This window comes from Leptodactylus fuscus, chromosome 9 (genome assembly GCF_031893055.1).
Source record: "Leptodactylus fuscus isolate aLepFus1 chromosome 9, aLepFus1.hap2, whole genome shotgun sequence".
Classification (NCBI taxonomy): Eukaryota; Metazoa; Chordata; class Amphibia; order Anura; family Leptodactylidae; genus Leptodactylus; species Leptodactylus fuscus.
The window spans coordinates 14,229,161-14,373,339 of record NC_134273.1 but is presented as its reverse complement, the minus strand read 5'-3'; the positions used below and the strand labels follow the sequence as shown (position 1 = coordinate 14,373,339).

The 144,179-nt window shown below is 41.8% G+C and overlaps 1 protein-coding gene across 7 annotated transcripts; it reads left to right on the top strand.

The window, feature by feature from the left end:
* The first annotated feature begins 35,150 nt into the window (after positions 1-35,150).
* Positions 35,151-128,805, top strand: ELAVL4 (ELAV like RNA binding protein 4). Of its 7 annotated transcripts, none has more exons than XM_075286249.1 (8): positions 35,151-35,416; positions 86,380-86,620; positions 98,552-98,638; positions 113,567-113,670; positions 119,461-119,614; positions 121,614-121,839; positions 124,258-124,296; positions 127,820-128,805. In XM_075286249.1, the coding sequence occupies exons 1-8, from the start codon at positions 35,369-35,371 to the stop codon at positions 128,145-128,147; spliced, it is 1,227 nt and encodes a 408-aa protein (XP_075142350.1). In that variant the 5' UTR covers positions 35,151-35,368; the 3' UTR covers positions 128,148-128,805. The 7 variants fall into 7 exon arrangements, with proteins under 7 accessions (XP_075142350.1, XP_075142354.1, XP_075142349.1 ...); XM_075286247.1 differs by lacking the exon at positions 35,151-35,416 and adding an exon at positions 35,443-35,966; XM_075286252.1 differs by lacking the exon at positions 35,151-35,416 and adding an exon at positions 43,234-43,304.
* Positions 128,806-144,179: the final 15,374 nt, after the last annotated feature.

Here is a 144,179-nt window from a genome sequence, read left to right as displayed (position 1 = left end):
TATCTATCTCCTATCTATCTATCTATCTATCTATCTCCTATCTATCTATCTATCTATCTATCTCCTATCTATCTATCTATTTATCTATCTATCTATCTATCTATCTATCTATTTATCTATCTCATAATATCTATCTATCTATCTATCTCATAATATCTATCATCTATCTATCTATCTTCTATCTATCTATCTATCTATCTATCTATCTCCTATCTATCTATCTATCTATCTATCTATCTATCTCCTATCTATCTATCTATCTATCTATCTATCTATCTATCTATCTCCTATCTATCTATCTATCTATCTATCTATCTATCTATCTATCTATCTATCTATCTCCTCTATCTATCTATCTCCTCTATCTATCTATCTATCTATCTATCTATCTATCTATCCATCTATCATGAAAGTATAGAGCAGCACCATAACAGAATTTAGGAAAAACTGGATGCAAACTATGGGATTCCAGCCAATAGGATTCTCCATGCATTGAAGTGACAAATCGGCCACACTGTAGGGGTATCTAAGTAAAAAGAAACTGGACTTTTGGGCTACATTTCAGTCTACACTATTAGCTGGAGATAGGTCTTATCTGTGTGAGCCAAAACAATTCACATGGAATGAAGTCCTATTCTTTTTTGTCACTTGGAAACTAAAGAAGTCTTGGTGATTTGGTCTTTCTTTCTTTCTTTCTTTCTTTCTTTCTTTCTTTCTTTCTTTCTTTCTCTCTCTCTTTTCTTTCTCTTCTTATCTATCTATCTATCTATCTATCTATCTATCTATCTCCTATCTATCTATCTATCTATCTATCTATCTATCTATATCCTATCTTGCTATCTATCTATATCTATCCTATCTTGTTACCTATCTATCTATCTATCTATCTATCTATCTATCTATCTATCTATCTATCTTGGATATTTATCCATATGTTCCATGATTCCAGGATGAAGCATTGATCATATATAGTGTAATGAATATTCTCTTACATAGTGTATGTGCACATTGTTATTCATATCATAATATGGTTAAGAGGCAGAACCTGCTGAATTCTAAGTAGTTCATGTCCTTCCATGTACTATGTAATATATTATCTGATACCTGATATGTTGTGAGATCACTTATTAGTAGTAAATCTTACATTTGTAGCTGGCATTACAATCAGATTCATCATTTCTGTATATTAGATAGCAGAAGGGTTACTCACAACATTGGGCAGCCATTGACCACCATGGCTGTGCATGGTTTTGGACATGTGTTGTTTGTGACTGTGAGACATATATTATTGGCAGCACATTGCCCAATGTTAGTGAATACAACTAATGGAGGTAGAATGGTGGTGGTAAAGATCCTCCGCGTGTACTTTACATTGTAAAGGGTAACAGGCCAATACAAATATGAATACCTATACACACTATGGATCGGCACTTGTCCAAATTGAAGATCAGGATGTTCAGTAAGACCCTTACTCCATGGTAGATACTAGAATAGATGTGTTCTTCCCTAGCCTTATGTGGACCCAGAAGGTGACACTGCCTTGGTTTTGGTGTCCATGTCCTACCTTCTAAATTACCTTCTAATTACATAGTGTGTCAAAACTCCATACTTGCCTAGATTGCTGGGACGGTCATGTGACCACTCCAGGTACATTTTCCTGTGACATTCTGAAAGGGAAAACAGGATGTCACCTATACTACCGCGCATGCAGGCAATCCTGCTTTATTGTGTAGGCAGAAGAAGCGACGTCCTGCGCCCAGGACGTCCGGACAGGAAGACAAGTAAGTATAATGGGATGGGGGGATTAAGTTATTTAGGAAGGTCAAGTATTGGGTGGGCTAGTTAGGGAAACAGGGAGGGGGTGTGAGTGAGAAAGGGAGGGGGAGGGAGTCAGCTCTGAGTGAAGCCAAAGGCATCATGGTAGTTGTAGGAAAATGCATAACAGGAAGTTGTCCATGTAAACCAATGAAAAAGATGCCAGGAGCTCCCAGAGAAATCCAGAAATCACTCAAAGGGTATTTGGGTGCAACTATTAACCTATTAATAGCACTGTCAGGCCTTTTTTGATCTTTAAGAGAGACATATCTAGATATTGGACCAGAGTGTAAAAAGAAAGTCTGAGGTGTAAAGTATGTTACCTATGATGACCACACAGCTAACATGCCAGGAGCCCAGACAGCGCCATCTAATGGACCCACATAAGCCCAGGGAGCACCTACTCACTATATCTGAATCAGTTTAGAGCTGAATAGACTGTAGTATATGTCTGTATGTTCATCTGGAGCATTGTACACGTCATATAACTTACTGTACGCTATCCAGATCTGGCTCCAGCAAAGCCTACAGGATAATTCCTCTACACATGCACACAAACACACAACAAGGCCAATGCTTTAGTCACAAGCCAATTAACCTATCAGTTTAGGTTGTGGGAGGAAAGCTGAACACTTATAGACACCTACACAAAGACTGACAGTACATGGGAAATCTATGGGGATAGAAAGCTAAGCATGTTACAAGGCCAAGGAGCCACCTCTGTAAGACAGCCACGTCCAACTTGTCGCCGGCCAAGCCACAACTTAGGAAACCATGCCAGCTGCTGAATGGGAGTTGTAGTTTTGGAAAGGCACTGAATGAGGGCATAAGACGTCAATGTAAAAAAAAATACAGAATTGCAAGATTTAGAACATTTTCCATATAATACACATTGCTGAGGACATGAACGGTCCTCTTTAAGGAGTTAAGGTCCGTCTCTTTGGCTGTTGCATAGAGATGAATGGGGCAACAGCTTTCCTCCACTGCTCTGCACAAGGGACAAGGATCAGTCAGACCCCCACCAATCTATCTTGGCACATCCCCTTTAATAGTACAATAACGCTCCCCTGTCATCCCTCCCATGAAGTCTTTTGTGTTGTTGAGTTTGCTCTCATTACCAATCATCCCAGAGGAAAGTGAACATAACAAATAAAAGGAAAAAAAATTGTATTGAAGGCAATTATCATATCAACTTTCCGATGTTTAGAAGCTTACACATGCTATGTAATTTTAGATACCCTATCTACCGCCATCCTTTCCCAGCAGACAAATGCAATCCCAAGAGATGACGCCAGAATGAGTAGAGACACTAAAAACAGTCTTCACCTTGGCAGACGGTCGCCAGACCTCAGCTGGGAAGACGCGATTGCTCTAATTAATGGGTAAAAAACTCGAAAAAGTTTGTAGGTGAGCCCAGGCAAAGCAATATGGATCCTTGTGGGCTGTATAATGTATATATAGTGGATCAATGTCAGAGTAGGGGGTAGCCAAGTCTGAAATAGGGATAAAGGGGTACTCCAACCATTCACCATTGTATGACATATAGAGATGGAGCAGAATTTACCAAGACTTCTGCAATTGGTTATAATAGAAGACAATAAAACCAATGAAATGATGTTCAGGTTAACTCTGCTACATCTGTATGTGGAGGAGGAACCCTAATGATACTTTCTTCTCAGTGACTGGGATAACCTTAGTCGTGTGCACAATGCTTTATCAATGCAACGCCGAATGATCCTAACAATTAGCTTCTGTCCAAGCGACACAAAGATCTTCCCTATTACTGTATTAGTTATGCAGGAACAAGCCAGGTGTGGCAAGAGCGGCCCATTACAGTAATCTAGATTAATCCAGACATGATTATCTTCTTGTTATATATCTTGATTTAATAATTCAACTAAACCCAAACTATGGGGCGTCTTCAGAAGTAAATTCATAGTATGGATAATCTACACAGTGATGTCAAAGCATTGAGATAATACACACAGTGATGTCACAGTACAGGATAATACACACAGTGATGTCACAGTACAGGATAATACACACAGTGATGTCACAGTACAGGATAATACACACAGTGATGTCACAGTACAGGATAATACACACAGTGATGTCACAGTACAGAGATAATACACACAGTGATGTCACAGTACAGAGATAATACACACAGTGATGTCACAGTACAGGGATAATACACACAGTGATGTCACAGTACAGGATAATACACACAGTGATGTCACAGTACAGAGATAATACACACAGTGATGTCACAGTACAGAGATAATACACACAGTGATGTCACACTACAGGGATAATACACACAGTGATGTCACAGTACAGGGATAATACACACTGTGATGTCACAGTACAGAGATAATACACACAGTGATGTCACAGTACAGAGATAATACACACAGTGATGTCACAGTACAGAGATAATACACACAGTGATGTCACAGTACAGAGATAATACACACAGTGATGTCACAGTACAGAGATAATACACACAGTGATGTCACAGTACAGAGATAATACACACAGTGATGTCACAGTACAGGGATAATACACACTGTGATGTCACAGTACAGAGATAATACACACAGTGATGTCACAGTACAGAGATAATACACACAGTGATGTCACAGTACAGAGATAATACACACAGTGATGTCACAGTACAGAGATAATACACACAGTGATGTCACAGTACAGGATAATACACACAGTGATGTCACAGTACAGGGATAATACACAGTTAGAGGTTGTCAATCCTAAGTGTAATTGTATCCCTCCCCCACAGCACCTCCCCATTACATAATAATCTTAGAAATGGGATGTATAATCTGGGGGTACTTGACTATTGGGTCTTTCAAGTCCTCCAACCCAAAGTGTGCAATCCAGAGTCATTCAAGAGGAAATAATGATGTCAGAGAACAGTGAGGATGGTGAAGAAGAAGGACGATGCACATAAAATAGCACAACATATAACCATGGGGGGTCATAAAATTGAACGGATAGAGATGATAGATAGATAGATAGATAGATAGATAGATAGATAGTAATGATATATAATGAGCAAAACATATAAGCCCCTATTTGCTGACCCCAGGGCCCAGGCCAACCTCCAGCCGGTGACTTTAATTCACTTCCATATGCTCTAATCCCCTCTGTATTTTGCTGCCAAGATCGTATGACACTTTCTAAGCCATGGTTTCCAAGGTGGAATCTAGACGTTGGTGTGTTATTACACTGGGATATCTCTTATTAGTTATTTTGTTTCTTTTGGTGTATGGGGGTGTCCTCCCCTCCCCGCTGCTAATAGTCTGCTTAGATCTGGGAGTATAAATATATAAATCCCCATAATCCCTTGGTGTTGCTGTTGGCAGCTGCAGTGGAATTGTCATAACAGGCCTTTCTTGCAGAGAGATTAGCCTTATGGGAATCTGTTGCTGTCATATATGAATATTCAAGTACTTTTGTGAACATTTTCATCTGTCAAATATAGTTGTTGCTTGGAATAATCTTACAATAGATCAGTGATACAAAATTCCACTTCTCTGTATGTGGCGTTGCACCCGGTTTGTGTTATCACAGTAGGAGAAGATAGCGTATCTCCCTGCAAAGATAAAGGGATAGAACAGAAAAAAAAACATCTGGTCCTTAGAAGGTCTTAAACATAGGTAACTCCATCCTCAAATGAACAACACAACAAATGTTACCATTTCATTATTTATTTGATAAAATGAATCTAAAATACTTTGACTCTAGAACACTTTAACTCTAGAATACTTTGACCCTAGAATACTTTGACACTGGAATACTTTGACTCTAGAATACGTTGACTCTAAAATACTTCGACTCTAGAATACTTTGACTCTAGAACACTTTGACCCTAGAATACTTTGACTCTAGAACACTTTGACCCTAGAATACTTTGACTCTAAAATACTTTGACTCTAGAATACTTTGACTCTAGAACACTTTAGCCTTAGAATACTTTGACTCTAGAATACTTTGACCCTAGAATACTTTGACTCTAAAATACTTTGACCCTAGAATACTTTGGCTCTAGAATAATTTGACCATAGAATACTTTGACCCTAGAATACTTTGACCCTAGAATATCTCAACTCTAGAATACTTTGACTCTAGAACACTTTGATCCTAGAATACTTTGACTCTAGAATACTTTGACCCTAGAATACTTTAACCCTAGAATACTTTGACCATAGAATACTTTGACCATAAAATACTTTGACTCTAGAATACTTCGAGCATAGAATACTTTATCCCTAGAATAGTTTGACCCTAGAATACTTTTACTCTAGAATACTTTGACTCTAGAATACTTTGACCATAGAATACTTTGACCCTAGAATACATTGACTCTAGAATACTTCGACCATAGAATACTTTATCCCTAGAATAGTTTGACCATAGAATACTTTGACCCTAGAATACTTTTACTCTAGAATACTTTGACCCTAGAATATCTCGACTCTAGAATACTTTAATCCTAGAATACTTTGACCCTAGAATACTTTGACCCTAGAATACTTTGACCCTAGAATACTTTGACCCTAGAATACTTTGACCATAGAATACTTTGACCATAGAATACTTTTACTCTAGAATACTTTGACTCTAGAATACTTTGACCATAGAATACTTTGACTCTAGAATACATTGACTCTAAAATACTTTGACTCTAGAATACTTTGACCATAGAATACTTTGACTCTAGAATACATTGACTCTAAAATACTTTGACTCTAGAATACTTTGGTACACCGAGGAGTTCCTGGACAATTCAATGACTGCAAGGTGTCCAAGCCCAAGTCATCCCTCCTCCAACACCATGTTTGATGGATAGTATGAGGTGTTTGTCCTGATGTGCCTTGTTTGGTTTTCACCATATACGCCCTGTGTATTATAGACAAATATCTCCATTTTGGTCCTTTCTGTCCATTGCTTCAGAAATCTAGCGTTTTGTTCAGATCTGACTGGAAAACTTATGCTAAGATAACTTGACATTTTAAGAAAGAAGTTTTTTCCTGAAGTCATACAATATGCAATTTTTCTGAGCATTGCCCAGTCTGACCTTGGAGTAAATTTGCTGAGACATCCACTCCTGGGAAGATTATCAACTGTCTTGAATGTTCTCCGCTTGTGAATAACCTTTATCACTGTAGAATGATGAACTTCAAATTATTTGGAAATTGCCTTATAAACCCTTCCAAGGTTAGTCAGCAGAAACAGTTGCTTCTCTAAGATCATTGCTGATATCTTTCCTCCTTTGCATTGTGTTACTAGAAACCAGCAGCAAACTTCCAAAACTTCTGCTTTCATAGAGGTGGTTACACTGATGTCCATTTAATGAACAACTTTTGATTGGCTGCTTCTTACCTTCTTAATTCCTATGAAAGAATCAAGAGTGTACTTATTTCACACCATGCTTCAACATTTTGGCCTAGTTTTGTTAAATGCAAACAATGGAATAATAAAACTTTACTATAATAATATACTATAACTTTTTTTTATTTTTCCATTCAGACATATGAGCTCTTAATTTATTTTTTTATTTTTTATTTTTTTTTGGGGGGGGGGGATTGTATAAAATGCAGTGGGAAGCTGGAAAAAAAATTAAAATAGTGGAACTGGAGTAAAACTGAGTTTGTGCAACTTTCTTACAAGCTTCATTCACTGTGCAGCCAAATGGCATGCCACCTGTATTCTACGGGTCAGTACAATTCCTGAGATACCAAATTTATATAGGTTTTTTTAACCCAAAAATTTTGCAAAAAAATGAAAAAATTCTCGGAGTTGTTATATTTAGACAATTGTAATTTTTGTTATATTTCCATGTATAGGGATGCATTATGCACATTTTTTGCAGGTCCAGATGTCCTTTATACCACTATGAGGAATGTCTGTTGCTTTTGTCTCATGATCTCACTAGGCGGGAACCATTGATGCCCATGGTGAAAGGGATAATATCTGCTTCTGAGCGACCACCATATTTAAACAACTGTCTTCTGCCGTAATAGTAGAGGATATAGAGAAAGGGTTCTTTAGGAGAATATAGAAGGAATGATCATGACACTATCCACCAGCAGGCAGGGATGGTACTGTCTCTTGATGCTCATGGGAATAAGATGGTACTGTCTCTAGCTGCTCATGGGAATAAGAGCTAAGACATCATGCTAGTGATTAAAGATATAGAAATCTAAATATTGAGATGGCAATAGATCAAAGGAGAGACTGAACTGCGGGGAAATGAATGCAACATACATACGAGCAATGCAGAACGCAATCAAATAGGGGGTGCAGGGATGGAAAAAAGAGGGTTTTTTAGGATTGCTTCTGTATGTCTTCATTATACAGCCATGATGGGATATGAACTTATCAGAAATGTGTCAAAACTGGCATCTTGGTCCCATACTAATTAAATCAGATAGAATAAGCCAGAATGATCCGCAACGTACTCAGCCTGCCAATGGAAAGTGACTTTTATTTGCTGTTTATTTCGCTCTTCTGTCATTACTTTGATATGAACTGGAAGGCAAAACATTGTATATGTGATAGATTTATTGGATTAAGAAGTTTGCATCTTGAGCAGAACTAGAAAACATAGCAGCTTTCTTCCAAAAGCAGCGTCACACAGGTTGTCTATGGTCTTATACATTAGTCCTGTTCACTTCAATAAGCTGCAATACCTGACACGACCCATAGACATGTGTGGTGCTGTCTTATAAGAAAGCAGCCATGTTTTTCTAATCTTGTACAATGCCGTTTGAGTTAGTTAGTTAGTTAGTTAGTTAGTTGGGATGGGCTAGTGGTGGGTGGGCTAGCTAGGGAAACAAGGAGTGAGAGAGGGAGGGGGAGGGAGTGAGAGAGGGATGGGGAGAGAGGGAAGAGGAGTGAGTGAGAGGGAGCTAGGGAGAGGGAGTCAGCTCTTAGTGAAGTGCGATGCATCATGGTATTTGTAGGATAAAAGAACAGGAAGCTACACCAAGTAAACAAATGCAGAAGATTCCAGGAACTCTCAGAAATCACTCAAAACACTGCTAAAGGTATTTGGGAGCACTTATTAACCTATTAATAGCACTAACGGACCTTAAAAAAAAAAATAGCAGAAAACCCCTTTAAGGCTAAGGCCCCACAGGATGTACTGCATCAGGGTTCTTCCGGCAGCACTTTAGGCAGAAAGTTTGCAGAGTTTTCCTCTCCAGACGTTCTGTAAATCTGTAGTTGAGATGAAGGGAAGTAACTTTATACTTCTAACAACATACTTCACTAAAGAGACGTGCCCATGTCTGTAACCATCACTCCTGTCTAAACTTCTTATCTGAGTGTTTTTGGTCTGTACTCCATACACAAGCAGATTAGTGTACAGTGCAGTCTATGGAGAGGGGAGGGGGAAGGAACAAAGGAAATGAGGCCTTCTACAGCATTAAATCAGTCATTTCTATCAGGAGAAGGAAGGATAGTAATCCCTGACAACCCAAGCTGTGTAGTGAAAAACTGTTTCTCTATAGTGCAGATATCTCTCTGCTTTGAGGAGCTCTCCACCCATCTCCATAGACGTCTATTGTACGGATTAGATCAGTGCAGAAAGAGGCAAGTAAGTGATGGAACAGGCACCTTTCATTAATAAAGTATATTACACAGTTTGTTATCTGTGCCTGCACTATGGATTTATGAAAAAATTAAATACAAGTATACTCACCCGTTAACTGCATATTACTAGAGATAAGGTAGCACTCCAGCAGTTTTGTTTTTTGGGGTTTTTTTTTGGAAATATGACACTAAATCATCAGCAATACCAATACATTCAAACTTTTTGATGCCTCTCATCATGGGCTCTTGTGTCACATTTTGTCCAGTAAAAAGCTTGATCTCATGTGTAGACATCATATCATGTACCCCTGTGCATAGCACATTATCTCAGCATCTATTAAATCCTTAACGATGTGGAAGTACGTCCAATTATTAGCGACAGAGACATAAAACTTCCCTTCCCTTGCATGTCTTTGTTTTCTGTGTGTGCTGTGTGCAGAACTTTCAGTGTATTTCTATTAAATGCAGCTTAATACTGCTCTCTCCTGCTTATTACAAGCCGGAGGCAGGAGAGAGAGGCTGTATCACATAGGATACAATGAGATCCTGCTGTGTGAGTTCTGTAGCACTGATTTATCAACGCTGATAGACTTCTTAGCAGTGCAGTGTGATGAAAGTCTACCAACTCCATTTCTGGAGAGTCAGGATGAGACCCTTTTACATTATTACTTAGTACTAGCCTATGCTATATTGTAGTGCTTCTTTAAATGAAAGAATACAACATTTTGGCTACCACTAGGGCACGCCTAAGGTCTTTCCATATACTGAGTACGATATGCTATAGAAAGCTCCCCCTAGTGGTGATTACAAACACCTAGAATTTTATTCTTATGTGGAGGGATAACATTAATAGTGAATATTCACATATGACATCTGGTTACTCGACAACTAATGTCACAATGAATTACCCTCCGACGCTCAGTTTCGATTTTCCTAAATGCCATTGTCAGGGGCACCTTGAATTAAGGTGCAGGAAAAAAAAAAAAAAAAAAAAAAAAAAACTTCCATTAAAACCGTTTTCTGCCTTTAAGATTAATGTCGACAAATCAGGTGTTTTGATCATAAGAGGATTTATGCTCTTTAGCCCCATGAAGAAGTTAAGTGCTGTAAAAGAAGATTTAAGCCTGGACCATGTACTCCTGCTAACTAGAGAGATGGCTGAAACTGATTATTAAAATGTCACAAAGTAACTTTCATTCATACAATGTATCCAATTTGGGAGATAAACTGATCAGAATGAGTTTGTCAATGTAGTTCTGTAGCGTTTGCTGCATATACATTGCTGTAATTCATTGCTGTGACAATATATAGTGTATCTTATACCTTAACATACCTAATAATAGGATCCGTGGTTGTGGTACCAAGATTTAGAGGTCCGCAGATACTATTATCATGAGACAGATAGAGCAGTCATTTTCACAGTGAAAGTCATTTTAACATTTGAAGGGGAGCAGGGCAACAGCCTGATAAGACCTGTTTCACATCGTTGTTCGGTTTTCCGTTCGGGGGTCCACTTGGGAACTCCACAAATGAAAATCGATACGCATAAAAAAGCGGTTACCTAAGGAAACCCATGGACCCCATAGACTATAATGGGGTCCATGTGGTTTCCGCTCGGTTTCCGCACAAACTTATACGAATAAAAAAGCAGTGACCTAAGGAAACCTGTGGACCCCATAGACTATAATGAGGTAAGTGTGGTTTCTGTACGTACGTACGCATTTTTCTCTCCGCATGTTTTGTAAGGAAACCACATGGACCCCATTATAGTCTATGGGGTCCACGGGTTTCCTTAGGTAACCACTTTTTCATACGTATAGGTTTCCATTCGGTGGGGTTCCCCAAGTGGACGTCCTGAACGGAAACCTAAACACAGATGTGAACCAGGCCTAAGAGAAGAAATAGATCATACTAGCTTAAGCGTACTCAATGTACTCAATAATTGCGCAAAATTTTGGGCTGGTGTTTTTATGAATTTTAATAACATATCACCCCTTAATTCAGCTAAATAGGGAACCTGGTCTTGTTGTACATTCAGTCCTAGCTGTGGGCACCATGTTAGGGCTAGTTCACATGGAGTTTTTTGCAGGCAGATTTTAACGCGGAATCCACCTCAAAATCCCCCTGCGAAAATGGCTCCCATTGACTTCATTGGGAGCTGCTTACTTTTTTTTATGCTACCCTGTTTCACCGCAAATAAGACAGTGTCTTATATTAAATTCTCTTCCAAAATATGACCTGTCTCATTTTTGGGGGATGTCTTATGCAGCGGCTGGAGCGAGGGCCAATCGGCAGTCATGCCGGAGCTTCCTTAGTGGAGCTCCGGCATGACTGCAGGTTGTAGGTGCTCCAGGAGGTGAAGGGGGGATGTCTTATTTTCGGGGGAAACAGGGTAGCTAGTAGACCTATCCGCGATCTATCCGTGGCTCAAGACACGCTCCTGCTTAGGCCCATTCATTTGGGCCCAATCAGAGTCAGTATGCCGCGACGGAATTCCGATGCTGCATCAACACGGAATGTTCACACAGCGGAAAAGGTTTCTATTACCTTTTCCTCCATGTGAACTTATAGAGCAGGCAGAGCTAAGCAGATTAATCGATAGCAGGGTTGAGCGATCGGGATCGGAAAAGATCAGATTCCGTTCGGCAATGGAGCAAATTTCATGATCGCGATTGGCTGGAAAATGATCGGAAATCGGATTTTGAAATCTCAAGATCGGCTCAACCCCAAAAGTGACTTTTCCCATAGAGAAGCATTCACTAGAGTTGAGCGATTGGGATCGGAAAAGATCGAATTGAACAAATTTCACGATCGGGATTGGCTGGAAAATGATCGGAAATCAGATTTTAAAATCGATCCTGAAAATCTCAAGATCGGCTCAACCCTAATCGATAGCCTTACTGTAAAAGAACCAGTACAGTTTGTATGTAACTTCTTTATATTCTTCCTCTTTCAATGCTTAGGAGTCCAGTGGGCGGTCCTACACAGTGGTTGCCAGCTATAGTGCAGAAAAGGCGATCAATCACTGAATAGGACCGCCCACTGGACTCCTAAACAAAGCAGGGTTTACATGAATAGATTACTAGTTATGCTGAAGCTATACTTAGCTCCTCCTGCTCTATAACATGCTGGATGGGGCTGCAAGGTCAACACGATTCTTTCGCTTTAAGTGCATCTGCTATAGACAAGATGGATGTGTGTAGTTTATTATAACTCTATTATGTCTTCCATTTTCTTCTCTGTAAGGAGTTGGGAAGTTTGGGTGAAATTTTAGACTTGTTACAGGCGTTTCTGAGAATCCTAACCTCGGTATATGAGTCTCCCATACTGCCTGCTATTCTGCTGAGCCTCGGCTTCCTCCGGAAACCTGATGAGCTATCTGTGGATTACAGAATAAAATTAACTGGATGGGGAATAATCTCTGTAACTCTCTCTAATGCAAACTTTAATCCACTTGAAAAGTGCATCCTCGGAAGCTTTATATCCTCTCCTGGGATCACCAAACTAAACAAACAGATAATATTCCCCGCACAAAGAAATACATTAGTCACATAAGATCATTTGTATACATGGAATCAAACCTATTTATTGGATAATCCCATTCTATCCATCCCCATATTTTTCCAATTGTTACTTTGTCACTGTGGTTATCACATCTGGTCTGCAATTTGCAAACAGAATCCAGGGATATTCATATATGGAGACTATAGATATGGAGAGAAGCCAACATAAATTGACTTTTAAAGCCTATTCAGAATATTTAAAGGAAATGTTTGCATGGCTGGAATAAGGGTAGTCATTGAATGGGGAGTTCTATAGTCCTATTACCTCCTATGGACCCTTTTATGTCTGTCCTATACTGTCCTGGAAGTGATGATATGGTCCTCGTAGATATAGCCAAGGGAGAACAGACTGTGCCTGCACTGTGATCAGGGGGCCCTAGAAGATGAGACCCACTTCCTGCTACACTGCACCAAATACTCAGCTGTGAGGGCCGTCTATTACCAAAGACTCTCTGCCCACATCTCAGACGAGAAAAGGAAACTCTACATCCTACTGGGAGAAGAAGAGGCCACTGTGGAGATCGCTGCCCAATACGTGTCCAGCTGTAACCAAACAAGAGGAAGATGAGACTCCACGGACTGTTATACCCCAAACCACCACCACCACCCCACCTCCCCATATAGCGGTAACCAATGAAGAGGAAGATGAGACTCCATGGACTGTTATACCCCAAACCACCCAACCCACCCCACCTCCCCATATAGCGGTCACCAGCTAAGAAGAAGATGAGACTCCATGGACTGTTATACCCCAAACCACCCGCCCCACCCCACCTCCCCATATAGCGGTCACCAGCTAAGAAGAAGATGAGACTCCATGGACTGTTATACCCCAAACCACCCACCCCACCCCACCTCCCCATATAGCGGTCACCAGCTAAGAAGAAGATGAGACTCCATGGACTGTTATACCCCAAACCACCCACCCCACCCCACCTCCCCATATAGCGGTCACCAGCTAAGAAGAAGATGAGACTCCACGGACTGTTATACCCCAAATCAACCACCCCAACCCCCCATACCCACCACTCCCCCCCCCCCCCCCGACTCCAACTCCCCCACACACATACACACTTTACTAGCTTTGGCAATGCCAAATATCTATTCGGACGTGCCAATAAAGCTTGTTTGATTTGATTTGATTATAGCCCTGATCTCAACATCATCCAGTCTGTCTGGGATGACATGAGGAGAGAGACAGATTGGAGCAAGCAACATCCACAGAAGATCTGTGCTTAGTTCTCCAAGATGGTGGCAGGAACAACCTCCCTGCCCAGTTCTGCCAAGTACCGAGTAGAACTAATAGAAGGCAAAGGGCAAAGGTCACACCGAATATTGATGGGATTTCTCTTCTCTTACAAATAATAAACTGTTAACCCTTCTATTTTTGAAAGCGTCCTTACTGCCTAAAACTTTCGAGCCCTACTGTATCTCTACAGCTTATTGATCGAGAATAGCGTCGAAAATCAGAACCTGCAAGCCATTCAGATAGAAACTGTCTAAACTTTAATCCTGGTTTTATTAGAAGAGAAATTACAAAAAAATAAAAAAAATAAAAAACATCAGATTTTTCTATTTGGAAGGGTTTCTTCAGAAGTGATGCGCTGGTTAACAGGTATCCGTATTGGTTTTATTACTTTGTTGCAATTTGTTGCCTTGGATGTCATGTCAAATAATACAAAGAATGGCTGACATCTTTACATTCTATTTGTGTTAGGAAGACGAGTGGCCCTACAAAGCCTCGTTGTACGAGGAAAAAAAACGCCACTTCTTGGTTGTTTCTTTTTCAAACTGATAAAATCTGACGTTCAGACCTGAAATGGCAAAAGCCATAAAAGCAATTATTGGTTTTGTCTGCTGCAAACCGCCTATTACGATGAAGATACAATGTGTCCGGGGAGATTTTTTGCATAGATCAGAGGTTTCATTTTAAAAAATAGACATTGTAAGATCTATTGATAAATCCAAGATTATGGTTATTAGGACGCTGAGTTTATACAAAGTACATGGAGGAAGTTTACATCGTGCTGTGTTACTTTCTCTTGGGTAATCTTGTATAGAAGTTGGCATGTTCAGTAGAATGAAACTTGCAAAAAGTTGTTGTTTTTTACTTAAAGGGGATTTACAGCCCCTAATGCATGTTGAATGCTGATGACCCCCCCCCCCCCCCCCCTTCAACTCGTGATCTGTGGAGGTCTGACCCAGGACCATGCACAGATCATATGTTATGGCTATGTCTGAGCCCTGGAAGCTGCCGCGGAGCGCTATTCAAGTAATAGGAGAGGACCTACAATTCCCCAGAGCCACCGCTATACAGTGGACAGAGCTGTAGGTTTGCTCCTATTCCTTAGATCATAAGTCATTGGCCCCTTCACCAAACCTTATAAACACCATAAACTTTACTTGGGTTAATTAAATACATTTTAGGAGCAAATCTTGCACTTTAAACTTTAAAGGACTTGTTACCTCAAGACAGCCCTGACTGGGCCCCTTTCCATTAAATGACAGCCCAGAGGAGGTGTATAAAAATTAAAAAATAATACTTATACTCACCTGTCCTGGGCTGAGCATCCGCTCCAGGGCTCTTCTTGCAGCAGGTGCTAAATCCGAGTGGGCTAAAGAACCTTTGATGATGCCACTGGTGAGCACATAATACTGTTTGGTGGCCACTGTTGTGCATATAATACTGTGTGGGGGCCACTGTGCAGCACATAATACTGTGTGGGATACACTGTGGAGCATGTAATACTGTGTGGGGTCCACTGTGGAGCATGTAATACTGTGTGGGGTCCACTGTGGAGCATGTAATACTGTGTGGGGTCCACTGTGGAGCATGTAATACTGTGTGGGGTCCACTGTAGAGCACATAATACTGTGTGGGGTCAACTATGGAGCGCGTAATACTGTGTGGGGTCCACTGTGGAGCACATAATACTGTGTGGGGTCTACTGTGGAGCACATAATACTGTGTGTGGTCTACTGTGGAGCACGTAATACTGTGTGGGGTCCACTGTGGAGCACGTAATACTGTGTGGGGTCCACTGTGGAGCACGTAATACTATGTGGAGTCCACTGCGGAGCATGTAATACTGTGTGGGGTCCACTGTGGAGCATATAATACTGTGTGGAGTCCACTGCGGAGCATGTAATGTACCAGTATTGTTTACATGCCAGGCACTGCACTGCTCACTCACCGTATTCTTGATAACTGTAGTTGTGGGTACTAAAGATGTACCCCTTTCAAGTATCTCAGATGATATCGCTTCAGTATCCGTAACCGCCACTATCAAGAATTCACTCTAGGAAGGGGGTAGGGGGCCCCAGTCAAAAAGTGGGCCCACAAAACTTTAGTTACGCCACTTGGACCCAGAGTATAATAATTTCACTTCCAGTTCAGAGGTGACAAATTCGGGTCAAATCTAGTTTGGTCATCCTATAACTTATGTAGGTCGATTGCAGGTGTGTGCACGAAGCCTTACCTCCATGTTTATGGCTAGAACAACAAAACCCACTTTTAGAACTACATCCTGCACCAGGGGGAGAATCCATAGCGGTAAACTGAGATGGTTGAGTGACTCACAGACAGCTTCAGTGATGTGATTCCCTCGGACAGCCTGCAAAACCATCGTATACCAAATCCAAGAAAACAAAATTAACATGCGAGCGGAAAACGGCCTCTAAAATGTTCATGAATCTCATTATAACCCGAGACAATTACCGGCATTTTCTCAGCTGACTAGTATTTGCATCAGCGTTTTATTATTTCAGATAACCCAAGAAATACATAAACCGTGATTATAATGAAGGTAATTAGAAAAAGAAAAAAAATCGTAAAAAAATGAAAAAAATCCAACGCCACCTTTTTTTCGTTTTGACAGTTTGCTAATAAAGGGACCTAAAAGCAGGAATGTGTGTCATGCGCCTATGATTTATAATGTGTCTACAGGCATAAAAGGCCCATAATTTACTTTTGAGCAATAATTGTATAATTAAAATGTATTTGTGTCTGCGATGCATGTTTTGTAAACTGTTCACCTCCCGTATTTTTTAATTGAATAGCAATTCTCACTCGTCGGTGGGTGGATTCCTCGCCGTCTTCAAAACATTTCCGCCGATCAGCTTTAATACAGGCGGATCGTGGTAGTAATTAGCGCTCTTGTGTAGAAATGTGGTTTTGTTTCCCACCCGGGGGAGGATATTGTTTGTGTACAAAGGATACTTTGTTGTAGTAACTCGAAAGGTAAGAAAATTGCATTTTGGTAAATCAAATCTATCCCTTTCAACCACGGAGTTAACTCGCTGAAGAATAGGATTAGCTATCAATTGTAAAGTAGGGTTAGAGTTTGCATACAACGTGGATTCAGCAGGGTTCGTCTTCATTCATGCACCGTCTAAGGTCATACACATTGAGATTGGCTTTGGTATGAGAGTCTCGATAAACGTAAGGCATGGTGTGACGTCTACGCCTGTTTGGGTCACTGCGCCACCCTCTGCTCGCATGCGGCGGTGCAGGAGACGTGTGCAGTTTATTTCCTTGCTTAGAGTTTTTGGTTGCACTGTGTGATCACGACTCTAGTTCTGTATTGAATTTCCACCACACCCGTCTTCTACCCTTGTTTGCCCCTGTTCATTGAGTGGTTAATTTTAGTCTTGCCGTGTGATTAACTGACTATCCATCTATCAAATCCAGGGCGGGTTCTTCCTCCCTATTTATGCTTGGCTCACATTCACATTGATGCTTGCTATTGCCTTGTGCGTGCTGGCTTTCTCTTGCTGTTTATTCTTGTATTCTGATTCTTGACCTCTGGCTTTCCCTATTGACTACTCTTTAGGATATTGATTTTGGCACTGCATTGCTCGACTGTCACTGACCCCTGGCTAGCTGACCTCCCTTGTTGTTGGTTGTCTTGTCCACGTATTTAGAAAAGGTTTTGTTGTCCAGTTGTCGCCTATTACCTAGGATAGGACCAGCAAGCAGGAAGGGACAGTGGGGGGTTTCAGACCAGGGCTCACTGTCTCTTGTGCCCCTTCCTCCAGGGTTCATCTACAGCACTGGGGAACTGCTGTCTGGCACTTCCCTAATACATGGTTGGTTTATTACAAACTGGAGAGGATTCCTATTATCCCTATTTCAATAAATATATCTGGTCAAGGCGTCTTTGCCCCACCTCGCCCACATGCACACAGCGTGGCAAGAGAACAGTGGTTGGGACATGTTTGGTGTGCCCCGAAAAATTGGTGTACAGGGATTGATAAATTTCAGAACAAATACCAACCAATTGGTGACAATCTAATGTGTATGGGGTTCTTCCAACTTGTCCCATTGACCGATATAGGGGGATACAAATTGGACAAATGGATGATCTTAGGTAAGGAACCAAGAGTGTCTGACAGTAGATTTTTCTTTTTTTTAAATGTAGATTATGAGCCCCATATAGCGCTCACATTATACATTTTTTCCCTAACAGTATATCTTTTTGTAATATGGGATGGAAATCCACACAAACATGGGGAGAACATACAAACTCCTTGCAGATGGTTTTTCGCCCTTGGTGGGATTGAACACCAGGACCACAGCGCTGCAAGGTTGCAGTGCTAACCACTGAGCCACTGCGTGGCCCCTTGATAGTAGATTTTCCCTCTCCTACCGATAAAATACATGCATGCTCAGCTAAATTGAACATGTATGTGTATAGGGGTTTGGCCAAGATAAGTATTCGGCTAACTGCTATCTTGTACGTACAAACAGCTTAAATGGGTGTTATGGGCCCCAGATGTTTTTTGTATATTGGTGACCTGTCTACAGTGTCTGATTGGGGGATTAGACACCAGGACCCCCAGTCCAGGACCTGTAGTCTCACTGCATAGTCTATACTAAAATGAGTGACTGATATGGCTCCTAATAGAGCCTGAATGTTCATCCGATACCATTAGTAGTAGTCAGTACTGACATATGTAACTGTAGACCCCAACAGACATCCCAATATATTGTATCAGCACAATGCAACTATTTCAATATAAAAATCCACCAGGGGGGTTGGAAAATTTCTTTAGGCCGGGGCCACGTGTGGCGTAGAATCCCATCCACACAATCCGTGCAACAGAAACGCTGCAGTTTCCAAAGCTGTTGCGGTTATGGAACTTGCATCACGTCAATTATATCTACAGAATGTATTTGTGGCCTGGCAAATAGTATACAAAACACATCAAAGTGACCAGGAGCCCCCGGATCTGACTCCGACTCCATCCACGCTGCCACATCTATAAGCAGATTATCTTATTCCTACTGTTCGCTATAGGCTTGAATATGTTGCTGTATGTTCTGTCAAGGTTTGTCCCAGTAATGGAATGAAATGCATTTAGCAGGTCATAAAATTGTGTTCCTGATAGTAAATAGTTTTATTGAAAAGACATTTGTCGTTGTGAACTAGGAAGTCTGATCACATTCACTGCGGGACTTACATACCTGAGCTGTATCCAAGGAAGCTCCATCACCTGCTTATATCTGCAACTGTCCCTGGCACATTGCCACGAATCATTGTAGAATGTAATAGCGTAGCGTTCAGTTGGTATGCCAGATCCCCATTGTACAAAGACAAGTACGAGTGTTTCTATGCAGCTGCTGTAGCGAGGACCAGTCACTTATCGCCTCGTATTTATAGTGTCTATTACTATATCTAAGGACAAACGTTTCGCACAAACTTTACATGTCTTTTGTGTTTTCTATAGAAATAAGTATTTTAGAAAAAAAAACATGCATATAGGATGAGGGTTGGTTCACATCTGCGTTTAGTAATCCGTTCGGGAAGTCCGCATTGGGACCTCCCCGAACGGACTAACGAACACATTCACAAGTGGTGTGCAGTGAAAGCACATGGACCCCATAGACTATAATAACCTCCGCACGGAAAATGCTGGAGGAAACTAGTTCGCGATCTTCTTTTCTGTCCATATGATTCATGCGGAGATCTCGCGGAAAGCACACGGACCCCATTATAGTCTATGGGGTCTGTGTGCTTTCACTGCACACCACTTGCCAGTGTGCTCAGTAGTCCGTTCGGTGGTCCCCAAATAGATTACCAAACGCAGATGTGAACCAACCCTGAGACACAAATTCACAGACTTACCAAAATCGCAGTCAGGGGGTATAGGGACCTTTAAGTCCCGCCTATAGGACTGACCCCAAGTTCCCCCCAAAAGGGGACTAAACTTGCCTAAATTTGTTGAGAGTGTTACCAAAAATTCAGGACTGGCAAATTCCAGAGAGTTGGCAAGAATCAGGGGTGTAACAATGGGTTTAAGTTGCACCCATGCCCTATAGTACTAATAGAAACCATTGTCAGCTGTGCCCAACAAGTGGGGTCATCCACCTTCAATAAAATTAATGGACTATCCTTAAAGGGGTTGTCCAAGAAAAACAAGGGTTTGTTTTTTTTTCTGGAGGCTGGGGAAGATGAAAAATTATCATAAAAAAAACCAAAAAAAAACCCTGCCCCCGGGGTACCAGCCACTGTCTGGTCCCATAACGCGCCGGACCTTATCCAAGATGAGTCCCCACTGAGGCCGCTCATTGGCAGGGACCTCCTCTGGAACAATGGAGCAATCCCATGGCCACCTCCAGACCTAGGACACTGGAGCGCAGGGGACAGGTATTTTTAATTTTTCTTGGACATCCCCTTTAAGATAGGTCATCAATTTTAGGTAAGTGACAAGGGCTGCCATCAGGTAATTTCAGGGTCCCATACAAGTAAACTTTGTACCCCCCTCCCCAAGCCACAGGCTGCAGAGAGGTCAATCTGGGAAAGCTCTTACCCTATTCATGCCTAGAGTTCCATTATTGGAACTCAAAAAATTCAACGTCCGGCATAAATGGGTTAAAAGGGGAACTCAAATGGCAGATTGTTAAAAAAAAAATGGAAAGTTGTGCGGCCTTTCTAGAAGGGCACAGCAAAATATATTCAATAATATCGGACCCCAGTATGTTCCTGGTAAAGAAATAAGAAAGACAATTGCCCCATTGTGTTTACCCCATTATAAATACTGTGTTGGTTTTATTTTATGGATTGTATCGGAGGTTGGTGGCCGATTCCTTCAACAATAATCCAAATTTCCCTTCCAGGTGTATACCATGGTGCGTTCTCGAGGCATGCATGTGCAATGGATGTATTAAAAGCTCTTACTTCCAGTAATGGAACATGAACGGTGCCAAAATCCTCCATGTCATGCCTGCGTTACAACATAGGCTGTATGTGCAGCCCTAATCATATCACTGTCTGCTAATGTAATGCAATAATACATGATTAGGACACACTAATAAGATTCATTCCGAGCCCACATGCAAGAGGATAAAGCCATGAAATGAGCAGATGACTGCATACATTACCATCCAAACTGCTCTAATCCTGATTGACAAAACGCCAGGAAATGTATATTGTGTATATTAGGAATCAGCTCCTACGTGTAGCAAAGCTAAGACCTGTGTGAATCTGGAGATGGTCCTTGTCCTAGATGCAACATTAGTTGATCGTCTTTGCTGGTAGAATTGGAGTCCACCATAGAATAGAATTGCTCAATATTGGGTGCCCCCTCAAATAAAATGTATGGTAAAGAAGTGGTTGTAGAATTAATGGGGGAATTTACTAACCCATCGAGGTAGGTGGGTGTATCCTTGGCTTTCTTGTGCCAACAATGGGCCACCATGTCTATTACGAGCCTCACACAACACCTTGTACAAGTTTACATGGGGCAGTGGCTAAGGAGGGCTGGAGCCTTGGCCTGACAAATTTGCTATACCTCACGCTATAAAGCTGATACCTGAAGTCTACACAGTTCCTGGAGCCAGTCTTAAAGGCTACAAACTAGTGGTGAGTGTAGGTGCAGCGCTGCCCCATTTAAGTGCAGTACCTACACTCACCACTAGAATTTATATGGTGAGTGAACTGCCCTCCTGTGCTGCCTTGGTATCGGGATCTGCGGGAGTCCCACTGGTTCAGCTGACAGGGCAGAATACTGTAACCTTTGTAGAAAAAATTTCCCTCCCAAACAATATATTCTGAATTGCCACTACTTTGTAGTGAACTTTTAGGGTGGTGGACATGTCTGACAGACGGCATCATGAATCTCAGTAAACAGAGCAGGTGAGAACCATTTATAATACTCGAATCACCAGACATCAAAAGAGATTCAAATATTGTAATAGAAACCTGTGGCCCCCCTCCCTCAGTGGGCCCCATAGCAATTGCCTACCTTGCCTCCATGGTAGGTACTGGAGATGGACGTACCTCCATGAGGTTCAGCTGTTTGGTTCACTTTGGGGCAAATTTGTTCAGAAGAGGATGCCATGGGGCTGTCGGTTGTGCCAAGGATGCCCATTAGAGATGAGGCATGGTGAGTATATGTGCTGTTACATCTCCCCTGAGCATACCCTGAAGAGACCCTTGAGTATAATGGTGTCTATTGGATGACAAACCCCAAAAATTTCAGGTTTGAGTCAAGCCCAAAACCGTCTTGCTCATCTCTAGAAGGTTCACCATTGCTATGGACCCATCCTCATCTTATATGGTGTAGCATAAACACATGTAGCACTGATAGCATTGGCTACAAGGTCCATCATCCAAAAAGTTCATAAAGGGGTTCTCCCCTCAGACTGGGTCATATACCATCCACATGGGCTTTCTCTATGTGTTATATGACCTTGGTGTATATTGTGTAACCCAACCATCTCTTGGACTTCCTACTTGGGCCGTCCATTGGCAGCTCGAAACCAGGGCAAAGTAGAACTTGGTGAAAGACTGGAACATATGTACGTTTCAGAGTCTTAGCACAACACCGATCTGTTCATGAACCCTAAATGTAGAAAGTGTCTATTTTTCGTGATTTGTCTCTTCTACAGTCCATTGTGAAGATAAAAGGACACGTGTCCTGCCCATACCCCATCACAATACCAATCTTCAGACTTCCTTCCTTACAATCGCAGGCCTTGGACAGTGGAAATTAGGAATGACACATTACTTTCTTTGTTTCCTTCTACAGCTGAAATGCATTCTGAATAAGAAGAAAAAAAATGTCCCATGTGTGTATTTGCAATGAGACAGGAAGTGCGCTGCGATTTATCCTAATTTGTTAGAGAAAGACTATTGACTTGCTGGTTAGAGCACTGAGAGGCCATTAGTACGAGCCCGCACCGGGGGTAGCAATGCACAGCCAATAGGTGAGCGCAGGAATATTAATTGGTGCAAAGGGTTAAAGGTTAATAATTCATAACGTGGAGCGTTTCATGTTGTGTTACAGTATTCCTCGTGTCTGCTCACCGGTGATGCAGCCCTGTCATTTACTGTAGGTATGATCTATTTCGGGGGCTGAGCTTTGAAGTGACATGTAAACTCCGAAGGGAGATGTATAATGCAAATGTGCATGTGCTCGCCCAAGACCGGGAATAGGAATGAATGTTTTATAGGTGTTGCGGAATCAAAGAACAATGTCAACCCTTAAGTTATCTTTCAATTTTGCATTTCTATTGGATGGGTGATTTTGTTGTTTCGGAATCTTTTGAATTCTGCAAATTCCATCTGGCCAAATTTATAAATTGCCGGCTTACTAGAGGGGGACTGTGTAACACAAAGGTAACCATTTGTCCTTGTTCCAAACCAGAAGACTTAGTAAGATGTCTTTTCAGACCCCTGTGTATAATGATCGGAGGGCTAGGAGAGGTGAGGTTAACATTAAAGAATGCTGTTACTTACCTCTCCTGGCCCCGAAAGGCTTCAGGCATTCTTGTGTGGCGTTCCAGACATCACAAGGGTCGGGCTTGTGTCTTTATGTGTCGTGACGCATACACGGCTCAAGAGACATCTCTTCCATCATGCAAGATGGTTGACATCAGCAGGGAGTGCACCGGAGCCCAGGAAAGGTAAATAACAGTGTGTTTTATGTTTGAATCAACCCCTGAGTATAATAATTGTTCATGGGTGGACCACAATGGGGCACAATACTGTACGCAAGGGCCATTATGGGGATAATACTGTGTGCAGGGGTCACTATGGGGCATAATACTGTGTGCAGGGGCCACTATGGGGCATAATACTGTGTGCAGGGGCCACTATGGGGCATAATACTGTGCAGGGGTCACTATGGGGCATAATACTGTGCAGGGGCCACTATGGGGCATACTACTGTGTGCAGGGGCCACTATGGGGCATAATACTGTGCAGGGGCCACTATGGGACATAATACTGTGTGCAGGGGCCACTATGGGGCATAATACTGTGTGCAGGAGCCACTATGGGACATAATACTGTGTGCAGGGGCCACTATGGGGCATAATACTGTGCAGGGGCCACTATGGGACATAATACTGTGTGCAGGAGCCACTATGGGGCATAATACTGTGTGCAGGAGCCACTATGGGACATAATACTGTGTGCAGAGGTCACTATGGGGCATAATACTGTGTGCAGGGGCCACAATGGGGCATAATACTGTGTGCAGAGGTCACTATGGGGCATAATACTGTGTGCAGGGGCCACTATGGGACATAATACTGTGTGCAGGGGCCACTATGGGGCATAATACTGTGTGCAGAGGCCACAATGGGGCATAATACTGTGTGCAGGGGCCACTATGGGGCATAATACTGTGTGCAGGGGCTACTATGGGCTATAATACTGTGTGCAGAGGCCACAATGGGGCATAATACTGTGTGCAGGGGCCACTATGGGGTGTAATACTGTGTGCAGGGGCCACTATGGGGCATAATACTGTGTGCAGGGGCCACTATGGGATTCCTGTTGGAGTGAGCCAGCTGTCTCTGAGGCTGCAGGATATACTGAGACAATGTTGTACTTGCAGTTGCACTTGCTCAGCACCTCCTCTGACAATCATTGATATTGCTGCAATTCAGAAGCAACAGCTCACTGTACCAGGAATCTCTCTGTATACTGACTGTAGCAGAGAGAAAGAAGCAGGACTGAGCATATGCGTCCACCGCTGCACTTTTACTTAGGTGGACATAGTACAGGCTATTCATATAAGCAGCAGGTGGCGCTGTTCTATCATGATTTTTGCAATATCTTGGGATAGAAGCATTTTTGGAAACAGGTATAAATGGATGAAATATTGAGAAACATGAGTAGAACTGAACCCTAACCCATCATATGGGATTCCTATAGCCATGACCCCAACGAACAGCAGGGGTTGGCCTGGGAATCCTTTGAGGCTGTGGGTGAAGTTAAATACTAAGCAGCACCCTTAAAACAATGAATTCTACAAGTAAATCTAAGATGAAACAGGTCCATCAATGAGAACCTGAAAACTTCTTTAATACAAAATTTAAAAATAGGGTTAAAAGAAAAATAGCGCCACGCCTGTCTACAGGTTGTGTGTGGTATTGCAGCACAGACCAGTATATACTTTTATAGAGCTGAGACGGCATACACATACCATCTGTGGACAGACGTGGTGCTGTTTTTGGAAAATAAAATCAGACATGTATGAATTTTGTGAAAACCTGCTCTGCTACATCTGTCAGATGACAAAGCACAGTCTGGACTAGCTCTTAACCCAACAAATTCAGCTGAAAGACTAGCCCAGGCAAGTCTCTGCTAGGAAGTAGTGACATCGCTTTCCTAGAAGAAGGCATGAATAATCTACAAAGAACATTCTGTAAGTAAAAGGGTCACAGATGGCCCCGAAATGAAAGACAAAAAGCCTCATTTACAGTTTTATAGGAAGACAGTCCAATTTAGTCTCTACTGTGGAAACGCATCCAGTTTACAGGGCGGACAAAGGGAAATGGAAGATGGCAAATGTTACAGGAATGTAAATGTGCTCGGCCTGGAACAAGTTGGGTGGATCTTCTCTGCCCTAAGGCCGGGATCACCAGTCTGTCTCTTTGTCCAACGCTGGTATTCTTCACTTTATATTAGGCTGGAAGGGGATGGGACTACAGTCTGTTTGCAAGGATGATCTTATTGGGGTGGAGATTTGGGAAAATGAGGGAAAATATTGTGAAACAGTGGTCAGTGACATTGCAACCAAGACTGTGGCCCAATGGTGGTGGCCTTGCACAAGAGAATATACAATACAACAAACAATCTTAGGCTAGGTTCATACTAGAGCCATTGGAAAAAGTCAACCCAGCGGACCCCATTATAGTCTATGGGGTCTGTGCAGTTCCACGGGTAACCACTTTTTAAGCGTGTTAGGTTTCTGTTCTTCGGGTCCCAAAACGGAGCCGAAGAATGGTATGCCAAATGCTAGTGTGAACCTGTCAATAGAGAACACATCTGTAATGCCGTACCCCCAAGTCTTATATGGGGGCTGTAGTGTGAACTCCTGTAAGATGCATATACTAAAAAGCACAAAAATGTGAAATGGTCCGCTCCCAAAGTGATTCATCTGTATGTGAAAATTTTCAGAAATTTTGAGTTTCGGGCTATAAAGTTGCTGGAGAACCCATTTCTACCAGCTGGAGAACCAATCTTACACCCATTTCCACATCACTTTCCCCATGTATGAGGTCTGGACCATTGGATTATCCAAATATTCCCTTGAGTTTCAGGCTATAAAGCTGCTGGAGAACCCATTTCCACCTGTGGCCTTTGCCCCATGACTAGGTTTGAGTGAAAATCGGATCCGATCCCGATCTGTTTTGGCGTGATCGAGGTCTTGCATTAGTTCCCACAATGATAGGCTGCTGGCTAATCCTTGTGGGAAAAGTGAAGAATGTTGTTAGCTTTCCAACAATGATTGGCCGGTAGCCAAGCATTGTGGGAACTAACGCAAGACCTCGATCCTGCCAATACAGATCGGGATCGGAATATGATCTTTTCCGATCCCGATCGCTCAACCCTACCCGTGACCATTGCTATGATAAAGGTGGACAGACCTTGGCGGCTCTTATGAACATGGATTAAAGTTGAATTTCTTAGTAGTAACATTTCACTTTGACACAAAAATATTCATTTTGCCAATAGCATGGAAGAGAGGTCGGTGGAGACTCCCTTTAAGTGTTTTAAGTAGATCACTTTCCCCATGTATAAGGTGTTGGGTCTGGGCCATTGCATTATCCAAATATTCCCTTGTGCAAAATCTAGAACATTGACTCCTATGGGTTCATTTTTCAACATGCCCCCCCATGACTATAACTCTATACATTAGGTTAGGGCCACGTTTGCACATAGTTGAGCCCTTTATCAATCTCAACGTCTTCTTTTCTCCCATTAGTAAGACCAGATGCAGTCGCTCATGAACCTACAATCCGTCTGAGCCCATCACAAGTCAAGTGAATTTTCCATTAAACTTGAAAGACAATCACAAAGGATGGGATGCCATAACTCCATGACCCCGATGTCCCGGGATACGTCCTTTCAGTCTGCTGCCTCTTATGTACAATTTGCTAAGTGGGGCTATGACTTTAAGGGGCTAAGATAAGTCTCTTTATAACAGTCGAGTTGCACTTAGCACTAGAGCCAGGCAGATGGTGTAATGTCAATAGGGAATGGTTATTATTGATCAGATAAAGCATCCTGGGGGTGGACGGGTGCAGAACACTGCAAGATGCTCTTTTTTTTGTGGCTTTTTTTTATGCATGTGCCTTTCATCATGCTGATGAATTAACCCATTTCTTCCTGGGGGGAAACGAGGATGCCGTCATCATGAATAATGAAGTGGGAACTTAAGATATTAGATGCAACATCAATGTTGCGGTTGTGTTTTAAGTAACCTCTCGTCTCAAGATCTGATTCATTGTTCGGAAATGTCTTCGGTGTTCTCTACAAACACCTAGGGTCAACCTTATAGAGAAAAAGTGCAGTTTGGAGGTCCATTTGTGCCAATTTGTCAGATATGTGATGTACATTAAGGTGGGATTAGAAAAGGAATCACTTTGCAGGGTAATCTGTGGATTACAGGTCTTGGATCAAAAAAATTTACTGCTCAACTTTTTTAATCCGGTTTTAGATGACCATGCTTGCCATGATTTAAAAGCACGGGCTATACACGGGGGAAAAGTACACCTAGCTCAGCAAAAAACGATGCTTTGGGACGACTCAGTGACTCAGTGGTTAGCACTGCAGGCTTGCAACTCTGGAGTCCTGGGTTTGAATCCCACAAGGAACAACATCTGCAAGGAGTTTGTATGTTCTCCCCGTGTTTGCGTGGATTTCCTCCCATTCTTCAAAGACATACTGAGAGGAAAGAAAAATATACTGTGATCTATATGGAGCTCACAATTTACATTAGAAAGAAAAAAAATAGGGTTTTTCCCGGACAGCATACATTCCTTTCTATGGGCTTGTATACATACTGTGAATTACAGGGATCCGTATGCGGGTCGAAAGTCCAGGCCACAAAAAATAGAACAGGACCTACTCCTGCCTGATTTGGCGCCCGCGCTTTCCAGCTCCTATTCAATGAATGGGTCCGTGGAAGCACAGCCATTGCACTGCGGCATACAGATGACATCCGTGTGTTGCCCGCACATCTCTTGTGGCATTCATTCATATCCACCGATTAGCACATTGTCGTGTGCAAGCGGCTTTATGCAGAGGGCAAACCCTTCAAAAAGTTGGTGGTGTCAGAATATGGCCACACGGTGGCTCAGTAGTTAGCACTGCAGCGCTGGAGTCCTGGTGTTAAAATCCCACCAAGGGCATAAAACCATCTGCAAGGAGTTTGTATGTTCTCCCCGTGTTTGCATGGATTTCCACCCCATATTCCAAAAAAGACATAATGATAGGGAAAAATGTACATTGTGAGCTCTATGTAGGGCTCACAATCTACATTTAAAATAAATAAATAAAAAAAATTAAAAAAAGAATATGGCCACTCCAAACCAAATTTTTGGATTTTTTTTAAAGGGTAAAAAGTATATAAATTTGAGTTGGGAAGGAATTTTTTCCCCTGAAATGGGGCAATTGGCATGAGCCTCATGGGGTTTGCTGCCTTCCTCTGGATCGACACTGTAGGGATTGTAGGGTTATAGGGTGGACTTGATGGACTGATGTCTTCATCCAACCTCATCTACTATGTAACTATGTAATCATGTCATATTGGTTGCAATGTGACTCCATTCATAGTTGTGGGGTCAGATGGAAATCTATGAATGGACGGCAGAAGTCGCAGCCAAAGTCAACGTGATGGCCAAGCCATACTCATGTTTTCTACCTGAGCTATATGGATTGTAGTGAGAACACTCGGAGATAGTCTGATATATAACAAGCTGGAAAAGACTAGTTTGTGAGCACTTTCCCAGGGTTAAACTTACGTGAAGCTTTGTACTAGTAATAAAGCTGTTAACTTAGTTTAGCACATTGCGAGATCTAACACATAGCCCTTGAGATGCACTTAGCGGAGTGATGAGCCCTTTGTCAGGTATTGTCATCTCTCTAAGAAGATGTTCTTGCTGTACAGAAGAAGAGATCTTCACATTATACTGGAGAACATACAATTTGCGCTATATACAGGGTGTGATGAAGAAATGTGCATTTAATGAAGACTCTCTTATGTAACTCTGGGAAAGGCTCCAGACTTCATTCCTTACATAAGCCTATGGGATCTAGGATCTTTATGTAATGTAACAAATACAATCTATTTATGGGGTTAAAATATTTGCTGGTCACATAAATCCTTGGACATGTGAAAGGACATACTGTATACAGAAGAGAGGATACCAATAGCAAAAGTCACGCTGCAGGGGTAACATTGTAGTGTCAGAATATAACATCATGGAAATAGGGATAGGTGTTTGTTTCTTCTGTGATATATAGGGTTATATGATAGAGGAGAGAAGCTGAGCTCTGTGATATATAGGTTATATGATAGAGGAGAGAAGCTGAGCTCTGTGATATATAGGGTTATATGATAGAGGGAGAGAAGCTGAGCTCTGTGATATATAGGGTATATGATAGAGGAGAGAAGCTGAGCTGTGTGATATATAGGGTTATATGATAGAGGAGAGAAGCTGAGCTCTGTGATATATAGGTTATAGGATAGAGGGAGAGAAGCTGAGCTCTGTGATATATAGGGTTATATAATAGAGGAGAGAAGCTAAGCTCTGTGATATATAGGGTTATATGATAGAGGAGAGAAGCTGAGCTCTGTGATATATAGGGTTATATGATAGAGGAGAGAAGCTGAGCTCTGTGATATATAGGGTTATATGCTAGAGGAGAGAAGCTGAGCTCTGTGATATATAGGGTTATATGATAGAGGAGAGAAGCTGAGCTCTGTGATATATAGGGTTATATGATAGAGGAGAGAAGCTGAGCTCTGTGATATATAGGGTTATATGCTAGAGGAGAGAAGCTGAGCTCTGTGATATATAGGGTTATATGATAGAGGAGAGAAGCTGAGCTCTGTGATATAAATTTATGATATGATACAGGATTTCTTAGTAAAAAAAAAATATATATATCATTAAATGTTGTCAGGACTCCTAGAAGAGATTCCTGCTTACCCCACCAATATATGATGACTGACAGCTCTCCCTGTATACATTGGCGTCGGTCACCTGATGTATAGGGGTGATGATGTAGCAGCGGGTTGTGGCAATAAAGTGGAGTGCCCCTTTAAGGTGTGTGGGTAGGAGCAAAGGTGTCAAACCTGGATAACACATCACAGAACAAAAAAGTCTCCCTGCACCCCCTATACAGTATGTGCTATTAACACACGTCTCTATACATTATATTATCCTGCCACTCCTTACACATTGTATAACCCCAGTGTCTTCCTATACATTCTATTACTTTTGTGTTTCTCTATACATTGTATAATTTTGTGCCTCCCTATATATTGTATTAACCCCTATGTCTCTCTATACATAATCCCAAGTCTCTATATACATTGTATTAACCCCTGTATCTCCTTATACATAACATTAACCCCTGTATCTCACTATATATTGTATTAACCCCTCTGTCTCTCTGTTTATTGTCTCTGTATATCCCAAAACATTATATTACCTCCTGTATCTCGCTATACATTGTATTAACCCTTGTGTTTCCTTATACATTGTATTAACCCCTGTGTTTCCCTATACATTGTATTATCCATATGTCTGCAGTGTCTATACGTAGTGACTCCTGTCGCTCTCTATACATTGCATTAACCATGTCACCCCAGTGTATTACCCGTGTCTGCAATTTCCATACATTGTATTAACTCCTGTGTTACAAACTTCCACATCTGTCTTTTCTAGACAATCCCATCTCGCCCTTCTATCTTCAATGTAAGCCTTGTGTGAATTATATTAACCCTTTATCCCCACGCATGGCTTTACTATTAGCACTCTACTCTTCATACACATTCTATTCCCCCTTTAAAAAAGAACCTTTCACCACAACTACCAACTCCAACTCTTTCAATCCTACAGTCCCCTGCTTCGCAGATTCCACACACAGTTGGCATTTTTTCTCTAGCCCCCGCCGTTCCTGAGCTATCAGTCCTGTTAGTCTCAGCACACAATATGCTAATTAATCTCTGTAGTGTCCAGTGGGCGGTCCTAGACTGGAGCAGACAGACCGCCCAAAAACAGTAGAGAGCCTATGTAACATACTGGGTACTGAGACTAACACTGGGGACTGCTCAGGAAAGGTAGAGCATAGAGGAAAAAATCCAAGTGCACAAGAATCAGTGCCGCAGCACCTGGTAAAGGAGGCAAAGAGTTGAAGTTTGGTGAAGGTGATAACAGGTCCCCTTTTTTATAGCAAACATGGCTGTACTATCTTCATTACATTTTTCCTATACACTGTATTAAACTCCTGAATAGCAGACACATGTTCAGTATCATCTATGTAAACTCCTTCTGCATCTTACTGTCTGCACCTGGCCGCACTCCTTCTGTGACTACAATCTCTTTGGGGCTGTGGTGACCACGCGCAGCTCATGTATTGCTTAGAGGGGTTTTCTGGCAGAACATCTTTTTTTTTATAAAAGTCTGTTAGTGCTAATGATGGATTAATAAGTACACCCATATAACTTTGTCAGTGTTTGGAGTGATATATGGGTGTCTCTGGTTGCTGCTGCATCCTCTGCCTTTATTTACAAGGTGCAGCTTCCTGTGTAGCTACTACACTAGTTCTGTCTCACTCAGCCCCCTCCTCCTCTCTCACTCCTACACTCCCCTCCTTGTCTCACTAATCTAGTAATCCTGCCCATTACTAGCCCCTCCCACCCTCCCGGTCTCACTAGCCTTACAATCCCACCCATTACTAGCCCCTCCCTGTCTCACTAACATAGCGATCCTGCCCATTATTATCCCTTCCCCGTCTCCCTAGCTAACTTATTCTGTCCACTACTAGAAGCTAGGAGGAGCCGTTCCCCATGCACAGGAAGGATTGATGGGGATCGGGAAGGGGGAAGACTGATGGTGACTTTTTTTCTTTTTTTTTTTTTCTTTATGTAAATTGTGAGCCCCACAATGTACATTTTTCCCTATCAATATGTCTTTGGAATATGGGATGGGAATCCATGCAAACACGGAGAACATACAAACTCCTTGCAGATGGTTTTTTTGCCCTTGGAAGGATTTAAACACCAGGACTCTAGCACAGCAAGGCTGCAGTGCTAACCACTGAGCCACCGTGTGGCCCCTGATGGTGACTTTCTGTTTTGAAAGTGGTGAAACGGAATATCACCAGATTATTGAAAACTGTCCTTGAGGCAGTTATATGACCACTCCACAGATATGAGTAATTATAAAAAAATTTTAATTGAAGTAAATTAGAAGTTAGGCGTGGGGATAGGGGGTTTAGTTTAGGGGTTAATTCTCAGTTTATACTGGACAACCCCTTTAAGGGACCCCTCCAAAGTGACTTCTGCAGCACTATGCATGTCACTGCTGGAAAGACACACAAGGAGTGTTATGGCCCAGTGCTACTGATATCTAAGTAATGTATCCCCAGGATCATGGGTGATAGGTGTCATTGACAAGGTGACCAGGTGACATCTTTGTACACCACATGGGTTGAACATCAAAACCAAACGTGATCTAGAGTGAACAGAACTTGGAAACTAAAGAGTGTATCCGTGCACCTATGTGGCCCATCCAATTCAAGATGAAACCCCCTTTCTGTATACCCTTCACCATACCAATACTGTATCTGATCAGTCCTATAGAAGGTCTGCAGCGAGTGTCGCCACCTTCATCGCTGCATGCATGGGCTATGAGCCCATGAACCGGTGAATCCCCCGGTGGGCCCCGAGCCCTAACTGAAAATTTTAATATTATCAATGCAGATGCATTGGCCAGGGCCCAATCGACACCTGACCAATGCATTTGCCTCCACACACAGGGGCCCCCATTAGCTGATGCTGAAGCTGTACATATCAGAGGACAGCATGTGCATCTTCAGCATCAGCTAATGGCCTCTTCCTTCACTTACCTGCAGCTGCTATGCTGCTTTCCTATCAAAGTCTCGTCCCTGCTGCCCGGACTTCCTCCCTCCCCCTCCTCCTCACAGTGAGTCGTCTCTCACATCGTAGCATGTGGGGAAGACAGGAGCCTTCTGCTGCAAATGTTTCACTGCTGGAATATGTGAGTAAATTCTTTTGGTAAAATATGTATGTGTATGTGTGAGTGTATATATTATGTGAGTATATATATCATTCATTCCTATAAGTATATATATGATTTATATATGGCATATGAATGTATATAAATCAGTGGCATAACTACCGTGGTAGTGAGCAGCTGCCACAGGGCCCGGGACATAAGGGGCCCGGGACAGCCCGGGTTTTTTTTTTTCTTAATAGGCTTCTTAATATCCCCATACCTTCAAGGGCCCCATACCTTCCCTACCATAAGTAGAAGATCGGCAGTAGACAAATCACTGCTAGATGCAGGGCTGCAGATGCTTCTTGTAAAAGCTTCCGCACACAGCAGCTTTCTGTGTCACCCCTCCCCCTCTTCAGTATCGGAGAGTAAAGAGGCCACTGTATGGGGGGACCAGTGAAGTGGCCATAAAAAATTTTGCCCAGAAAACCCCTTAAAACAGGTTGTCTATAAACTGGAGTAGTCACTGTGGCGGCCGCCAGGGAGGTGTAAAAAAAAAATAAATTAAAAAGCATACTCACCTGTCCCCAGCACCCCGTTGTCCCCCGCATATGTCTGTTCAATTTCATGGCTTCATTTCTGGAAATCCTGTACCTAATTGGTCTCAGTGGTCACCTGAGGTGCAGGACTGCCAGCAAGAAGGTGCCAGCACGAAACCAAATGGACACTGGCGGGGCACAATGGAGCGCTGGGGACAGATGAGTATGCTTTTTTATTTATTTGTTTTTTATTTTACACCTCCCGCCCACTACATGAGTTGCTCCAATTCCTGGACAACAACTTTAAAGGATTTATCCATGTTTCTAATATTGATGGTCTGTCCTTAGGATAGACCATCAATATTACACCTGTGATGATACAACAGCCAGGACCTCTGCAGATCAGCTCTTCCAGGATAGCGTGGTTACAGGTAATGGTAACATTTCTAGGAGCCATGCTGTTCACTAGCCATACAGGCTGTAGCAGTGGGTTTAGGTAGTGCACATGGTATAATGGGTGAGCAGAATGGCTCCTGACATGTTATTACCTTTTACTGTCATGTCTCGGTACCGCTGATCTGCAAGGTCCTGATGGTGGACCCCTAGAAACAATTCCACTGGTGGGCCCTAGACACCCTGTATGAGCCTGCACCATACCTACAGGGACAGGTTATCATTCCTGGACAGAGTAGCAGTAATGTATTCAGCATGCAGGGCCACAGACCAATCTACCCTATTTGTATCATCGCTCGTGTCCTACAATGTGCAATGGCGACGCCAGACGAATTGCAGTTGCAATGCAACAATTCCGAGGCATGCATTCATTCACTCATTGGAATTAACCTCCAGAATCTACTGAGACTGCAAGCAGTTTCTTCTTCTTCCTTAGCAAGGGATGGGGGGGATTTCAGTGGGCAGTGACAAGTCATTTAGTATACAAGGGGTGATTGGAGGGACAGCAGGCATGGGTGCATGCTGCTAATATACCTGTTTTAGCACATCCAACCAAGAAGCTCCAGGTCCCTTTCTCTACCCAAGGTTATTTGCATGTTTGCTCGCGAACCACCTAGTGGATAGGCTTTGAATTGTTACTTTGAAAGAATACTTTTAACACCAGCCATGTTTGTAGCAGTGTAACCTTGCAAGAGAGCAGTCCATGCTGCTTTATCCATCTGTACTCTGTGTGCTTGATCAGGGGGAAAATCCAGCAAGCCGAATAGAAGCTCTGATGTGCGAACTCTAGGGAATCTTCCTATTGACTCTCTTGGAAAAGAACAATTCGGACAGACCCTTTGCAGACGGAGCATAGCAAAGGCTCCTTTTTCTTACTCTCTGGCAAGATGTTTGAAATCACCAGGACCCTTAATGCTGCTTTATTAAATAATGAGGTAACAATTTGACACTTTTACCCTTTTTTTTTGCGTGCTGACTTAAAACTGCTGTAATGAAGAATGATTCCCAATTTTTCTCCTAAATGAAGACCAATTAACCTGATTAAAAAAAAAAAAACAAAAAACTACTGAGGGTTTGTTGTTTTGTGGTTTTTGCGGAAAAAAAATCAAGATATTTTTTTTCTTCTTCCTCTTCCCTCCCATGATCTTGAAACCTCTTTGCAGCCAAGGGGGCTTCCAGTGTATTGCGTTTCCTAGTCCTTTTGACAGCATAGAGGTTAATGAGTGCGTCAGTCGCCTGCTGTTGCCTATGGTAGTACGAAGTATGACTTGCAAGCTGCCCAGAGTAGGTGTTTATTAATGCTGAATTGGCTTGTGGTGTAGCCCATCTGGACTATAAGAGACGCTGCAGATTTCTTGTGATGTTAAGATGTCCATACCGTTTGGAAAGGATGTTTGCTGGAGACAGGCTGAGAGATACGCTATGAATCCGTCCCTTTTACATGCATCTGCTGCCGCTAATGACTTACAAGGCTGCTCATTTAGGGTAAGGCAATCTAATCACCTTTTGATTCGATTTCCGAGGAATCGTCTGTGCACGAGTTCCTTGTCTATAATTTTTTTTTTTCCTTCCTTCCTTCTGTTTGTGCCTTGCAGTGTTTTCCTCAGCATAGCTGATCTTAGCAAGTGTAGCATCCTAATCGCTTCTTATGTCTTCTTGCCTATCTTACCAAGTTTAGACCTAAGAGGGTATCCTCAATGTCCAAACAGGATTTTGTATATAGAGGCTTGCAAGTTTTTGGATACGGAAATATTATCACTTATTATCCCCCTGATCTTCTAGATTTGGGTACCCCTTACCTATGCATTATGGGCAAAGTTGTAATTTTAACTTGAGACCCGATACCCCTTGGCCTGTCTAGTGGACTATTAATAACACCAGGCCATTTATCAAGGTGACAATTTTTCGACAATGTCGCTATTAATACCGTAAGCTCCTATAAAGGGTATTGCATTGCGTCACGCTGTCCTACTCATACTTGCAAGCTGTATATATACAAAGTATCCATATGTTGCAATTGTGATATTCTTATGCTAATGCCTTTGATGTTATCACCCCATTGTGTGTCTATCGTGTAGCATGTTGTGTTTTACATGTTATATTGGGTTGTATTGGATGGTGCTACGACCAAGGGCACCGATCATGCCAGTTTTAGGATGTGCTGGGGTTTTTTTTGTCACTGCCTTACCAAATATTTAGGGTTAACTGGTAACTTTCAGACTGGACAGATAGCGCCCCCTTACACTGTATACAGGGACTTTAATTCTTGCAGATGTGTCAGTCAGGGATCCAATAGCAAAAAGCAATCGTGTGGCCCATGATCATAAGAATCTGTCGGTAGTATGTGTGTGCTTAGATGGATAGAAGTATATAGTTTATAGTATTTATATATGTGCATATAGTATATAGCATACCCTATTTCCATATACTACAGTGAAATCTCTTAAAAGACCACCATTTTGAGAAGACTACCCCTCACCCAGACAGACATATGTTATGTATCCTGGCCATCATCTTTGAGAACACCACTTATCCAGACAGATTTTCAATCCTCCCTTATATTATGTAGGCTGGTCATACACCGCCATATATCCAGACGGATATTCAATCCCACCCTATATTCTATATCCTGCCAACTTATCAATGTAACCTTAGGTGGTCGTCTCCAAGAGGTTTCACTGTATATACCTTGGCTTTGCTTGTCCAGTTATGATGATATTAATATATTTACATTGTATCTATCTGTATCCTGTCTACAATATGAAAGTAAAGATGTGCTGAAAGGTGATATTGTACTAAGAAGTGACTATAAACACCTATATATTGTCTAGACCGCTCCGTCCTTATATGTTTTGACATCTTCCAATGGTAGAAGACGCATTGGTATCATAGAAGAATGGTTATGCTTCAATGGCTCTGTTTTACTTTCCCGTCATGTCTACGTACAATTCTGAACTGCGCCACCTTGACTATGGCGTCATTCGTTAATATTATGGCTAGCGGCGAAATTTACTACTGAAACCTATCAGAATTTAGCTTTTATGGTAGCATTGACGGGCAAAACAAGTATCTGATTGGTTGTTGGATTTTAATGTAGAATGTAGAATTTGGTTCGATAGGTTTGTGGATGGATAAGTAGATAGATAAACTGATAGATAGAACAATAGATAGAGAGATAGAACGATAGATGAGTAGATAGATAGATAGATCGATAGATAGATAGATAGATAGATAGATAGAATGATAGATAGAACGATAGATGGATAGATAAAGACATAGAACGATAGATAAATAATAGAGATAGATACGAGATGGATAGATAGATAGATAGATAGATAGATAGATAGATAGATAGATAGATAGATAGGAGATAGATAGATAGATCGGTAGATAGAATGATAGATGGATGGATAAAGACATAGAACGATAGATAAATAATAGATACGAGATAGATAGATAGATAGATAGATAGATAGATAGATAGATAGGAGATAGATAGATAGATGGGTAGGTAGATAGATAGATAGTATAGAACATATCAACTATTTTCTAAGTAAATATATTTCTATCATTGACATGACGTTCTCACCAGATGTTGGAGCCAACCCATCCAATCCACACAGGCAAAGAGGTCTGTGTCTCCTTACTAAAGGGCCACACAAGAAACATCTCACGATAGGTAAGACCATTGAGTTGCCTCAAGACCTTCACAACCTTACTGATGCCATTGGTTGCAGATGAATATCTAAACCACTGAAGGTTCCAGTGAACTTTGTTGGGGCCATGATCTGACAGTGGAAAGAATATCATTTCACCATAAACCGGCCATGACCAGGAGCTCTCCATAAGATTTCAGGCAGAGAGGTGAAAATAATTATCAAAGAGTTGTCCAAGAGCCAAGGACCGACCTGTGGAGAGCTACAGAAAGACCTGGAATCAAAAGATACAATTGTTTCAAAGAAACCACGCAAGACTCCATTGCTGAACAAAAAGCAAGTATAAGACAAGCCTATGCAATACTGAGAATATAGTCTGGTCAGAGGAGACCATAATGGAACTCTTTGCCATGATACATACCATGTTTGGAGGCCAAAAGACATTGCATATCACCCCAAAACACTAGACCATCCGTGAAGTCTGGAGGTGGGGACATTGTGGTGTGGGGCTGTTTTTTCAGCATACGGCACTGACAAACTTCATGGGATTAATGTACCGAGACATACTTGATAAAAATCTGTGGCGACCACCGGGATGATGAAGATGAAACAAGGGTGGAAATTTCAGACAATGATCCCAAACACAGTCAATGAAACTCTCAATTAATTTCAGAGGAAGAATATAAAGCTGGTACCAGTAACCTCAACCCAATAGAAAATCTATGGAAGGAACTAAAGTTCAGAGTTCATAGAAGGAGCCCCCGAGCCTTCTGGATGTCAACAATGTTTGTGTGGAACAATGGGCCAAAACCTGAGCAATGCCGGCCACTAGTGTCTCCATACAGGAGGTGTCCGAAAGCTGCATTACCAACAAGTATCAAATATCAAGTAAGCGAGGTCAATGCTTTCTCCCTCCATCAGTTCTCATTATTACACATAATTTACTTTATGGACATCTGTGGTCTGATGACTTTACCTGTGTGGATTGGATGGTTGTTACCGACATCTGCGGAGAATCCCATGTCAATAGAAAAATTGTGACATGTGGATGGATGGATATATAGATAGTTAGTAGATAGATAGATAGATAGATAGATAGATAGATAGATAGATAGATATGAGATAGATAGATAGATAGATAGATAGATAGATAGATAGGAGATAGATAGATAGATAGATAGATAGATAGATAGATAGATAGATAGGAGATAGATATGAGATAGATAGATAGATAGATAGATAGATAGATAGATAGATAGATAGATAGGAGATAGAGAGATAGATAGATAGATAGATAGATAGATAGGAGATAGATAGATAGATAGATAGATAGATAGATAGATAGATAGATAGGAGATAGATATATATGAGATAGATAGATAGATAGATAGATAGATAGATAGATAGATAGATAGATAGATAGGAGATAGATAGATAGATAGATAGATAGATGATAGATAGGAGATAGATAGATAGATAGATAGATAGGAGATGGATAGATAGATAGATAGATAGATAGATATGAGATAGATAGATAGATAGATAGGAGATAGATGGATAGATAGATAGATAGGAGATAGAGAGATAGATAGAAAGATAGATAGATAGATAGATAGATAGATAGGAGATAGATAGATAGATAGATAGATAGATAGGAGATGGATAGATAGATAGATAGATAGATAGATAGATAGATAGAAGATAGATGATAGATAGATAGATAGATAGATAGGAGATAGATAGATAGATAGATAGATAGATAGATAGATAGATAGGAGATAGATAGATAGATAGATAGATAGATATGAGAGAGAGAGAGAGAGAGAGAGAGATAGGTGATGGATAGATAGATAGATAGATAGATAGATAGATAGATAGATAGATAGGAGATAGATAGATAGGAGATAGATAGATAGATAGATAGGAGATAGATAGATAGATAGATAGATAGATAGATAGGAGATAGATAGATAGGAGATAGATAGATAGATAGATAGATAGGAGATAGATAGATAGATAGATAGATAGATAGATAGATAGATAGATAGCTGTTGTGTATCCATTGGTGATAGAATATTTATGGCCTAGGATATCTGTATAGATCACTTCTCATGCTAGTATGCGTCATGTGTAGTATATATGTCATACATGTCACGTACTACTTCCATGTGACATTGCTTTTGCTAATCTCAGGGTCTGCGCCTTGCATAGCCTATGACTTCTGTTTTTGACTATTCCATCCAATGCAGGATTCCAAGAAAAGTCAAAAGTTCTGATTGTTTTATAGCTGGAGCCTACAAATCTCAGAAGCTTCCACCGCTGGTGTCTTTGATTTCCAAGATTAGTAGATACATTAGTGAGATATCATCTATTGACCTAAGAGTCCATTGCAGTGGTATACATGTATCCCCAGTGCCGGAGTATCATACATGTATCCCCAGTCATACATGTATCCTCTAGTCATTGCATTGGCTGTACCCTCCATCACGTCTGACTCCTTGGTTTGGTGGAGACATCTCGTGCTCTCAGCATTTCTCTAATGACTTTTCTCTGTGTTTACATTAATCAATAAGGACAAAAATCCCTTAAAAAGCTTCCTGCACATTATGGAGCGTCTTATATCTCGGGGCCTCCGGGGAGAATATACAAATGTATCAGGAAACTAAAAAGTAGAAGCCATTGTATAACCTTGTAATAACTCTTCCCTTCTAAGCCATTCGTTATCGATCTTCAGATCAGTAATAGACAAGTCGTGTCCCGAGATGCTTCCTGTAAATATGAGGCAACTAATGGACTCAGAAATGGAGGTTTGGAGACGTTGCTGTTCCTTGCTTCGGGTCACTGTTGGTTTATCTACTTTGCATTATGTATGTCTTAATAGTGTGATGGTAATGTAGTCGCATTGGATACGGCATATATCTTGTACATCGATGTATAAATAGTTACAACTCCTTGGTTGATTACCTACACGGCTTATTGGTCTGGTCCGTACTACTTGAGGAGCCATGTTTTTCCAATAGGCCACGCCCACTACTAACATGGGTGGTTGTATAAGAGCTTGTGATGTGTTTACCATGTAGGCAAACTAGGCACGTGCCTAGGGCGCCAAATTTTATTTGATACCAAACGCTATTGATTCCACATAGCATAACCTAAAACCTAAAGTGGGTTGGATGTAATAGTTATAGGGACTGTAGATGGGTATTTTAGGGTGTATCTACATCAAGTGCCCAAAATACAACCCACTTTTATTCTCAATCATCCTAATTATGGACATACACCCTTAACCAGTCTTGTACAGTTCAGGACGATCACCATAATACAATAAAACCTCTTCGAGAGGACCACCCAAAATTGTATTAAAAAGTGGTTCATGGGGTTGGTCTTCTAAAAGAAGAAGGCTTGTATGGCAAACAGAACTTGTGGTGAGGGTGCGGTCTGGTTTTGGTCTTTTGGAGAGTTTCAGTTGACTCTTGTCTTCGTTCTTGTCCTATGTTGACTCCTACATTGACTAGATTTTCTGTATCTCCGAGCCGGTCATCCTACACGTTGCGGGTTTTATTATTGTAAGAGGACAAATATGCTTTACGCTCATTTTTGGTTCTTTGGTGGTTTTTCTCCTGTGTTTGCAAAAAGTGGTCATCTATAGAGAGTCGAATGACCCTCGATAGAAATAATCCCGAGACGTACTGTAACGTCTAAGCGTTATAGTAGTGTAAACAGTGGTGCACCCCGCCCCATCATGGCTGAATCAACGTTTCGCACCTTGTATGGCGAGCTTATCCGATGGTCAGGGCTACCTTCCATCATCCTTGTATACTCTGCTGAAAATAAGGAATCAATTCCATCTTCTTGTCGTTGTTGTCAACTTTGCCCCAAAGACCCCCCCTTTACCCAGTCCGGATTTCTTATTGTCAAAACCTCACCTCTTGAAGACCGTTCTGGTAGACAATTTTTTATGCTACATACAAAAATACAATCATGGTGGACAATTCACACCTTCTTGGTCTTCACTTTAATCGTCACTGGAATTGGACGTGGAGGTCAGAGGAACAACTGGTGTCCAAAAGCGGTAGAGAGAGAACATCTTGGCAGGCAAAGCTATCAATCATCCTCAAGAAGTTGAGAGGTCGCACGAATGCACCAGCAGGCTCCTAAAAATATAATCTAAAAATATTGTTATAAAAATATTTAAAAAATAATAAAAATAATGAATAAAAAATAGTATTTTTATTCATATGACTTCCTTTAATCCCAACCCTAGATTTTTTATTTTTTATTTTTTTGCAAGTTTCTATCCTATCACCTCCTTTCTCAATTTCCACCGTCACGTTTTTCACTTTCATTCAGCTCACGGTGTAATGTTAAAATCAATAATTTGGATTAGTACAGTTTGCATGCTAGAAATGACCCGTGATCTGATACTTTGGAGGTAGAAGGGCCCAGCTGGTCATTAATGACAAAATACAAAGCAAATTTCAGTGACCGTCCCCGAGCCATTAACCCCTCAGGCCCCGGCAGCAGCCTATTCAAAGCAACAGACAGCCAAGCCTCTTGCAGCAGACAAAGAGTTAAGCTCCCTAGCTGTTAGAAGACAATTTCAATAGCACCTTGGATAGCTCCGCCTTCCCCATCTCCCTCGGCCAATCCGAGGCAGCCTTTATCTGACAGATAGTCCCATAAATGCATGCAAGCAGCCAGCCAATTTTCTAGCTAGGCTCTATCCAATTTTCATATCTACACCCTACTTTCGAGAGGCATCCACACCGTCTCTCTCTCTCTCTTGTTTTTTTCTTTTCTTTTTTTTTTTCTTTCCTTATTTTTTTTCTTTACATTTTTTACTTATTTTTTTTCCGTCCCCCTTCATTTCGATTCTCGCGGCAGACGAGCGCCAGTTTACTATTTATTTATATATTTATTCTAATTTTTTTTTTTTTTTCCCCACTGGATATTTTTTTTTTTTCCCGGGTTCCTGGATTTGGAAAAAAAAAAAAAAAAAACGCATAAAAGACATTACAACAACTAAAAAAAAAATCGACACAAAAACTATTTTTTTTATTTTTTTGAACTCCAAAAAAAAAAAAAAATATAATAAAGCGTTAACTGTTGCAAGGAGAAAAAGTCGGAGCCGGCGGCGAGAAAATATTAACGGTTAAGAATGGTGATGGTAGGTATGGCATTTCTTTGATGTTGTTTGAGTTCCGTGTCTCGATACGTTGTGTCTGCCTCTCTTGTTCTATGGGCATTGATGTTTCGATTTATTTATTTCATTTTTTTTGTGTGTGCGATTTGTCACGTGCTAATCGGCTGTTTTAGCGTATGCCTACGATGGTCAAGGTCATCGCGATATAAGACAAAAAGCATCCTGCATGCCGTCTCCATATAACCTGTGAATTCGTGTCTGTACGGCTTCTTTTCTGCCATTGTGCTTCCGCACAAAGACTCTCGTCAAAAAAAAAATCCTAAAAAAAAAAAAAAATTGCTAATTTCGGTTGGTCCGCTCCATCAGTATGGTAATCTTTCAGGAGAGTAATATATAGGGGCTTGGTAAATGCTGCATATTGTATTTCAGAGTTCCCTGCCGTGACCTCATAAAGGAGGAGGAGGCTGGCGTGTGGTTGAGCGCGCACTCTGTGTATGTATGTGTGTGAGTGTGTGTGCGTGTGTGTGTGTCCTTCGTAGCATCTCTTGCCAGCAGTACTGTAAGAAGGAATGTCAGTTTTTACATAACGCTCTTTTTGGTTTTGACACTGTGACAAGCTTGAAGGCTCCATCTCAATAGTCACAGATGGAGTGGAATGGCTTAAAGATGGTAAGTGCCTCCTATCCCATCCTATCCTTTACCTTCGTTTTTTTTTTTAGAATTTTTTTGCAATTCCGACGCTAAGCCCTTCTTCCATACCGCATCTGTTTGTTTGCTTTTTTTTTTTTTTTTGATGTTACACGGTTCGTTCGTGTCGAACGCGTGACTGCTGTGTTGCCTCCTCTCTAGGATAGGACCTTGACAACTATAATGTCAGTGCACGTCTATCACGGAACGACTTGCCGCTGTGTAATCTTCATTTGAATTACATGAGTCTTTGGCCGTGTCCGGATTTAAGAGGAAAAAAAAACAAAAAAAACCACGCCTTTGCCGCAGAATGCCCATATGTTAAAGAAGTGCAGCTGTCTTTTGGTAGCGAGCGTGTAGCGACTTGACGCTCCTTTTGTGTGCTATTCTCACAATGGGTGTAAAGTGCCACACTTGAATCTTTGCAAGGCATTTCCCTGAACGCTGCAGGGACACGGGGGCACAATGTATCTTACACTTCCCCCTAAACCGCTTTGTAGACTTGGACCTTTAAAGCGACTTTCCCTTTTGCTTCCAATTTGAGGATTCTTTCTCTCCTCCGAGCGCCTTTCTTCCTTCTTAAGGAATTGTCTTTGTCTGCTTGTTTTGATGGGTGTAAAACAAACAAGATTAGATGGAGCATTCTAAGCGAAAGCTATCGCTCCGAGGGGAAGCCAGAGAAAGGTTGCCCAGGAAACGACTAGGGAGAGAGCGGAGATAGGGGAGCAGGTGGCAATCATTTGGGAATATAGCGAGCGGCGTGAAAAAAAAAAAAAAAAAAAAACAGGGACTGGGGTTACCGCTATTATCTGCACTGCTTTATAGCAGTCACAACTTTAATTATTCCGTACCTATAGGTGCTAATTACATCCCCGCACAGATGTACCACGAATTACCCAACGCTATTCTTAAGCATCTGTCTCTCGCTATCTTTTTGTGTTCCGTTCCCAAAGAGCGAAACCTTGACCAACAATGGAGCAACCCTATAAATACGTATAGATAAAAGCACAGGCGCGCTATAGAACGTCGTACTGTGTATAGTTGCGTATCGTGGTAGTGGAATATTTTTCCGATTTTTCAACTTTTGCGGTCAAGGTGGAAGGGGGTTGTAACAATAGTTATATTAGATATTTCAGAATGGGCTTTACAGCAGCCGCAGGGGGTTGAGATGAAACAGTCCCCCCTAGTTGGGTTTAAGCAGAACGTTCCATGAGCTTTTTTTAGGGGCCCTATAGACCTTTATAGGATGTCTTTCTGGAGATGGCTTCATGTCACCCAATGTCACCCTATATACCTTTATAGGATGTCTCTAGAGATGGCTTCATGTCACCCTATATACCTTTATAAGATGTCTTTCTGGAGATGGCTTCATGTCACCCAATGTCACCCTATATACCTTTATAGGATGTCTTTCTATATACCCTATACACCCTATATACCTTTATAGGATGTCTCTCTAGAGATGGCTTCATGTCACCCAATGTCACCCTATATACCTTTATAGGATGTCTTTCTATATACCCTATACACCCTATATACCTTTATAGGATGTCTCTCTAGAGATGGCTTCATGTCACCCAATGTCACCCTATATACCTTTATAGGATGTCTTTCTATATACCCTATACACCCTATATACCTTTATAGGATGTCTTTCTATATACCCTATACACCCTATATACCTTTATAGGATGTCTCTCTATAGATGGCTTCATGTCACCCAGTGTCACTCTATATACCTTTATAGGATGTCTTTCTATATACCCTATACACCCTATATACCTTTATAGGATGTCTCTCTAGAGATGGCTTCATGTCACCCTATATATCTTTATAGGATGTCTTTCTATATACCTTATACACCCTATATACCTTTATAGGATGTCTCTCTAGAGAAACCCTCATGCCACCAAATGAAGGAATAAAATAATGTAGGCATTGGACGTGGCAGCCTATAGTCAAAAAGTACTGTGACGTTATGACAATAGGCAAGTCGATACATTGTGTCTCATGGAATTTTTACGTTTTTTTTAAATTCCGTGAAATTTTCTTTTTAAATTTTTGGAATGGTGTTTTGTTTTTTTTTAAATTTTGAAAGTTAAGAGAATAGAGGATTTGAGTGTTCGGTGTCTAAGCCTTTGTCGAGTAAGGAAATACATTCGTACAGCCGTACGGGGGGACATATAAACCCTATAATCATAATATATGTTTCACTCCAGTGCACACAACAACTCAATTTCCATCGTGTCGGCTAAATGAATAATGTTATAGAAAAGCTGGCGATAGTCTATCATGGAGAGACAACTGGTACTCGCAGGGAATTGTTGCATTGTGTTTCTCGCCGGCGTACATGACATCCTATAATGCCTTATTGTATCTCTTAAATATAATTTGCGCTTGTCTGTGCATTAGGTTATTTTTTCGTGTGTCTGTGTATTGGGTGTTGGTTCATTATGGTAATTGCTTTTGGGCCTTGCTGGAGCCTGGGGTGGAATGGTTTTGTATACGTTGTGGATATTATGTGGCTGTTGTACCGTTTGGGTTGTAATACTATGAGATAGCTATGGATAGCGCTGGCCTGAAGTGGAAAAACTTAATGATGCTGTGATTAAGTTACTATCCAGGCTATGGCCGGACTAAGACTTCCTGTTTGTCTGTTGCAAATGACATTGCCCAGAGCTTCCTGGGGACGGGAAAAGAAATATCCTCATTTTACTGCACTGTGGTACGAGGCTGGAGGAAGGTGTGACGGAAACTTCAGCCTAAGATTTGCAAAAAACATGAGAGTGGGCAAATGGGTTGGGTTTTGACTTGGTTGGCAATCTTAATCAATACTGAATCAATCTATACTCTATAGGTGGTCTGACCATTGGATTTACCTTCAGGGATAGAGAGAAGTCACATTTGGTCATATACTTTGTAAGACGGTTGCAAGGCATGGGGGTAGATGTAGATGGGTTGTGCAGACATAACATTTATTGCCATGGACAGTCGCATATCCTGGACATGGAATGGTTAAATCCCTAGGTCGTATATTGCTATAAAGTCAGGTCTATGGATACCTTCCACATGGTGGCAAGACAATGACTTCACCCAGTTCAGCACCACGGTCAGCAGCCTAAAGGCCTTGGTCAATCCTAAGTATTCTCATCGAGCCTACAAGTCTTAGAGAGCGTCGTCGTCTGTTTTTGTGAATCTGAGACCCAATTCCTCTCCTTCCCTTTGTTCTGAAGTGATGAGTGTCTCTCAGCAGCCACCGATTTCCATGAACACCCCCTCCTCCCTTTTATTCTTTACCTCTTTGTTTGCCAAATGCACAGAGCATCGGCACAGTCATCTTGCCATGTCCTGCACCAGCAGCTCGGCTTCGTTCTCAGTGTGGACTGTGGAGTGGAGTGGTGTCCTCTCCCCGCTGTGGGTTTAGCTTCTTGGCTTATAGTCGTAGCAATGTGCCTGGGAAATAAAAGAAATATAGATGAGAAATATTCCCCCCGGGGGGGATATAACGACCCCCCCAGCCCGGCTCGCTGGCTGACTACCTTTCCCACAGTTATTTGTCTATGGGACACTTCCATGTGTAGACGTATTGGATAAGTGCTGCAATGCAGTATTTTTTTTCCAATGTCATTAGGGTGTTTAGGGTTAGCCGAAGATTGTATTTTGTGGGACGTCGTAGAAAAACATGTCCAATTTCAAGCTGCCCATCAGATGGGGAAGGAGGGGAACAAATCCTCAAATTCCTCCTCCCTCTGTTTTTGTGACCAATTATCCACAAAGGTGACAGCCTGTGAAGGTTAAACCATTGGCCCGGTCTCTCGTTTCCTTTACTACGGGATATTTACGTAATCCTTGTGTTTGGGAATGCCCCATAAGTGAAATAAATGCACCCATAATAAAGTAATGGCTCGATCCCTGGTCTAGTATTATAGGATACGTATGAACTTTCTAACAATCATAAAATAAAATAATAATTTTAGAAGAATAACTAAATCACAAAGACTGGATTGAGCAGAGCTGAGTTTGCTACGTAGCACATGCTCATATAATATGGACTTATCCAGGACTGCAGGTACCTATATAGCGGCACATCTATTAAGCCCCTTTTTTTCTTCTTTTTGTAGGTATTGCGCCACATTTACTGTACAATTGCACCCTTAGCCAAAACACTGGCCTCGTCATTTTTAGATTTGTTGTGAAAAAGGGGCGTGGTTTACTTTGTGTCACTTTTTGCGACACATTTACAAGGTGCTAAAGAGGCACAACAGTTTAAAAAAAAAAAAAGCAAAAGAAAAAAATCCATGCAATAAATTTTGTGCAAGGTTTAGAACGCAAGTGCACCTTTTGCTTTGTCATTTTTAGATTTGTTGTGAAAGGGGGGCGTGGTTTACTGTGTGTCACTTTTTTCAACACATTTGCAAGGTACAAAACAGGCACAGCAGTTTTAAAAAAAAGCCAAAGAAAAATAATGCCATGCAATAAATTATGTGCAAAGTTTATAATGCAAGTGCATCATTTTCCTTGCCATTTTTAGATTTGTTGTGAAAAAGGGGCGTGGTTTACCGTGTGTCACTTTTTTCAACACATTTACAAGGTGCTAAACAGGCGCAACAGTTTAAAAAAAGCCAAAGAAAAATAATACCATGCAATAAATTTAGTGCAAATTTACAACACAAGTGCACCTTTTTCCTCGTCATGTTTAGATTTGTTGTGAAAAGGGGGCATGCTGTTACTGTGTGTCACTTTTTGCAATACATTTACAAGGTGCTACACTGGCACCACAGTTTTTAAAAAAGCCAAATAAAAAAAAAAATCCATGTAATAAATTGTGTGCATTTTATTTAATGCACGTGCACCTTTTTCCTCATCATTTTTAGATTTGTTGTGAAAAGGGGGCGTGCTGTTACTGTGTGTCACTTTTTTCATCACTTTTACAAGGTGCAAAACAGGCACAACAGTTTAAAAAAAAAGCCAAAGGAAAAAAAATCCATGCAATAAATTTTGTGCAAGGTTTATAATGCAAGTGCACCATTTTCCTTGTCATTTTTAGATTTGTTGCGTACAGGGGGCGTGCTGTTACGGTGCGTCACTTTTTTCAACACATTTGCAAGGTGCTAAGCAGGCGCAACAGTTTAAAAAAAGCAAAGGAAAAATAATGCCATGCAATGAGTTATGTGCAAGGTTTATAATGCATGGGCACCTTTTCCCTCGTCATTTTTAGATTTGTTGAGAAAAGGGGGCGTGGTTTACTTTGTGTCACTTTTTGCAATACATTTGCAAGGTGCTAAACAGGCACAACAGTTTAAAAAAAAAGCCAAAGAAAAACAAATCAATGCAATAAATTTAATGCAAGTGCGCCTTTTAATAAATTATGTGCACACCTTGCCGAGGCCAAAAAAAAAAGTGCAATGACAAATAAGGTGCAAAAAAAGTGCAAAATTGCTAAATAACCCCTACTGAGTTTTATCAGTAATGCTGGTGCTAAAAGAAACCGGTGTGTGGCCAATTCAACTCTGCTACACCATAAAATAAACTATAGAGGGGGCACTTATTTTTTCAATAGGTGTAAGGAAAAAAAATACTAAAGAGCAATTAATATTTATGCCAATGACAAACTCAACTGTGCTACATCTATAATGGAGGCGATTCAAGTAATTCCATAAATGCACCAGATTAATAGCGCACGTGAGGATTTCAGTCTCTGCATTTCCTATGTCCATGTATTGATCCACTATAATATAAATTCAGTAATAGACTGAAGAAGCGTCGCAGACGTCTGACACGTTTGCCCCAAATCCACTATAAGAATGAGCAGGTTGGAATAAACACTTTATTGAATAAATTAGACCTCCTTCTAGTTCTCGTCGCTCCAGGCTCCATCTTCCAGCGGGGACAGGGTTTATGTATGGCGTAGTCAATTGTTTCTCATTACATTGATTCCAAGGGACTTTTCAATGGGCGATCTTGTAGTGACCCCTGACCCCGGGCCCTGTCACATTTACGGCACCATAAAGGATAGTCTTATAAAGCCATAAACATAACTGTTCAGGCGCAGCCATCCGGAAAACAAGAAAGAGCTGATGCATAAAGGAAGGATTAAGATGCAAATATTTGCAGCTCCATGACAGCTCATAAAGGAGAGGAAAGACTTTTGTCAAGTCAAATAGACATCTTGAGGTATCACTGTATGGTCTGTTATGACCTAGAAATACAAGGAGTTGCCTTACTGCTGGGAGGGGGGCGCTATGGCAAAAATGACAACCATATACCTGGGCCTGTGATAACGAATAATTAACAATACTCCGGAATTATCTATAAGGCACCCATAGAATTATATGGCAACAGTGATTATATAAAATATCCTGGTCTTGCAACTGATTAAAGGGTTAAAATAATGCAGGGGTTGGGAACCTCTATCGATTAGTCAGAATGGAGGGTCTGGAGGACCTGATAAGTCCATGGGTACAACAGGCAGTTTATAGCTTTTTAATTAGCACACTGTAATGCCTTGTTTCTCCTGCGGGAGTGCTGCAGGGAAACTGCACACTTTGCTGCCATGTTCCTGCATAGACTACAGTTACAAATCTGTCAAATATTGCGCTGCTAGTATATTTTGGGGAGCTCATGTAACCAAAAAGATTGTCGAAAACAGAGGCACCCTTTATGTTTATTGCTTTCAATAGGATTAAATTGGTAACTGAATCCTGTATGTGTGGTACGGCCCTCCGTATAGAAGTCTATAAGGCCCCCCGATATAAGGGAACTGACTCGATAAAGGAAAAATAGACTGAGGACAAAGTCAAAGTAAAAAAGGTCAATGATTTATACCATTGGATCGATAGTGGTATGGGCAAAGTATTAAGATGGCCCGAATGTGGTGCCACCAGATGAGCACCTTACATGTATGGAGTCTCAATCCTTATTTTGAGTCATATTTAGCATTGGCTCCCCTCCCTTATCCAGAACACATGCGCCCTCGGCCAAGCTGAGCATGCATGTGTTCAGGTGGTTGGAAGGAATAGCTGCCAACCAATTGCTTATACTAAAATATGGCCAGTTCTCGACACGTGGATATTGGCTTTGCCTCTCTATACATTATACTATATTGTTTACGTGGTGGATTGTGTATGAATTGTAAGCATCTTAGTGGGAGTGACCCAAAAACAGGAGCAGAACAAGATATAGGAAATGACTGATGTCCAGTAAGACCCATCGGAGACGCCAGTGTTGCGGTAGTTTTTCTTGTAAGGTCCAATGCTCCACCGAAATCGGTGGGTGGGACAATAAGTCACGAATAGATTATTATTAATATATTAGTCCTTTATATCACCCCGAGATATTCCTCAGCACATACATTGCTCTCACGTTTCAGAATATTTTTAGAGTGTGGAAGAACAGTGGAGAACCTTGAAGAAACCCACACAATGTATCCATATATATACTGATACACTGTAACGTTCCCATGGCATTCCTTGGGTTTGGGTTTCTTCTTTGGGTTTGGGTTTGGTTTTTTGAAGGTTCTAACACCATAGACTTCTCTGCCATTTGGCAGTACAAAAACTATAGAATTTTAGCTTTTTTTTTTTTACAATAGAAGTCAATGGATCACATACAAAATAGTATTTGTATCCCATTCTTCAAAGTATTAAAATTGGAACTGCTGAACCCGATCCTACCATGTTCGGGTCACATGGACGTGTACACCTATATCGTAACGTTTCCATTAGATTCTATTTTTAACTTCTTTTTTTACAATAGAAGTCAATGGATCACATACAAAATAGTATTTGTATCCCATTCTCCAAAGTATTAAAATTGGAACTGCTGAACCCGATCCTACCATGTTTGGGTCACATGGACGTGTACATCTATCGTAACGTTTCCATTAGATTCTAGGGGGACAAGAGTATAGGTTTGGAGTACATTTGACAGATATACCTTTAGATCAGGGGTAGGGAACCTTCGGCTCTCCAGCTGTTGCAAAACTACAACTCCGAGCATGCGTACTGGCTCTGCTGTTCTTGGAACCCCCATGGAAGTGAATGGAGCATGATGGGAGTTGTAGTCTCACAGCAACTGGAGAGCCAAAGGTTCCCTACCCCTGCTTTAGATACTTGTTGATGATTCTGAACAACATAGACCTTTATGCTATGTAGGATCATACATTTTTTTCCAATTTTTTGATTTTTTTTACAATAGAAGTCAATGGATTACATAGTTAGTTATAGTTTGGATCCTTAAAAAAGAACCCTATCATGTTTGGGTTACATGCATGTATTTAGTGTGATGTTCCCATGGATTCCTATGGGACAAGGCTGTAGGTTTGGTATCTATATGACAGAATTATATATATATATATATATATATATATATATATATTTTACAATTTTTTACAATAGAAGTCAATGGAGCACAAAGCAAATATCCCGTTTTATGCCGTATCATTAAACAGGGAACTTTATTACCCAGCCGTGATGTAAACAGCGTTACGTTAGGCCACTGCCATGTTAATCCTCTCTGATGTATAGGAAGTCATTATCTATTGGCTGGTTATATATCCCTGTCCTATATTATACACAGTTTGCAACGTATGAATAGAATCTACAGGGACGCTCAGAAAATGAATCTATTCATATGTAATGCAATATTAATATCTATATCACACTAGTTAGTAAGGCCGACGTGAGAGGAGTCTGTGCAGGCGGTCAGAGTTACAAGCGGGAATGGCGGCGTGGAAATTGAGTCATCAATATCTTGGAAATTTGGGCTTGTCTGAACAAGTGCGACGGTGAAAAGAGCGATGGAGATAAGAACGTGAATAAAAATTAATAATAATAATAACAATTAGAGATGAATAATAGCAATATATATAAAAAATATATACAAAAATAATTTAATATTAATTATATATCAACAGAATAATATTAATTGCAGAATATTAACAATGTAAACTAATAATTCTATATTATAATATTACATTGTATTACCATATTATTGAATACTTGCCATAGCCATCATGCAATATACTTTATGCCCCAGTTATATGCTACTTAACCCTATGATGGTGTCTATCATCATGGTATGTGTAGGGTGGTGGGGTAGGATAGACTCCATGATAGAACTTAAGGGTTAATGTCATGGGGTCACCTACCTCTACTATGGAATACGTGCTGTATATTGGCTCTATATACTCATACAGAAGTGCAAACAACCGTGGTAATGTATATTGGATGAACATGTGCCATAGGTGACTGTATTAGGTCGGTCTGGTGAATAAAACACAGATGTTGGTGGCCATTTTATATGAGTATTAGGATTATTATTCTAATGTTGGGATGATCTGCTGATATGTAGTACCCAGAGGTGGCATGAATGGGGCAAGACTGAAGAATTGCCCCAATAATACCCCCTTGTGTATCTCTCCCACCTCCCTTATGCCCAGTTGGTGTTTCCAACAGACGGCCACAAGAATAGAACAATGGATCCATGAAAGACACAAACCCAACCGAAGGGACGCCATGGGGTCTGTCGGATATCCAACTCAACAGACAATAAAGTAGTGCTTGCAGGCCAGCCCCTTCTGAAGGATCCGCAGATGTGAACAGAGCCTTAGTCTGTATTGTAGACCCATAGTAATAGCAAAACGGAGACAGAACAAGAGAGAGAGGAGAGGGGAGACCAAAGGTCTGCCAAAAAACCCCCCACCGGCACATTATAGAGCCTTCCCTAAAAAATCCCCCCTCCCCCTCCAGGGGCAATGAAGTGCTTAAATGGCCTTTCATGTACTTGGCCTTGCATAATTCTCACCCAGACTTGTTTCAAAGACTAGAAGAACTGGAAACTGGGAGTAGCTGGAGCTCTGCTCCTCCATCCTTCATTATTCTGTATCCCCAGAGGATCAGGTGATCTTGAAAGGCTAAGGAAGTGTTTAGAAGCAGAGAGAATCTTTAATTAAATCGGATGGAGACATGGCAAGGGTGAATGTGCGCACGGGAAGGGGTGGGGGTAATAAGGTCGGATAAATGGATGTGCACGCACATTTGCAAAGATGTGACTGCAGCACAGTACAAAATGCAGAGCTTGCTAACAAAATGCTGCTCCGCACTCCCCCGTCTGCAGGGACGCTTAACCCCTTCCTGGGCAGTCCAAGATGAACCTAATCCTTGGATTCCCTCTTTGTACCTATTGATGTTTCCTTCATTTATTGTGACGATTTAACCCGTGCATTACAATCGTAGCAGAGCTGGATAGAGGACATTCAGGCCGTATGGCTGTATATAGGGATTGCTGCACAGACAGTAATGTGATATAGCAATTTCAGCTCTGCTACATCTGTCATGTGTGCAAAAGTCTTAGACAGGGTGGAAAAATGCCGCAGAGTAAGAACGTTTTCAGAAATGGAAGGATTAATAGTTTATTTTTTGTAAATAAAGAGACATGTAAATCCCATCCATATTCGGTGTGACCTTTGCCCTTTGCCTTCCATCAGTTCTTCACGGACAGTTTTGGGCACAACTCGGCAGGGAGATTGTTCCTGCCGCCATCTTGGAGAACTAAGCCCGAATCTTCTGTGGATGTTGCTTGCTCCAATCCGTCTCTCTCTTCCTATCATCCCAGACAGACTGGATGATGTTGAAATCAGGGCTCTATCTGTTGGGGCCACATTGTCACTTCCAGGACTTCAAGGTCACCCTGAATATGGATGGGATTTACATTTCTCTGGTTTACGTTCAGTTCACTTTGTTCATTGACAAAGTAAAAGCATTGTTACCTGCCTAAAACATTTGCACGGTACTGGTACAAGGTTCTTTTCTCGTAAATATGAATATTTTTAGTTTGCAAACTGCCTAAAATTCCTGCAAATATCCCCAGCAGATGTTACATGCAGCAACACGGAGGAAGGAATATGCTGTTTACAGAGGCATGGCGAGGCAACGTCTCTAGGGGACCAGTCACACAGGCACCACCTGGCCAATATGTAGCGTTGTGCTTGTTAAAAAAAAAAGAGCATGGTGAGGGAACCTGCTACTGACAGGCTATATATATCTGTGTATCTGTCTATATATATACCGGGACCAATATATATATGACTACTGTATACATAGTACAGGCATGACAGCATTGATACAATGTCTGCCTCTTTATAGATAGATGTATCCGTAACTATACAATGTACCATTAGACTAGACAGTCTTAAACTGCACCAGATTTTCCCCAAGTGTCTGAATATCTGGTGCATTTGGTGCAAAATCTGCTCTAATCCAACTTCCCACCACTTATTAGTTGCCTTTGTTTACTACAGAATTTTGGTGCAAAATTTTTGAGCAATTTCTGATTCACCTTTTCGACAAGCTGTGTATAGATGACACATTGCAGTCTATAGTAAGATATCACGTGTAGAATAAACAAGGCAGCGTCTTATTATTCTGAGAATGTTCTTATTATTATAGTTTTAGCTTCATCTCATGGTCAGAATGGAAGTATCGTAGCTGTAAAGAGTGTCTCCCTTTCTGGAGGACCTCCCCTGTCCGGTATTACAGAGACAACCTACTGATATTAATAGGTGCCCTGCAATACTTGATTTCACCTGTAGTGGTGCTGCAGAGAGATTGAACCCATACAAAGCTTATTGTCATCATCTTATTGTCAGAAGTAGGTTTGTCTGGAGGCGAACCCCCTTAAGGCTTCAAGCAGACTTGTAACTGTTATGTGGCACTATATTTTGGAGGCCAGCTCCATTAGAGGAGGAAGCTATCATATTATAGCATGCAGTGTAATGTAATGCTCTTCCTTGGAAGAACAAAAAAATACATGTCTCACAATGAAATCAAGGCATGTGAAGGTTCATTATGGGACCATCAACTGCCATATCATAGTTCTTTACAACTAAGGTCTTATACACGGCCATGACCAAGACTGTGGAGTCAGTAGACCAAACCACCATCTCCAACCACAGGCCCAACTCCATGACTACAACTACAAGGATTGCCATTGATGGTAAAATGTACATCATATTTTTATTATTTGTCTTTCCAAAACACCAACTCTGATCTCTGACCCCAACTCCACGACTACGACTACAAGCCTGGTCATAGTATCTGAGGTCATAGTAAAATGTTACTCTTCTGGATACATCATATTTTTATTCTTTCCAAACCACCAACTCTGACCCCAGGCCCCAATTCCATGACTACGACTACAGGCCTGGCTTTAGTACCTGACACCATAGTAAAATGCACATCCTATTTCTATCATTTGTTTTACCAAACCACCAACTCCCAACCCAAAGCCCCAACTCCATGACTATGACTACAATTCTACAAGCCTGGCCATAGTACCAGAGGCCATGGTAAAATGTACATCATATTTTTATTATTTGTCTTTCCAAAACACCAACTCCGATCTCTGATCCCAACTCCACGACTACGACTACAAGCCTGTCCATAGTATTTGAGGCCATAGTACAATGTTACTCTTCTGGATACGTCGTATTTCTATTATTCGTCTTTCCAAACCAACAACTCCGACCCCTGGCCCCAACTCCACGACTACAAGCCTGACCATAGTATCTGATGCCATAGTACAATGTTACTCTTCTGGATACATTGTATTTCTATTATTCGTCTTTCCAAACCACCAACTCCGACCCCTGGCCCCAACTCCACGACTACAAGCCTGACCATTGTAAAATGTTACTATTCTGGATACATCCTATTTCTATTATTCATCTTTCCAAACCACCATCTCCAACCCCTGACCCCAGCTCCACGACTACGACTACCAGCCTGACCATAGTATCTGAGGCCATAGTACAATGTTACTCTTCTGGATACATCGTATTTCTATTATTCATCTTTCCAAACCACCAACTCCAACCCCTGGCCCCAACTCCACGACTACAAGCCTGGCCATAGTAAAATGTTACTATTCCGGATACATCCTATTTCTATAACACCGCAATATCTTCTCCGTATCACGTCCCTTTGTCATCTTAGCTGTGATCTATGGGGACCAGATGTTTTTGTTCATCCGAATTGAAATTCTCTGCTTCCCATTTCCCATTGTGTGCATTGTATAGTAGCGGAGCACACGTGTATACATGAATGCCAGTATATAAGATGGTGCTTTCCTCCGCACAGTATGCAATGCTTAGTTAGCTACTAATTATTATCTCTACATTCACAACAAAGACGGAGCCGGAGTGGAGGGAGCCGGGAGTCCTCCGCTTTTTAGCTTACTCTAGAAATAAGACTCTGTATGTTTCTGGCTCCGCCATCCACCAGCTCGTCCTAATGTATTCATTAAAAACAACAGAGACGTATTGAATTGATGGAAATATAATCAGACGCTATAGGGGAGATGCTGGCTGATGGAATATTTTCATGGCTCTATATTGTCTGCCATTATGATGTTTCTCTCGGATTTCTCTCTAAATGATTCGTTGTGAAGACAATTTTGGTGGAAATATTGATGTAGCAGAGCTCAATGTGTCACTCAGCTCTGCGCCTTGTGATAAGTGGCTGAACATGGCAGAGCGGTGTGTATGGCGACATACGGATTGCCAAGGGCTCCATAATACGCCATGTGCTGCCATATGGTGACTCTGTAGGGCACCATATTATAGAATCGTTCTCCGCTCTGAGTGGGGCAAGCCATTGTGGATATTCCGTCCTCTAGACTTGTCATGCCAAACATGCTAAGTTTTGTCCTGCTTCTATATGCCATTGTATGTATTCATGCAGACATAGGGCGGTCCATACGCTTGTATAGGTGCCCTTCACAACAGCATATATGACCATATGCATAAGTCTTCAAAGGGTTTGTCCATGATTTTTTAAAAATTACTAATAATTTCGTAATATAAAAAATTTCCATATACCGTACTCACTTTAAAATACCTTGACACACCAGTGGTCCCTATTTTTTTTCGGGAATAATGACATCATACTTGACATGGTGGACGAGCCAATCACTGGCCTCAACAGCAGTGAGATCCAGCGATTGGCTGGAGGAGTCATGTGACTGGGGTTTTGTTTTTTTCTTAGGTTTCTCATATGCCCTGCTTATAGTCTGTTTTTGAAATCCGGGACCACCCATTAAAAGTTTTTTGATATTGATGCCCTATCCTTAGGCTAGATCATCAATATCAGATAGATAGAGGTACAACATATACTATATAGTATATGGAGTCACAAGCAGAAGGCTCTGTACACTATATAGTGGACCACTGCATCAAGTGAATAACCCCAAAGGATAGGTCATCAATATTAGATAGGTGGGGGTGCAACATCTGACAACTCCACCGATCAGCTAGTCTCTGCAAGTGTTGGCACCATCACTATATAGTATATGGAGCCACAAGCAGAAGGCTCTGTACACTATATAGTGGACCTCTGAATCAAATAGATGATCCCAAAGGATAGGTCATCAATATCAGATACAGTAGGTGGGGGTGCAACATCTGACAGCTCCAACGATCAGCTGATCTCTGCAAGCATTGGCACCCTCACTATATAGTATATGGAGCCACAAGCAGAAGGCTCTGTACACTGTATAGTGGACCTCTGAATAAAATAGATGATCCCAAAGGATAGGTCATCAATATCAGATAGGTGGGGGTGCAACATCTGACAGCTCCAACGATCAGCTGATCTCTGCAAGCATTGGCACCCTCACTATATAGTATATGGAGCCACAAGCAGAAGGCTCTGTACACTGTATAGTGGACCTCTGAATAAAATAGATGATCCCAAAGGATAGGTCATCAATATCAGATAGGTGGGGGTGCAACATCTGACAACTCCACCAATCAGCTGATTTCTGCAAGCGTTGGCACCTTCACTATAGAGTATATGGAGTCAGAAGCAGAAGGCTCTGTACACTGTATAGTGGACCACTGCATCAAGTAGATGACCCCAAAGGATAAGTCATCAATATCAGACAGATGTAGGTACAACATTTGACAGCTCCACCGATCATCTGATCTATGCAGGCATTGGCATCATCACTATATAGTATATGGAGTTAGACGCAGAATGCTCTGTACACTGTATAGTGGACTACTGCATCAAGTAAATGACCCCAAAGGATAGGTCATCAATATAATAAGGCTGGAGAATCCCTTTAAGCAAGGCTGTGGATGGTAAATGAGAATGGTAGCCTACTGCAATAACAAGCCCAGCTCTGCTACATTGGTACAGTCAGAGGATCAAGTGGCCGATCAGCCATTAGTAATCTCCGTCATTCACTATAGGATTACTCGCGATGTATATTTTTTTTCTAACAGGAAGCTATTTGTCAACTTGATATCCTCCAGGTATACAATTATAAGGCATTTGCACTGCGCTAAATCATCACCCCCTGAGAGTTTAATTAACACTGTGTTCTTAATATTTCTATGTTTTATTTAATTTTCAAAGACTCCTTTCCTGCCAGTTTATTCACTTCAAATTAGCATTTTTTTTTCCTGCTCAGAATATCGTTGGGTATTATTAAAAAAAAAAAAAAAAAACAGATTATGGATTGGACTATTTTTAGTTGTATATTGAGTTTGTGCTCGTGTGATCAAACTGGCAAAGTATTGTTTGCTCCGCATAAATTAATTTTAATTACATGATGGCGAGGAAGTTAATTACGGGCAGAGGAGGCAATTGCCCTATGTGTATCTAGTGGAGTATACAAATATAGCCAGCGCCGAGGGGAGGTCTGGTCTGGGTCAGGGCTAGGATGGAGGAGGAGTAGTATTAGTTATTAGAGGATGGAGGAGTAGTAGTGCTAGTTATTAGAGGATGGAGCAGTAGTAGTACTAGTTATTAGAGGATGGAGAAGTAGTAGTACTAGTTATTAGAGGATGGAGGAGTAGTAGTGCTAGTTATTAGAGGATGGAGCAGTAGTAGTGCTAGTTATTAGAAGATGGAGCAGTAGTAATACTAGTTATTAGAGGATGTAGCAGTAGTAGTACTAGTTATTAGAGGATGGAGCAGTAGTAGTGCTAGTTATTAGAGGATGGAGCAGTAGTAGTGCTAGTTATTAGAGGATGGAGCAGTAGTAATACTAGTTATTAGAGGATGGAGCAGTAGTAATACTAGTTATTAGAGGATGTAGCAGTAGTAGTACTAGTTATTAGAGGATGGAGCAGTAGTAGTGCTAGTTATTAGAGGATGGAGCAGTAGTAGTGCTAGTTATTAGAGGATGGAGCAGTAGTAATACTAGTTATTAGAGGATGTAGCAGTAGTAGTAGTGGTAGTTATTAGAGGATGGAGGAGGAGGAGGAGTACTAGTTATTAGAGGATGTAGCAGTAGTAGTACTAGTTATTAGTGGATGGATGGAGAAGTAGTAGTACTAGTTATTACAGGGTGTAGTTGTATTAGTAGTAGTAGCAGTAGTGGCAGCTAAAAGATGTAGAAGTAGTAGTAATAGTAGTCATTAGTGGATGTAGAAGTATTAGTGGCTATTAGACGATGTAGAAGTAATAATGATAGTCTTATTATGTAGTAGTAGTTAATAGTGTGTGTAGAATTACTAGTAGTATTTACTAGAGGATGTAAAAGTAGTAGTAGTTTTGGGATGTAGAATTAGTAATAGTCTTAGGATGTAGTAGTAGTCTTAAGATGTCAAAGTACTGTAGTAGTAATCGTAAGATGTAGAAATAATGGTAGTAGTTATTAGAAGAAGTAGAAGTATTAGTAGTATTAAGATGTAGCAGTAGTTATTGGAGGATGTATAAATAGTAATAATAGTTATTAGAGGATGTAAAAGTATTAGTAGTCTTAAGATGTAGTAGTAGTAGTAATTGTCAGAGCATGTAGAATTAATAGTACTAGTTATTAGAGGATGTCGTAGTAGTAGTACTAGTTATTAGTAGATATAGAAGTAGTAGTACCAGTTATTAGTAGATATAGAAGTAGTAGTACCAGTTATTACTAGATATAGAAGTAGTAGTACTAGTTATTAGAGGATGGGGCAGTAGAAGTAGTCTTAAGATGTAGAAATAATAGTAGTATTTATTAGAGGATGTAGAAGTATTAGTAGCGTTAAGATGTAGCAGTAATTGTCACAACATGTAGGATTAATAGTGCTAGTTATTAGAGGATGTAGTAGTAGTAGTAGTAGTCTTAATATGTAGAACTAGTAGTTGTAGTTAATAGTGGATTTATAGTTACTAGTAGTAAATAAAGGATGTACAAGTAGGAGTAGTCTTAAGACATAGAAGTAATAGTATACAGGAAATGCCCATGCTGATTGGCTGGATCTTCAATACCACAGGTGATCTGAGGTCAGTATAACTCAAAGTAGGTTTGTTATTACAGACATTTATAACCTATCTGTAGAGGATAAGTGTCAGATCGCTGGGGATCCGACCACTGGGACTTCCAGGGATCAGGAGAACAGATGTATGAAAGTCCTCCTATATCCTCCATGTGAATGAAGCCCCAGTGCGCTTGTACAAGCAGTGCTCCCTTCACTTCTATGGGGATTACAGGGTCAGTGGTCAGAGCTCTCCTACAATAGGGAATAAGTGTCTGTAATGACAAACCCCATTAAGGGATTACTGTATTGTATATCTTTACAAATCTATCTCCTATCTATCTATCTATCTATCTATCTATCTATCTATCTATCTATCTATCTATCTATCATCTATCTATCTATCTATCTATCTATCTATTTCCTATCTATCTATCTATTTATCTCCTATCTATCTATCTATCTATCTATCTATCTATCTATCTATCATCTATCTATCTATCTATCTATCTATCTATCTATCTATCTCCTATCTATCTATCTATCTATCTATCTATCTATCTATCTCCTATCTATCTATCTATCTATCTATCATCTATCTATCTATCTATATATCTATCTATCTATATTTATATTTTATATTTATATTATATTTTTCTTGCATGGGCTGATCAGGGTTCTGCATCAGATGAAATATTTCTGAACTGTTTCCAAAGTCACTTCCAGATCGGGTCTTTTGAAGCCTTGTTGTATTAGTCCTTATTCATACTACGATGTTTTATTCTGTGATTTGCCATAGTGATTATTTGCCAAAACCAGTAAATGGGCAAAAACACAGAAGAGGGGCAAAAATTTCCAATATCTCTTATTTCTGTGTAATCGCCTCTATTTTTTGGCTTATAAGCACTGATACAAAACATAGACATGCAAACAAAGCCTTAGGGCCCCATTATTTTGTTTGGCTTGGCTCTTCCTGAGGATCTCCTAGTACTCTGTTGGGCCAGTCCAAGCCTGAGGCTAACGCGTATCACTCTGAGATATGGGAATCAACTAATACATAGACAAAGATCAAATAGTGTCCATGTATTGACCTTATGTGCGACACATATATCACAGGGGTGATACTTAGTATCTATTCGCCAGGTGGAATCTATCCTAGAATACTGGTATCTTCCACATCCAATTTGCAGATTTCGAGGTGCAGAAGTTGCGATAGAAGTTGAGTATTTTTTATCTCAGCTTTAATAGACTTTTTTTCCTAGGAAGTTGATCATCTCCACTTGTTTAAGTCTGGAGCCAGATGTACAGGATCTTGGAATAGTCAACTAATTATCACATCCACGTGGAAGCTGTCAGCTCTGCACAGTCCTAGCTCGGCGCCTTCTTGAAGCTCCTGGTGTGGTGTAGAAAAGCCCCGAGCAAAGCAAAACACAGTTGTGAATAGTTGAGAGAAATGATTAGAAATTTATTTTCCAATGAGAACATCCAGTTTTGTAACCACTGAGCGAGGGCACAGATTGACAGTGACTTAATGGCCTGTCCTGAAGGCTTTCCAGCTGCCAATGGAGAACCTGTGTCTTACTCCATAGAAGGAATGCTCTTTGTATTGTTGTGTTTACCTTATGGGCCTCAAGTTTATATAGATCAGGAGCGACTTCCCAGTAGCCGCACTGACTATTAAGCAGGACATATTGAAGATATGACTGAACGATATGTCTCTTACCCTGCATTTATATATACAATAATGGACCTTCCAAGAGCCGAGAAGCCACATCTAAGAAGCCCAAAGGGCCATACGTGTCTCCAAAGCCACCCATTACGGAATACATTTGATACATTTGTAGTCTATTTTGATTTAGGTTCCTTGGACTCATCAGATACAATTATTCTGGAAGCCCACCATCCAACAACTCCTAGCAAATAGATCATAGCACCCTTCCTGGGATGTCCTCTGCTGGACCATTAGTGTGCTTGAGCCTGGCCCCACTGGAGGATCTTCGGGGTACTGTTGGCTAGTCCAATATTGGGCTCAAGTCTTAACAAGAAGTCTTTAGCTCACATAATACAAGGGGTTTAATAACTTAAAATAGCTCTTGGAAAGAGTACTGTCTACTTGTGGAGACTGCCAAGTGGCATATTGAGTTTTAGAGGTCAGGCAATGCTCTCGGGGAAGAGATATGCAAGTTAGTGCTCATCCTGGAGGAAGAAAGCTGTCTCTGTAATGTCACCTATAGATAACTACCCTGTAAGTCAATCCCCGAGTCCTGAATGAGCCTTGAATTATTCCTAAGAGTTTTAGGCAAATTCGAAAGAAAGAGACTCCCATCTGTAGACGTGTTTCGGGGCTCTTGTAACTCATCAGTACAGTGTAGGGTATTCGTTGACTTGGTGAAAGGTCTTTGGTGTACTCTTTCTCCTTAAGGAGACTTCTAACTTTCATAAGGAGTCTTAAAGGTCAAGTTATACTCCCGGGGAAGTAAGTAACATATCCTTCCACCAAGATCTATCTCTGGAACAGTATGGTGCTTGTATTACTATGTTAAAATTCAGATCTCTGGAATGGATCTCTATGACTACAGTAGATTATAATCCTTGGTCCCATGACTGATACAGTATCTAGTAGATATGACTCCCATACTCATGCCCTATTTTTAGATGCCCCATTAATGTAGACCGTAATATGACCCATGGATGAATAAAGTCCTTCCCTTAAATTTATTGTACTTTGGTGTTCTGCCTTGTACATCACTTTATATGCTATGAAGGGACACGGAGATCGGAGCCCCGGGAGGATGTGAATCTGAAATCCTTACTTATTATTTTGCGGTGCTATTTTCCCTTTTTTACATAAAACCATAGAAACCCTCTGTCTACAATAACTTTATATTTTTCATCAGTAAAATTATCATTTTTGTATATTTATTAGATCGCAAAATGAATCTTGATGCCGTTACCATTGTCAAAAAATACCTAAAACATAAGGTTTGGAGATAGAACAGATGTAAGGGGAAAGGACTATGCCATGGTTGTGTTTTTGGACTGATTGTAGCCAAGCAATAAGGTTTCTTTTGGGGTTGAAATATTTAAATATAAATGATGGAATTGTGAATTTGTAGAGGAAGTTTAGGACCCTCACATATTTAATCCAAGTCGAGACTGGCCACAAAAAATTCTGGGACCCAACACATTCATGAATTTAGTGCTTGTCACATTGATGTAATTGGTGCAAAAGCAATTTATTGCCATGGAATTTAAGATTTACTCCAAGGTTTGCCCTCAGGTCTTAGCTAGTCGTTGGGAGTCCCAGAACCAGGACTTTTTGGGATTGGATTCAAAGTGGACCACCCTTGGTGATGGCTTGGTCCCTCTATGCCCCTTACTTGGATTTCTATCTTCTTCTATCATCTATCCCTAAATATCCAAATATCTATTTAGAGCCCATATCATTGGAATATCTAACCAATCAATGTTGTATTCTTTCATTTTACCAATTGGTAAGTTTTTGCACCTACATGACTACTAAAGAGTGGACTTGTTGGGGTCAAGGCTTAGAAGAAGGGATATGGTCTCTCCTTTACAAGACAGCACCTCATCTCCACTTTGGTGATCAAGAAACCCCAGTTTTGACAACTTTCCCACCACTTGTTTTATTAAAAGACATGTATACTTTTTAACCATTTCCATTCTTCCAGTACACCAATAATGATTAGAAACAGTTTCCTGTTTGCAACTCTTACAAACCTATGTGTTTCCATGTCTACAGACTACAAACCCTATGTGTAGTCTGCTTCTAGATTCATGTAGTATTCCACTTTTTGCTACCCTATAACTTCCATATGGAATTCCAATTTTGCTGGAGTTTTCCCTTAATTCCTTTACATTCATTTTAATCTCTTTACATTTTATCGTTCAGTCATGGATATACATTTTACATTTTGCCTTAAGGAATGCTTTCTGTGCAGATACTTGAAGTCAATGGGAGCTGAACTGGCCCGATAGGAAAGATTAATATGGACTCCTTATTGTGTTCCCCAGTCTTTCCACCCAAGACAGAAGAGCTTGGAATTTATCTCCCACTGCAAGTCTAAGCATGTAATCCCCCATGTCCACCTAAATGGCCTTATCCATGTTCTTATCCATGTCCTCCACATGACCCCTCCATGTCCTCCTTCATGACCTTTTCCATGTCCCCCTCCATGTCCGCCTCCAAGGCCTCCTCCATGTCCTTCTCCATGTCCCCCTCTATGTCCTCCTCCAAGGCCTCCTACATGTCTTCTTCCATGGCCTTCTCCATGGCCTCCTCCATGTTCTCCTCCATGGCCTCCTTCATGGCCTCCTTCATGGCCTCCTCCATGGCCTCCTCCATGACCTCCAGCATGTTCTCCTCCATGGCCTCCTCTATGGCCTCCTCCATGACCTCCTCCATGCTCTCCACCATGGCCTCCTCCATGGCCTCCTCCATGTTCTCCTCCATGTCCTCCTCCATGGCCTCCTCTATGTTCTCCTCCATGTCCTCCTCCATGGCCTCCTCCATGACTTCCTCCATGTTCTCCTTTATGTCCTCCTCTATGGCCTCCTCCATGTCCTTCTCCATGTCCCCCTCCATGGTCTCCTACATGTCTTCTTCCATGGCCTCCTCCATGACCTCCTCCATGTTCTCTTTTATGTCCTCCTCCATGGCCTCCTCCTCCCTGGCCTCCTCCATGTCCTCCTCCATGGCCTCCTCCTCCCTGGCCTCCTCCATGTCCTTCTCCATGGCCTCCTTCCATGCTATATATGTCTTTGATGATTATATCTAACATGTCCTAGAATCCCATTGCGGCATTAAAAAAGCAGAAAAAAGGGCGAGAACAAAAACACCAAAAAGAGCTGAAATATTGTATACTTTTGCTTTTACAAAGTCATTGTGGCTACAGCTGAAGCCATATTGATGTGACTCAATGGATTTTTTGAGTAGTTATATAAATTTGCACTTTGGCTTTGACAGCTTCTAGTTCTCTCTCCTTTCAAGGTTAGATGCGGTGTATTAGTAAATGAATGTGTCCGTATTCTATATTAAAGCGCTAAAAATAATTTCTTTGTGATCCCGTTCATTTTGCAGCCTTTTGTTCTCTGTAAAGCGAGTTGGTCCTGTCTTTGCCTCCGTCCTTATGTACTTCAGAAGCACAATAGACTCCCAGTACAATGACTCAGTCTGACATTGTAACTGTACGGAGCAGTGATATCCAATGCATACATTATTTCTATATCATTATGATCCTCAGACTATCGCTGGCTCTTGAGAGGTTTCTTACGTCAATATCGACTATAGGAGACTGATACAGATCCCAAATGGGGGAATCTGATTTTGTGGAATTGATGTCCTAATGTTGGATAAACCTGCAGATATAGAATTGGGGCTAAACAAAGGAAATGTTACTCTTTGTAACAAATTCTGTCTGCTTTGTATCTGTTACTATGTATCATAGAACACGAGAATAGCAACAAATTGTAACAAATCTATGAGCTGTATCACTTTGTTGATGGCCTTAAATGTCATGTCTGGTTAAGTACTCATACACATTACTGTATTATAGCAGAGTCTTTGAGCAGCAATATGGTGACCATAGACGTCTATGGAGCCAATGTCTAAGGCATGCTCTTGTGGTCAAGTTCATCTCGTGTCCATGTATTTATTGTGCTATTTTCTCCTCTTTGGACATATGGAGCTCATGGATTGGGTTCTCCAGCTTAGGCTATGTTCACATCTACATCAGCACTTTATTATGGAGGAACCCCACTGACCCCATTGCGATGAGTTGGGTTCTGCAATGGTGGTGATGGCCATTCCAATTTATGTTATTAAAGGAAATCACAATGTAGGTTTATACAAAGTCTTAGCAGCAAATATCCTCTCCGCGGGCGGTATTACCCTCCACCTTTGCATGGGACCCCAGAAGTAAGAGCGCCCCCCTGCTGTCTACGCACTGACATGAAAAACCTACTGATACACAGGAAACCATAAAAACAATATTTGCCATCTGCATTCAGTTAAATTCAATTAAATGAATTCATTGACATCACTTTACATATCGGTAGTAGAGCACCTCCTAGTGTTTAAGTCGTATAACAATGTGCACGTCCACTTAATGATCGCTGATGGACGCCATGCTCAGTGACTCTCTCCATGACCATCATGGTCCTCCATTCATCACATAAAATTCTTTAAAAAAAATTGGGGCAAGAAGCAAACCCTCTGCAGTACATGTTGGGGCAGCTGATAGAGACTTTTTCTGCACCGAGAGACTATATGGTCATTGTCATACTGCCAGAGGGGGAAGGAGACTGTTTATGTCCTGAGCAAAACCAGCAGCATCAATGGGGACCCGTGGATAATATCATCATGTACAAATGTAGCAAAATTTAGCTTGACGCATATGTTAAGTGTCAATTTAAGGTTTGCTGAAGTGCATTTAACATATTAAGTGTTGAATTAAAAGGGACTAGGATATCAAGCAGGCGACATCATGCTTATTGGTCACATGGCCATGCTGCTGCTCAGTCCCATTGAAGTGAATGGTGCTGAGAAGCAATACCGAGCATAGCCACTATACAATGGATGGCGTTGTGCTTGATAAGCCGTCAATATCAATATCATAGTCTGTGTATTATACCCCATTGCCTTGTAGTTTATATATAAAGTCTCTGCATAGGAAAGCAGTGAAGACCTTGTTGACTTGGAATAATACATAAAGGACGCAGTTGCCTCGCTTTAGGAGACATGTCCCGTCCCCGGTGTTTGTGACCCATACATAGGACCCTGTAACCCCATAGGAGTACCAGCTGGAGCCGAGTATACAATCCCAGGCCCGGCTTTAGCTTTGCCCCGACTCTTCCGATCTTATATTTCGGTGCCATTCCTTATGGCTGGATGTAAGACATGTTTTCATTAATGAAGCGCAGGAATAATGTGAAATCAGAGCTCATGAATAGTTCATGAGCGCAATTTACCACAATCTCTTTTCCTGGCACAAAGGTGCAGGGAACAGTTTCTTATGCATAGATAATATTTTGGACTTCTCCAAGGCTGCTAGGAATAGCAATCTGTTCTCGGAGTCGGATGGTAACAGCATGTTTTCCGTCTTTCCCCTAATATTTTACCTCTTTGGGATTCTGTTAGGGTGATATTTTCCAAACAAACGACACTTGGACACTTATAAATAGACGTCTCCTTGTCATGATTCTGATGCTGATGCAGATGCACGTAGCGTAGCACACGAGGCGTGGGAAGTCACTGAATATTCTATGCTCACCATGCTCGACGGAAGACTCGCAAATATCAATAGGCCTCGTCCTTGGCGGTTATATTTGGTTTGTGGCTTACAGCACAGAGCTGCATAAATGAATCTTCTGCCGTGTTAATTGAAATCTTGGCCACTAGGGGCGCTGTTCCTTTGGCCTCTATGGCGTTTGTTTTTGAATTCCTGTTTTTAAAAAATGGATCCCTCGATATTGCGATTTATATTACTTTATAACTTAGGAAAATGAGCTCTCCTCCAGATGGAAGAAATCTGGCTCGCTGGTGCCACCTATAGGTAGAGGTTATATTCCTTCTGGAGTAGATCGAATTTGCTTATTTAGGCCCAGGAAATATTTTCTGCAAGGCTACATTCATAGGAACGTATGGACTTGAGTCTATAGAAGGATCCGTGAAATGGACAGAATTAGAGCATGTCCTATGTCCAATAAAACCGCCATGTCAATAGACATAGCGAGAATGTGTTTTGGTCTACATGTGAATAAGGCCTGAATCTTTCTACGCCTGATGTGTAAGGGTGGAGCTGACTGAGATCTTCTGTGGATGTTGCTTGCTCCAATCCGTCTGTCTCTTTGTGTTATCCAAGACAGACTGGATGACGTTGAGATCAGGGCTATATCTGTGGGGGCCGTATTATCACTTCCAGGACTCCTCTTCTGAAGGGCAAAGGTCACCCCAAATATTGATGGGATTTACATTTCTCTTTTCTTCATTCACTTCATTTTATTAACCCTTCTATTTCTTATTTTGCAGACTTTTGCACATGACTGCATTATGGTGGCTTTGCATTGATATCAGATTGACAATGTTATTGATACGAGATACATTTCCTTTAAACCTATCCAAGAGCCAAAGTCAGATCTGTTTTTGGTGGTCCCATGGTTGTCAGATATTTCGCTAATCATTTGGCTTTACCAATAAATCTGTAACGGGGCATGTGGATGAATTTTGCGCTCACTTCCGTCACATCTTCTCCCTTTGTTGTATTGTATATGTCACGCGGCATTTGTGGCCTATTTACATAAGTATGAGGCTGATATCGCCATCCAGTACAATGCTCAACGCGTGAGCTCAGATTTGGGCAGAGATGAGAGCGCTATCTATGATCTTTCACAGATCAAATTGATTTGCACGCCGGCAGGGCAGAGATTGTATATTCGCCATCCGCCGTAATTCACAATGACTTCAATTTTAATATACAAAGTGTTTCTGAGTCATTGGCAGATCTGTGATTATAGAAATCCATTATCTCAGCTCGGTGTGCACATGCGGCATTACACAGAACATGGAGGTTTGTACATGGGCCATCTCATTATTATGTATGGTTATTTTGTAGCTGCCTCGAGACTCTTCACCATTTTTGCACAATGCTGGCCTGTACATACGTTGTGGCACTTGTCTTCATGCAACGTCAGAGGCGTAACTCGAGGCCCCAATGTCAATTCTGTAATGGGCCCCGACCACCTTGTGCCATTTAGAAGAGTGAAATATTGTATAGGGCAGAATTTGTGGCTCCCATTGTGTATAGGACACATTTGTGGTCCTGACAGGGTTGGGGAACCAATAGTGACTGCTACCCCTGCACCCCTATAGCTGCTACCCCTGCACCCCCTATAGCTATGCCCCTGTGTAATGCAACAATTCTTTATGGCCTATGAACAGCCGCAACATTGTATCACTTTGCAGTTGAGGCTTCAAGGATTCTATGGCCCTGTATGGAGAATCCCTACTTAAGGCTAAGATTTCTTCTTCTGCTTCCATAATACCTATAGGGAAACCGCCAACTTTTGCGTAGGTTTTGGACATTGCGGTGTCTCCACTGCGCGTATATTTTCTGCAAGTTGGGGTTGGGATTTGCTAGAATCCCATCCACTTGGCTGTGACTGTTAAAAACCACATGGGCCCCCGACCTGAAAGGTTTTTTTTTCACATTTATCGATGAGTCAGCGATAAACCTGACACTTTCAGTGGGATGTGCTGTGCTTAAAGGGGTTTTCTTTTTGGAACTTGCATATGGATGATGTTTCCTTCCGGCATCCTGGACCTCCACTGATCAGCTTGTTGGAGACGTTGCAATGTTCATCCGCTTCATTGAACACCAGGCATAGTGCTGTACGTTATATAGTGGTATTGACTTGAATGGGACTGAGCTGCGGCTGTATCATGTGACCAGCGAGTGTGATGTCATCAGCGCAGGGGAGAGACTATAACACTCATGGATCTCTTTCTAGAAAATAAGATGACTTCATCAACCCTTTCAATTATAGTTACATGACCTAGATTTTAGCAGAGGCGTAACTACCGGGGTAGCAGTGGTAGACATTAGGGACCCGGTGACAGCCGCTACCACCGCGTTTTTTTTACTAGGCCGTTACTGATTAGAGTTACTCCCGACAGTAACAGGCCCTATTTACTCACCGATCCTGACAGGAGCCGGGATTGGTAAGTGATTCTGCGGGCCCCACAAACACTATTATTGTACTCGGGGGGCTTTTCAGACTCCTGAGTATAACGATCGGAGGCCTGCATCATTATGCATGTGACGCAGGCCGCCCGGGTCACGTGACGTCTTTGAAGATGGCCGCCATTAGCAGGGAGTGCGGCAGAGCCAGGGATATTTAAGTAACAGTGTTTTTTATGTTTGTATCCTTCCCTAGGTCTCCTGAGTCTAAAAAGACTCCAGCGTATAATAATTGTTCATGGGTGTCCACAATGGGGCATAATAATGTGTATAGGGGGGGGGGGGGGGGGGAAGCACATGGTGGCTCAGTGGTTAGCACTGCAGCCTTGCAGTGCTGGAGTCCTGGTGTTCAAATCCCGCCAAGGGCATAAAACCATCTGCAAGGAGTTTGTATGTTCTCCCCGTGTTTGCATGGATTCCCATCCCATACTCCAAAGACATTCTGATAGGGGAAAATGTACATTGTGAGCTCTATGCGGGGCTCACAATCTACATTAAAAAAAAAAAAAAAAAATGTGTGCAGGGGTGACTATGGGGCATAATGTTGTGTGCAGGGGCCACTATGGGACATAATACTGTGTGCAGGGGCCACTATGGGACATAATGTTGTGTGCAGGGGCCACTATGGGACATAATACTGTGTGCAGGGGCCACTATGGGACATAATGTTGTGTGCAGGGGCCACTATGGGGCATAATACTGTGTGCAGGGGCCACTATGGGGCATAATGTTGTGTGCAGGGGCCACTATGGGACATAATACTGTGTGCAGGGGCCACTATGGGACATAATGTTGTGTGCAGGGGCCACTATGGGGCATAATACTGTGTGCAAGGGCCACTATGGGACATAATACTGTGTGCAGGGGCCACTTTGGAGTTTAATACTGTGTGCAGGGGTGACTATGGGGCGTAATGCTGGGTGATGGGGCCACTATGGGGCATAATAGTGAGCGCAGGAATGCGGGAGAAGTAGGCGCGTCGTTCGGGGGGGGGGCATGTCAAAAGTTCGCCACAGGGCGCCGCCATTCCTAGTTACACCACTGGATTTTAGTGATAATTTATAGGACATCACTGTATATAATAAAGGATATGTATGTAATATAGGATCCAATTGACAGCAACGCCTCCATAGCACACAGTAAGGCCACTGTACCCGGCTTGGGCCACAGGCTGCACAATACCCACAAGTGTTTGGTTTTGCACCGGTGACCATGTGTAGCAATGACCGATCATGTATTACTCTTGCTTTGTTGCTGCTCCTATTACGCGCCCTGTTCCGAGCCCGATCTCGACACATTCATTCCTATATCTCCGGCCTCCTATGACAATCCTGATTGACTATTTTTATGCCATAGATAAATGTATAGAGCGTCCTTTTTTAGCTCGTGTTGGCTCTGTAGTCTTATTCCGAGATCCTTGCAGTGAAAGGTGAGGGAATGTAGCGATGTGGTGCGGACGGATATTACATGTAGCCACAGGGGTTCCTGAGTAACACTGAGTTGGTGGAGTCTTTTGATCGCTGCTTGAAGAATCATGTGATCCTGTATATTTGGGTCACTAGTTGCTTGGCACTGGAACAATTTCGCACATTGGGAAAAAAGGAAATGCAGAAATATAAATTGCCTTTATGAATATAGTGCTGTCACTCGCACGACAGCTAATAAGTGGACCGCGCGACGCCGGGTACATTAGCCACAGGGTTTTCAATATATTATTACAAGCAAATTGCAACAATCGTATTTCCATTTTTAACATTCATTTTATCCATATAGCCCATCATAATCTGTAATTGTGTTTACTGCCGCTGACAATGAAGTCCTCACTCTTTATTGGATCTTTTTTTTTAGAGGGTCATTTTATTGATTTATTTTTCTTGCAATTTTTCTTTTTGTATTTTTTTTTTTTTTACAATAAATTTAATGATATATCAGGGCTGAGACCCAAGCTTTATTTTAGAGCATTGTGCTGACAATGTGAATAGAGATGTGGAGGGAAGTGGGGTCTAGGCTCGTGAGGGTCGGCTAATTATAGCAGTGCTGGGGGATGGGTAGGATTTTAGGGACAGGGTCCAGACATGAAAACAGCTTCAGTTTATCTGCAGGGTTCTTTCAATTTTGCAAGTTTGTTGCAGCTAACCTGCTGCTGGCCTTGCCCATGTGCTTACATTTTAAAAAATATTCAATATGTTAAAGGGATCCTATCATTAAGATCAAATTTTTTGTCCTAACGCGTAGGAATAGCCTTAAGAAAAGCTATTCATCTCCTACCTTTAGATGTCTTCTCTGCGTCGCCGTTCCATAGAGATCCTGTTTTTTCGCCGGTATGCAAATAAGTCCTCTCGCAGCACTGGGGGCGGTCCTCAGCGCTCAAACAGCACTGGAGGTGTCCCCAATGCTGCAAGAGAACTCTCCAGCTCCGTCTTCTTCAGGAACGGGTCTTCTTCACGGGGGTTGGCTTCAAAGCCGGCTGCCACAATAAAATGGCCGCTTGCACAGTATTGGGTTCAGGTTTCCGTTCAGGGAGTCTGCTTGGGGACCCCCCGAATGGAAACCTATCCGCATTAAAAAAAGTGGTTACCTAAAGAAAGCACACAGACCCCATAGATTATAATGGGGTCCATGTAGTTTACGCTGGGGTTCCGCACAAAAATCGGAGAATGGAATGGCCCAAATGTAGATGTGAACTGGGACTAACAGAGGGACATCCAAAGGTTCTCAGAAAAGCTGTTTCTTGATTGTTGAGGAGTATTTACTAAAATAGACAAGTCAGGAGAACTTTTACAACCAATTGGAACTTGGGATTGCTGAGGGGTCTTATAGTAAAGTATAGTATAGTGATGATCCCATAATACATTACAACAGGGGCTTAGGGTAATGGGGTAGAATGAAGAATTTCATTATTGTTTCCTTAATCTGCAGACTGGGTCATTGTGTTACAGCCAGTACAGACACCGCTTATGACAATATAAATCAAAGTATTAGACCCCATACCCCATAAAAACACAGCCAGAATGCCCCCATAACAAACATCCTATAATAGTAACAGAATCAGTAGCACCGTAACAATGACATCTGCCATGACGATAGTCACTGTCCCCACTTGGGTCCTGTATGGTTTTAGGATATGTTGCATATTCCTTTATATTCTTTACTTCACAGTTTCATCTCTTCAAATGGGTGGGATTAAAGGTTTTTAGTTCTCTAGAGATCCCCTTTAATGTAGAGAATTGCAGAATGGACAGTTACATGTACAACCCGTGTTTGGCTTTGTATACACGTTACTGCAATGCTATTTCCAACATAAACAATTCTACAAACCTTTTCCAAGAACCTTAAAATTTGCCTATTTTACAACATTTTTATAGTACATGGTGCAACCTTATACATGACAAAGCCATGGTACACACCATAGTACGAACCTGTGGGCACACCATGGGGCATGAAATGGTATCGCTATCATCAATGCTACAAGGGGCTGTACCTATATAATACTCTGATTTCAGAGTTACTTTTCTCAACTATCCCATTGGAATCTATGGGGGAAAAAATTCACATGAAAGCACTGGGAGGTACAGTATACATTTCTATAGGTGCTTTATTGCAGATGCATACAGATTGGGTCAATAATAAGATCATTTATATGAGGCCTTCTACAAGGCATTTCCAAGACATGGATTGTAACCCTTCTACCCTCTGTTTCGGTAGAATTTGATAATGGATCTAACTAGGGATCCTCAATTATAATTTGTTGCCATTCTAAAGTTCCATTCTGAGAGAGAAAGAAATATTCCAGCCAGGAAGACAACGAAACATGGGAATCCATAGAATGTGTGAAGTTGTCTCGGAGACCTCCCAGCAATACTTGTATAATAGCATAGTATAGTAAGAGCTCTGGGGCTTGTCCTTACATATGTCATCCAATGAGAATGATGCCTATAGGGCGTCGTCTCCAATCAGATTCACCGGATGCATATACATTAACGTAGCATCCTGCTGTGTACAGAGATCCTTGTACAAGAGAAGGACCTGAATATGTATTTGTAAGTAATCTTATCCTGTCCAGGGCATGTACAGATAAGCTTTCCCTGTGTAATCCCTTTAACAGGTGAATGATAGCTATGTGATGATTTCATTCCATTAGCTGTTTTTAGGAAACTTTTAAAAAATTCTCAGGCAACCCCTTTAAGAAAATAACCGTGTAAAATCATGGTCCAATTTTTACTGTGTTTGTGCATCTGCTCCATTTTCTGCAAAAGTTTATGAAGACTGGTGTAATGAATGCCAGTCTTCATAACCCTGGAGATGTTGAGGATGCACCTCATTTATGGCAGGGCGATGCGCCTGGAGGGGAAATGTATGCCAACCCACACCTCAATACCCACATCCTTTATGACCTGCCGCCTGTCCATCCTCGTCACGCTCCCTTTTTTGGGAATTGGCGAAAGCAAAATGCCAATTTACAGAACAAAATATAACTTTTTATGTCTTGTACGCCAAAAAACTGGAACACTGGCCTACAAGGCATAATAAACCTGCCCCATTGTCTTTGCAAGTGGTGGCCATCGTGCGTTTCCTGTAGGCATGGGAAAAAATCTGCACTCCAAAATTTGGATGTAAAAAAAGGCACAAATCAGGAATTTGCAACAAATCATTTGCAACTTTTTGATATCTGCACCACTCACCCTGTCTGTACTCAGATTTATCAACTGTGACTTCTTAAAAAATTGCAAAATTTATCGCAAACTCTCTCCAGTCATCGGGTAGCGGAGTAAAATTTCAGGACAGACGCGAGAGTTATAGGTTGTGCGACATTTGATACATTTGGTGCAAATTTTTGCAATGCAGAATCCAGCAAAACTGACTTTAAAAACTTGCTTCAATTTCCCCCGTCGTTTTTGTATCTGGACCTCGAGTGGCGATACCAGATGCATGTAATTTTTTTTCTTCCCTTTTTGATACATTCATCTTCATTAATCCGCCTGGCATTTTAAGTAGTAGCAAGGTATGATTCAGATTTCCTGACTGCGCCGTTTCCGGAATAAATAATTCAAGTGTAAATTAGAGATAGGGGTCGCGCCACAATTTAAGTCATTAGCTGCTAGAATTAATTTGCTTTTTTATAAAAGCATTCAGACACGGAATAATTTGTCTTGCAGCCTAAAAAGCAGCGTACTGCCGGAAAGTGGAAAGAAGGGAATAGAAACGATAGCGGGCGGCGAGCGGGCTTACGTGCTCCGACGCTACCAACCCATAGGAAGATTTTGCCAAATGAATCATAGCAAAATGAGATCAAGAAGTAAAATGACGGCACATAAGAGGCTGCTTTGTCTGGAGCTGGATGACAATTTATCAATGTTGAGACAGGTTTGTCTTAAAGCCGGGAATCAAACGGATGTATTGACAGAGCTGTTGATTCTCTAAAGCGAGACGCGTAAATGTTTCCAATGACAGAAGTAAATATCGCTGCTGACAACGCCACCGCTCATTGGGATGGACACATGCTGAGTTTGGTCTTGACTCGGAGAAAACATTGTAGTTTACCATGGCACAGTATTGAATATCTTCATTTATTCATCATATTTACTATTCTGCTAGGCGAGGTGGTGGTATCCAGCCGCCATGACGTGACTCTCTCCATTTAAGGTTGGGGGATCTTGCTTCAGTCTTACAAGGTCTCCTGTTGAAGGCGGCCACCTCAATGGTGTGGTGGTGGTCTGGGACCTAGAACTGTATCCATCCTTACCTTTGCACTTGGCTTGAGATATGCTAACATGAATGGTGCAAGGTGACCAGCTTTGGAGAATAGAAACTTTGCACCCAACAGAGTAAGGTCGTCCCCTGCCAATATCTCAAGCCAAGACGTAAATTAAGGCAGGACAGATCTGCGGTAGACTCAGGGCCACATTTCCCATTAAGGCCAAAGTGGTATATAAGAGCAGCTATGGGGATACAGTATGGTGGATCTGATGGATTTTGGTGTTATAGTCTCCATTTTATCACGTGTACATGTAATTCGCTCTGTTTGTAGATGAGTACTATATGGGGTTCAACAATAGAACTCATGGGTTTGGTGTGAATTTAGGATGCTAGAAAAACATGGCTTATTTATTTAAAAAACAGTGCCACACCTAGACACAGGTTGTTTGTGGTATTACAGCTCAATTTACTTCAATGGGTGTCAATAACAATATGTAGATAGATGGATAGAGAGAGAGAGATAGATAGATAGATAGATAGATAGATAGATAGATAGATAGATAGATAGGAGATAGATAGGAGATAGATAGATAGATAGATAGATAGGAGATAGATAGATAGATAGATAGATAGATAGATAGATAGATAGGAGATAGATAGATAGATAGATAGATAGATAGATAGATAGGAGATAGATAGATAGATAGGAGATAGATAGATAGATAGATAGATAGATAGATAGATAGATAGATAGGAGATAGATAGATAGATAGATAGATAGATAGATAGGAGATAGATAGATAGATAGATAGATAGATAGATAGATAGGAGATAGATAGATAGATAGATAGATAGATAGATAGACAGACAGGAGATAGATAGATAGATAGATAGTAGATAGATAGATAGATAGATAGATAGATAGATAGATAGATAGGAGATAAATAGATAGATAGATAGGAGATAGATAGATAGATAGATAGATAGATAGATAGATAGGAGATAGATAGATAGATAGATAGATAGATAGATAGGAGATAGATAGATAGATAGATAGATGATAGATAGGTAGATAGATAGATAGATAGGAGATAGATAGATAGATAGATAGATAGATAGATAGATAGATAGATAGACAGACAGGAGATAGATAGATAGTAGATAGATAGATAGATAGATAGATAGATAGGAGATAAATAGATAGATAGATAGATAGATAGATAGATAGATAGGAGATAGATAGATAGGAGATAGATAGATAGATAGGAGATAGATAGATAGATAGATAGATAGATAGATAGATAAATTGATAGATAGGAGATGGATAGATAGATAGATAGATAGATAGATGATAGATAATAGATAGATAGATAGATAGATAGATAGAAAATAAATAGATAGATAGATAGATAGATAGATAGATAGATAGATAGGAGATAGATAGATAGATAGATAGATAGATAGATAGGAGATAGATAGATAGATAGATAGATAGATAGATAGATAGATAGGAGATAGATAGATAGATAGATATATGAGATAGATAGATAGATAGATAGATAGATAGATAGATAGATAGATAGATAGATAGATAGATAGAGATAGCTATAGATAGATAGATAATAGGAGATAGATAGATAGATAGATAGATAGGTGATAGATAGAGATATGAGATAGATAGATAGCTAGATAGATAGATAGATAGATAGATAGATAGATAGATAGATAGAAAATAAATAGATAGATAGATAGATAGATAGGAGATAGATAGATAGATAGATAGATAGATAGATAGATAGGAGATAGATAGATAGATAGATAGATAGATAGATAGATAGATAGAGATAGCTATAGATAGATAGATAATAGGAGATAGATAGATAGATAGATAGATAGATAGATAGAAAATAAATAGATAGATAGATAGATAGATAGATAAGATAGGAGATAGATAGATAGATATATGAGATAGATAGATAGATAGATAGATAGATAATAGGAGATAGATAGATAGATAGATAGATAGATAGATAGATAGAGATAGCTATAGATAGATAATAGGAGATAGATAGATAGATAGATAGATAGATAGATAGATAGATAGACAGGTAGCTTAGAGGTTCAGCTCCCCCCCATTGTCTACAATGTACTGACCTAAATATTGGTGGTATTTTTTCTGTGGTGCAGTATATTTCACGCAGTGTGAACAGACGTGTAATGGGGATAGTCAGAGCTTTGGTGACCTCAGTATTACACGTGTGTGACTTCCATTACATGTGTGATAGGGTTGATGTGTTCTGCACATTATGTTGTCCCCTCACATGTCAGCTCCCAATCTGCTAGAATGAAGACAATCTCTATTTGTAGGCCCGGCCCGGCTTGTGCTCAGACCCCCGGAGGTGACACCATGTGGCCCCCACACAGCTCCACTAATGGTGGGGAGGGCTGAGAATCCATATTTCTAGTAACATCTTAAGCGTCCATGAGGGCGGCCTCACCAGGGCTGGTTAAGGGACCTCAATCTGTCTGAGAGGATTCCTGATAGGAGGCGGCAGGCGTGAAATGAGCAGATCTGCAGAGCAGGTGTGAAGTGGCGCCGAGTGTCACACACAGGGAGACTGCTCTCCTCACTAATGGAGGCCATTAACAGGGGCGGCCAAGTCATCGCTGAGGATGGCGAACCCAAATCCAGGGAGGGGGTGACAAGGTGACTGCCCTAGATGCAGGAGGGTCTGGATGAGGCCTAGTCTCTACAATGGCTGCCAGGGAGCCGGGGAGATGTGACTGTGCGCCCATCACTTGTGAGGCTTTGTCTGCCTGACAGAGAACGAAAGCGCCTTCACTATATCTGGGACATGAGAGCGGCCTGTGACTGCGGGAACTTCACAGAATACGGCCTGAAGCCTGAAGTCATAGTCATCCATCCAATACAACATGACACGGGTTACAGAGATTCATCTGAATATTATTATATTACCTCTATAGATCACCTACACAGCATGGGGATATAGGGAGATAGCTCTCTTATCTTGTTCTATATACATTACTATAGATAATACACACAGTGATGTCACAGTACAGGGATAATACACACAGTGATGTCACAGTACAGGGATAATACACACAGTGATGTCACAGTACAGAGATAATACACACAGTGATGTCACAGTACAAGGATAATACACACAGTGATGTCACAGTACAGGGATAATACACACAGTGATGTCACAGTACAGGGATAATACACACAGTGATGTCACAGTACAGGGATAATACACACAGTGATGTCACAGTACAAGGATAATACACACAGTGATGTCACAGTACAGGGATAATACACACAGTGATGTCACAGTACAGAGATAATACACACAGTGATGTCACAGTACAGGATAATACACACAGTGATGTCACAGTACAGAGATAATACACACAGTGATGTCACAGTACAGGATAATACACACAGTGATGTCACAGTACAGGGATAATACACACAGTGATGTCACAGTACAGGGATAATACACACAGTGATGTCACAGTACAGGATAATACACACAGTGATGTCACAGTACAGAGATAATACACACAGTGATGTCACAGTACAGGGATAATACACACAGTGATGTCACAGTACAGAGATAATACACACAGTGATGTCACAGTACAGAGATAATACACACAGTGATGTCACAGTACAGGGATAATACACACAGTGATGTCACAGTACAGGGATAATACACACAGTGATGTCACAGTACAGGATAATACACACAGTGATGTCACAGTACAGGGATAGTACACACAGTGATGTCACAGTACAGGGATAATACACACAGTGATGTCACAGTACAGAGATAATACACACAGTGATGTCACAGTACAGGATATTACACACAGTGATGTCACAGTACAGGATAATACACACAGTGATGTCACAGTACAGAGATAATACACACAGTGATGTCACAGTACAGGGATAATACACACAGTGATGTCACAGTACAGAGATAATACACACAGTGATGTCACAGTACAGAGATAATACACACAGTGATGTCACAGTACAGGGATAATACACACAGTGATGTCACAGTACAGGGATAATACACACAGTGATGTCACAGTACAGAGATAATACACACAGTGATGTCACAGTACAGGATAATACACACAGTGATGTCACAGTACAGGATAATACACACAGTGATGTCACAGTACAGAGATAATACACACAGTGATGTCACAGTACAGGGATAATACACACAGTGATGTCACAGTACAGAGATAATACACACAGTGATGTCACAGTACAGAGATAATACACACAGTGATGTCACAGTACAGGGATAATACACACAGTGATGTCACAGTACAGAGATAATACACACAGTGATGTCACAGTACAGGATAATACACACAGTGATGTCACAGTACAGAGATAATACACACAGTGATGTCACAGTACAGGATAATACACACAGTGATGTCACAGTACAGGGATAATACACACAGTGATGTCACAGTACAGGGATAATACACACAGTGATGTCACAGTACAGGATAATACACACAGTGATGTCACAGTACAGAGATAATACACACAGTGATGTCACAGTACAGGGATAATACACACAGTGATGTCACAGTACAGAGATAATACACACAGTGATGTCACAGTACAGAGATAATACACACAGTGATGTCACAGTACAGAGATAATACACACAGTGATGTCACAGTACAGGGATAATACACACAGTGATGTCACAGTACAGAGATAATACACACAGTGATGTCACAGTACAGGATAATACACACAGTGATGTCACAGTACAGGATAATACACACAGTGATGTCACAGTACAGAGATAATACACACAGTGATGTCACAGTACAGGGATAATACACACAGTGATGTCACAGTACAGAGATAATACACACAGTGATGTCACAGTACAGGGATAATACACACAGTGATGTCACAGTACAGAGATAATACACACAGTGATGTCACAGTACAGGGATAATACACACAGTGATGTCACAGTACAGGGATAATACACACAGTGATGTCACAGTACAGGATAATACATACAGTGATGTCACAGTACAGGGATAATACACACAGTGATGTCACAGTACAGGGATAATACACACAGTGATGTCACAGTACAGAGATAATACACACAGTGATGTCACAGTACAGGATAATACACACAGTGATGTCACAGTACAGGATAATACACACAGTGATGTCACAGTACAGAGATAATACACACAGTGATGTCACAGTACAGGGATAATACACACAGTGATGTCACAGTACAGAGATAATACACACAGTGATGTCACAGTACAGAGATAATACACACAGTGATGTCACAGTACAGGGATAATACACACAGTGATCTCACAGTACAGGGATAATACACACAGTGATGTCACAGTACAGAGATAATACACACAGTGATGTCACAGTACAGAGATAATACACACAGTGATGTCACAGTACAGAGATAATACACACAGTGATGTCACAGTACAGAGATAATACACACAGTGATGTCACAGTACAGGATAATACACACAGTGATGTCACAGTACAGAGATAATACACACAGTGATGTCACAGTACAGGGATAATACACACAGTGATGTCACAGTACAGAGATAATACACACAGTGATGTCACAGTACAGAGATAATACACACAGTGATGTCACAGTACAGGGATAATACACACAGTGATGTCACAGTACAGGGATAATACACACAGTGATGTCACAGTACAGGGATAATACACACAGTGATGTCACAGTACAGAGATAATACACACAGTGATGTCACAGTACAGGATAATACACACAGTGATGTCACAGTACAGAGATAATACACACAGTGATGTCACAGTACAGAGATAATACACACAGTGATGTCACAGTACAGAGATAATACACACAGTGATGTCACAGTACAGAGATAATACACACAGTGATGTCACAGTACAGGGATAATACACACAGTGATGTCACAGTACAGAGATAATACACACAGTGATGTCACAGTACAGGGATAATACACACAGTGATGTCACAGTACAGGGATAATACACACAGTGATGTCACAGTACAGGATAATACACACAGTGATGTCACAGTACAGGATAATACACACAGTGATGTCACAGTACAGGATAATACACACAGTGATGTCACAGTACAGGATAATACACACAGTGATGTCACAGTACAGGATAATACACACAGTGATGTCACAGTACAGGATAATACACCTATATATTTATATTGAGTACAATTTGTCCCTGACATCCTTCCGCTTGCCCATACATTCTGCTTCTAGCACATCAACTTCAAGAGCCGTCAGTTCGCTCTCTGACTAATATCTCCCACACCCTGATGTTGTCACCAGATAGCCAATGTTATTTTTGTTATGTTTGGGACAATCGATGTATTTATAATTGTAGATGGGGGGACAGATTTATGAACACTATTGTCACCGATCTTCATAGCCCCTGAGCCAGTGGAGTTGGCACCATTAGTGGCCGTGCTTGATGAGCCGTGCTGGCTTGGCTGGGCCGAGTGTGCATGTGTTTTCAGGGATAAGGAGGAATTGCTACAATATCTAACGTGTATAGCCTTCTTTTTACACATTAATGATATAGGACAACATACTATAGAGATGCGTCACAGACACAAGTGATGAGATTGCCAGGGCTATAGACGTGTAGCAGCTCGGGAATCTCTATAGGCGAGGATCTTATAGCTGAAGTGCTCTTATGTAATAATACAATGAAATGCCATTTACTATCATGTAAGCTTCTCAATACCGGGTAAATATCCTCCTGACTCCCCTACTTGTGAATATGAAGCAGTTCTGTAGGCTCAAATGTAAATTCGCCATTGAGGCTGTGTACAAGGCCGGCGCTCGGCAGTCACTAGTGGTTATCGTCAGTGCCGGCTGTATTATAGGTCATGCTCTAGTGTCGGTATATACACCGATAGGAGGGCTTGTACGTGCATAAAATATACATAATTTGCTGTTAACCCCTTTAACCCTACTACATTCTACTTACAATTAGATATGGTTTTACAGTTAAGCTTAGATACAGTGCTGTGCAAAAGTTTTAGGCAACATAGAAGGGTTCATAGTTTATTTTTAGCAATGAACAAAATGAAGTGAATGAAGAAAAGAGAAATGTATATTCCATCAATTGCCCTTTGGAGGAGTTGGCGGAGGAGTCCTGGAAGTGATGATATGGCCCCCATAGATATAACCCTGATCTCACCATCATCAGTCTGTCTGGGATGACATGAAGAGACAGACGGATTGGAGCGAGCCTACATCTATAGAAGATCTGTGCCTAGTTCTCCAAGATGGCGGCGGGAACAACCTCCCTGCCCAGTGCTGCCAAAAACTGGTACGAAGAAGAACTGATGGGAGGCAAAGGGCAAAGGTCACCCCAAATATTGATGGGATTTACATTTCTCTTTCCTCCATCCACTTCATTGTGTTAATGGACAACAATAAGCATTCTTACTTTGCAGCATTTTTTTCACACCTGCCTAAAACTTTTGCTTCGATAAGGGGAATGGTAACATGCAGTTTATTCATGAATTTTCAGGAGGAGTAATGGAGGAACAGAACAACACAGCATTACCAGAATTGCTCTATACCAGATAGTTCATATCCTATTGAAAGTGACATCAAAATCCAATCCTTATCTTTAGACCCCGTCCTTGTATTATGTTCCTAAACTAATCTCAGGAGATGTTTAACCCAAGCCTAGTAAGTAAGAACGTCGTCATCTTGACAGTAAGAAATATTCCTAACCATTGTCACCCTGTAGCATTCTCTCTCATAATGTCTATGCCGTTCCTCTGTTATCCCTCCTGGCAGTGACATGCTTATAGGGGATGCAGACGTGACAATTGCTACCTGGCCCTGGAGCCTGATAGGATCCAAAGGCCTCTTTACACTATAAGAAGACATCAATATTGTAGACAGCAAATGGTACAGATTATGCATTGGGGTCCAGTGACGTAAAGTGTACCTCCAGCTATATACAACTTTACATAAATGAATAATACGGGTGAATATAAGAAACTTTGTAATACATCTTATTAAAGAAATCTGTCTCCTTCTCCACTTTTCGGGCACTTACTTTCTCCATTTTAGTCTATGAAGAAGGGAGGGAGATGGGAAAGGCACTCAAATAATTGCTGCTGTTACACTCTACTATTCCTGCTAGGTTGTAGAGGCTACAAGTGCACAGAATGAGACCAGATATCAATTAAGTAGGAGATTCCAACTGTGTGAGGGTGAATATGGAGACAGATATAATATTTTTCAATGGCAGACACACTGTATGGCTTATAGTATCAGTGCAGCCTATCAGACACGCAGGGCTCTCGATCGCAGCAAATAAAGCAAATATTACCCAAATTCTACTCACAAATCCGTATAAACAGGTTACTCCTTGTTCTCCATTTAATCAACCCCGTGCCGCCTCGTACACAATGTTACCGTATTATTATGTGGCTAGATGAAGGTCTGAGTATTCTGTAGAGGCCATTTATTTTTATCGCAGATTGTCAAGGACAGCACAACAAGGAAAGTTGAGGGTTTTTTGCAGAATTAATGCTGTATTTGCATTTCAGGTCTGTGGTTATATCTAGCAGACAGGGCATTGTGCTGATGAGCGGCATCCTTGTCCTCTGACTCAGGGCGCTGGAGATACAAGTATTTTCAGCACGGTGTAAAAGTCTTAGGCATGCGTTGGAAAAAAACTGCAGTAAGAATGCTATTAGAAACAGAAGAGTTAATAGTTTTTGTCAATGAACAAAATGAAGTGAATGAAGACAAGAGGAATGTAAATCCCATCCATATTTGGTGTGACCTTTGCCCTTTGGAGGAGGAGTCCTGGAAGTGATGATATAGCCCTGATCTCATCGTCATCCAGTCTGTCTGAAACGGATTGGAGCAAACAACATCCACAGAAGATCTGTGCTTAGTTCTCCAAGATGGCGACGGGAACAACCGACCTCCTGAGTTCTGCCAAGAACTGTCCGAGAAGAACTGATGGAAGGCAAAGGGCAAAGGTCACATCGAATAGTGATGGGATTTACTTTTCTATTTCCTTCATTCATTAGATTTTTGGCAATGGGCAAAAATAAACTATAATACCTTATGTCTGAAAGGATTCTTACTTTGCAACATTTTTCGACACCTGCCTAAAACATTTTCACATTGTTTGTAGGTTCAGCTATATACTGTATACATGGGCCACATATTGTCAAGTTTTGTTACTTTTAGAGGTGCAATATGTTCAAAATCACAGTCATTGTCAAAATCTGTACCAGGCCCCCCTATTATAATGTATCATTCACTGTACAGGTCTTCTCGTATTGGGATAAGACTCCTCATGGGCCGGCTCCTCCCTCGGGTTACGCCCCTGCTTACTTTCTACTTCCTGTTTGTGACTCTTGTATGGCAACCACTGAGTTGAATCTCATAAAGCCTAAACTAGAGCTGATATATGATGGCAGTGTTGTATTCTCATGAAGCAGAGGCAGCCATACTATCTAGCGATCCTATAGCTTTTTGGGTTATCCTATTTCAGTGACATTTTTACAGATATGGATCCTCATCCTTTAGGTCTCGGCTGATCCTTTCCATCTTTTCCCCATTACAGATAATTAGCACCATGGAACCTCAGGTGTCGAATGGCCCAACTTCCAATACGAGCAATGGACCATCCAGTAATAGTCGAAACTGTGCTTCTCCTATGCAGACAGGGGCAGCTACAGATGACAGCAAAACTAACCTCATAGTCAACTATTTGCCGCAAAACATGACGCAAGAAGAGTTCAGGAGTCTGTTTGGCAGCATTGGAGAGATAGAGTCCTGCAAGCTGGTGCGGGATAAAATCACAGGTACGTGCATACAGATGTTTTCTGATTTCCCACAGGCGCAGGTTACATGGGACAGTAAGTACAGTACCAGTAAGACATATGTTATAGGGGGCGACCATTGCCTGGTGCCAAGACAACCCTACCCAGAACTGGCTGTAATATTCTACATTGGTTACTTGAGTACTCTCACCTGTATTATATAGGATATGCGTATATAGTAAGGGACCATACTGTAGGGTTAGGAGAACCTTACCCAGGCACTGCCTATTTCAGTTCCTTCTCTGCTCCTCCCCCTTTGCCTTTCACTGTAAAAAATCACTGCCTTGCCTTTCTTGAGGTCACATGACTCATCTCTATAGAAGTCTATGGAGAGGGGGAGGAGTGAGCAGGAAATGCAGGACATAAGAGAAGAAAACACTGGATTAAACTGATGTTGGAGCTAAATAGTAATAGCCAAATAGTCTTCTGTTCCCCCTTTTTGATAGATCCACCAAATATTAGACCCGAGATACATGGGCCCCAATATACTGAAAAAGTAAAGAAAAAGAGGATTGGGCCTTGACCATTTGTTTGTCTAGGGTCCTGGACCCCCTGACAGTGAATACCCCACAGGTCAGTGAGTTGACCCCTTCCTCTCTGATAGGGGGCCATCAAGGGATCGGTGGTAAGGGTAAAATATCACTGGTGCAACTATAGAGGTTGCATTTGCAACCAGACCCAGAAGCCAGGGCGGCCCACGGGTTACCCCCAACACGCCAGGGCTGGATGAACATCTTTGATTTCCTTTTCCGTCTTGTAAATGTTATAAGTCCCATTGAAATATCAATTTTTCTCCAGCCATCAGGTGAATTACTGTTTGGCTTGCACAGACCTTGAGACTAGGCGTGAGAACACAATATCGGTGGCGGCGTTGGCGGCGGCGACAGCTCAGCATTGTATGTTGACTTCATTATGAGTGGTTTAATGATACTGTTAATCTGCAGATATCGTGGCATTTCCCATTTCGTCTCTTTAAAGACGTATATTGGATCCCACCTGCTGTGAGCTAAGCCCGTCACCACCAAGGCTATATATAGACGTGTATATTCTGAGTAATAACGGACAGGGATAAGTGCTCGGCGAGGAGAACGCCAGTCCGTAAATAAGACAAGTCTGCAGTCAATAGCTATGATTCATATCGGGTTTTGTCTTGTAAAGCTGCTGAGATGGAACAAGCCAGGAAGACGCGATGTAGCCATAAAGTGAGCTTATTATAACCTTCATTTCCACCACGTAATTAATTCTGGCTTCTTAAATTAACAATAAAACGCGTCCCTCCAGGACCCTCGTACTTGTACAGAGGCCAAGATGGAAGGAGCGAAACTTTCTTACCTGTTCAGCAGAAACGCGATGATTAAATGAGGCCACACTGAAACGAATGGGCGCCGGTGCTGGCTCGCTATAAGCCTGCTTAATGGGATTGTACGGCGGCCCATACATTGGGATTAGTGAACGAGCTTAGCGGGTTCATTGTGTGCCCAGTCATAACCTAGAACCACGTACCTAGGGGTAGAAGAGGTGAATTTGTCACCTTTGTAAAAGTCCAGGATTAGAAAAAGTCTTACGTTTTTTAAAATTCTTTCAGAAACAGCGCCTCTCTTGTTGGTGGGCCATAGCTGGTATTGCGGCTCATTGCCAGACTTTGTACATCCCATGGACAATTGAGGTGCTAAAACTGGATTCTTTCTTTCTAATCCGGGGAAACTGCTTTAGAGGGAATGTGTCACCAGATTTGGGACCCCTAAACCAACTAAAACAAGCTTTGACCATGTGATTGGTGGGGGTGCCAGGTGTTGGTCCGCCAGCAACTGCAAATTGATGACGTGACCTAAGGATAGGCCATCAATATCTAAAGGGGATTTCCAGGTAAACTGAAAACTGGGTAGAGGTTTGGGAAAGGGGGCTAAAATATACATCATTTAGGTTACTGTTGCAGCCAATCACTGGGCTCAGTGGTCACATGTTGGGGAGCGGTGACATCATTGCTAATACTTCACTGGTACCCGTCATGTGATCACTGAGGCCAATGATTGGCTGTAGTGGCCACATGAGCCACTCGGCTTGCAACCCAGTCAAACGTCGGAACGGAACGGGGGACCCAATACGGTAAAGCTGAATGAGTGTTAGGTGAGTATCTTTCTTAGTTTTAGCCCACCCTTGTCCCATCCCCTCCAAGAAAACCCCTTTAAATTCCAATTTTGCAGAGAAGAGTCCTGGACGTATCCCGGATCTTGTGCTGTTGACACCCAGATAGTGGATATTGCTTCACGTGTACATGCAATGCACGGCATGATGGTGGTTTAGAGGCGCCAAAGCTTGTGACAAGTTCCCTTTAAGATAAGTAGGTTTACCTTCAGCCTTTAGAAGGAAACACAATGAGACATTGTTCTGTTCCATCTACAGTGTACATTGTTCCCATAGCTCCACCACTAGTTATATGAGGCTCTTCTTATTAGACAGGTCTGGTGAGATATTACAGCATCTGCTCAACCTTGAACACCATTGACAGCTTATATATAGAATGAATCTATAGAAGAATGGAAAACATTGCATCACTTACCAAATGTCTATTATAGTAGCCCTAAGCTGCATTCACAAGCCGGGGGGGGGGGCTGCAGAGCTGAAATCTCCCTGCAATCCCAGCGTGTTCTTGAGATCTACACCACAGAAGTCCACAGACCACCATGCTGCAACCGGCCTGCCGTGAATTAAAAGCACGGGCTGTTCCCCTGTGTGCCCCATGTGCACGGGCCGGGCTTTTGCTGCACCTTTCATTAAATGAATAGGAGCCACGGAAGCACGGGCCGCAAAATAGGACAGGAATAGGATGTGTTCTATATTGTGCGGCCCTGACTGTTGGTCTGCACACGGGACTGTGAAATTCATGGACGTGTGTGCGGGCCCATAGAAAAGAGCAGGTCAGTTTGCTAATACACAGACAGCACACTGACCACGGCCATGATCGTCTACAAGGGGTCTAAGAGTTTGTGCACACAGGGATGATATTACTGCAGCATATCTGCTGGAAATCTGCATAAGAGAAAAAAATAATGTACCAAATGATGCATTTTCGTCGCAGATTTTGCGGCAATCATGCTGCGAATTTTCCACAGATTTTCACTCTGCATCTTGAGGATATTTTTGACCTGTTGCAATTTTTTGCACGTTTTTTTCTGCGACAGGCTTATTTTATGGCAGACTTTGTTGCTACTATAAAATTCTGTGGATTTTCTGTATGGAAATGATGCACAGAAATGATGCAGCATTTTAGTTGCCCTAGGCTAAGTCCCCACATTGCGGAAACAGTTTGTTTGTTTTTTTGTTGCAGATTTTGCTGCATTTTTTTGAGCCATAGCCAGAAGTGAATTGAACAGAACGGAGAAGCCTCAGAGCTTCGTAGATATTTCCCATTCCTTGGCTTTGGCTCAAAAAACAGCAACAAATTCTGCAACGAAAAAAAGCTGCGTTTCCGCAACGTGGGGCCTTAGGCTAAGGTCGCACATTGCAGAAACGTAGCTTTATCTGTTGCAGATTTTGTTTCAGTTTTTTGAGCCAAAGTCAGGAGTGGATTGAGCAGAAGGTAGAAGTATAAGAGCTTCCTATGGTTTGGCTCAAAAAAAACGCAGAAAAATCTGCAACAAAAAAAGCTGTGTTTCTGCAACGTGGGGCCTTAGGCTGAGGCCACACAGTGCAAAATTAATATTCTTTTTTTTACTGCTTTTCTGCTACATTTTGCATTTTTGTATTTCTCAAAAATGCAGCCTTTTCCTCTGCAATGTGTGAATGAGGTTATATGAAATCTCAATCGCTTTGGTGCAACTATACAACGTTTCATTGTGTTTCCATTGCAGAGACCGCGTTTTACAGTCCCGGTAAAATTGAATGAGATTCTGTTTCTCATCCACACGTTGCATTATAAAAAATACAATAATTGCAATGAACAATATAAACATTGTTGCAATGTTTTTTTCCGCTGCTGTGATTTTTGGCTGTGTTTTGCTATGTGTGGCCTTCTATGGAGTAATAGACATCTTCTCAGGCCGAGCCCCAGACCAAGCCACCTTCGGCCCCCGATCCAAGCCTAAAATATCATTTAGGGCTCGTGATTTTTTTGACAATCGTCTCTTCCTATAGAAATGCTGATACATCGATGCAAGGAAATTCTCTGTAATGAATGACTATTGTACAAGTCCCCTGTAATATCCTGCATTACTTAGAGCCCTGTCTCGCGGGAGACCTGGAGTCATGTGATGTATTTCTAATGAGCTTCTTTTTCAAAGAGAATTAGAATCTATACATATCCAGAGAGCCCGATGCCGGAGACTTGTGCAGATAAAGCAATATGCGGCGTGTGCGCCAGTCAGCATCATTTGCATAGGAGGGGGTAGGGAAGGCAGCTGTTAAAAAAAAAACACCCCCGACACACACAAACACACATGACAGAGAGCTGCTGCAGGGCCTGGGGGTGGCGGAGGGGATGAAAAGTCTTTAAATTGTGAACAGCTCAAGTGACAGACAGGGAAAAGCAAGTCATGTCTGATCTAGGTTAATAAGCAGTCTGCGCGCACTGTACCTGCCGCAAGACAGCAGAAGCGAGATGAACGTATTACAATCGATGCAAGGCATTCCGCCTTCAAATCTAGCAGCCATAACCCCGCATTCGCCACAGCGCCGGCGCAAAGGAGTTTTTTTTATGGCCGAAATGTGGAAATCCCTTAAGATGTAACCGTTCCGAAGCTGTTTCCTTTTTATTATAATGGAGCAACCATTAGCAATACTTTAATAGGAGGAATAAGTGTTATCTTCCCCAGTGTGCAGATTTAGCTATAGGAATGTTGTCCTATTGTACTAAGGGATGAAAAAGTCCCGATCTGTAGAGATGATGTGAAGACAGAAGCCCTGGAAGAAGCATGAGTCTGCCTATGTGAATACAGCCCAGGCCCACTCACTGTGACTGTGATCATATTGGCAGATCGCACTCATAACGTGGCGTTGAAAGGAAGAAAGATATAATCTGGAGAGTGTTCCATATGTGAAACAGCAGGGTGGATAGGATGGATGCCTTATGTAGTATGGGGCTTAATATCGTATAATCTGTGCCATAAGAGTTAATAAAGCACCTCTATTGTACAGTGAGTCGTGACGTAGGTAAGACCCCCTTTATGTCTCTACATGCCCACAGTGACAATGAAAACATTGTAATGCATTTCTCGCATACAAAGGACAGGATGGGTGGGAGAATAGATGAGTCCGTGGTTGCCATATAGGTGCTCACCCCCAACACCCTCTAGAGTTGTGGAGTAGAGGAGTCAGTGGTTGCCATATAGGTGCTCATTCCCAATAGAGTTGTGGAGTAGGGGAGTCAGTGGTTGTCATATAGATGCTCAACCCCAACACCCACTAGAGTTGTGGAGTAGAGGAGTCAGTGGCTGCCATATAGGTGTTCATCCCCAACACCCACTAGAGTTGTGGAGTAGAGGAGTCAGTGGCTGCCATATAGATGCTCATCCCCAACACCCACTAGAGTTGTGGAGTAGAGGAGTCAGTGGTTGCCATATAGATGCTCACCCCCAACACCCACTAGAGTTGTGGAGTAGAGGAGTCAGTGGTTGCCATATAGATGCTCACCCCCAACACCCACTAGAGTTGTGGAGTAGGGGAGTCAGTGGTTGTCATATAGGAGCTCATTCCCAACACCCACTAGAGTTGTGGAGTAGAGGAGTCAGTGGCTGCCATATAGGAGCTCATTCCCAACACCCAATAGAGTTGTACAGTAGGGGAGTCCATGGCTGCCATATAGGTGCTCATCCCACCATACCATCTATAGAGTTGTAAAGTATGTCAGTCAGTGGCTGCCATATAGTTGTTCATGCCCAACACCCATTAGAGTTGTAGAGTACGGGATTGATATAGGTGCTGACCCCCAACACCCACTGAAGTTCTAGAGTAGAGGAATCAGCTGCCATACAGGCGCTCATACCCAACACCCACTAGATTTGTGGAGTAGCTGAGACAGTGGCTGCCATATAGGTGCTCGTCCCACAACACCATCTAGAGTTGTAAAGTAGGTCAGTCAGTGGCTGCCATACAGGCGCTCATCCCAAATCCCCATGAGGGTTAGCTGTTCATAGGCACTTATCTATTATAGTATTTTTTGATGTTGGATGAAGGAAAGCCCAAGCTAATGCTAGGAGAATATACAACCCCCATGCAGATCTTGGGGCCAGTGCTGTAAGACAGCAATATAATCACTGAGCCGCGGTGCTGCCATGGTCAGAGGTCAGGCACACTACTGCACCATTCACATAAGGCACTTGGAGACCCCCATTCTTAGCATTCAGACCCTCTCGGTGGACATGAAAATGAAGTCCCCAAAAGCCTTGTGTGAACAATCTGATAAGATGTGCATGCTCAGCCATCACTTTATTCACATCTATGGGCCTGATGGAGATCCCTGTACCAAAAGTCCCATATTAGTGAATGGTGGCCAAGTTTTGGTACCACAGCTTCATGCGCGAGGGACAACTGGGACCTCCTTTCCTGTCATCACTGTGATCCCTGGCGGACCATGGTCCATGTTTGTCCCACCAAAGCAGTGGCCAAACCAATTTTACTAAGGATCCCCCCTACATGTCCCCTGGTAGACACCATAGAGTAATGAGTGAAACGTTTGACCATGCTGCCAAGTGTTGGGCCCACCAAATAAGATGATTCTGGGACCTTTAGGAAATACTCCATTATATCCTTCAAATCTTTGCTGGACCCTTATTGTTTTAGTGCCTGAGCCCTCGGGAGGGTCCTCAGGTACTCTGATGGGTCAGTCCAACACTGTATACTGCCCCTTCACATTGGATCAGGTTAGTACACTCACATTGGCACCTATTTCTATACAGGGCATGTACACAACGTACAGTATACAGAGCTACATGTTCTAGTTATTAATATGGGCAAACCGAAGTGATTGACAAGGTGCACAGCTTCTGTGGGAAATCTCGAGAAGGCCACAGCTAACGGGCAGAGGTATTAATGCAGTAAATGCCCCTATCTGTATAATCCTGTGCAATGCATGCAAGGAAATCCTTGTCGAGTGATGCTTAGACAGTAATTCATGCTAAGACCGCTGGCGAGCCGTCCACAGAAGAGTTAAGCTATGTGATCCTCAATGCATCAGATGAGATGAAATCCTGCAAGGCCCCGTATATTGTTTGTGATAGTCCGATCAAGCCTACATTGGCAGCTATAATTGCCAGACTGCCTGTCTTCGCTTTCCCTTCTCCCGCTCCCTCCCCTTCTGCATTTACAATTCTGGCCTTTTTTTTTTTTTTCCTCAATCACAATCAGATGTGTTTTGTTCCCATGTGTGGGACATTACAAAAGCGCAGAGGGGTTTGTAGAGGAAATGGCAGCTGTCTTAGAATCTTCTCCCTTACCATCCACCATAAGAGCTGCAAAACATGTTTATTCCTGAAATATCGCTTTATTCCAAATCGCAGAGTTTCGCTTTATGATCGAAGGCAAAAAAAAAGGGGCTTGGAAGACTACTAAATCAGTCTGGATTTGTTCTCCAGAAACGGCGCAATGCAAAGGCCAGGGGGTCTTTGTCGGGTACAGAAGCCTCATTAAATGTAATGTTGTTAGGGTGCAATACCAGATGTGACCAAGAGGGGTGCTGTTTAGGGAAAAATATACTATAGTTTTTGTTCCCTTCCATCATCTAATGCCTTAAAGGGGTTTTCCAAGCTAAATAGTGGGAGAACTATGTTTAACATAGGTCAACAATTACAGATCAGCAGGGGTCTGAAATTCAGGGCCCCTACCGATCAGCTGTTTGTGCTTTCGACTACTGAACTACGATCAGACCATGTGACCCATGAACATGACTCTGCCGCTTAGAACAGCTGATCCATGGTGGTCCCAGTTATCGGACCCCCATGGATTTCTAATTGATGATCTGTCCTAAGGATAGGTCATCAATTTTAAAATCACAGAAGACCCCTTTAAGTCCACTATACATATAAAGATGTAGCAATTAGAGATGAGCGAGTACTGTTTGGATCAGCCGATCTGAACAGCACGCTCCATAGAAATGAATGGATGCACCTGGTACTTCCACTTGGACGTAGCCGGCATGCTTAACCCCCCGCGTGCCGGCTACGTTCATTCATTTCTATGCGAGCGTGCTGTTCGGATCGGCTGATCCGAACAGTACTCGCTCATCTCTAGTAGCAATGGTTGGTGAGATCTTCATCCATCTAGGCAATATTATTACCAAAGGTGACTGAGCCTTCTTTTTGTGTCTATAGCAATATCTTTATGGATTATAGGAAGGGGTCAATTAAAGGGATTTTCCATAAGTTATGTCTTGAGGACCTACAGTCCTATGAAAAAGTTTGGGCACCCCTATTAATCTTAATCATTTTTAGTTCTAAATATTTTGGTGTTTGCCTTGGCCATTTCAGTTTGATATATCTAATAACTGATGGACACAGTAATATTTCAGGATTGAAATGAGGTTTATTGTACTAACAGAAAATGTGCAATATGCATTAAACCAAAATTTGAAGGGTGCAAAAATATGGGCACCTCAACAGAAAAGTGACATTAATATTTAGTACATCCTCCTTTTGCAAAGATAACAGCCTCTAGTCGCTTCCTGTAGCTTTTAATCAGTTCCTGGATCCTGGATGAAGGTATTTTGGACCATTTCTTTCTACAAAACAATTCAAGTTCAGTTAAGTTTGATGGTCGCCGAACATGGACAGCCCGCTCTCAAATGATCTGAAAACAAAGATTGTTCAACATAGTTGTTCAGGGGAAGGATACAAAACGTTGTCTCAGAGATTTAACCTGTCAGTTTCCACTGTGAGGAACATAGTAAGGAAATGGAAGACCACAGGGACAGTTCTTGTTAAGCCCAGAAGTGGCAGGCCAAGAAAAATATCAGAAAGGCAGAGAAGAAGAATGGTGAGAACAGTCAAGGACAATCCACAGACACCTCCAAAGAGCTGCAGCATCATCTTGCTGCAGATGGTGTCACTGTGCATCGGTCAACTATACAGCGCACTTTGCACAAATAGAAGCTGTATGGGAGAGTGATGAGAAAGAAGCCGTTTCTGCACGTACGCCACAAATAGAGTTGCCTGAGGTATGAAAAAGCACATTTGGACAAGGCAGCTTCATTTTGGAAACAAAAATTGAGTTGTTTGGTTATAAAAAAAGGCGTTATGCATGGCGTCCAAAAAGAAACAGCATTCCAAGAAAAACACATGCTACCCACTGTAAAATTTGGTGGAGGTTCCATCATGCTTTGGGGCTGTGTGGCCAATGCCGGCATCGGGAATCTTGTTAAAGTTGAGGGTCGCATGGATTCCACTCAGTATCAGCAGATTCTTGAGAATAATGTTCAAGAATCAGTGACGAAGTTGAAGTTACGCCGGGGATGGATATTTCAGCAAGACAATGATCCAAAACACCGCTCCAAATCCTCAGGCATTCATGCAGAGGAACAATTACAATGTTCTGGAATGGCCATCCCAGTCCCCAGACCTGAATATCATTGAACATCTGTGGGATGATTTGAAGCGGGCTGTCCATGCTCGGCGACCATCTAAGTTAACTGAACTTGAATTGTTTGTCCAAAATACCTTTATCCAGGATCCAGGAACTGATTAAAAGCTACAGGAAGCGACTAGAGGCTGTTATCTTTGCAAAAGGAGGATCTACTAAATATTAATGTCACTTTTCTGTTGAGGTGCCCATACTTTTGCACCGGTCAAATTTTGGTTTAATGCATATTGCACATTTTCTGTTAGTACAATAAACCTCATTTCAATCCTGAAATATTACTGTGTCCATCAGTTATTAGATATATCAAACTGAAATGGCTGTTGCAAATACCAAAATATTTAGAACTAAAAATGATTAAGATTAATAGGGGTGCACAAACTTTTTCATAGGACTGTATGTGATCAGTGAAGGTCCAACACCTGGTCTGATCAGCTGGTTGAAGAATCTGAAGTGTTCAAGTGTGGTCACTGAATACCAAGCGTAGCACATAGTATAGGGGCTGTGCTCAACATTGCAACTCATCCTCATTCACTTCAATGGGACTGAGCTGTTGCTGTACCATGTGACCAATGAAGGTGACATCATCGACACAGGGAAGAGGCCGCAACCTTCGACGCAACTGATCAGTGGGGATCCCAGGTGTTAGACCTCCACCAATCAGATGCTGATGACCAACCAAAGGATAGATGAACAATATACGAGTCTTAATCATATTAGCGTTAGAGAATCCCTCCATGCTTCTAATCTCCCAGCCATTATTATTCCTCTGGTCACATTTATATTCAACTTTGCCTTGACGCCAATAAAAGTGGCCCTCTAGTCAGGAGCCCAAGAATGATATGTAAGTCAGCACCTATAGTGGATGTCTGTTTTCTGTTATTTTCCTCAGATCTTGCTCCTTGGTGTGTTTGTAGCACAGCTTTATTAGGGAGAGCTGTGATGTGTGACTACAATTTAGTTCCAGTGCCTACAGAGAGTCTGTGGTAGTCTGAGACACGCCCCCTGCTTCATCATTGGTTCAGGCTGCTGCACTCCCCTTCCTGCTGCAGCTCTGCCTCCTCTGATTGGCTGCTGTGTATAAACACAAGTCTGTCATATGCTTAGCAGTAAGTCAGAGCATGTAGAGATGATTTCCAATAAAGCAAAGAGTTGTGAAAACCACCAGTGAGGAAAAGAGGTAACTGGACACATATAATAGGGGGGGGGGGGGGTCAGTTTAAAGGGATCCTATCATTAAAACACAATTTTTTCTGCCTACCATGTAGGAAAAATTCTTCTCCTACCTTTAGATGTCTTCTCCGCGCCACCGTTCCGTAGAAATCCCGGTTATCGTAGGTATGCAAATGAGTTCTCAGTATTCAGCGCTCAAACAGCACTGGGGGCGTCCCCAATGTTGTGAGAGAACTCTCCAGCGCCGCCTCCATCTTCTTCAGGATGGGCTCTTCACGCTTCTTCTTCCAGCGCTTGGCTCAAACTTCTAGGCCTCGGGCAGAGCAAACTGCGCATGCCTACGGCCACAAGAAATATGGCCGCTTACACAGTAAGTAAGCGGCCATTGTCTTGTGGCACGCGCAGTCGTCTCTGCCCAAGGCCTAAAAGTTGGACCCCAAGAAGACGCGTGAAGAGGCTGTTCCCCAAGAAGATGGAGCGTTATCTCGCAGCATTGGGGACGCACCAAGTGCTGTTTGAGCGCTGGAGACCGCCCCCAGTGCTGCGAGAGAACACATTTGCATACTGAAGAAAACCCGGATTTCTACCGAATGGCGGCGCGGACAAGACAAGCCTTTCTTAAGGCTATTCCTACGTGGTAGGCAGAAAAAAATTCTGTTTTAATGATAGGATCCCTTTAAGAATTGTGAATTATTGATGTCATGTCATCGAAACAGCCTTCCACCCTCAAATAAGGAGAAGTGCTAAGCATCCTCATAAAGTCGGCCATGTTGGTGATCAGTAGAACCTTATGTTACTTTACCTTATTTTGTCACCTTTATGTTACTTTATATCATCTCTGTATTATTATACTGACTCCATATTGTTTTGGGTCAACTTTCTATCGACTTTACATTGGGTCAACCTTCCATTGACTCCATATTGACTTTCGTTAATTTGGGTCAACTTTCCATTGGCTCCATCCATAGCCTAATGTCTACGAATAATACATATTAACCTATTAAAGTAAGAATGTATGTGATGGTTATATTTTATAGTCTCCTGTATTTCTCCAGCAGGATTCTGCTCCCAGTTTTTTTCATATTGTGCATGCATGATATATATATATATATATACACTAAATATACCAAGCTGTAAATGTTATTGGGCCCTATTCACTAAGGATTTTTGCCATAGGCCCACATTTGGAGGAACACTTGAAGGATTTAGCTACTGGCACAAAATGGAAATCCCTTACTGAAGAGGGCCCTATCTTTGGGAAAGGTCAGTAGTGTTTGTTACTGCTTTTTAATACGATCTAGCTTGGTGATCGAGGGGTCTACAATGTATTCCACATTGAAGGCTCCTTGCACTCTGGGCCGTTGTGTGTATGTGATACTGAATACAGAATTTTCTAACACTCCTTGAGCTCATGGGTAACATTTGGCTATGGCGTGTCTATAAATTTGGTTTACCGGGTCATAGCACAGAGCTCAATCTTAAAGGATAACGCCACCCTAAAACTTGACCGCCTTTTGTCTAAAATTTGGGGCGATCCAAAAGTCTCTGGCTAGACTGCCACTCCCCCGACCCCCTCCATAGCCTTAACCATAATGACGTAATCTCTTCTACTGCATGTGATGACATCACTGGATCTCCACCAGACAGTGGAAATGCACTGGCGTCCAGTCTCATATATATGGACTTGTCTCCCTAGGGATTCGTATGACATAATCTGATTCCACTTTTTTCTTGCTCTTTCAGTTTGACGATCACAAGTAGAATCTTCTCTGTCCATTATAATATTGGGGACATAACGGACAAGGGAAGGAACACTCTCGTAGAGGCCAAGAGGATAGCCAGAGCGGGATCACTTGGGAGCTAATCTAGTCCTCGACCCCAATATGGTCCTGGTCCAAGGCATACTTGCCCACATTTGCTGGCCGTTGTTCAGGGGGACAGGACATCGGGGAGGGACACACCCCTTCTAGTGGGACCACGCCCATTTTGAGGATGTGTCGGCTCCATTTCTTAATAATGTGCCAGCCACATCCCTTTCTATGACCTGACATACTGTGCCCATGTCATGTAGAAAGTAGTAACTAATCCCAGGACATGTGCCAGCTCTTCTGGGAATCCGGCAGGTCCCCCCCTTATTTTGGGAGTTGGCGTGTCACATTGAAAGTCCGCAGGCTGCAGGTTATACAGCAGGAGGAGCTGAGCAGATTGATATATAGATTTATTGACAAATAAATATATATGGTACTTGCCACTTATTGCTGCTCATTCCGAGTTTAGTAGTCAAGTGGGCAGTCCTACTCCGTAAGTCGCTCCACCCACTGCACTCCTAAGCATAGGAAGGGCAACCCAGTGGCTCAGTGGTTAACACTGCAGCCTTGCAGCGCTTGAGTCCTGGGTTCAAATCCCTCCAGGAGCAACATCTGCAAGGAGCTTGTATGTTCTCCCCGTGTTTGCGTGCTTTTCCTCCCATTCTACAAAGACATACTTAAAATGAAAAAAGATAGAATGGGCCGCAATATGAACCAATAAAACAATATATCAATCTGCTCGGCTCCTCCTGCTCTATAAGATCTCCAGATCTGTCTGCACTTTAATGTGACATGTTCCTTTTCATCACCCTCTCGATTCTTGTAATGGGGAAGCATTTGCTATGTGCAGTTCTCCTTTAATTCATGAGCATGCACAGGCCAGGACAGAATAGATGATGAGATATTATCCTGTACAGATCTGCTTGATTGACTTAAGTATCTGCCTGGACTGATCTCTGCTCGGACCTCTTCCTGCATGTTCTCCATAACTACATTTGATGTGATGTGGAAGTTGCTGTTATTTCTAATGAGAATAATTAATCATTATTTTTCCTAAGCAGAGCATTTCTATTGTAAGCCGGTATCATACGCTATTAGCCTCTGTGTTAAAACATAATAAATCTATATTATATTCCGTTTATTAAAATGCAGTCCATCGACTTAGGCTGAGCTGATGATTGTAATGAGACATGAGGTCTTACGTGTCCCCTGCAGAAGCAATAATGTCAGACTCCTAGTGCATGCCGCAACCATTTCCCCCACTGTCTCACATAGTACATGTTTATACCTTTGTATAAATATTCATATACATACATATATACATGGGGGTGACCTGTTTAATATTGATGTATAGGCAGCATTGAGGATGATCTGTCCAGCACAATTCAGCAATGGAAATCTTCATAGTTACAATAGGAATAATAGCTTTAAGGCATTACTTTTATACATGTTAGGCTCTGTTCACACTAGAGACGTGGCTGCTGAGTTCAATTTTAGCATCTCTAGCCCATTGACTTACAATGGGGGTCTTCAGGGCTACACAGTTTTTGACAACAGGATTATTGCCAAAAATAGGTGGCACAGTGAATGGTGCTGGAAGCAGGCAGCTCTGTACACTGTGTAGTGGTCATGCTGTGCTTTTGCACCTCAGTGCCTATGGTTGCAGTAATTCCCTGGCACCATCACTACACAGTGTATAGAGTTGTCTATTTCTGGCTCCGTACACTATGCAGATTCAGCAACTGTGGTAGCTGATCAGTGCCAGGTTTCGGACCTCCACCAAACTGATATAGATGACCTACCCTAAGTGTGACCCATAAGATCTATTTTTTGACTACCCCTTTAAAGGGGTTTCCCAGACTTTAGGATATGTCATCAATTGAAGATCATGGAGGTCCAACGTCCAGGACCCCTGCTGATCAGCTATTTCAATAGGCTGTAGAACTCAGGTTAGTGACACTACTTACCAATAGAGATGAGCGAGTAGTATTCGATCGAGTAGGTATTCTATCGGATATTCAAAATACTCGTACTCGGTTGAATATCACACGGTAAACGTAAAAGGCATTTACCGCGTGGTATTCGACCGAGTACGAATATTTCGAATATCTTATCTAGAATATCTATATTCTATCAAATACCTACTCGATCGAATACTACTCGCTCATCTCTACTTACCAAGTACATCATTGTACACTGTATAGCTACTGGGCTTCATATTGCAGTTTAGCCCATTCACTTGAGTGGGACTGAGCTGCGGACAAGCCACGTGACCGATAAACGTGAACAATCCCAAAGCTTTAATATGGGTTGGGCATTAATAATAATAATAATAATAATAAATTTTATTTCTATAGCGCCAGCATATTCCGCAGCGCTGTACAATTTGTGCATTGGCTTACCGGCAAGTTACCTATAGGTGGGGCTAGTGAGACTGTGTTCTTCCTTCTGGAGGAGAGCTAATCTGTCCACTATAAAAGAGATATACTATAGGCATGTGTAATGTATGTAATGCAGTGCATCTATTTGTCACTGCTTGTGTCATTCAGCTCACATCAGTGATACAGCAAAGCAGTGGTTAAATCCTTCCCAGTGACCGTATAGTGAACAGTATAGGGCATGGCCTGAACCTTTGTTTTGCGCTGCGGACCCCAGGGATGAGACAACACATACCATTACTCACATGCATTAGGTTAATAATTGAAATGTGTACAAGTCACGTTTTCCAGCATCGATGAGCTGAATGCTGAGAGCCACCAGTCCGCCGCCGGTGACATTGGGCAAGGACTGTGTGTTATCAGCAGAATACATGGGAGCAGCAGAATGAATCCGAGTCTGCTGTCTCTGCGTTCGAGCGGGGTTATTTTTACCTTTTGATCCCTGTGGATTGCATTATTTTAACCTTAGAATTACACTGCTGACTCTTCTCTATGCACATCTGCTGCCGCCGCCTTCTGCACGGCATAAAGCTTGCATTATTCATGAGCCAGGCTTCCATTTGTGCAGCAGGAATCCAGTAATAGCCACTGTGCGATATACGTACTGAGCCTATAGAAATACATGGAGCCCGTACACCTTCTGTAGTCCTACTGTGATTTGTAATACAAAATGCATAGGGCTGTATTAGGATGGGATGAATTTATGCAGACAATAGAAGACGCAGGGGATAATAGTCTACTGCATTGATGGGGAAAAGAAATGGCTACGGCCCTACAAACCATCCCAAGAGATTATCCAGAGTAAACTCTTGGTCTTGGCACTTACAAATAGAAATACATTTGCTTTAGTCCATTAGTAGGGCCATAGACCTTATATACCCTATAGGTTCAGCTCTCCAGCTGCTGTGAAACTACAACTCCCAGCATGCTCCATTCACTTCCATGGGAGTTCCAAGAACAGCAGAGCAAGTATGCATGCTGGGAGTTGTAGTTTTGCAACAGCTGTAGCGCCGTAGGTTCCCTACCCCTGCTATAGATGGTGAGGGGCAAGTAACAATGGCTGAGTCTATAATAAGAGAATGACCAGTTTGGAATCATAGAAATTTCACGTATGATTGTGGCTGGAATGTTACATGTTCATCTGATGGTTGTGACGTCTATGTGATCTTCTGTCAAATCGGAAAGACATTTTAGACAGCTGTCTCACCCTATTTCCTATACACATGCACACTTGGCTTGGCTGACCTGGATGCATGTGTACTAAACTGGGAGATGGGAGAACAACCCTGACAAAAGGATCAGTTACTTGAAGTGCAAATGCCCAAACCTTATTTCCCCCGTAAGGAGTGGGCCGGCCAAACCCGTCAGGATTGAGGGGTTCGGTGGATACATTTCCAATCCCTATGGCCAGCTAAATTCCTAACCACAGCTATATCTCTAATCACACCCACCATATATATCCTCATCCTTACACTTACCTCTTAGTAAGTGGGATGGTGTTAAAAAGTGCAAATGTCAGCTGGGGGTTAGACTGGCGCTCCTTATATACCTATAGGCATTTGTGTATCACATGACAATGCAAAGTCATGGCAAAAACTGAATAAAACCCCCTTGTTAAGGACAATAGTTTGGCACCTACACCAAAACTTCATGTGACAATAGTGCAAGACATCACTAACTTACTTATATGAGTACCGGCTTATTCCCATGACCAGGCCATGTACATACACTTTTCACGGCCGATGTATATATGAGGATAATCCATTCTCATAGATCCCTCATAGTGATCCGTGAAACGGGCCAGAAAAATGACGCGGCCAATTATTTAATGAATTGAACACAAAGGCTAATAAAATAACGGTCATGTGAATAGATCCATTGATTAACAAGGGGCCTTGTGCAATTCATGAAAAAGCAGGTAGGAACCTTGTCATGTGATCAAGCTCGAACTGGGAATTGCTCATGTCACTGACACATAAACATGATCATACACATAGCAACCATTCAGAGATTGTATACAGGGCAGACAACAAGAGCAACATACACTACCATTGTATAGAGCTGGATGTGCCCAGATAGTTGGTCCCGAGATCATCAGCTTTTCAAAGAAACACGATTTTGCTTTATTCTGTTATGTTTACCCTAAAAATGAGGCAACCACCGGTTATGTTGTGCATTGCAGCCTGTGCTAGATGGATGGACAGACGGATAGATAGATAGATAGATAGATAGATAGATAGATAGATAGATAGATAGGAGATAGATAGATAGATAGATAGATAGATAGATAGATAGGAGATAGATAGATAGATAGATAGATAGATAGATAGGAGATAGATAGATAGATAGATAGATAGATAGATAGATAGATAGGAGATAGATAGATAGATAGATAGATAGATAGATAGGAGATAGATAGATAGATAGATAGATAGATAGGAGATAGATAGATAGTTAGATAGATAGATAGATAGATAGATAGATAGATAGATAGGAGACATATGAGTAGATATATAGATGATAGATAGATAGATAGATAGATAGATAGATAGATAGATTAGATAGGAGATAGATAGATAGATAGATAGATAGATAGATTATGAGTAGATAGATAGATAGGAGATAGATAGATAGATAGATAGATAGATAGATAGATAGATAGATGATAGATAGGAGATAGATAGATAGATAGATAGATAGATAGGAGATAGATAGATAGATAGATAGATAGATAGATAGATAGATAGATAGAAGATAGATAGATTAGATAGGAGATAGATAGATAGATAGATAGATAGATAGGAGATAGATAGATAGATAGATAGATAGATAGATAGAAGATAGATAGATAGGAGATAGATAGATAGATAGATAGATAGATAGATAGATAGGAGATAGATAGATAGATAGATAGATAGATAGATAGGAGATAGATAGATAGATAGATAGATAGATAGATAGATAGATAGGAGATAGATAGATAGATAGATAGATAGATAGATAGATAGGAGATAGATAGATAGATAGATAGATAGATAGATAGATAGGAGATAGATAGATAGATAGATAGATAGATAGATAGATAGATAGGAGATAGATAGATAATAGATAGATAGATAGATAGATAGATAGATAGGAGATAGATAGATAATAGATAGATAGATAGATAGATAGATAGATAGATAGGAGATAGATAGATAATAGATAGATAGATAGATAGATAGATAGATAGATAGATAGATAGATAGGAGATAGATAGATAATAGATAGATAGATAGATAGATAGATAGATAGATAGGAGATAGATAGATAATAGATAGATAGATAGATAGATAGATAGATAGATAGATAGATAGATCTCCTGTTGCATCTTTGTGAGTCAAGTGACATCTAAGAATCTCCGAGTGAGAAGACATCTTGCCGAGTCTAGTCACCCCTAACCATCTCCACTACTGTAGTTACTCCCATTCACTCTTGCATTAGACAGCTTCCATCTACGGATACAGTTGCGGACCTCGACATCTAAGCTCAGCTCCATATTTGGAAGTGTCCTTGTGAAGGTTATTTGTTGTCGGGAGCCCATTTCTGACCAGGACAATCCATCTTGTAGTTTGGTGATGGGATGCCATAGAAGGTTGGTGGGAGAGATCACACACGTAACTCCCATCTTTTGGTGGTATTTTAATAACACAGTCACCTTCAAATAACAATAGTGTATTGGCTTTCTATCCTGTAACATTGACTACAGGCTCAGTTTTATCTTCATGAATACCTATTTTGCCTTTCATGTTTTCTTTTTGTTGCCCTTGGATACAAAGCTTCAATATTCAATAGACTGAGCGCAAGCTGAAATGAGTTTTGAAATAATTTGGCTCGATAATGTTAATGCATGATTGAGATGCGAAGAAGGAAGCTGGAGATGTAGAACGTTGGAATTAGCAAATACCGGAATGTTTATGTCATCTGCAAGTCTGAAATCTGCAAAAATAGGGGCATTTATGTTATGGCACACGTGTATGTATGTATTATTCATCTGGAAAGTCACATGGCTGTATACAGAGTATGATAGCATTTTATTATGCCCATGTTTAATGTTGAGGGGGTTGAAAAATATAGTGTATTATGTCCGTACTGAGCGGAGAAGAATTGTATTATGGCGTTACTCATGAGTGGGATCTATAGTAGTAGAATTGCATTATGATTATGTTCATGGGAGTGGGCATGTTGGAAGACGGAGTCTGTGTTGTAGAGTATGGTCATGTTTATGGTTAGGTCATCTTGGGAGCAGGACTCTATATAGGGTAAAGCAGAAATGTATTATAGTCATGCTCATGGGAGGGGTCTTGTTTGGGAAATGCAGTCTATATAGGATGTAGTAGAAGAGCCTTATAGTCATACTCAGGGGTGGGGTTTTGTTCTGAGGCGGAGTCTGCATAGGGTGTAGTAGAACAGGATAATTGTCATGCTCATGGGTGGGGTCATACTAAGAAGTGGAGTCTATATAGGGGGATAATAGATTTGTGTTATAGCCATGCTCATGGGTGAGATCATGTTGGGAGGTGGAGTCTATATTGGGTATAGTTTGGTCATGGGAACAAGTCTATAAAGGCTATAGTAGAATTATATAATAGTCATACTCATGGGTGGGGTTTTGTTGTGAGGCGGAGTCTGCATAGGATGTAGTAGAGCAGCATAATTGTCATGCTCATGGGTGGGGTCATACTAAGAAGTAGAGTCTATATAGGTGGATAATAGATTTGTGTTATAGCCATGCTCATGGGTGGGGTTTTGTTGTGAGGTGGAGTTTGCATAGGATGTAATAAAACAGCGTAATGCTCATGGGTGGGGTCATACTGGGAAGTAGAGTCCATATAGGGTATAATAGGTTTGTGTTATAGCTATGCGCATGGGTGAGATCATGTTGGGAGGTGGAGTCTATATTGGGTATAGTTTGGTCATATGGAGGAGTCTATAAAGGCTATAGTAGAATTATTTTATAGTCATAATCATGGGTGGGGTTTTGTTGGGAGGTGGAGTCTGCATAGGATGTAGTAAAACAGCATAATCCTCATGGGTGGGGTCATACTGGGAAGTAGAGTCCATATAGGGTATAATAAATTTGTGTTATAGCCATGCTCATGGGTGAGATCATGTTGGGAGGTGGAGTCTATATTGGGTATAGTTTGGTCATATGGAGGAGTCTATAAAGGCTATAGTAGAATTGCGTTATGGTCATGCTGGAAGATGAAGTATTTAAAGGGTACTGTATACATTTATTATGGACATGACCAGTGGTCAGGTCATGTTGGGAAGTGCAGTGTTCTATGCATAAAGTATGACAGAACTTTATTATGGTAATGTATATTATTAAGGGGCTTATACTGGATATTTTTTGTTCACGCCTGTGCGGAGTGTGGTAGAAATGTATTGGGGGTCATATTAGGAGGTGAAATCTATATTATTAGCTAAATCATATGATAGATGAGCCTATATAAAGGGGTTTTTTTTCAGAATTGTGTTATAATCATGTTCATGGGTGGGGTAATTTTATGAGATGGAGTCTGTATGTATGTATTCATGTATGATGTAGTAGAATTGGATTAAATCATGTTTATGGCCGGGGCCATGTTGGGAGATAGAGTCTAGGTTGCATGTATGGTCATGGTTATGGCCGGGGCCATGTTGGGAGATAGAGTCTAGGTTGCATGTATGGTCATGGTTATGGCCGGGGCCATGTTGGGAGATAGAGTCTAGGTTGCATCTATGGTCATGGTTATGGCTGGGGTCATGTTTGGAGATAGAGTTTAGGTTGCATGTATGGTCATGGTTATGGCTGGGGTCATGTTGGGAGATAGAGTCTAGGTTGCATGTATGGTCATGGTTATGGCCGGGGCCATGTTGGGAGATATAATAGCCTATGTGCACAGTATAAGACGATTGTATAATGGCCATATCCAGTTGTCGTGCCATGTTGGCAGGTGTAGTGTTTTACGTGTATACAGTGATAAAGTAACATTTAATTATGTCATCTCCCGCGGTCAGGTCAAGTTAAGAAGTGTAGTGTTATATGAATATAATAGTGATATTTTCTCATATTTTGCACATTTTCACCCTGTAGAACTAAAGTATCATTTCCAAACTAAGCAAGCGGAAATAGCTGTAGTCCTTTTTAGAAACCATGCTTCACTGCCGAGACCCAATTTCCTATTTCTTAGACCAGGAAGAGATGATGGTTATTTCTGAACACGAAACAGAATGTACTGAGCTGTGATTGTGACTTGTACAAAGGCAAAAAGCAAAAACTCTTCTAGTCTTCAAAAGCACTAAGATTAGTACAATTTATTCATCTTCAACATCTGCAATATCAAAGTTCTTTCAAAGCAATAAAACAAAAATATTCATATAAGGGCACTTGCCTGGGGCATAACTGGGGGGAGGCTATCAAGGCATGAGCCTAGGGTTATCACCAATAAGCCACACTGTCTTAGCTGGGGTTTTTAGATACAGCTCTGGCCCTTGATGCTTCATAATAGTATATAGCATAGTATATTGCCCCAATGACTTGGTCAAACACTGACATAGACATTGACTGAAGCAATATTCCAAAAGAGCTTAAAGGGATTGTTGCAAGATAGGGTTTGGCTATTTTAGATGGAAAGTGGCGACATAGGCTCTTTGCACTCGTCATGATTGGGGATATAGTGCCCCTTGTTTTTGGCAATGGCTGGTCATTATAGAGGAATGACACCCCAACCACCCCAAATAACTTACTTGCATGATTTGTTTGAGTCACACGATCTAAAACTAAAAGTTGGTTTCATAAGGAAGAAATTCTATTTGGTTGCTTTATCTGGTTCTAGGAAAGTTAGGTGACAACCACTAGGACCACCATTACCATGTATAATTCTAGCTATTCAGACGCACGATAACCTATAGTACTATATTTTATGACTATTAATGTTCGGTGAACATTTTTGTAATCTGCTTTATTAACCTATGTACTTCCTTTTAGTATAGGCTCGAAAGTCATCCCTAGCGGGGACATAACTAAGTATTGCCAGGGCCAGTCTGTCTCTTACACACTGTGTAGTGCCAATATGTAGAGAGGTAGCAATTGCCAAAGTGGGGGGGTCACTTCAAATATCAGCATCCCCAGTTTTGTACCATCTAGAATAGTTTTCATGTCCTACCAAGATTACAGTTCTAGCTATAAAAAATGGAGAAATCACTAGCCAAAGAGACAGCTGAAAATTTCAGTTCTGTAAGTAGAAGTAGCATATGCTGCATATAAAAATCACATATTTAACCAGTGATATCTCAATTTACTTTCGATAAAACTGTTATCTTGGTAGCCTATGGCATTGCCATGTTGGGAGATAGAGTCTAGGTTGCATGTATGTCATGGTTATGGCCGGGGCCATGTTGGGAGATAGAGTCTAGGTTGCATGTATGGTCATGGTTATGGCCGGGACCATGTTGGGAGATAGAGTCTAGGTTGCATGTATGGTCATGTTTATGGCCGGGACCATGTTGGGAGATAGAGTCTAGGTTGCATGTATGGTCATGGTTATGGCTGGAGTCATGTTGGGAGATAGAGTCTAGGTTGCATGTATGGTTATGGCCGGGGCCATGTTGGGAGATAGAGTCTAGGTTGCATGTATGGTCATGTTTATGGCTGGAGTCATGTTGGGAGATAGAGTCTAGGTTGCATGTATGGTCATGGTTATGGCCGGGACCATGTTGGGAGATAGAGTCTAGGTTGCATGTATGGTCATGGTTATGGCTGGGACCATGTTGGGAGATAGAGTCTAGGTTGCATGTATGGTCATGTTTATGGCCGGGACCATGTTGGGAGATAGAGTCTAGGTTGCATGTATGGTCATGGTTATGGCTGGAGTCATGTTGGGAGATAGAGTCTAGGTTGCATGTATGGTTATGGCTGGGGCCATGTTGGGAGATAGAGTCTAGGTTGCATGTATGGTCATGTTTATGGCTGGAGTCATGTTGGGAGATAGAGTCTAGGTTGCATGTATGGTCATGGTTGTGGCCAGGACCATGTTGGGAGATAGAGTCTAGGTTGCATGTATGGTCATAGTTATGGCTGGAGTCATGTTGGGAGATAGAGTCTAGGTTGCATGTATGGTCATGGTTATGGCCGGGACCATGTTGGGAGATAGAGTCTAGGTTGCATGTATGGTCATGGTTATGGCCGGGACCATGTTGGGAGATAGAGTCTAGGTTGCATGTATGGTCATGGTTATGGCTGGGACCATGTTGGGAGATAGAGTCTAGGTTGCATGTATGGTCATGGTTATGGCCGGGGCCATGTTGGGAGATAGAGTCTAGGTTGCATGTATGGTCATGGTTATGGCCGGGGCCATGTTGGGAGATAGAGTCTAGGTTGCATGTATGTCATGGTTATGGCCGGGGCCATGTTGAGAGATAGAGTCTAGGTTGCATGTATGTCATGGTTATGGCCGGGGCCATGTTGAGAGATAGAGTCTAGGTTGCATGTATGTCATGGTTATGGCCGGGGCCATGTTGGGAGATAGAGTCTAGGTTGCATGTATGGTCATGGTTATGGCCGGGGCCATGTTGGGAGATAGAGTCTAGGTTGCATGTATGTCATGGTTATGGCCGGGGCCATGTTGGGAGATAGAGTCTAGGTTGCATGTATGTCATGGTTATGGCTGGGGCCATGTTGAGAGATAGAGTCTAGGTTGCATGTATGTCATGGTTATGGCCGGGGCCATGTTGGGAGATAGAGTCTAGGTTGCATGTATGGTTATGGTTATGGCCGGGATCATGTTGGGAGATAGAGTCTAGGTTGCATGTATGGTTATGGTTATGGCCGGGACCATGTTGGGAGATAGAGTCTAGGTTGCATGTATGGTCATGGTTATGGCCGGGGCCATATTGGGAGATAGAGTCTAGGTTGCATGCATTGTCATGGTTATGGCCGGGGCCATGTTGGGAGATAGAGTCTAGGTTGCATGTATGGTCATGGTTATGGCCGGGGCCATGTTGGGAGATAGAGTCTAGGTTGCATGTATGTCATGGTTATGGCCGGGGCCATGTTGGGAGATAGAGTCTAGGTTGCATGTATGGTCATGGTTGTGGCTGGGGTCATGTTGGGAGATAGAGTCTAGGTTGCATGTATGGTCATGGTTGTGGCTGGGGTCATGTTGGGAGATAGAGTTTAGGTTTCCTGTATGGTCATGGTTATGGCTGGGGCCATGTTGGGAGATAGAGTCTAGGTTGCATGTATGTCATGGTTATGGCCGGGGCCATGTTGGGAGATAGAGTCTAGGTTGCATGTATGGTCATGGTTATGGCCCGCGTCATGTTGGGAGATATAATAGCCTATGTGCACAGTATAAGACGATTGTATAATGGCCATGTCCAGTTGTCGTGCCATGTTGGCAGGTGTAGTGTTTCACGTGTATACAGTGATAAAGTAACATTCAATGATGTCATCTCCCGCGGTCAGGTCAAGTTAAGAAGTGTAGTGTTATATGAATATAATAGTGATATTTTAATATCATATAGATACAAGAGGAGATAGGCTACTTGGTGGAATCTTAGTTTTTCTATTATTCCAGAACCACTGCTCAAGGTGATAGAGATACAGGTGACAAGTGACAAGGATTGAAGTGACACTCCCCTTTGACAACTTCTAGAGCTGTACATACAAGCAACACAACTATGTATAGATTCTCCCTGGCTATATTTAGTTAATGGGTTGCTAGGGATAACTTTAGAGCTTATTTTCTTCTAAAAGGAAGTAAAATAGGTTAATAAAGAATATAACCAAAATGTTCATCAAACACCTTCCTACACAACAGTAAAGGGAAAGGTGACAGCGCACTTCCTCTGTCTGCCTGATGAAATGTGGGAAAGCGGCGGTCATTAATTCCTTCTAAGTCTTGCTAGATTGAGCGGTGCTGGTGGCTGCGGCGTGAATGACACTATGACATCTGAAATAAAATGTTGCTGGATATGGACGGCAGTTGCCATTTGTACAATTATTTTAATTGTCTATTTATTTAACGGCAGAGACCTGGTTGACTTAACCTTGATACTTCATTTCTGGTCACATCCCATGTAACAGCGCTCTCGGGAAGAGACAAGCTGCCAGCCATTAGTTACTAAAGGGAAGGGTGCTGTGCTGTAGTGGATGTAGTGGAATGTGCGGATACGTGTAATACCGACACATTGTACCTTAGTCTTACACATGTGTTATTCTGTCATCGTCCCATTACACAGACTGATGAAGTAGAGAACCAGTTTCTATTGATGTCAATCGGTGCCATTTACATAGGCAGATGCAAACTACATTGAGCATGGTTTGGTGCCCCTACACTACAGATTCCTACATCCTAACCCAGGGATAGGGAACCTTCGGCTCTCCAGCTGCTGTGAAACTACAACTCCTAGCATGCTCCATTCACTTCTATGGGAGTTCCAAGAACAGCAGAGCAAGTAGCATGCTGGGAGTTGTAGTTTTGCAACAGCCGGAGAGCCGAAGGTTCCCTACCCCTATCCTAACCCATATCCTATGAGCTGCATGCATAACATAGTCCATTAGTCAGGTCTACCCAGCTCTGCTCTTTTGGGGGAACAGACCTGTTCTTCTGCCCATTCAAAGTGAGTTTATACCTCAAATAGTATGTATATATTATCCTTAAAGTGTAAATAAACTTACACTATAGTGTGGAGGCCACATGGTGGCTCATTGGTTAGCACTGCAGCCTTGCAGCGCTGGAGTCCTTGGTTCAAATCCCACCAAGGACAAAAAAACATCTGCAAGGAGTTTGTATGTTCTCCCCATGTTTGCATGGATTTCCATCCCATACTCCAGAAAAGACATACTAATAGGGAAAAATGTGCGTTGTGAGCCCTATGTGGGGTTCACAATCTACATAAAAAAAACTTACACTATAGTGCGGATGAAGGGAACAAAGTACATACCAAAATTCACTAAATAAAAGTGACTGTGCCACACTAAAGCAGTGTCAGTTTACAGTAAAGTCTATGGAGAGGGGAGGAGGAGAAGGAAAGAACCAGATATGAGGCCGTCTACAGCATTAAATGAGTCATTTCTATCAGGAGAAGGTTGGATAATAATTCCCGATAACCCATCAAGAAAACTCTCTATAGCGCAGACATCTCTCTACTTTGAGGAATTCCCTTTCTCCATAGACTTCTATTGTACAGATTTGACCAATGGCAGGAGGAGCCAAATAAGAAACAAGCAATTTTCTTTAACAAAGACTATTACGAAGTTTCTTATCATTGCCTGTATTATGAATTTTTTGGATTTGGTCCAGTTTTTAATTTTTAAGGTAAACCATATTTATTTAATATGTTTCACCTCTATGCAGTTTTAACTGTCCGCGACTGCACTATCTGAATACACCCTTATAGATACAATCTGATCAGCCATTGTATCGAGTATTTCAGATTCTGAAAACCCGGCTGACCCTGAGAAGGTCTCGCACACCTATAGACTCACGTGAAATGGAAATTTCCAGATCCAGGGACTATTCTTAGTGAGGGTTTACGGTACTAATCAAGAGTATGGCTTTGTTAAAATTTCAATGCTTCGGCTACGGGATCGTAACGCCTCGGGCCAGCTTCTCTGCCACAAACCAGTAAATGTCATTAAAACCAGAAAACCTTCTTCTACTAAATACATTAAAGGCCTTAGTCCTCCCTAATGTTACATGACAGGTTGAAATGTTTATCTGTGCAGATAATTTCACGTTTTCCTTTTAACAAGATCAGTGCGGCTTCTGTTCTGACTGTCATACCAAAAAAAAAAAAAAAAAAAGCCCTCTGACCTTCAGAGCTCGGTTGACCTTGCCGAAGATCATTTCTATGTAAATCATGTTCCGGCTGATAAGATGATTGGTCCCTAATTTGCTGTTTCTTCTCCCATCTAGGGCAGAGCCTAGGATATGGATTTGTTAATTACATTGATCCAAAGGATGCAGAAAAAGCCATTAACACTTTAAATGGACTCAGACTACAAACCAAAACCATCAAGGTGAGGACGCTCTTATGTATATGGTCATATTTAGTGATGTTGTATTCTTTTGTCCCAGTTGTGGTGTGAATAATATTACCTATGCACTGCATACAGCACTTAAAGGGGAACTGTCACCAGATCTGAAAAACCCAATGACTTCCATCATCCGATCGGCGCTGTCACCCTGAGTATTTTGGTGTTTTGTTTATCCAAATCCGTTCAGCCATTCCAAAGATATAAGCTATTTTATTGTTGATACCTGTTAGGCTATACAACACAAGTGGGCGGTACCACTGCCTGACACACAGAGACCACGCCCCCCAATAGAAGCCACAGTGTTACCACTCACTGGGCTAATTGTATCAACACTAAAAGGGCTTATATCTTTGGAATGGCTGAACGCATTTGAATAAACAAGACACCAAAATATTCGGGGCGACAGCAGTATGAAAGGTTTGGGATTTCTCAGACTCTCTTTAAATTGAGTCACTCTACACAAACATCATACATTCAGCTTTTTATAGTATGCAAATAAGTCCCCAATTGGTTGGGGCATTCGCTCAGATTTGTGTGCCCCACCTCTAAGAATGTGTGGTTTTCGGGCCAGTGTTATGCCATAGATCCTCAGGATTAATCTGATTGTCTTGGGTAGGGCATCCCAGAGAACTGGTGCAACTCAAGAAAAGTCTTGGAAATGGAAAGTTTGGATTACGTGGGGGGATAGTTTAGATTGTTGCCAGAATGTACATGAAGAGTGATAGAAGAGGTGAGGGAGTAGGTATAGGGGGGCGCAGTAATGTGGGGAGCCTGTAGGTGAGTGTGGGGACCCTAAACTGTATTCTATAATGGATGGCAACCAATTGCGCAGGGCAGAGCAGTATGGCCACACCGCTCTATATGGATATGACTGATGGTGTCCAAGTCTTGTATTGAATGACTGATCTTCTGGAAGTTCGGGAGGTCTCCTCTTTTTTTGGGAGCCTCCTGGATAATTCGGGAAAGTTGGCAAGTAAAGGCATCAGAGTAATGGATAGACAGAAAGAAGACAGAATGGGGTTCACTTCTTAGCTCCCCCTATTGGTAGCTGCAGGAAGTCTGAATTACATGATATAAGTCATGCAGGGAATTTGCAACTCTGTATCTCGGTGGCTCAGTGGTTAGCACTGCAGCCTTGCAGCGCTGGAGTCCTGGGTTCGAATCCCGCCAGGAACGACGTCTGTAAGGAGTTTGTATGCAAGGAAAAAAAATATACATTGTGATCCCTATATGGGCAAAAAAATAAAAATAAAATTCCGATTGCTACAAAGACATATTAGAAAATGAACCAGCGCAGGACGCGAAAAAACCAAAATGATGTTGACGGATGGACATCTGCCCCTTACCTAAAGAAATATAGGGGCCACTGTGCATTAATACCAATCTGAAGGCTACGGAAGATATTGAGGTCACAGTGATGTGCGATGTCCCTACAATACGAGATAAGGGAGAACACTCCTAAAAATGACTTACTGAATAATCCAGCTCTGTGGCGCTAAACCAGAAATCCAATTTTTTTTTCGTACTGAACCTCTTTCTTGTTAGCTGGCTCTCTTCCTATCCGGTACGGCTGCTATTCTTGCAGACTGGAAGCTGAAATCATAAAGCGATGTTTGACCTACAAATGACATTTGAGATACATGTTTCCAAGAGTGAATTTTACAAGCAGTATTTACAGTTACTATGAGCGCTGGACTAGAAAACCCACATTCAGCCAATCATACAAAACTGCAAGTTTGTCTTTCTCTCTCCGTTCTGCTGAATCTAACATTAGTCACATTCTCCGTGTTGAGTCAACAGCTATTTTTAAAACACAGAGCGGATAAAGATGGAAACTGATCATTTGTGTTTGGGGGGTTGGTTGGGCTTGATGTGTCTTAAGGGGGATCTATTGGATTTTAAGACTAATGGAAAGCAGTTTTTTTTTCCTGTGTTCCTTTTTTTCCTTGTCTGAGTATTTCCATTGACTGCAGTTCGGAGTTACGGTATTTCAAGGGAGTCTAAGGCTCTTAAAGGGGCTTATGAATTGATGACCTATGTTTTAGGATAGGTCATTAATTAAGGATCAGTGGGTGGTCTGATACCCAGTAGAGCTCTGTGAACGTCACTTCATAGGCCATGTGACATCACATCCATTGGTGAATGGGGCCGATCTGCAATACCAAACACCACCACAGTACGATGCATGCACCGTGCTTGATTTTGCGTAGTCTTGCGGTCTCTTCAAGCAGATGATTGGGTAACCTATCCTAAGGATAAGCCCAGAAATCCCTGCACTTGAGTCCCCCGTAGGGTGGAGCCGATCTTGAGATTTCAGGATCGATTTTAAAATCCGATTTCCGATCATTTTCCATCCGATCCCGATCGTGAAATTTGCTTGATCGCCGATCGGGATCTGATCTTTTCCGATCCCGATTGCTGAACCCTAGTCCCCCACCTCAATTCGATTGATGCCCTCTTAGCCTTAAAACCCCCTTTAAAGCACCCTAGGATTCTGTATAGCACTTTCTAAGGATTTCAGACGTATCTTTTGTTTGTCTTTCTTCTCTTGGTCATTTTCCAGGAAAAAGAATTTTTATCTTTATGCAAATTAGCCTTTTGGTGCACCAGGTCACGGCCGTACGTACTGGTACCACATCCACATTTTTGGCTCTCATTGCTGCCAGCAGTCAGCATCACGCCTTCTTCCATGAATCTTACATATATGTCAAGTGATCAAAACCAAGAACATGTATAGTACTGTGTTTCTTTTACATGCAGATTGCAACATACTTAACTAAGCTCCTAAATTGTCCAAAAGGCTCCCACAAAAAGGGGTGACCTCTTGGCATCCCAGAATATGGGCTTATCTTGGCATCTGTAGGGCTCTTGGTCATAATGGGACATACGCAATTTATGTGCCTCTTATGGCACAAAAAGGGGGTCTAACTGGCCCAGTTAGTGTCCAGGAGAAAAAAAGGGTGCTTGACTTGTAACAACATGGGGCGCGTCATGACCTGAAGTGGATGGGGCTTTAGCAAAAGGAGGAACGGGCATGTTTAAGTTTTTGGAGCAACGTGTCTCTTGCATGCCAACTTCTAAAAGTTGAAAGCCAAAAATAGGTGCATCAGCGGGCGCGACCGTGCCCCTAGTGCTCCAATATGCTCATTTACATAAAGGTAATTCTTTATTTTTTGCTTTAAAATGATACGATGGAGGGACAAACCTTATGAAGCTCCTTACAGGATGCTGGTGATGATCTGGGGGGTGATCTGAGATCTAGTAGATTCTTGGGAGCTGCAGATATAATAATTCCCTAAATATAGTGGTATTAGGCAAAACGTTCGTTTAAAGGGAATCTGTCACAATAAAAATGCTATCCAACCTGCAGGTAGCCTATACGGAGCCGGCGGAGCTGGGCTGACTGATATAGAGTTATATTGGAAAATAGTTATGATAACTGTATTATAAATTTCATTTATTGTGTTAGGAGTCCAGAGGGCGGTCCTACTGAGTGATTGGCAGCTTCCCTGTATTAGTGACCATATAGAGGTTGCTGTCAATCACTGAGAAGGACCGCCCACTGGACTCCTAAATCCAAAATAAGCAGACATTTCTGATAGTTGTATAGAATTTACCCCATAAGGTATATATCCATCTGCTCATCTCCTCCTGCTCTATAACATACTGTCTCGGAGAGCATTTTAAGGGTGGCAGGTTCCCTGTTGGGCTGCAGATACAGTTACGTCATTCTGTGTCTGTGGTATAATAAAAGAATAACCGTAGGAAAGAATTCTAGTAATAAGATTCAGAAAATGACATTAGAGTGGTTCCATCATCTTTAATATAGGGGACCCCAACACAAAGTCACCAGCATTTTATTGATGGACGATAGATACAGGCTTTTATAAAAATCTAAACTAAAAGGGGTATTGTGATATTTACAAGCTGTCCCCATCTACTGGATATGGGATAAATGCCGACCTGTGAGACCTCGCCTGATCAGGAGAACAGGGGTCACAAGTCCCTTGTGTGAATGGAGCAGTAGGCCGCACAAGCGCTGCCATTACATTCAACATTATAGACATAAAGGAGCACTCCGCTATGTCAGGTAATCCCATAGGATTGAATGGCGTTGTAATACACATGTGTGAGCTGCCTATCTATTCATACGTGGCACAGGGAATCCCCCTTTTAGTCATCATTGGGGGTCCCTGCAGTCAGACCACCACCAATTTAGAAGTTATTCCCAATCTGGTGTAATTCCTGACCACCATTATATAGTCACTTGAATATATTGTCCAATGTACAGTTTCACTATGAAGAATAGGGTTGAGGGGATATCGTCACTCCATAGGGAGAGACCACCATTTAGGTGTGTGGAGTCTTATTAAGCCATGAGCGCTCCACTGCAAAGGAACATGGGAAGAATATGCAAATCTGACTTCCATGATGTAATTAGGATGCCAGTGCCTCAGGCATGCACACCTAGATGGTGGTCTCTCCCTATGGAGTGACGATATCCCCTCAACCCTATCTAAGCCTCTCACTTCTGCCAGATCAGTCCTCTGTGCGCCAAGCTGATGAGATGCAAATACATTGAAACAGCTGTCCTTGGCTGAGAGACTGTATCTGGTATAATCCCAACATCATTGCAAACAAAGGCCCCTGAGAAGGTCGGCATGATGTTAAAGGGAGCGCCCTCTATTGGTTTGTTTGACTGAGACTCTGTCTTCTTAATTTCATCATGGAAGATAGACTTGCACATTCTCAGTGAGCGCCCTGTATTGGTGTGCATACTTGAGGCACTGGCATCCTAATTACATCATGGAAGTCAGATTTGCATATTCTTATTATAAAGAATAGGAATAGAGGTGTAAACATGGAGCTGCTAGGCCGCAGTCCAAAAACTGAACCAGGCCCCACAACTGTAATGCATTGCATAGAGTGCTGGGCTTATGGTATTGGGAAGAGTCACTTTATGGGCCCTCTAAGGCTCCTGGGCCCATTGCACTCACCACCCACCAAGTTATTACACCCTGGAAGAATACTGAAGTATATTTCAGCTCTCAGAAATATACATCGACAATCAATAGCCATCATCTTCTATAGGGATAGACTGGTGGAACAGTAGGACATGTCTGACCAACATTTGGGATTACCTTCGGGCGCCATTATGATTCAGACATATCCAGTGGATGGACGATATCTGACTAAAAGAAAGACCGTCTTGGTTGGTCATAGCAACCACTTAATTTTGTAAGAGCTGAATATGAAACTAAAGCTGCGCCATGATAAGTTGCTACAGACAACAAGGACTGATTTATAAATCTGCCCCAGCACTAGTGGTCATTATACGTTGGAGGGGCAAGAGCGCTGCAATGGGATGGTTTTACCTGTATAACCGCCCCCTTGCCTATGACGCTATTCATTAAAAATTTTAAAAGAAAATTTTTAGAGGTTGTCTTACCCCAGAGACCCCTCAATATAGGATATGCGCAGGTCCCGCTCCTGCCACCCCCTGCAAATACAGGAAAACAGTGTTAAATGGCGGCCATGCAGACGGATGGTTCAAGTCGACAGAGCGAGAGGCGCTGCATGTTACTAAGTCACCCCTGACCCCTCCATAGGGCATGCGGACAGGGATTGTCCCGTTAATAGATTATACAGACACGTATTTCGGCTTTCATATGACTTGGTCTTATACTAGTAAAGTTTTTTTTTGTTCCTAACACCAAATAATTTTTCTATTCCTTACCAGTGATCTGATGACAAACTCCTCATTTTTATCAGGTTTCCTATGCCCGGCCCAGTTCCGCATCAATCCGCGATGCTAACTTGTACGTCAGCGGCCTTCCAAAAACCATGACGCAGAAGGAACTGGAACAATTATTTTCACAGTATGGGCGCATCATCACCTCAAGAATCTTAGTGGATCAAGTCACAGGTAAGGACATGAGCAAATCCCATATATCTTGTCATTTATTTATTTATTTAACTGGCCCATGAGTCCAGTGGGCGGTGACACCCAGTGATTGGCCCGCCCATTGGACTCCAAAGCCATAAATGATCAAATAATTGAATACAGTAACAAGTTATCCAGAATGCTTTTGCTGAAAACTCAATATCGTGCAGACAGTGCTCTTCCGTGGGTAGGGGTTAGGTTAGGTTTGCTCATTGAATAGGACTGATGGGATAGATGGTGAAAAATTGCTCTCACGGGTTGCTCAAGACCTACATGCCTTGAAGGTGCGCCCAATGGCTGCATGGCAAGGGGAGATGCTTGTGAAGGTACACGTAATCTTTTACTAAAAATCTAAGAAACAACTAGGAATCTATTTGGGCCAATCAAAGGGATATTGCAATCTTATGAAGTAATGGCATATCGCTAGTATATGATAGCACTTACTGATCATGAGGGGGTCGTGAATGAAGAAAAAACATGGCATTTGTAAACCCTCACAACCCCCACATGTACTCCTGATAATACACAGTTGTGTTGATAGGGGTCAGCATGCTAGCCATTAAATATATGGATAGCACACAGACTAAGCACACTGCCCTGTGACTGTAGCCTAAGACTGCGTTCAGACACTGCAGTAGTGTGCTATGTAGCCACATACGTTTTACCATGATTTGCCATGGTTGTTTAAAAAATGTGTTTCCCTTGTACAATTTATGCCGCCGATAACCACCTGGCAATTACACTCTGCTAATTCTTACTTTTTAACACAGCTAGGTTGTAGATGAGAGGCTAAGAGTGCACAGAACCAGACAATTAATCAGTTAACCAGTCAGTAGGAGAATCCTACTCCACATGTTCCTACTCCTTAGGACTCTATATGTGAGGCTGAATACGGAGATGGATATATTGTAAACCAAGCAGTTGGATTGAAGATAAGGAGTAGGAGAATATGAATAAGTGGAGAAGGAAAGGGATCTTTTTAATAAGATATTTTACAAGGTTTCTTATATTCCCCTGTACCATTCATTTATGACAAGTTGTTTATAACTGGAGGTCCACTTTAACTGAAAAGTGAATACAACAGGGAAAGGGGAATAAGCTGATGTCAGACCCTTGGATTGGACATGTTCAGATTCAACATGTCCAACCTTTCTTTCCTCCATCATCTGCCATTGGGTAGGAGATGTTGGGACACTAGGAGATTGGTAGGAGATGTTGGGACACTAGGAGATGGGTAGGAGATGTTGGGACACTAGGAGATGGGTAGGAGATGTTGGGACACTAGGAGATTGGTAGGAGATGTTGGGACAGTGGGAGATGGGTAGGAGATGTTGGGACACTAGGAGATGGATAGGAGATGTTGGGACACTAGGAGATGGGTAGGAGATGTTGGGACACTGGGAGGTGGGTGGGAGATGTTGGGACACTAGGAGATGGATAGGAGATGTTGGGACACTGGGAGATGGGTAGGAGATGTTGGGACACTGGAGATGGGTAGGAGATGTTGGGACACTAGGAGATGGGTAGAAGATGTTGGGACACTAGGAGATGGGTAGGAGATGTTGGGACACTAGGAGATGGGTAGAAGATGTTGGGACACTAGGAGATGGGTAGGAGATGTTGGGACACTAGGAGATGGGTAGGAGATGGTGGGACACTAGGAGATTGGTAGGAGATGTTGGGACAGTAGGAGATGGGTAGGAGATGTTGGGACACTAGGAGATGGGTAGGAGATGTTGGGACACTAGGAGATGGGTAGGAGATGTTGGGACACTAGGAGATGGGTAGGAGATGTTGGGACACTACCTTATGTATTAGATGGTCAAATAGTCTCTCCAAAATCAACAGGCTTGGCCAATGTGTACTGGCACTTTAAGGAGAGTGGGTTCAATAAAAATATCATATTTATAAGTATTGATCTTTAGTAAGGGAAGAGGCTAGTGATGTTTTATGGAAAGGATTCACAATGTTTCCTCTACAGGTGTGTCTCGGGGAGTCGGATTTATTCGTTTTGACAAGAGAATAGAGGCCGAGGAAGCCATAAAGGGTTTGAATGGACAGAAGCCAAGTGGAGCAACTGAACCGATAACTGTGAAATTCGCCAACAACCCCAGTCAGAAAACCAGCCAAGCGCTACTCTCGCAGCTCTACCAGTCCCCCAACAGGCGCTATCCGGGCCCTCTCCACCACCAGGCACAGCGGTTCAGGTAACTACGACCCCGATTCGGTTCACATCTGACAATTATCATTCCGTTCATCGTCTCTAGCCATTAATATGCTGAATATTCTATCTATTAACTGATCACCTTCTAATAAATCACTCATTTCCATTCATTCCATGGAGAGCAGCGGGGCCTGGTAAGACATATGTAGCGACAGCACAAGACGTTGTTTATGCTAATGCGCGTATCTTCTGTCATTGATTTGTTGGCTAGTTTCCTCATCTGTATAGTAAGAGATTACTTACTGTACGACTGGCTGGAAAATATGCAAATATAGACCAAAGTGTCTGGATATGCAGAGCTCGTACAATGGGAAAGCGATACCAACGCCGGGGAGAGACTTTTTTGTTTCTTTTTCGTGCTACGGCACTGGATTAGCCATTGCAATGTCCACGTCTGCAGCCGGGGAAGGGTTAATTCCATTTTTTTTTTTTGGGTGGAAAGAGGGTAATACGGTGTAAGTGAGGATGTCTCCTTATCTCTCTGTAAGACAGATTGATTATTCACTCAAACCTGCTCAAAGGCCCGTTTTATTCAAGGCTGAGAACTAATCTTCTGCCAAGTTTCAGAAGGTATTGATCAACCCCTCTCCAATATTCTCCTGTGGTGCTTCAGAGGGCTGGCAGGCAGAGCTGGGAAGCCGAAATCCTTTACTGGTCATCATTTTTTAATATCTGTGCATGCAGAGCCCGGGAAAAAAAAAAGATTAATTATTGCTTTCCTTCTTCCTAAATGTATAACTATTTTTGGTGAGCGCTAACCCTCCCCCCCCTTTCCCCCGCCCCTGCCTTCAAAACCCTCCAAAAATGTAACATCCTGTATTCTGAAACCGTTCCAAAAATGGAGCAACCGTCTACTGGCGAAATCATCTCAATTCTGACAGCCGAGGACCAAAATGCATGAACCATTATTTTCTGTCGATCAGGGAGCAATTCAAGCAGTACATATAATTAACATTTTCTGACTACGAGAAGAAAAAGGCAAACCGATGGCAGATTGTGGAGCCGCTTTGCACATTTTTGCATATTAACTCGATATCACGTCGTCCTCTATACCCTAAACAGTTTAGACTGCGCAGTTTTTAAAGGGAAAGACGGTCATGTGCAAAAGTTTAAGAATGCTGCAGTGTGAGAATGCTTTCAGAGATAGAAGGGTTAATAGTTATTAACAAAGAAAGTAAAAATGTAAATCCATCAATATTCGGTGTGACCTTTGCCCTTTGTCTTCCATCAGTTCTTCTCGGTACTTGCAGACAGTTTTTGGCAGAACTGGGCAGGGAGGTTGTTCCCGCCGCCATCTTGGAGAACTAAGCCCAGATCTTCTGTGGATGTAGGCTTGCTCCAATCCGTCTGTCTCTTCATGTCATCCAAGACAGACTGGATGATGTTGAGATCAGGGGGGGGGGGGCCATATCATCACTCCTCTTCAAAAGGGCAAAGGTCACACCGAATATTGGTGGGATTTACATTTCAGAAGGCATTCTTACTTTGTAGCATTTTTTTTTTTTTACACATGCCTATAATTTTTGCACTGTACTATCTGATTGGCTATAAACAGGATGTCCCAACCTCATAGTTTATTTTGTTTTACAGATTGCTTACAATTAGGGTTGAGCGATCGGGATCGGAAAAGATCAGATTCCGATCGGCGATCAAGCAAATTTCACGATCGGCTGGAAAATGATCGGAAATCGGATTTTGAAATCTCAAGATCGGCTCAACCCTAAAAGTGACTTTTCCCATAGAGAAGCACTGACTAGGCTTGAGCGATCGGGATCGGAAAACATCGGATTCCGATCGGCGATCGAGCAACTTTCAAGATCGTGATCGGTAATCGGATTTTGAAATCGATCCTGAAATCTCAAGATCGGCTCAACCCTACTCACAATGGTCTTAAATAACAGATGGAGTGATTCCCCTTACCCCTTCCATACTTCCCAGGTCCCCACTGGTTTGCGGGCTCCAGCAGTGTCAATGATGTGTCGGCACCCTTGGGGTCATTACGGTGACCTTGAGTCACATGTTACATGGAGCTAGAGTAGGGGAAGAGAAATCGTCGGGGACTTAGGCAAGTGTCGTGGAATCGGTAAGATGACCATTGCAATCTGTGAAGATTGTCAAGGGTTGGACATGGAGCAAGGGAGCGCAACACCAAGTCAACGTCCTCCTGTAGCCTAGGCGTAATGCAAGTAAGGGTTAACCCGTGGCATGTTACATTTCTGGAGGTTTTTTTTCGGAGTATGACATGCGGCGTGCTTGAGTCCTACAGGCGGAGGCGCTATCATCCTAATCAAATGGTAGAAGATTTGTCTTTCTGTTGAAAAGGGACGTCATTAATAACAGCTCCATTGAGCTCTCTTACCATCTGTAAGACATTAACCCAAAGACACTCCTTCTCTTTCAGGCTGGACAATTTGCTTAATATGGCCTATGGCGTTAAGAGGTAATTAGAATTTCACAGAATGCCAGATGTCCATGTTGGCACAGATTGGCGCTATAATTTATTTCTTTTCTGTTTGTTTTGTTATATTTTTTTTTTCAATTCACTAACTTTATTTGTGTTTGTTTAATTGCTCTTTTTTTCCCCACCAGCATGTGACATTCTGTTCTTTTACGTTGGGACTTATGTTGGTTTTCATTTCTGAAGATGCCAGTACATTGTGGTGTGCCATATTTTTTTCACTATTTTGTTTTTTTTTCACAGGTGGGCTTCATGGGCGGTTAAGGTGCAGCCGTGACACTGGTTGTTAGATATGTCCATGCAGTGGGGGTGAGGGTAGACACCATGTCTGTACCCAATATGGCGGCTTCGACTGTAGCAATCGCTACTTGTTGTGCAACAATGGGACAGAATTATTAAGCTGTCTTAGTTGCCCAGATCAACCAATCACAGTGCAGCGAATTTAATAGGTAACCAGGCCGACTTCAACAGAATGAGATTTCCACCCATTCTACAAAGACATACTGATAGGACAAAAAAAAGTACATTGTGATCCCCATATGCGGGCTCACAATCTACATTAAAAAATAGAAAACACCAGCGTTTCCATAGTTATAATTGACATGCTGCGTTTTTCAAAAATGAGAACATTTCCGCAGCGGCCAAAATGGTGTGTTTTCGCAACATGGGGTACTGGTGTAAAGGGGTTTTCCTGACTTTATTAATTGATGACCTATTCTTCAGATCAGATCGGACCCCGCAGAGCAGCTGTTTGAAGTAGCAGCGGCACTCCCTGAGTGTCAATGACTGTGTGATGTCCACAACTATGATTATATCCATTAGTCAGTTGGCCATTGTGCTGCTTAGTCACATTCAGCTGAATGGAGATGAGCTATACCATAGCCATTAGACCAAACGGACATTAATTGATGGCCTATCCTGCAGATCAGATCAGACCCCGTAGATCAGCTGTTTGAAGCGTATGGGGCACTCCCTGAGTGTCACTGACTGTGTGATGTACAGGACTATGATCACATCCATTAGTCAGTTGGCCATGGTGCTGCTTAGTCACATTCAGTTGAATGGAGATTAACTGTATCATAGCCATGAGACCAACAGACATTAATTGATGGCCTATCCTGCAAATCAGATCGGACCCCGCAGATCAGCTGTTTGAAGCAGTAGGGGCACTCCCTGAGTATCATTGACCATGTGAGGTCCAGGACTATGATTTCATCCATTAATCAGTTGGCCATGATGCTGCTTAGTCACATTCAGTTGAGCTGTGACATGGCCATGAGACCCACGGACATGAGATCACTTCTTGAGAAGCAAAGAGTAACTCAGTATCATAGTCCAGGACAACCCTTTAATTGGTAACATAGTACCCCAATGGGTAACCTAAAGCGGACCTGTCACCTCTACTGATTTATCTCTTTTAGTAAATGTAGGGCTATGCTGGAGACCGAGGTCACGCTCAGACCTTAGCGCCCAGAGTCATATGCCACATAAGATGACATCTGTATTATGGCACTTGGTGGAGGGGGAGGGCACAGTAGCCCAGCAGATTTAGGTTAGGCCTGGGGTATCAATAGACTAGTTATCCTCCATTAATATACACGACCCGTGGAGCCGTCAGCACCTTAACTGTCCCAGAGTTTTCTTTTATTTGCAGGTTTAATGACTATGATAAGATGTGTAGATTCTTTGCTTTGGTTTATTTTTCCGCACATTCTGTACACCTCTCCAAACATCTTGTATATAGGCAATGAAGCTTACACAACCTAATTGAGATACACAAACTAATACACAGCCATTAGTCCGGAAATCCAGCCTGCACTTTTAGTTTGGTCATTGCAGCAAATATTAACAATTAATGTAAATGATAATTATCCACAATACGTAATAAGGAATCCTAATATCATTATCAGCAGTCCAGCTGGCGAATCATGCCGTGACTCCGTTTAAGGTCAGCGCGGGTGCAACACATTGTTTAGCTCTGACGTACACTGCGTCTAAATTAACCACTTAATGATCTTGCACATCCTTTTTGGATGGCTTCAGTGTACTCTGTGTTTTTATCACAATGGCAGCTAAGTTTCATACAAAACCAATTAAGGCCCCACGTTGCGAAAAACAGTGTTCTTTTATATTGCAGATTTTGCTGCGTTTTTTTGAGCCATAGATAGGAGTGGCTTGAAAAGGAAAGGAAAATGTAAGGGAGGCTCTTATACTTCTCCCTTCTGTTAAATCCACTCCTGACTTTGGCTGCAAAATCTGCACCAAAAAATAGTGTGTTTCCGCAACATGAGGCGACTTTCACCACCTCAGCCATCTCCAACACTTGTAGTAATAGGCACCGCTCTGCTGATTCCAGCACAGTTGGAATTTTTCTCTCTAACCTCAACCGTTCCTGAGCAATCAGTGCAGGTAGTTCCAGTGCTCTATATGCTTATTAGGCTCTCTGTCAAGTGGGCGGGTCCCAGACTATCCACTCCAACTCACAACTTTACTGATAGTAGAGAGTCCAATGAGCATCTCAGAACTCAGAACAACTCGGAAATGGTGGGGAATAGAGAAAAAAATCCAACTGTACCAGATTCAGTGGGGCAGGATCTGTTGAAGACCTGGAATTGGTGGAGGTGATGAAAATTCCTCATTAACTAACCAATATAATAGGAAAAAATCCACACAAGCGTTGTAAAGATACCCAATCTTCTCAAATTTAGGACCACAGAGTTGCAAGACCATGGGATTTTTATAGGAGCTTATATTTTTATTTTTTAAAGGGCTTGTTCAGATATATCAAGTAGAAAAAACCTCATGGATGGGTCTAATAACCCCATGTGTAGTGGCCTCCTGTGCATCCAGCAGAGTATTGATCTCCTGCGCAACCAGACATCTAGGCCTTAGGTATTGACTTCATAAGTTGACCACCATAAAAGGGTTGGTCTCAAGATGAGTACTTAGGACCCCTCTACCAATTACAAGAACGAGATCCCGTGTTCCCCAAACTCTACGGAACGGACTAAGATAGCCAAGTACTGTACTTGAGTATTTCCATCAGTCCCCAAGATGTTTAATGGAGCAGCAGTGCGCATGCGCGACCACCACTCCATTGCAACAAGGGACACAAGACCTTCCTACCCATGATTGGTGTCATCACCTTTCCTGTCAATAGTCGATTTTGGGACAACCCCCTTAAAATATCAAGGGGAACAGTTGTGCCCTTAGGTTCTCCCAATTTAAAACTGTAGGTAACTGAGCCTGACCACTGGACATATGTGAATGAGCCCTAAAGAGTAGTCCAATGTGTACCAACTACTGGGAGAAAGTGGAAACGTGTACAAAATCGTCTTATTATTATTATTATTATTATTATTATCATCATTATTATTTTACTTATTTGACTGGGTTTTTTTTTAACTCAAAGACTGGGCCGTGAGTGTTTAACGTCGTTTCTTTTCCTTTTCCCACGTCTTAATACGTTCCCATCATTGACGGACTCTTCTTTCTCTCCTCGTAGGTTTTCTCCAATCACTATCGATGGAATGACGAGCCTGGTTGGAATGAACATCCCTGGGCACACGGGTACAGGCTGGTGTATCTTTGTTTACAACCTCTCTCCCGACTCTGATGAGAGCGTCCTTTGGCAGCTTTTTGGCCCATTTGGGGCAGTCAACAACGTCAAAGTCATCCGTGATTTCAACACCAACAAATGCAAGGGATTTGGCTTTGTCACAATGACCAATTATGACGAAGCAGCTATGGCTATTGCCAGCCTTAATGGATACCGCCTGGGAGACAGAGTTCTGCAGGTTTCCTTTAAAACCAACAAAACCCACAAGTCTTGAATTTCTAGCCTATCTACATCAACCTGAGAACAAAAAAAAATTCTGTTCACGAACAAAAAGAAGACGGAAAATAACAAAAAATAATAATAAAAAAAAAAAAAACAGACTTTCAATGGCTTATAACCAACCATGGACTTTATAAGCCAATGTTGCCTAAGTATTACCATTGGATATCCTGTGATAAACCGGAAAGGATTTTATAATGCTTAGAAAATAAGAAAAAAAAAAAAAAAAACTTTGATGCATTGAATGTTCTTTCATAGCTGTTGTCGTTGAATATAATATACATAGATTACAATGAGCAGGGCTTTTTTAACCCAGCCGGCTAGTTTTACACCTTCTTTGAAGGTGGCTGTTTTTAAGATGACCATGAGTTCATTTGAAGAATTAAAAAAAATTCAAAAAAAAAAAAATAATTCAAAAAAAAAAACTTGAAAAAAAAACAATTTTTACAAATGTAAACACTATAAAGAAAAGAAAAAAAATGTGTTTTTTTTCTTTTCTTTTTCAGCTTTCTTTTCTGTTCACTGAATAAATCCTTTCAGATTGGTGACCGGTTCCCCCCCCGCCCCTCCTTTCCACAAGTCCCTTTATAGTGTGGGAATATAGCAAAGGTTCTGACACTTAAAGGGTAACTTTAAAAAAAAAAAAGAAACAATATAGTCCGTCCGTGCAATAAGGGAACAAAATAAAAAAATAATGACTTTTGCACGGCCGTTGTATTGTTTCTCGACTTAGGTGTCGAAAGGAGATTTCCGAGGGGGCCGCTAAAGGTCAGAATACCTGATGACGCAAAACAATTTAAATAAATGAACAATGTTGCCAAAGAGTTTGTCTCTTTGCTGAAAATGGGTTTCCAGAAAAATCTATTTTTATAAAATATAAAGAATTTTTACAAGAGAATCTGGATTTGAGAAAAAAATAAAATAATATTTTGACTGGCTAATTTAGGGGAAAATTGACAACTTTGTCATTCATACTGCACTGGTAACTTTTTAGAGAACAAAGATATGTTTTAAATTGGATTAGTAGAATGTTTTTTGAGAGATGGGTTACATACAGTTGGTCTTCGTATCTTTTCATAGCGTAAATGCAAACTTATACTATTGAGCGAGGGAGAGTGTCCTTAACACAGGTCCCCCCATAAAACCACACAGTCAAAACCCAAAAAATCGAGCAAGAGGTGCATTGCAAGACAATTTTTTTCTTTAAGTCATCAGTATGGGATATCTGCAGAACAAAAGAAAACTTACTTATTTTTGGGGGGGTTTGGTTGGTTGTTTTTTTTTTGTTTTTTTTTTGTTGTTTTTTTTCGGTTCGGGTGGGGGCAAAAAAAAACTTCCTTAGTTTGAGCTGTAGGTGCTACGAAATCATTGACATATCTTAGTATCATAGTTAAATGTAATGTGTTTAGAATAATAAAAGGTAAAAAAAAAAAACATTTGCTTTAAGATTTGTTAAGATAAAACGGTTAAAAAAAAATAAAAACGAGTTTTCGAGTTCACTTTAAAAAAACGGCCCACTCCAATATAAACGGGGCCGCGTTGGCACATTTTAAAAATAAAATTAAAAAAAAAAAACACTGTTTTTATGTTGCTTGCAACACGTATTTATTTCATTGCTGATGTAATGCATTTGGCCAATATCAATTATAGCAGGTTTGGCTAGTCTATTTATTTGTTTACTTAAACTATGGGAAGAAGCATATTATTGTGTCATTTCTTGTGTGTGTACGTGTATATATAATATAAATATATATATATAAAGTTATTTTCTTTTTGGAATTTTTCTGTTAATTTATTCTTATTAAGTTGTACTCCTTTGCTAGTTCTGTTTGTATATGTCTTCAAATGTTTTTCTTATAATACTTGATTGACAAGCGTATCAAGGTAACTTGTGTAGAAATATTGTTTGATATGTTGTCATGTTTGTCGTGAATATTTTTTCTTAATGCACAGTAGAAACGAAACAAACAAGCAAACAGACAAAAACAAAAAAAAACAAAAAAACTGGGTCTTTATTTTTAATGTTCTTCTGATGGATACAAGAACAGAGCTATGGGCTAAAGACGAAGGAAGGATCGGCTCTCCCACATCCAGTGCACTGATAATTTTAGTATGTTTGTGCTCTGTACCGTTCTATATTTTAAAAAATAAAACATAATAAAAAATGTTCTGCTCTTCCCTGAGTACTAGGAAAAGTTACTCGCTATGCATAATCTAGTTGATAGTTAAAATTTGCTATTGCTTTTTCTTGTCTTGTTATATCAAATCTTTTCAATACAAGTTTAGTCTTAATGGTAATAAAACGTTGTTATGGTTATATATAACGTGCTTACTTTGTGTATTTTTTTTTTTACTCCCCCCCTCCAGGAGGAAAGCAAAGTTTCGGGTATATTGACGACGTTTTTCATTTTACAAATATATATTTTTCAGGATTTCACGTCTATATGGAATGGAAATTGACTATTCTTAGGACAGGGCATCAATATGAGGCTGAGTTCACACGGGAGATTTTGGCCAGGATGTTGAGGCCTCCCAAAAAGACTGCTCCCATTGAAATCAATGGGAGCCGGTCAGTTTTTTTTTCCGGGAGCGGTTTGTTTTGGCTTCGGGAAAAAAGAACGGACATGATCATCCTTCAGGGGGAGTTGCCTCGCGAATCCGCCTGAAGACACTCCCTCCTCCCGACTAGGCCCATTCATTTGGCACAGTGCATGACAGCTACCACAGTTAGTCACAGATACCCGTATTTTGGACTGGAATTTGAGGCGGCCTCTGTGTGTGAACCAGGCCTGAGGTTGGTGGGAATCTGACTCTGGCCACCTCCGCCAATCAGCTGAAGGGGCCGCAGTGCTCAAATGAAAGGGACACAGCACTCAGTGGAAATCAATAGGTTATCCTTACCAGGAATGTTGAGCCGGTAATCCATACCTCCAGACAGAAGCAGTATAGCTCCTCTAATACAGGAACAAATCCAATGATTGAAGTCCGTGGAATGGAAATTGATAACCTATAGAAATCGATAGCCTATGGAAATTGATAGCCTATTCCTAAAGTGGCGATAAAAGACCAATAGGATTAGGGGGGCGCACTCTGGCCAAGGATGACGAGTACCGTGGAATGGTATGCTGCATTACAAGGCACGTTTAGCATACTATTCCATCCACGTTACTCATTATCCTTGACCAGAGTGCGCCCCCCTAATCCTATTGGTCTTTTATCGCCTGGTTTGTCCACGGTCCAGTGTCCGATGTTATTAGCGGTGTTTGCTGCCTGGGTTCATACACGCTCCTATATGTGGTTGTGTCAGGTGAGAGGCCAACTGCTCTGTTCCTTTTTATATACCTGTACCTTGGTATCTATAGCTACACTATTGTGGCTGCTCTGTGTTTTTGTTCTTTTCTTTTTGAGCTTATTCCTAAAGTGGGTCATCAATATGAGATCAGTAAGGGTCTAACTCTTAGCACCTCCGCTGATCAAATGGGCCAAAGGATTAAGTGGAAATTGATAGCCTATACATAGGACAGGTCAACACTATCAGTTTGGTGGAAGTTTGACCCACCAATAAGGGGCCACAGCACTCAAATGAAGGGGTCATAGTACTCAGTAGAAACTGATAAGTTATCATTGTCATTCCAAACCAACATTTCCAACTTCTCTATTTTTCCACAGCCCGACTCCAACTCCTTCAATAATGGCGGACAGCCAGGGTCAGACAAAAATAGAAAAAGCTCCTCTAATTGTAACAAAAAAGGGAGCGATTCCATTCCTAAGAAAGTAAATATGTAACAGACTAGCCCTCTAATTATTATACAACATTGATAACAGTAGAATATAGAATAATTAAACACATTATTTTGAAGTCAGACTGTAACTTTTTTCTGATTCCTACTCCAACTCCATGATTCTGACTCCGAGTCCACAGATGGACAAGTCTCTGAAGATCTGTTTCGTTTTGGTTCAGACAGTTGTGCCCAAAAATTCAATTTGGAGGCAGCCCAAAGATTTGAACTTGTCAAGGTAGAGCCAGAAGTGAAATTATTATACTCTGGGATCTCTCTGGGTCTTATTTTGGCCTCTTGGGTGATGTCATGCACCTTAGCAATCACATGGTACATGGAGCATCATGATATAATTTGGAGACAAAGGATTGCTACAGGGGATAATTCTAATTGAGTTGATATTGGAGTAAGTTATTGGAATTTATTAAGGGAGTTCTCCAGCTCTACAAAATTGATAGCTAGGCTTAGGCTAGCTATCGGTAGGGTCCTCTTGGCTAGCTATCGGTAGGGTCCTCTTGGCTAGCTATCGGTAGGGTCCTCTTGGTTAGCTATCGGTAGGGTCCTCTTGGCTAGCTATCGGTAGGGTCCTCTTGGCTAGCTACCGGTAGGGTCCTCTTGGCTAGCTATCGGTAGGGTCCTCTTGGCTAGCTATCGGTAGGGTCTTGACTCTTGGCCCCAAATGGGCACCAACTTTCCGTCATTGTTTAATAGTGACTGTGCCTGGTACTACAGCGCCAACTAACCCCATTGACTTTAATGCCTTGTACTGTATTATAGTCAATGAAGTCCGTGGGGCTCCATGTGTGACCTCTATTTTAGTGGTCCGCCTATCCAACACTAATGTGGACTTAACGTAAACAACAACCCACCCTAAGCAATAAAAATTTAGAGCACCCCTTTAGTGACATGCCCTAGGTCATGTACGTCAGGACAACGGTATAGTAAAATTGAGCACGGCAGGTCCCCATGACCGATCATCATATAGTTACATTACTAGAATTAGAATTTTATGAAATTGTAGATGTCGGAGTTTATTATATTTTTTAGCAACTCACTATTTCTTCCCGTAGCTGCTGTGACAACTGTAACTACTAATTTATCAGATTTTTTAACAAACGATGAGTACAACCTTAGAAAATATCTCGAAAATTTCCAACAAGATTAATTTTCACATGAGTAACTGCAATTTTGGTTCTTTGTTTTACATGTTTCAGTTTTATGAATAACTAAAGGGTAAGAATATAATAAAGCTGGAAGATATAATAAAGCTCAGGGATGGAGGAGAGCAAGAGAGAGTTCAACGGAGGGCAACTAGATTATTAAATGGGACGGACGCGCTCTCTAATAATGAGAGGCTGCAAAAATCGAGTTTGTGCGGATTGGGAAAAAAGACACCTTGGAAGTGATGTGATTTACATGTACAGTCCTATGAAAAAGTTTGGGCACCCCTATTAATCTTAATCATTTTTAGTTCTAAATATTTTGGTGTTTGCAACAGCCATTTCAGTTTGACATATCTAATAACTGATGGACACAGTAATATTTCAGGATTGAAATGAGGTTTATTGTACTAACAGAAAATGCGCAATATGCATTAAACCAAAATTTGACCGGTGCAAAAGTATGGGCACCCTTATCATTTTATTGATTTGAATACTCCTAACTACTTTTTACTGACTTACTGAAGCACAAAATTGGTTTAGTAACCTCAGTGAGCTTTGAACTTCATAGCCAGGTGTATCCAATCATGAGAAAAGGTATTTAAGGTGGCCAATTGCAAGTTGTTCTACTATTTGAATCTCCTCTGAAGAGTGGCATCATGGGCTACTCAAAACAACTCTCAAATGATCTGAAAACAAAGATTGTTCAACATAGTTGTTCAGCGGAAGGATACAAAAAGCTGTCTCAGAGATTGAACCTGTCAGTTTCCACTGTGAGGAACATAGTAAGGAAATGGAAGAGCACAGGGACAGTTCTTGTTAAGCCCAGAAGTGGCAGGCCAAGAAAAATATCAGAAAGGCAGAGAAGAAGAATGGTGAGAACAGTCAAGGACAATCCACAGACCACCTCCAAAGAGCTGCAGCATCATCTTGCTGCAGATGGTGTCACTGTGCATCGGTCAACTATACAGCGCACTTTGCACAAATAGAAGCTGTATGGGAGAGTGATGAGAAAGAAGCCGTTTCTGCACGTACGCCACAAATAGAGTTGCCTGAGGTATGAAAAAGCACATTTGGACAAGGCAGCTTCATTTTGGAAACAAAAATTGAGTTGTTTGGTTATAAAAAAAGGTGTTATGCATGGCGTCCAAAAAGAAACAGCATTCCAAGAAAAACACATGCTACCCACTGTAAAATTTGGTGGAGGTTCCATCATGCTTTGGGGCTGTGTGGCCAATGCCGGCATCGGGAATCTTGTTAAAGTTGAGGGTCGCATGGATTCCACTCAGTATCAGCAGATTCTTGAGAATAATGTTCAAGAATCAGTGACGAAGTTGAAGTTACGCCGGGGATGGATATTTCAGCAAGACAATGATCCAAAACACCGCTCCAAATCCTCAGGCATTCATGCAGAGGAACAATTACAATGTTCTGGAATGGCCATCCCAGTCCCCAGACCTGAATATCATTGAACATCTGTGGGATGATTTGAAGCGGGCTGTCCATGCTCGGCAACCATCTAACTTAACTGAACTTGAATTGTTTGTCCAAAATACCTTTATCCAGGATCCAGGAACTGATTAAAAGCTACAGGAAGCGACTAGAGGCTGTTATCTTTGCAAAAGGAGGATGTACTAAATATTAATGTCACTTTTCTGTTGAGGTGCCCATACTTTTGCACCGGTCAAATTTTGGTTTAATGCATATTGCACATTTTCTGTTAGTACAATAAACCTCATTTCAATCCTGAAATATTACTGTGTCCATCAGTTATTAGATATATCAAACTGAAATGGCTGTTGCAAATACCAAAATATTTAGAACTAAAAATGATTAAGATTAATAGGGGTGCCCAAACTTTTTCATAGGACTGTATATGTATATGTGTGCGGGCGCAAAGAACTGGCTCATGGCTTGTGTGCAAAGGACCAAGGGGCATTCGTCACAGGTGGAGGAAAGGTATCCATTGTCTATAGGTAAGGGTTCTTTACTGTTACGGTATTGAAACTATACAATGCCCTATCGTAAGGGGTATTAATGGCGGATATAATGTTACCATTTACCAATGGACTACATGAATATCTAACAACAATGTCGAGGGTTAGAATGGATCTCACTATAGGTTATGAAAACAACAATTTTGGAGGATAATCCAAGGATTTATCGTGCTTGCCAAATTTCGAATCGGTAATATTTTTTCCCTAATGTAGGGTTATTTGCCTTCCTCTGGATCGGATTATAGGTTGATGGACCAGTGGCGTTTTTCAACCTTATTAACTAAAAGCAAAGGTCCTGCATCCTCTTCATCCCCAATTTCGTTCACCATAATTGTCCCAATGATGCGAAAACTAAAGAATCGACCCATTGACCATGTGAGTTGAGATGACCAATAGCTTTTGATACATTTGATGGGATGTATATAAAGAAAACCTCTCCCCAAAACCATCTCTTTGCAAAGAACACCCCTTTATCCAGACCAGATCTCCAAATGCTTCTCTGAGAAGACTGCCCCAGTAGAAGACCACCTCTACATGACAATGTTAAGGGATTGTCCCAAAGGGGTTTCACTTTTTTCTTACATTTTATCAATCTATTATCCTCTTTATTGCATCCCAAAGACAAACCACTACATGCTAATCCATCCTAAATATTGTCCCATTTTGTGGAGTACAAAAATGTCCTACTGGCCACTGAGACCTAACACTGTAGATGATAGTAGTCACAGAAAGAACAAAAATTGCAAATATAGAGGTTATATTTGTTGTTGTTTCAAGGCATGGTACATGACACTTTCCAGTATGAGACCTGTATATAGAGACCAATGAACTCTATGAAGAGCAGACTAGTAATTCATATAATTTATACAAAGATTTATTGGTAGATGATAACAATAATGATAAGTTAGGACTAGAGATGAGTGAATTAGCTTGTACCGGGCCGGGTTCAACCTGAATATTCCAAATTGTTAATTTTTTTTTTCACACTAAACTTCCATTACCTCTTATGGGCCTCCTTCCATCTGCAGCTCTCCAGTGATGTCATATGCCCGGGATCACCAGTGGTCACATGGGCATGCCTAGCCTCATGACGTCATGATGCTCTGTGTGCTCATGTCACGTCTGAGGTCCAATCACAGGCCTCAGCAGTGACCCCTAGTGCATGATGTCACAGGAGAGCACCAGATGTCACTAAGGAGGTGAAGGAAGAGCACCGCATGCCGTAAAGAGGCCCAAAAGAGGTAACGGAAGGTGAGTATCAATATTTCTTTACTTTTTACATCTCGCCTGGGTTGCCACCTTTTACACTCTGGGGCCTGAAGAAACTCCATAGTACAATAATGTCACTTTCACTTTGACATAACTTCAACTATGTTTGACTTAGAGAGCTAGAATTGGATAGATAGGTTCCTAGGAGCCCTGACAGTGTTATACACTATGTTTTATAGATGGGTCCCTAGGAGCCCTGACAGTATTCTACACTATGTTTTATAGATAGGTTCCTAGGAGCCCTGACAGTGTTATACACTATGTTTTATAGATGGGTCCCTAGGAGCCCTGACAGTGTTATACACTATGTTTTATAGATAGGTTCCTAGGAGCCCTGACAGTGTTATACACTATGTTTTATATATAGGTTCCTAGGAGCCCTGACAGTATTATACACTATGTTTTATAGATAGGTTCCTAGGAGCCCTGACAGTGTTATACACTATGTTTTATAGATAGGTTCCTAGGAGCCCTGACATTGTTCTACACTATGTTTTATAGATAGATTCCTAGGAGCCCTGACAGTGCTATACACTATGTTTTATAGATAGGTTCCTAGGAGCCCTGACAGTGTTATACACTATGTTTTATAGATAGGTTCCTAGGAGCCCTGACAGTGTTATACACTATCTTTTATAGATAGGTTCCTAGGAGCCCTGACATTGTTCTACACTATGTTTTATAGATAGATTCCTAGGAGCCCTGACAGTGCTATACACTATGTTTTATAGATAGGTTCCTAGGAGCCCTGACAGTGTTATACACTATGTTTTATAGATAGGTTCCTAGGAGCCCTGACAGTGTTATACACTATGTTTTATAGATAGGTTCCTAGGAGCCCTGACATTGTTCTACACTATGTTTTATAGATAGATTCCTAGGAGTCCTGACAGTGTTATACACTATGTTTTATAGATAGATTCCTAGGAGCCCTGACAGTGTTATACACTATGTTTTATAGATAGGTTCCTAGGAGCCCTGACAGTGTCATACACTATGTTTTATAGATAGGTTCCTAGGAGCCCTGACAGTGTTATACACTATGTTTTATAGATAGGTTCCTAGGAGCCCTGACAGTATTCAACACTGTTTTATAGATAGGTTCCTAGGAGCCCTGACAGTGTTATACACTATGTATTATAGATAGGTTCGTAGGAGTCCTGACAGTGTCATACACTATGTTTTATAGATTGGTTCCTAGGAGCCCTGATAGTGTTATATACTATGTTCTATAGATAGGTTCCTAGGAGCCCTAACAGTGTTATACACTATGTTTTATAGATAGGTTCCTAGGAGCCCTGACAGTGTCATACACTATGTCTTATAGATAGGTTCCTAGGAGCCCTGACAGTATTCTACACTGTTTTATAGATAGGTTCCTAGGAGCCCTGACAGTGTTCTACACTGTTTTATAGATAGGTTCCTAGGAGCCCTGACAGTGTTATACACTATGTTTAAGCCATTTTTTGACATTTGCCATTTTGACCCAAAATCATTCTTGATCCTGAACCAGCGGAACTTGAATCGAAACAAATCCTGACAGGTTCGTCCATCTCTAGTCAGGACCCACTCAAATATCATGTAGATATTCCATCATTACTGTCATATATTAGACCGAGGGGGTACCTGGGATATATAGTATGCTATCCCATCTGTCATGAATACAATATAAGCTTCTTAATGGAAACAATTACTCATCCTCTTTTATAAATAGCAAAGTCGCCACCAAGGAAAATAAATTATTGAATGTCTCCTGACAGTATGTAAGTGTGAACTAGGTACACCAAGACAAATAGCACAACAGGGCCATACTGCTTTGTGTCCAGCATAGCAAGCCGGTATATTACAGCTCAGTGTTACATGAGCCTGTGCAGTATATCAGGATGACTTCTAATTCATCTGGGCTTAGCAGGTTTGCATCATTTATTGAGAGGTCTGAATCAGCTAGTTCATGTAATACATTACTATAAGATCTATACTGATATTACGCACATTGCATCTTTTAACGCTCCCAAACGGCACCGGATAATCTGGATTTCTTATCAGTTCCCACATACCAGGAATTTACCTTCAGCCTGTTCTGCATAGTATATGTTGCAAATATATATTTCACATACGAGGCTATCATTAGAGCGAAAGTCCCAGAAAATCAAGATGACGTGCGTAAAAACATAACGTTTTTAGCATCTGTTTTGCAAAAAAACGTTATGTTTTTTGCAAAACAGAGCTGAGTATACGGTAAAGCAGGGACGAAGCAGAAGAGTAGATAGACAAGTCAATGTACAGTAGTATCTATCTACTCTTGAACTTCAGCCATGGCTTATTATATGGCGAGTGCCTCGTCGTCCTCACAAAGTGATTAAAAACCAATGCTTCATGGCCATTTAAGTGTTCCCTTGCTCTTTCTATGGATTCTAAGGACTTACATGTATTTTTGGTAACTTTTTGTAGCTTTTGAAAACGGTCTTAGAAAAAATAAAAATCCCATTGACTTGCATTAGGATTGGAATTGGGATTGAGATCGGGTTCGAATGGAAAATGATCGGAAATCGGATTTCAAAATCAATCCTGAAATCTCAACCCTAGTGGTGACCATTTCTGGCCACCATGAACTTCCCAATAGGTCTACTATGATTCCAGCCTCTCCCAAGCCCAGTTTAGTGCTAGAACATTGACTTCATTGCATTTTAGTATCAAAGTGACTTTGTTGTAAACTTGAGTCTTATTATGAACCTGTCGCAGTACATCAGACGTCTACTATTATTCCCAAGTCTTCATCCTGACTTCAAGCCTGAGCTATAAAGCCCGGTGCTCGCCGGTGACCTTGAGAGAAGAAAAGCCTGGATGTCAGCGATCTCTGCTCAATAAAACATACCGGATTGTTCAACCAACAAATGGAAGCCTTAAATGCTCTTTCTCCCCGGCTCTGGTTCTTGACCCGTTCTGCTATTGCGATGTGAGGTCACAATCCTTCCTACCCATGAAAGGGTTAATGTGCGGGTTTCTCTCGGCCTGTCCATGAGATAGAATTCATAAAACACATTTTATCTTCCTTCTTGACCAGTTTATTGGTCACATTAAGGCAGTGGAGTGTGCCAGCCCTGGCTGTACGACCTGAGCTCCGATGATTAATGATATTTAAGCTGCCTCCTGACAGCCGCGAATACACAGATACATCAGTCACCGGCAGTCCGACTGGAAGGAAATAGATACTTCTATAGATACTTTCTTCAAGATTTTTTTTTTTTCATTTTGGATATATAGATGTTTTGTCATTCACATCTGGAAAAGTTGGGTAATATATTTAAAGGGGACCTTTCACTGTCTCCACCAACTCCAACTCATTGCACTGATTATGATGTGGTTGGAATTTTTTTCTCTAGCCCCCACCATTCCTAAGCAATCAATTCAGCAGCCAATTTTCTACTTGGACTCTCTAGTGTCCGGTAGGCAGTCCCAGACTATTTTCTCCTGCATCGGACTTCCCACCTGACAGTGGAAAGTATATTAGATTAATTAAAAGAAATGATTGCTCAGGAATGGCGGGGACTAGAGAAAAAATTCCAATCAGTGAAGCGGTGCCTATTAAAGGATGCAAAGAGTTGGAGTTGGTGCAGATGGTGAAATTCCTCCTCTTTAAAGCATACCTGTAGTTTAATTTGATTCTTCATGACAAGCTGTTGATGTGTGTATATGAGTAGAGATGAGCGAACAGTGTTCTATCGAACACATGTTCGATCGGATATCAGGGTGTTCGCCATGTTCGAATCGAATCGAACACCACGTGGTAAAGTGCGCCAAAATTCGATTCCCCTCCCACCTTCCCTGGCGCCTTTTTTGCACCAATAACAGCGCAGGGGAGGTGGGACAGGAACTACGACACTGGGGGCATTGAAAAAAATTGGAAAAAGTCATTGGCTGCCGAAATCAGGTGACCTCCATTTTAGACGAATAGTGGATTTCAAATCCGGGTCATATGAGAATGTGAACTTTGTGACTATGAGACAGGGATAGCTGTACAGGCAGGGATAGCTAGGGATAACCTTTATTTAGGGGGGAATGTTATTAAAAATAACTTTTTGGGGCTCTATCGGGTGTGTAATTGTGATTTTTGTGAGATAAACTTTTTCCCATAGGGATGCATTGGCCAACGCTGATTGGCCGAATTCCGTACTCTGGCCAATCAGTGCTGGCCAATGCATTCTATTAGCTTGATGAAGCAGAGTGTGCACAAGGGTTCAAGCGCACCCTCGGCTCTGATGTAGCAGAGCCGAGGCTGCACAAGGGTTCAAGCGCACCCTCGGCTCTGATGTAGGAGAGCCGAGGGTGCACTTGAACCCTTGTGCACCCTCAGCTCTGCTACATCAGAGCCGAGGGTGCGCTTGAACCCTTGTGCACACTCTGCTTCATCAAGCTAATAGAATGCATTGGCCAGCGCTGATTGGCCAATGTATTCTATTAGCCTGATGAAGTAGAGCTGAATGTGTGTGCTAAGCACACACATTCAGCTCTACTTCATCGGGCTAATAGAATGCATTGGCCAGCGCTGATTGGCCAGAGTACGGAACTCGACCAATCAGCGCTGGCTCTGCTGGAGGAGGCGGAGTCTAAGATCGCTCCACACCAGTCTCCATTCAGGTCCGACCTTAGACTCCGCCTCCTCCGGCAGAGCCAGCGCTGATTGGCCGAAGGCTGGCCAATGCATTCCTATGCGAATGCAGAGACTTAGCAGTGCTGAGTCAGTTTTGCTCAACTACACATCTGATGCACACTCGGCACTGCTACATCAGATGTAGCAATCTGATGTAGCAGAGCCGAGGGTGCACTAGAACCCCTGTGCAAACTCAGTTCACGCTAATAGAATGCATTGGCCAGCGCTGATTGGCCAATGCATTCTATTAGCCCGATGAAGTAGAGCTGAATGTGTGTGCTAAGCACACACATTCAGCACTGCTTCATCACGCCAATACAATGCATTAGCCAGTGCTGATTGGCCAGAGTACGGAATTCGGCCAATCAGCGCTGGCTCTGCTGGAGGAGGCGGAGTCTAAGGTCGGACCTGAATGGAGACTGGTGTGGAGCGATCTTAGACTCCGCCTCCTCCAGCAGAGCCAGCGCTGATTGGTCGAGTTCCGTACTCTGGCCAATCAGCGCTGGCCAATGCATTCTATTAGCCCGATGAAGTAGAGCTGAATGTGTGTGCTTAGCACACACATTCAGCTCTACTTCATCAGGCTAATAGAATACATTGGCCAATCAGCGCTGGCCAATGCATTCTATTAGCTTGATGAAGCAGAGTGTGCACAAGGGTTCAAGCGCACCCTCGGCTCCGATGTAGCAGAGCTGAGGGTGCACAAGGGTTCAAGTGCACCCTCGGCTCTCCTACATCAGAGCCGAGGGTGCGCTTGAACCCTTGTGCAGCCTCGGCTCTGCTACATCAGAGCCGAGGGTGCGCTTGAACCCTTGTGCACACTCTGCTTCATCAAGCTAATAGAATGCATTGGCCAGCACTGATTGGCCAGAGTACGGAATTCGGCCAATCAGCGCTGGCTCTGCTGGAGGAGGCGGAGTCTAAGATCGCTCCACACCAGTCTCCATTCAGGTCCGACCTTAGACTCCGCCTCCTCCAGCAGAGCCAGCGCTGATTGGCCGAATTCCGTACTCTGGCCAATCAGCACTGGCTAATGCATTGTATTGGCGTGATGAAGCAGTGCTGAATGAGTGTGCTTAGCACACACATTCAGCTCTACTTCATCGGGCTAATAGAATGCATTGGCCAATCAGCGCTGGCCAATGCATTCTATTAGCGTGAACTGAGTTTGCACAGGGGTTCTAGTGCACCCTCGGCTCTGCTACATCAGATTGCTACATCTGATGTAGCAGTGCCGAGTGTGCATCAGATGTGTAGTTGAGCAAAACTGACTCAGCACTGCTAAGTCTGCATTCGCATAGGAATGCATTGGCCAGCCTTCGGCCAATCAGCGCTGGCTCTGCCGGAGGAGGCGGAGTCTAAGGTCGGACCTGAATGGAGACTGGTGTGGAGCGATCTTAGACTCCGCCTCCTCCAGCAGAGCCAGCGCTGATTGGTCGAGTTCCGTACTCTGGCCAATCAGCACTGGCCAATGCATTTCTATGGGGAAAAGTTAGCTTGCGAAAATCGCAAACTGACAGGGATTTCCATGAAATAAAGTGACTTTTATGCCCCCAGACATGCTTCCCCTGCTGTCCCAGTGTCATTCCAGGGTGCTGGTATCATTTCCTGGGGTGTCATAGTGGACTTGGTGACCCTCCAGACACGAATTTGGGTTTCCCCCTTAACGAGTTTATGTTCCCCATAGACTATAATGGGGTTCGAAACCCATTCGAACACTCGAACAGTGAGCGGCTGTTCGAATCGAATTTCGAACCTCGAACATTTTAGTGTTCGCTCATCTCTATATATGAGGAGTGACACTGTTTCTGGTCATTATTAGATTTATATTCTGAAGGTTTTAGCAGTTTTCCCCTCTGCAGACTCTATCTGTGGTTTGCAGTTCTCCCTGAGCTGGTGGGTATAGCCTATCAGCCATACTGCACACAGTAAGGAGAGGAGAATCTGCTCTGTAACTGTCCTCCTTTACTTAGAAACAGTCCCAGGACCATGCAGGACAGATGAAGAAAAGCACTGACATGTACTGATATGAATAGAGCATGTTGGTTCATCTAGCATGAGCTTGTTCACGCTTCTAAATCTTTCTGCTTGTGTCTACGCCTTCCCCTCTCCATAGACTTCTATGTACATGTGTAATCATAAGAAGAAAGAAGCATTTTTCTCCATAGCAGATTTAACCCGAACTTCTGCAATTGGTTAAACTGCTGCAGCATGATAATATTTCCCATTGACCGGTCATTGTTTTTCTGTGATAAGATATCATGCTGCAGCAGTTTAACCGATTGCAGAAGTTCGGGATAACTCTGCTCCATCTCTATAAAGTTTCTTATAACCACCAGTACCATTCACTTATACAAAGTTTGTTGAAACAACATTAGTATTGTGTAACGTAAGAACCCCAGATTTTTTCATCCATAATAGCGCCACCCTTGTCCATCAGCTGGTATTGCAGCTGAATTCCATTCTTTCCCTATCATACAGTCTATCTAAAAGCATTCACCATTCGGTTCTAAAAGAAAATCTCTGTAAAGTGACAATCGTTTTTTCTAAGTGATAAAGGAGAATAAGAGATTCTAATGGAAATGAAGAAAAATAGGATTCTTGTGGTTGAGGGAGAAAAACAGAAGTCGAGCTGGTGGGAAAGAGTGGTGAGGCATGTACATGTATGGTGGGGGAGGGTGGGCTACAGAGGGGATGTGTCACCGTAGTAGTCCTAGTCCCTGACTACGTGCCCTATGGGGGTATATGGACATCCCAGAAGAGGATGGACTCTATGCGACAGAATGGAGAAGTGTGTGTCTATAATTATCCCGGTGACCATAGCCGATCATTAGAGGTTGTAGAAGCCAAGATATGCAAAAAACATCTGACCATTGGACCGACTTTCCCAAATGAGATACCCCCACTGTAAAGGGGTACTCCAATCAGGACAAGATATGCCGTATCCACACGAATGGAAGAGGTCAAAGGGGAAAAGAAAAGAAGGAAATCGTCCATGCCAATGTGAAGGATATTAATAAAGGATCTGGTAGAGATATAATGAGAAGACACAGTGTCAAGGGTCAAATACTGGAAGCCATGATGGACTTGTGAGCTAGATGTATGATACTGGCGAGAACATCAGGAGAACTGTAAACTAGACTCAATATGTCAATACGAAAGCACCAGGCT

What these genes read in the sequence shown, in the direction of transcription:
- ELAVL4 (XM_075286247.1), top strand. Translation starts at nt 35,850, where the DNA reads ATGTCCATACCGTTTGGAAAGGATGTTTGCTGGAGACAGGCTGAGAGA. An exon ending in GGTGCGGGATAAAATCACAG is followed by an intron (nt 86,621 to 98,551) that starts GTACGTGCATAC and finishes TTTTTGCCATAG; the next exon opens with GCCCACATTTGGAGGAACAC. An exon ending in CTTAGTGGATCAAGTCACAG is followed by an intron (nt 119,615 to 121,613) that starts GTAAGGACATGA and finishes TTTCCTCTACAG; the next exon opens with GTGTGTCTCGGGGAGTCGGA.